At 36.3% G+C, this 144,179-nt stretch overlaps 3 protein-coding genes across 10 annotated transcripts; 2 read left to right on the top strand and 1 right to left on the bottom strand.

Annotated features, from left to right (window-relative positions):
- The first annotated feature begins 24,069 nt into the window (after nucleotides 1–24,069).
- PRG4 (proteoglycan 4) lies at nucleotides 24,070–41,649 on the top strand. 5 transcript variants are annotated; one of them, XM_047839672.1, is made up of 13 exons: nucleotides 24,070–24,245; nucleotides 24,822–24,920; nucleotides 27,491–27,613; nucleotides 28,872–28,991; nucleotides 31,574–31,720; nucleotides 32,212–32,334; nucleotides 33,820–37,275; nucleotides 37,956–38,033; nucleotides 38,866–39,002; nucleotides 39,280–39,436; nucleotides 39,905–40,102; nucleotides 40,552–40,677; nucleotides 41,431–41,649. In XM_047839672.1, the coding sequence occupies exons 1-13, from the start codon at nucleotides 24,242–24,244 to the stop codon at nucleotides 41,526–41,528; spliced, it is 4,866 nt and encodes a 1,621-aa protein (XP_047695628.1). In that variant the 5' UTR covers nucleotides 24,070–24,241; the 3' UTR covers nucleotides 41,529–41,649. The 5 variants fall into 5 exon arrangements, with proteins under 5 accessions (XP_047695628.1, XP_047695630.1, XP_047695631.1 ...); XM_047839673.1 differs by lacking the exon at nucleotides 24,070–24,245 and adding an exon at nucleotides 24,259–24,517; XM_047839674.1 differs by lacking the exon at nucleotides 27,491–27,613.
- On the bottom strand, nucleotides 41,636–108,315 carry TPR (translocated promoter region, nuclear basket protein). Of its 3 annotated transcripts, none has more exons than XM_047839670.1 (52): nucleotides 108,300–108,315; nucleotides 107,615–107,923; nucleotides 105,442–105,546; nucleotides 103,066–103,139; nucleotides 101,469–101,565; nucleotides 99,845–99,948; nucleotides 99,057–99,221; nucleotides 98,485–98,577; nucleotides 97,753–97,833; nucleotides 97,586–97,673; nucleotides 96,729–96,869; nucleotides 96,206–96,297; nucleotides 95,736–95,933; nucleotides 93,552–93,659; nucleotides 92,188–92,414; nucleotides 91,341–91,504; nucleotides 90,556–90,689; nucleotides 90,321–90,469; nucleotides 89,146–89,308; nucleotides 87,378–87,512; nucleotides 86,747–86,887; nucleotides 85,661–85,826; nucleotides 84,532–84,698; nucleotides 83,609–83,761; nucleotides 83,013–83,129; nucleotides 77,110–77,313; nucleotides 76,606–76,790; nucleotides 75,785–75,932; nucleotides 71,554–71,691; nucleotides 71,325–71,456; nucleotides 70,167–70,297; nucleotides 69,012–69,222; nucleotides 67,511–67,654; nucleotides 66,977–67,175; nucleotides 65,611–65,816; nucleotides 65,343–65,404; nucleotides 62,486–62,694; nucleotides 61,428–61,700; nucleotides 60,172–60,320; nucleotides 59,455–59,538; nucleotides 56,055–56,255; nucleotides 54,834–54,965; nucleotides 54,552–54,642; nucleotides 52,023–52,207; nucleotides 50,764–50,832; nucleotides 50,557–50,648; nucleotides 48,610–48,716; nucleotides 47,353–47,448; nucleotides 47,070–47,226; nucleotides 45,038–45,156; nucleotides 42,395–42,490; nucleotides 41,636–41,783 (listed from the first exon to the last, which is right to left on the bottom strand). In XM_047839670.1, the coding sequence occupies exons 2-52, from the start codon at nucleotides 107,763–107,765 to the stop codon at nucleotides 41,728–41,730; spliced, it is 7,089 nt and encodes a 2,362-aa protein (XP_047695626.1). In that variant the 5' UTR covers nucleotides 107,766–107,923; nucleotides 108,300–108,315; the 3' UTR covers nucleotides 41,636–41,727. The 3 variants fall into 3 exon arrangements, with proteins under 3 accessions (XP_047695626.1, XP_047695625.1, XP_047695627.1); XM_047839669.1 differs by having other exon boundaries at nucleotides 50,557–50,651; nucleotides 108,300–108,314; XM_047839671.1 differs by lacking the exon at nucleotides 108,300–108,315 and having other exon boundaries at nucleotides 50,557–50,651; nucleotides 107,615–108,003.
- Nucleotides 108,316–108,521: 206 nt separating this feature from the next.
- Nucleotides 108,522–141,644, top strand: ODR4 (odr-4 GPCR localization factor homolog). Of its 2 annotated transcripts, XM_047839678.1 has the most exons (14): nucleotides 108,522–108,717; nucleotides 111,421–111,541; nucleotides 114,412–114,549; nucleotides 118,243–118,338; nucleotides 120,421–120,527; nucleotides 121,591–121,627; nucleotides 122,434–122,574; nucleotides 123,568–123,663; nucleotides 124,765–124,833; nucleotides 127,413–127,541; nucleotides 128,432–128,522; nucleotides 131,773–131,958; nucleotides 138,365–138,475; nucleotides 141,345–141,644. In XM_047839678.1, the coding sequence occupies exons 2-14, from the start codon at nucleotides 111,443–111,445 to the stop codon at nucleotides 141,410–141,412; spliced, it is 1,368 nt and encodes a 455-aa protein (XP_047695634.1). In that variant the 5' UTR covers nucleotides 108,522–108,717; nucleotides 111,421–111,442; the 3' UTR covers nucleotides 141,413–141,644. The 2 variants fall into 2 exon arrangements, with proteins under 2 accessions (XP_047695634.1, XP_047695635.1); XM_047839679.1 differs by lacking the exon at nucleotides 111,421–111,541.
- Nucleotides 141,645–144,179: the final 2,535 nt, after the last annotated feature.

Raw genomic sequence — 144,179 nt, 5'->3', positions numbered from 1 at the left:
TCTAATCAGAAATAGAATATGTGGTGTTATATTATTTCCTCACAAGATATTTATCAATTACAAAGGCTAAAACAGAAAAGTAACCTTACACTGGAGAAGTCTGGCCTTAACCAAATACATACCACTTAGTGTGATTTATAGAGAAAAATATATTACTTCTGTTGTATTCTTGACAAAAATGCATAATCTGGACATAAACATGAGGAAAAATCAAACTAACCAAATCTAGAGGAATTCAACAAGATAACTGACCAGTGCTCTTCAAAACTGTCAGTGTCACTAAAGAAATACAAATTGAGGGACTTTTCCAAAGTAAAGGAGACTATGGATACATGACATCTAAATGCAATGTATGACTCTGGATTGGATCCTGGGCCAGAAAAAGGACATAGTGGGAACAATGAAATAAACAGAAACAAAGTCTCTAAGTTAGATAACAGTATTATAATAGTAATATTTCTTAATTTTGAAATTGTGATGTGTAAGATGTTTACATTTAAGAAATCTGGGCATCGGGGCACCTAGGGGGCTCAGTCAGCTAAGTGTCTGGCTCCTGGTTACGCTCAGGTCATGATCTCGTGGTTCGTGGGATCGAGCCCCACATCAGGCTCTGTGTTGACAGCTCAGAGTCTGCTTGGGATTCTCTCTCCCTCTCGCTCTGCTCCTCCCCTTGCTCTCATGCACACGTGTGCCTGCTCTCTCTCTCTCCTTCAAAATAAATAAATAAACTTAAAAAAGAAAAGAAAAATAAATCTTAGTGAAAGATATGTGGGAACTATTTGCATCATTTTGTACTTTTTTATAAGTCTGAAATTATTTCAAATGAGAAGTTAAAAATATTTTTAAAGTAGTGCTTTTTATTGATAATTCTCTTTCAGTAATATGTTGGAGTTATATGAATACACATTTTTTCTTCAACAAAGCTTTTTTTTTCTAATTCAAAAATGCAAATTGGGGCACCTGGATGGCTCAGTCAAATGTCGGACTCTTGATTTCGGCTCAGGTCATGATTTCACAGTTCGTGGGTTCCAGCCCCGCATCAGGCTCTGAGATGACAGCTTGGAGCTTGCTTGTGATTCTGTCTCCCTGTCTGTTGGCCCCTCTACTGCTTGCTCTCTCTCTCTCTCTCAAAATAAATAAATAAACACTTAAAAATGCAATTCATAACCAGTTTAATTTTTTTTTTCTGAATTGCCCACATTAAAAAACATAGAGAAAGAAAAGAAAGAAAAAAAGTTTGCATTGTTAAAGTCAATAAGTGCAGTGTCCCACAGGTCAGAGCAGAACTCTGTGGATAAAATACAGTATATATTTCTTTTTCCTCATGCAATTTAATACAGAAGATAGAAATTTTAAGTGACTGTCAATGACAGCTTCAAAGAGAAAAGAAGTCACAAAAATAGTGACGAACATGTAGCCTGGTGCAGGAAAAAGAAGGGTGGGACCATTTCACCTATTTATTTCGGTGACAGTGGTAGGTGCATTCACTTAATCATTCAACACATTTCTAGGTACTGAGGCCTGAGGCCTAAGAGAAAACCCAGAGAGACAAGATGTGAGGACTGTTTTCAAGAAGCTCACATTTTTTTGCGCACGGGTGTGCTGGGGTGCTGGGTCCACTGAGGAGTAAAGTGCAGACACTAAAAGATGTCGGCATGCACAGGGTTATTGGAGGACACAGATGAATCAACTCACCAAATGTCTTACATCTGGAAAGGACATGCACAGTAGAAACTGTAAGTGTCAGAATTACTAACCCTATTTGGAGCCTCTCAGCTTGCCATTTCCTTCATGGCAACCACTTGCCTCCCTGAATCTCTGTGTAACTTACCAGTCATGGTGAAAGTAGGGAACAGGGGCGCCTGGGTGGCGCAGTCGGTTAAGCGTCCGACTTCAGCCAGGTCACGATCTCGAGGTCCGGGAGTTCGAGCCCCGCGTCAGGCTCTGTGCTGACAGCTCAGAGCCTGGAGCCTGTTTCAGATTCTGTGTCTCCCTCTCTCTCTGCCCCTCCCCCGTTCATGCTCTGTCTCTCTCTGTCCCCCAAAAAATAAATAAACGTTGAAAAAAAATTAAAAAAAAAAATATTAAAAAAAAGAAAGTAGGGAACAATCTTTACCAGCCCTGAGAAAGGAAACAACATCTCCAGGGAAAAGTGGAATTGAGTGAGAACGCGGACAATCGCAGAAACCAGAGAAGGCTCAGTATGGCCAGTGCAGATTGAGAGGAGTGAGTGGAAAGAGATGAAGTTGTAAAGGTAAACAAATGCCAGAGCACGAAGGACCTTATACTCCATTCTGAGTTCTTGGACATTATTCTGAGGACAAAGGAGCATGGCTCTTTACAGAGAATTGTTTTGTTTCAGCGTACAAATCTTCAGTAGTTTGCAGTTTTGTTTTGGGACCCTATGTCAGAGCAACTTCCTTCTGACTAATGCTGCCCCCAAAATAACAACAATCCTCCCAATTTGCTGGGCCTATGGAACATTCTGACAATTAGATGATATATTTAAACATGAAGACCAAAGGAGATTGTCTTAGGGAAGATTCTTCTGTGTAGAACATCAGCACTCAGAGACTGTCCCCAAGCTTTTTCTCTTTTGTGTTGGAAACTGGCTTTGCCAGGGTGCCTGGGTGGCTCAGTCAGTTGAGCCTCTGACTCTTGATTTCAGCTCAGCTCATGATCCCACAGTTTGCGAGATGGAGCCTTTCCTTGGGCTCTGCACTGCCAGCACAGAACCTGCTTGGGATTCTCCCTCTCCCTCTCTCTCTCTGTGCCTCCCCTGCTCAAACACACATTCTCTCTTTCTCAAAATAAATCAATAAACATTTTTAAAAATGAAGAAAAAGAAGAAGGAGGAGCAGGAGAAGGAGAAGAAGAAACTGGCTTTGCCTCTGAATCCAGGGATTTATGGTAGGTAAATATCCTTCACATCCTCACAAACATAATGGTGATTAATAATAATAATAATAATAATAATAGAAGTAACATAATGGGATTTCCAGTTTCTACTTCTAAATGTTAGGGACTTAGAAATCACTCCATCCTAACAATAGGTAAAAAGCTAAATAGACTAAAAAATCAACAACTCTTATTGGATTTGTAAGAGAAGTGAGGTCACAGGGCAAACCACTACTCTCCAAAATGGAAAAACCTATAAATGAACACAGAATTTCAATTTACCGGAGAAGAAACCCTTAGCTGAAACCTTGTAGCAGGATTCTCACACAGAGAGTCATGACACCAAGGCTTTTTTTTCCTTCCAGGAAGCAACTGTATTCATGCGGGCACAACTCAGTTGGGTTAGTACCCAAAGAACTGAGCCCCGAATGCCACGTGGCATCGTTTTTCATACATTTTTTTACTTCTGTGTCTCCCATATATGTAACCCACAAACGTGCAATCTGATTAAGTGGTCTCATGTTACAAGGTCGTGAGGGATGTTGTCACATATGTGTATAGCCTGGTTGCCTTGAGGTTTTTTTGTGTTTTTTTTTTTCTTTCCTTCGGGAGGGGACCCTACCACAACCTCTGTGGGAAATAATACCAGCGCAGAAAAACCAGAACAGTGATTGACTAATCCTGGAGGCTCAGATTGGACGGTCTGGCAATCACAAACTTGAGGGGGACCAAATCATGGGGGAGGGGTCACCATCCTGTGAGTTTTACTTTAAGGACCTTGACCAGGTTCTCACAGTAAATATCAGAGAAAACTCTTGTGCTAGCACCAGTGCAGGGGAAAAGAAACCATTCTGAAATACACTAGAACACTCTGTTCTTAACAACACCTGCTCTCTGGAGAAACTATTTTAACCAGAGGGGTTTTTATCAGAGGCTTACTGACACAGGGGAAGGGAAATACCATCTCCAGCCCACTCCCACCATCTTGTTCCACATGACTGTGTGAGTTTTGGGGGGTTGGGGGAGCATCAGAGAATCCCGTGTGAAGTTCACAGTCCAGAAGCAAAGGTTCACCAAAAGACTGAGACCTAATCATAAGACTATACAGCCCCTCCCCTTCCCTGACACCTCATCATCATATTACTAAAAACTTATGTATAGCAGTTTCTTTAACCAAGTACATGATTTCTTGCCATAAGTAAAATTACAAGATATAACAAAAAGCAAAAATACAGGCTAAAGATACAGATCAAGAAGAACCAGATATAGCAGGGATGTTGGAATTATCAGACAAGGAGTTTAAAACAACTATGATTAAGTGGTGCCTGGGTAGCTCAGTTGGTTAGGTATCCAACTCTTGATTTCTACTCAGGTCCTGATCTTGCAGATGGTGGGTTCAACCCTGTTTGGAATTCTCTCTCCCTCTCTGCCCCTCCCCCCCTCAAAATAAATAAATAAACATTAAAAAACAACTATGATTAATATGCTAAGGGCTCTAATGGATAACGTAGATAACGAAGTAAGCAGAGAAATGGAAATCTAAGAAAGAACCAGAAAGAAATACTAGAGATCAAAAAACAATGTAACAGGCATGAAGAATGTTTTTGATGGGTTTATTAGCAGAGTGGACATGGCTAAGAAAGAATCTTTGAGCTTGATATATCAATATATCTGTTTATCTATATCTCTATATTATATATATCAATAGAAACCTTCAAAATTGAAAAGCAAAGAGAAGAAAGACTGAAAAAAAAAAAACCCAGAAAATCCAGAGGTATGGAGGAACTACAAAAGATAGAATGTCCCCATAATAGGAACAGAAGGAGAAGAGAGAGAGAGACAGGAACAGAAAAAAATATTTGAAATTATAATGTTTGAGAATTACCCCCCAAATTAATGCCAGACACCAAATTGTAGATTCAGGAAGTTCAGAGAATACCAAGGAGGATAAATGCCAAAACAAAACAAAACAAACAAACAAAAACACTACACCTGAGCATACTGTATTTTAAAAAATCCTAAAAGAAGCCAGAGAGGGAGAAAACCTTACCTAGAGAGGAACAAAGACTTAAATCTGACTTCTCAGAAGCCATGCAAAGGAGAGAGTGGAGTGTGGGTGTTTTCAGGAGTTGAGAGAATACAATGTAACGCACAGTGGAATGTTGTCATTTAAACTGCTCATCATAATATTTTGAGGTTTCCAAAACGGTGAAGTTCAGAGTCAATGCTGAGTGGCCAAACTGAAAAGGCATAACACTTCTCACAGTTCGCTGCAAGGGGATTTTCCATTCTGTCTCTTTTTACCAGTTGCCACAGACACTTCATAAAATTACTCACCAGAGGTGGGAGTGTTTTTCAATTTTATCTCAAGGGTGTGCTCTACTTCACTGGAAGAAAAATCCGTTTACGTTTTACCTACCAGTTGTGTAAGATTAGTCTGGCTATGCTAACCTGCTGTTAAGACAACAACCACCTCCCCAAACTCTATAACAGAAAGTTTTTTTTCTTTGGTAGACAAGAAAATGAGTGGTGTCTATTTAAATATTTTGAAAAACTAAAAATCAAACCTTTCAAAGATATCTTCTATGTCTTCTTTATTTCCTTATTATTTATTTAAAATTTTTTTAAATATTTTATTTATTTTTGAGAGAGAGAGAGAGAGAGAGAGAGTGCTAGTGGGGAGAGGGGAAGAAAGAGAGGGAGACACAGAATCTGAAGCAGGTTCCAGGCTCTGAGCTGTCAGCATAGAGCCCACGATATGGGGCTTGAATTCACGAACCATGAGATCATGACCTGAGCTGAAGTCGGATGCTTATAGACAGAGCCACCCAGGCACCGTTGCCTTTTTTGTTTCTTAACAAAGAACTGATTGTATTGATTTATTGAAGTGTTTGAGTTATGTGTACTTTATAGAAATACTTATGTGACTCAAAAGACCATGGATATACTTAAGCCATAAATTTAGCCTTAAACTTTCTAGCAACCAATATGAATAGTTAAGTGTTATTTGACCATATATAGATCCTAATTATTTATATTCTTTCTATTTGTGAAAGAGATAGAAAGAGAGAATGGGAAAGAGGGGTAGAGGGAGAGAGAGAATCTTAAGCAGGCTCCAAGCTCAGCAGGAGCCTGATGCAAGGCTCAATCCCACAACCCTGAAATCATGACATGAGGCAAAATCAAGAGTTGGACGCTCAACTGACTGAGCCACCCAGCTGCCCCTATAGATCCTAATTATTTATCATGAAAATCATTTTGTAAAATATTTCGGAAGACTATGGAGAATGGAGGAGAGAACTAGTGAGCTGGCAGGAGTCACTGAACACAAAATAATCTCTTTTCTACTTCTTGTGTAATTGTCACAAAAGTTCACAAACTTAATACAAATGCTGTATGTACAGATTAAATTTTTTTATAAAAAAACAAACAAACAAACAAACAAACCTGAAGGAGAAGAGCTTCATATTAAAGTTTGACCCAGGTGAATGATAGGGGTTGGGATGAATGGGGCTCAGGAGTCAGGAGAATCCAGGTGAGATTCTGTGACAGAGCTGTACAAAGTACCAGTAAACCCTTCTGATTCTGAACTGCATTTTCCTTCTCTACTTTAAACCCATTTTCTATTGGCAAATGCCATTCTCTTTCATACGATCATCTGTTAAATCTCTGAAGATAGACTTTTTATTATGGAATTTGGTGTCACATCAAGTAACTCTTAAAATTCGTGCAGGAAAAAAAACAGTGATAACGGAAGGTAACTTTCATCAAGTGTTCACCATGCGCCTGGTGTTATTCTAATGCTCCACATGCATTAACCCATGCGGATCACTACATCTTTTTAAAATAGGTACTATCGCCACAGAGAGGTTAAATAATTTACCCAAGTTCACACAGTGAGTGATTGGCAGAGCCTAGATTTGAGTTACTTTATTACAGGAATTTTCATACGATTTTCTTCCTATCCACAGGGGAAGTTTTCATCAGCTTTTCAAAGTTTGCTGGGGCGCCTGGGTGGTGCAGTCGGTTAAGCGTCCGACTTGAGCCAGGTCACGATCTCGCGGTCCGTGAGTTCGAGCCCCGCGTCAAGCTCTGGGCTGATGGCTCGGAGCCTGGAGCCTGTTTCCGATTCTGTGTCTCCCTCTCTCTCTGCCCCTCCCCCGTTCATGCTCTGTCTCTCTCTGTCCCAAAAATAAATTAAAAAACGTTGAAAAAAATTAAAAAAAAAAGTTTGCTATAGAGCACCAAATAGATCACAAATTCAGATTTCCCTGTTAGTTCACAGTATAACAGAGTACGAAGCTTATGTGGAATAAAACAAGCACCTTATCTATTTTACCTTATCTATGTGTTAACATTTTGTTTACTCAATTTCCACCAAATATGCCTACATATTAGGTACAATGTAGTATATTTAAATTAATTTAAATTTACAAGGTGTTCTATTATATCTGGATTTGCCTGCAAACTTACATTCCTGTGCCCTATTTTATGATTATACAAGTTAACATTCCTAATAGAAACTTTATTCATGTCTGCTCCTAATTTCCTGCTTGATGTTGAATTGGTCATAAACTAGCCAATGGTTCCTATTCCCAAAGTGTAAAATCGAGGTGTGATGCCTGGCTTATTAAATCACACAGGCAAAGACTGATGTTGTAACTTAACTTTTTAAAAATATGGGTTTCTCTTCTTGAATTGGACATTTCTTAAAGTCTGAAAAAGCATGTCAAGGAAAACTACAAAATATATATATAGATATAGATATAGATATAGATATATATATATATATATATATATATATATATATATATCCAGGTTAAAATATGAGAAAGAAAATAGTCCTAGTCCTGAGCTGGGCAGAACTTTATGATCTAATGCGATTAGCTACTCCTTTGGAGAAAAAAATTAGAATTGTACTTGACAAATCTTAAGGAGTTTAAGAGCCACTTCTGTGAACCCCACCCCTTGTCTCTCAGTCCTGGGAGAAACCTAAGAACCTGTGATCTTTGAGTTCCTCAAATGAGCCTAGACCACAGTCCTTTATTTTCTCTTCTAATCTATGAGTTGAAGCTCTTTGCTTTCCTATTAAATATCTCTAGCAGGAGATGCATCATTCAATTGTTCTCTCAGGGAACATTTTCCTGGCAGCAGGTTTGAAATAAAATTTTGACTCCTTAAAATGTTTTTGCCTGAGAAATTGCTTTGGAGATATTTTAATGGGACTTTGTGACTTTTATTAAAATTCAAGTTGAACTGAGGGAGGTGACACTTAGATCTTTATTAGCTGCACTGTTGAATTTACTCATTTCCTTTTCAAAGTCTAGCTTTTGATAGGATGGCTTTGATAGGAGACCAGAACCCCAGGACATTGATACCTGAGGGGGAGGAGAGAGGAGAGTAGCCTAAGGGAAGATAGTATTTGATTCAAAAGTCCGCCCTGTTGGAGAACAAGAGGCCAGAGGCACCGAGGCACCATGGCACGGCACTGTGAGAATGTCCTGAAGGAAAGGGACGGAGCAGCAAGGAACTGAAAGCTGTTTCATTCCCAGGACGCCGGAAGGACGCCGGGACTGCTCGTTCTCTCCAGAAGGACATCGTACGGGCGCCAGGCCTGGGAAAAGAATGTTTCGTCCGGCGCCAGATGTACTCATGACCCGGTATGGAATACACTGCAGGTGGATGGCCTGTCCAGATGTCAAATACCGTGTTGCATGTTCTTGCTGCTGTCAGACAGTTTGCAAAAATGAAAGAGGCTTGAGCCAGGCGACCGATGCTTGCGCTCCGGGAGAGTCTTAGCCCCTGCTTTGTAGTTCTCTCGTCACCGCACCTTTAGGACCCGTCTCTCTACGAGTGTAATTAGAAAACCGAGAGAGAGACAGGGAACAACAGTTTGACATGAAGTAGCTCTCCAACTCTTTGACTGCAAACCCTAAAGTCAAGGGTGAGTTATGGAAGGTTCCAGTTTATTAAAGATTACTTATTTAACTCAACTTTTTATTTTATTTTTAAAAGTTTTGACTTATTTTGAGAAAGAGAGAGTGGGGGAGGGGCAGAGAGAGAGAGAGAGAGAGAGAGAGAGAATCCCAAGTAGGCTTCCCACTGTCAGCACAGAGCCCCAGGCGGGGCTCAAACCCACAAATGGGAGATTGTGACCTGAGAGAAAACCAAGTGTCGGATGTCTAACTGACTAAGCCACCCAGGCGCCCCTTGATGCAACTTAACTTTTTAAAAAAAATTCTAGATTTTCCTGTGCATCATTTATTTCAGGATATTATTTGCTAACTCCCTATGACCATACAAGAACTGACTCAGAAGAATAATTTAACTCTAACATCTGCTCTCTGAATGATCAAAATAGCCCTAGTCTATCTTGACATGAACTATAAAATTTGTATTTTTGAAAATACATAGATGTTGTTTAAAATATAAGAAAACTCATTAATGTCACAAAAATCTATTAATTATAAATTATAATTATTTTATAAATAGGTTCAAGACCAATAATTTATATTTTTAATTTTTTACTTATTGAATTAACAGACATGTTTATATTTCTTCAAAGTTGTCATGTTAATTCTTATATAATATTCCATGTACTTGAGGGACCATAATTTAATTTCATTCAGGTATATATTTTTTAATTATTATAATTACAATATACTACACTATAATTAAATTATTAATTATAACATGATCCTTTGAGGCACTGTTCAGTCAAATAGCCTTGCCTCAAAAAGTAGAAATAAAAAAAGACACCTCTTCTGACTTCCTGGTTTTCCAAACACAACCATTTTGTCTGTTGAAAAGGCTGTGATAGGTACTTCCAGAGGGGTGTGGTCAAATGTCCACCAGATGGCACTCCACCCAGTCAAGGCTACAAGTGTCCTTACCTCCTTCCCTTGCTCAGCTCTGTCCCAACGTTGCTACCAGATCTAAGATGTTCACTCGCTACTCTTGTTCATGGACTATCCAAGGGGCTGGGTTGCCCCCCACCTCCAACCTGCCACCATGGAGAGATCCAAGTCTCAGAGTGGTGACTCATTCTTTCCTTCCTTATCCCCCAGCATTGATCATTACTTTCTATTGCAGTCTGCAATTCCCTGCTGGCACTTTCTCACTTACTCTGGCAGTTCTGGAGTTGGCTGCTGTTAGGCAATATATAGTTTCTATTGAGATATTTTTTTGAGATTTCTCTTAGGATTCCCCCATATAAATTTTATATTCCGCCTGCCTTTGGGTTTCATAAGATTCAGTCAATAACTCCATATGTGCTGCTCTGTCTTGTTGGACTGTTAGGGTGAGCCCATCAGTTGTCACAGAAAGTTCAGCAACAGCTGCAAATAATTAACTCTAGCAGCTTCTAAAATGAAATCTGAAGGAGTGAATGATTTGGTGCGTTGCCAATGGCAGGAAGCCTGTATTAGTGATTAAGTCACTCCATTGAGCCTTTGATTCACAGGCTTGCTTTCTGTTAGAGCCTTTAAAAAATGAGAGTTATATTTTATGAGGCCAACACTACCCTATACTAAAACCAAAGAATCCCCTCAAAAAGAAAGTTACATGAACATTAATGGAAAAAAAAAAACCTCAACAAAATATTAGCAAAGTAAATTCACCAATACATTAAAAGGATCATATATCATGATCAAGTGGAACTTACTCCAGGGATGCAAGGATGGTTCAACATTGGCAAATCAATTAACATGATATACCACATTAACAAAATAAAGAATAAAAATCATATGATTATCTCAATAAATACAGAAGAAGCATTGGACACAATTTAACATCCATTTATGATAAAAACTGTCAAAAAGTGGGTATAAAGGGAATGTACCTAACCAAATAAAGTCTGCATATGACAAACCCATAGTTAGTATCATTCTTGATGTTAAAAAGCTTGAAGCTTTTCCTCTAAGACCAGGAACAAGACAAGGATGCTCACTTTTACCACGTATATTCACATACCGCCGGAAGTTCTAGTCAGAGCAATTAAGCAGCAAACAAACAAACAAACAAACAAAAAGGACATCTAAGTAGGAAAGGAAGAAGTAAACTGTCCCTATTGGCAGATGACATGATACTATATACAGAAAACCCACAAACTCCACTAAAAAAAACTGTTGCAACTAATACGTGAAATCAGTCAGCAAAGTAGTAGGATACAAAATCAATATATAGAAATCCATGGAATTTCTTTACACTAATAATGAACTATCAGAAAGAGAAATTAAGAAAACAACCCCATTTATAATTGAATCAAAAAGAATAAAATATCTAGGAATAAATTTAACCAAGGAGGTGAAAGACCTGGGTATTGAAATCTAAGACACAGACGAAAGAAATTGAAGGAGACATAAATAAATGGAAAGATATTCCATACTCATGAATTGAAAGAATTAATATTATTAAAATGTTCATACCACCCAAAGTAATCTACAGATTCAATGCAATCCTTAGCAAAATTCTACTGGCATTTTTGATACAACTAGAACAAATAGTTCTAAAGTTCATATGGAACCACAAAAGATCCTGAATAGTCAGAGCAATTGTGAGAAAGAACAAAACTGGAAGTGTCACACTCCCTGATTTCAAATTATACTACAAACCTATGATAATCAAACCAGTATGGTATTGGCATAAAAAACAGATGCACAGATCGATGGAACAGAATTGAGAGCCCAGAATTAAACCCACATATATATGGACAGTAAATTTACAACAAAACAGCAAAGAACATACAATGTGAAAAAGACAATCTCTTCAATAAGTGCTGTAGGGAAAACTGGACAACGACATGCAAAAGAATGAAACTAGATTACTATCTTACACCCTACACAAAAATTAACTCAAAATGGATTAAAGACTTGAATATAAGACCTGAAACCATAAAATTCCTAGAAGAAAACATAAGTAGTAAGCTCCTTGATATTAGTCTTAGGGATATTTTTGTCAATCCAACTCCAAGGGCAAGGGAAACAAAAGCAAAAATAAATAAAAAGCTCTTGCTTTTTACCAAACTAAAAAGCTCTTACACAGTGGAAAAAAAAACATTATCAAAACAAAAAGGCAACCTACTGAATGGGAGAAGATTTTCACAAATCATATCTCCAACAAAGGATTAATATCCAAAAAATATAATGAACTCCTACAATTCAACAACAATAAAAACAACCCAATAAGAAAATGGGCAGAAGATCTGAATTGATAATTTTCCAAAGAAGACATACAAATGAGCAACAGGCACATGAAAAGTTGTTCAACATCACAAAAAATTAGGGAAATGTAAATTAAACCACAGTGAGATATCACCCCAAATCAATTAGAATGGCTATTATCAAAAAGACAAGAAATAGCAAGTGTTGGAGAGAACGTGGAGAAAAGGGAACTCTTGTGTAGTATTGGTGAGAATGTAAATTAGTACAGCTGCCATGGAAAGCAGCATGGAGATTCCTCAAAAAACTAAGACTAGAACAACAATATGATTCAGCAATTCCACTTCTGGCTATTTATCTGAAGAATACAAAAACACTGATTTACAAAGAATATGCAGCCCTGTGTACATTGCAGCAATATGTATAATAGCCAAAAAATGAAACAACTTAAATGGCCATCAGTGGATGAGTAGATAAAAAAAGATGTGGTATATATAATGGAATACTACTCAGCCATACAAAGGAATGAAATCTTACCATTTGCAACAAAATAGATGGACCTTAAAGGTGTTATGCTAAGTGAAAAGTCAGATAGAGACAAATACTAAATGACTTCACTCATAAAAAACAAAACAATTTAAAAGCACTACAGAACAATCAAATAAAACAAAACACATAGATACAGAGAACAGATTGGTGGTTACCAAGCAGGAGGAGGGCAACATGGGTGAAGGGGTTCAATTGTATGGTGATAGGCAGTAACTAGACTTTTAGTGGTGATCACTTTGTAGTGCATACAGATGCTAAATTATATAATGCTATACACCTGGAAGTTATATAATGTCATATATCAATTGTATCATAATAAAAAATATTACAGTTGAACCCAATTTTCCTTGATGGAATAAAACAGAAAAGGGATGTTCAGGTGAAATTCCAAGAGTGAAAGAAGGGGAAGAGTAATTTAAGCCAGATGATATAAGCCAGATGACCTATTACCCAAAAGTTGCTGTAGTTTGCTGACCAATTTCCCATTATCCCTTCAGTGAGTCACTCAGACAGTCCGACTTCATTCCGGTTTATAACAGTGCATCACTTAGAAGAATCACCATCAAGGAAGAAGGAACTGGCCATAATCCATGAACAACAAACACCCATTCTTACATTTTCCCTTTTATTATTTCAAATTTTTCACTTGTTAGAGTTGTTTTCTTTATATCATGATTACCTATTATTTGTTCAATGATAAAATAAAGTATAAACAAACAAAGCAACAAAACCCACACAGTTATCTCTCCACCCACGCTGTTATGTCTCCAGTCCTTAGATACCTCAACCCAGAGTCTAGGACTCTAGAATTGCCACATGGGACAGACCAACAATCAACCCAGCCAGGACTCTGACAGGACCTGACTGAAGCTCCAAGGGAGGTGGCAGGGACCTGTGCTTCCATGTCTCTAGAGCAGAGATGTTTTCTCAAACATCTCTTTGATTACCTCTAACTATTCCTTAATTTATTGGAGTTATTCGTGCTATCAGTCCGTGCTCAATCTATAAGACTCTGAAGCTCCTGAAAACAGCTGTGATGAGGATGTGTCTTCTTCTAACATTTAACCTATTAAATACCATCTCATTACTCAGTTTCCTTAGAAGTAAAGTATTAGAGTAGTCCACATGTACCTTCTGGTTTTGCCCAGGGCCAACCATGACAACATATATACACAGCTGACCTTCGAATAACATGAGGGTTTAGGATACTGATGCCTGTGCAGTCGAAATCAATGCATAAATATGTATACTTAATATATATTATTGTTTAAGAACTTTATATGTAAATTTTAAAATATATATTATATATTTATATATATTTAAAATATGTCATTGTTTAAAAACTTTATATATAAATATATATACATATATATGTATATATATACACATATATATGTATATACATATATATATATGAACAATTACTTAACAAATTCATTGATGTCAAAAGTTTTTGTGGGGGCACCTGAGTGGCTCAATTGGTTGAGCGTCACACTCTTGATTTTGACTCAGGTCATGATCCCAGGGTCGTGGTATAGAGCTCCACACCAGACTCTGCACTGAGTGTGGAGCCTGCTTGGGATTCTTTCTTTCTCCTTCTCTCTGCCCCCTCCCCCATCACGCTCTCTTTCTCTCAAAATAAATAAATAAACATTAAAAAAAAAAAAGCTTTTTTGGACATAGCGGGATTTATTACAGTTTACACAAGGGGCAGGAAAAGGAGGAGTTGCATTGTACACGCATAGCACCTGACTTAATAAATCTCCATTAGCCATTTGCTGTTTATCTAATTCCTCCTTCAACCCCCTTGTCATCCCACCAGAGATCACTTCTCACTCCCTCTTCCCTCCAAAACAGCACTCACTCCCTCTGCTTCCTTCTACCTTTTTTTTTATTATGCAGGGTATCTGAGAGCTGGCCAGCTTTTACTTGGCTAAGGACGTATGAAATCTTATTTCAACAAACCAATCTCTCTCAGGAAGGCAAAATGGGGGATGCAAAATGAGTCGTTGCCTAAAAATTAGTAATTTTTCTAGATCATTACATTGCACACAAGTTTGTCTACTTTCCCATGTGAAGCTAATTTTGTAGATCCCCAAACAGAACCATAAAAGAGTTCAATTAGCTTTGCAAAGCTTTACACAACTCCGATTTTAGTTTTACTGGCATTCATATAAATTACTGGGCTCTTTTCCCCTCTGGTGTGCCTACCTGCCTTCCACCAAATGTCAGATAGACGATTCTGTGCAAGGCTATGTCATCTATTTACATCAAGACTTATCTTTTTTTGGCTTTCACTTCTTTTCTCTGTAAGTCTCCCACATCCCTCTTCTACAAGAAGCATGGAAGAGATAAAGGGTGGCGGGAAAGAAATTAGTTTTGGGCTACTTGCCTCAACTTGACCTTCTGTGTTCACCTGCTAACTTATACTCTGTGATAAGAAAAAAAAAAAGGCAAAGAAGAAGAACCAAAGCTGACAGCAGTGTCGTTTTCAATGCCAGGAAGAGATGACTGTAAGTTTTTTGAGTTCTGGGATCATTCAGTGAAAGGTTCCCTCAGAAGTCACCTGTTTCCCAGCACTGTTCCTTACCTTACTGGGTTTTTACAACTGTTTTCCAAGGCCAGGGATCACATCCATCAGTTAAGTCTCATCTCTATAAATACATACTGTCAGATGGGAGAATAAACAAGGAGTGTGTATCTAAGCACTAACTCATTTCCAATGTTGGGATGGGAAAAAAAAAAGAATTTTAAAAATTCTTGCCCATCATATCAAGGACAATTTTACATTTAAATTCAACTTGATATTTTATCAAACACTTCTTGTGTGGAAGTTCTTTGCTAGGTCTGGGGCTACCAATGCATATGAGACCATTTCTTTACCTTTGATGAATCTGTGATATAGACAGCAAGATAATTTGACAATTGTTATCAAGAGTCATAAAGATATTCTCACTGCCATTTATTTTAAAAGTACAGATCAGTATAAACTGCATGAAAAAAGGACTTTATTGTAGCATTAATCATAAGGAAAAGAACTGGAAACAACTTGTGTAGAGGTCATAGTAGAGGATAATTAAGATTGAAATGAAATATTATCATTTAAAATAATAATTGTGAAGACAAAATAGAAATATTAACTCTAAGGATATTAAAATGATATTTACTAAATTCAATTTTATTATTAAGATATGCTCAATCTCATTTGTATAGTTAACCAGACAGATTTAAGGACAAATACATTCTAAGAAGTATAGTATATAGGGTCAGGGAATGTATAGAAATTAGGACAAGGAGAAACTATTTGTTTTAAATAGACTGGACTTGTATGCTGGCCACTGGAAGAGGAGACTCCCTAATATATTACACAAAGTTTTGGGGGAATAGTTAATTACAGGCTGCATGATATAAAAAATTTCTTTGGAACCCAAAGTTTAAGTTTATATACCTGAAGCTCAGACTGTTTCTGTGACTGCCTCTTCTAACCTCCAAAAATACACAAAAAGTACAAGTTACTTGTATTTTCTGCAGAGAGCTCCCGAGTTTTCTTTAATAGAGAAAAAAAGCTAAATGCATATTTTTTGTTAAACAATAGCCAAAAAATAGTCTTACAATACACCTGAATGAAATAAATTATGGTCCCTCAAGTACATGGAATATTATATAAGAATTAACATGACAACTTTGAAGAAATATAAACATGTCTGTTAATTCAATAAGTAAAAAATTAAAAATATAAATTATTGGTCTTGAACCTATTTATAAAATTTTAATTTCATAGGGACAAGTTCTAGAAGAGCATATATAAGAATGTAAATAGTTGTGTTAAGGTAGTAAAATTTTAGAGGAAGTCTTTTCTTCAATCAATTAAACTATTTTTATATTTAAATAAAAAGAGAAAACTAGAGGCTTAGAGTTACTAGTCATATTCTGCTGAATTCAGCCCATCTATGAAGGAGGAAGGCACATTTATCTTATAGAGTAATTCAGTGTTAGAACTTGGAATGTAGTGTAAAAGAAATTTACTTCTGTAATTTTTAGACAACAAAAGGCCAGAATCCTGCTCCTGCCATTTTCACAGGAAAAGCTAGTGAACTGTCCTTATTTGTAAAGAGAATAATCATAAAACCTACTTTGCTATTTTGTCTTGTTTTGTTTTTGTTTATGTTTGTTTAGCTTTAATGAGAATAAGTGCCTGGTACCTAGTTGGTACTCAGTAAATGTGCACGGTTGGTGGGAGTGTTGTCCAAAGCCTGATAAGACTCTGCGGGGCACAACCGTGACCTTCAGTTCACCTCCATAAATGGCACAGCTCTTTGCTACTCTACTTCAATGAGGACTTGGGGAAACAGAAGACCTGGCCTCCATCAATGTCCCTGCCATAAATGTTTCCTTTGGGGATAGAGCAGAGTACAAATGAAAGGTAAATAAATAACCATTTGTTTCATCTCCTTTACTCTTTTTTTTTTGTGAAGAGTTTATTTTGGGGGCACTTGGGTGGCTCAGTCAGTTAAGCATCCAACTTTGACTCAGGTCATGATTTCACGGTGTGTGAGTTCGAGCCCCACGTCAGGCTCTGTGCTGACAGCTCGGAGCCTGGAGCCTGCTTGGGGTTCTGTGTCTCCCTCTCTGTCTGCTGCTCCCCCATTCACACTCTGTTTCCCTCTCCTTTGAAAATAAATAAACACTTTTAAAATAATTTAAAAACCATTAAAAAATTAAAAATTAAAAAAAAAAGATTTTATTTGTAAGTAATCTCCACACCCAACATGGAACTCAAACTCACAACCCTGAGATCAAGAGGTGTACCTTGCACTGACTGAGCCAGCCAGGTGCCCCTCCACCCCTTTACTCTTGGGATCCAATTGATACACAAAGAACCCAAGGGTTTGTAAACACCAAAGCCCTCTTTCCTAGCCCATGGGAAAGCTAGAGCAAGGATTAACATTAGCAATAACCAACATCTTTGGAGCCCCCAGAGATGAAAAAAATCCTCTGGTGTCAAATTTCATGAGGCATCAGCAAAAAGGATGGAGAGAAGGGAGAAATGTTGAGTTTTATTTTAAGCTTCTGATTGGGTTTTCCGTATCAGGCTTAATAAAAGCTTCATAGAAGCAAGTCATTGCAAATATCTTGCTTCTTAATCCTTTTGACAGAAATTAGCTACCATTGCAGGGAAAGGGGTTTACAAGGATGATTATGCAATGTCGTACAATCAGCCAAAACGACATGATATTCAAAACCTTTGAAGAGCCTGGCGTTCCTGCTTTGGAATGACTCAATGAAATGTCTTCCACACTGTCTCTTGGGAGACTTCCCTCCTGTCCCACCTATCTGTGGTTCTTCAACCACACCCAGGCTTTGCTCCCACTCTCCGAATTTCCCATTTCCCAAGTATTTGTCACCCTGAGTTATTGTAGCACCCCAATTCACTTTCATACACTTAGTTATGTGGAAGTTAGTCATGTTGTTAGCTACTGGAAAATAAATTTGTAATGATTTTGTCTGAACTGTCACACAGTACGCTTTCTTGGCATCTGGAATCCAGGTAAGGTAGACTGGAATGGGCACAATGCTACAGCGAGAAGTGCCAGAAAACAGAGGTATGACGGCAAAGGGGCCATTAGGAGAAGGACAGTAAACTTAATGTTGATTCGAATGCGCAGAATATCAATACCGTTGATGTACAAAAAGAAACTATGCCAGGTATTTAAAAAAAAAGGAGGGGGCTACAAAATGAATAAGATACAAGCATTCTGGAACCTTAAGAAGTTTCTGACCTAGTGAGAAAGATGGATATTAAGTGTGAAATCCCATTGAGAAATACAAATATAGTTACGTAGGAGCACAAAGAAAATACTTATTAACCCTGCATATTATAGCACATGGGTCATGGAACTGGTTAAAATCATGGGCTTTGTAGACAAGCCTGGGTTAAAATACTTACTTTAACATCTATTGGCTGTCTAGTTTTGTGTTCTTAAGCAAGTTACTGTCCCAAAGGTAAAATGGGTTTAATACTAATAATTATCTCATAAGATCACGTGTGAGGCTCAATGAACTTCATACACATGTGCCATGTAAGTGGTCAACACATTCCCTATTATTATTAGGTCACTAAAATGGTCTGCTAGAAAAAGCCTGTATTAGAATGATTATAAGGTCATTTTCTATCTTCTACACTTCAGTTCCATGCAAAAAGAAGTCAGATTTTCCAGGGCTAAAAAACAAAATAGGCAAGAAGAATGAAAAGGAGGAGCTATATCGTTTTGCCAACTATCACGGTCTTTGTCTTATTGCCCCTGTTCCTGGCTGTAGGAGACTTCAGATCCAAGATTACATGCCATCAACCTTCTGTGAAGAATTCCTTGAGTGCAGCTGGCACTTCCTCATCCAGGGTTCCATAGCAGTTTGTCTACAGTTCTTGAATGGTAACCATACCATAATTATAATACCTACAATTTATTGAGCACATGTCACTATTATTCAACATAATTCTCTCTCATCTCCAATGCATCTCTGCAGTGGCAAATAATAATGGGAATTACTGCTCCCACTCTGCAGGCAAGGAAACTGAGGACTAGATAAGTCAAGAGAATTGGATAAGGTAGAAAATCTTGAGGCTAAGATTTGAACAATGGTCTGACTGATGCCAAAGCCCAATTTCAGCGGTTCACCACATTGCTTCCTCTTTTCCACATATGATTTGAACTATTGATTTAAATGTCTGACTCCCAGAGCAAAAACTCTTAGAGACCAGAGGCTCTTTCTTGCACATACATGTATCTCCAGCAATTCATACTAGAGCTGGCATATAGTGAGCACTTTTTGCTCACCAAAAGAATTGTATGACTAAATAAATAAATTAACTCTTATTCTTAGACATTCAAAAGAGGCAGCATGTCTCAGTTCATGGATTAAAGGCCTCAACATGGATTTTGTTATCGATCTTGTGATTTTGCTCAATTCATTACTTTTTACAGTTTTTTGCAGATTCCTAAGGATTTTCTACATACACAATTATGTCATCTACGAGTGAAAATAGTTTACTTCTCCCTTTCCAATGTCAATAGTTTATTAGCAAGAGTTCATTCGTTACATTGCTGTACAGAATACAAATCAAATTTTAGAATACAGCCCTTTAAATAGTTGGGAATTTCAGGGGTGCCTGGTGGCTCAGTTGGTTGAGCATCTGACTTCGGCTAAGGTCATGATTTCGTGGTTGACAAGTTCGAGTTAGAGCCCAACGTCGGGCTCTGTGCTGACAGCCTGGAGCCTGCTTTGGATTCTGTGTCTCCCTCGCTCTCTACCCCTCCCCTGCTCATTTTCTGTCTCTGTCTCAAAAATAAATAAACATTAAAAAAAATTTTTTTTTTTAATTTTTTTTTTCAACGTTTATTTATTTTTGGGACAGAGAGAGACAGAGCATGAACGGGGGAGGGGCAGAGAGAGAGGGAGACACAGAATCAGAAACAGGCTCCAGGCTCTGAGCCATCAGCCCAGAGCCCGACGCGGGGCTCGAACTCACGGACCGCGAGATCGTGACCTGGCTGAAGTTGGAGGCTTTAACCGACTGCGCCACCCAGGCGCCCCTAAAAAATTTTTTAAGTAGTTGGGAATTTCCTAAGATTTCTATGTTAAGGTAATATCTAAGTTGCTGTAATGAAAAGACCCCAAATTAGAGCTGCCCAAATAAAATGAAGTTTTATTTGCTTTTATACAACTCTCTTGACTCGTCCAGAGAAAGGGAGTGCCTGTGAGTTCCATAAACGGTTCTATTCCCAGGCTGCCATCCTTGTCTGCATGATGAAGGCTGGTCTCTGAAGCCTGCCCTCCCTTTTGCAAGAACAGAGGAAAACAGGAAGTCCAGATGAAGTGATTTTCTGTTGGGAAAGTAGAGTGGAAGCTGTGCATATCTCTTCTATTCACATTTTGTAGGAGGAAATGCTGTCATCTGACCACACATTACTGAAGAGGAAGCTGGGCAATATAATGTCTCGCTGGGCAGCTAGAAAAAGGTACAAAAGATGGGGAGCAATTATGCGACTGCCACACCCTTCCAAAGCAAATGCAATAATACTTTTCTTACCTAATGGTCAGACTTTGGATCAACATTCAGAGAAAAAGCCACAGCCCTTTCCAGTATGTGAAAATGCCATGAACAGAACATACAGAGGTAGTCCCCAAATCCTGGTCACTGTTCCCCGTGAGAGGAGAGGAGTTATTCCACTTCTAGAGTGCTCTAACAGCATTGTGAGCAAAATGAGGGCAATAAAGAGCAAGACTGCATCTGTGGTTTTCCCCTGGCATGCTTCAATTTTTCCTAGGCTGCTGCTGGAAGAAAATGAAACACATCAAAGATGTGGAAAGATGGAGAGAAGCCACTAGGTACAGACACAGTGGTTACAGGGCAAAGTGACGACTAATGGCAGGGATGGAGACAGCACACCAAGGAGAAAGCACAGTCTGGGATAATTTAATGCAGAGCAAATATCCCTAAGCACATTTGAGTGTTCTCTGAAGGCATCACTGTGTTGCTGCCAACCACAGAAATTGACGCTTGTGAGGAGGAACTGTGTGAAGGTCGTCTCTAGAAGATGAATATCGGCCCCAGTATTATTTACGTCCTCCCCATCTCTCTTCACTCTCCTCTCCCCATCTCCCCCTACCAAAAACCAATCCTAGGATAATTTTCATCCCAATTAAATGAGATTTAGGTGATCATTAAAAAAATACCTTTAATGAGAAAAGAGATCTCAACAAGGGTACCTATCACCTAATGGAATGATTGCTGTGTGATCAATAAGGAAGGTTAAATGGCCCAATAGTCACAAAATGATGCATTTAGTCTACATGATAAAGCTATATTTAGTAGACAAAATTAAAATGCTTCTGTGGCTTAAAGGCAAACTTTACTTACCCAAATAGTCTCACTACCCATAGAATTATGCAAATCAGGTATTTATAAGTTGAACTTCATGAACTTGACATTTAATGAAGGATTTCATTCTTTTCCATACTTCATTATACAGACAAAATATATTTGATGAAAATGAGAATGCATTAATGGATATGTTTAAAGTTATTATTGGTCACAATTGTGTGTGTGTGTGTGTGTGTGTGTGTGTGTTTTGCTTTGTCAGTTTTCCAACTTTAGAATAGAACCTGGACTTCAGAGCAAGTGTTACGAGAGCGGATTTTTTAATCATTTTAAGAATGTCATTTGCATCATTGTAAGATTTGTCCAAAGAAGAAAAGTGGTAGAATAGATAACTCTAAAATGCAATAATCAGAAAGCAATCTATATTTGTTTTAAGAATATGTGTCTGTGTGTATATGTATGTCTAATATTCTTGGTATTCCCAGAATTTTGAACAACTAACAAGGGAACTGACTTGGTCTGACTTGAAACTAACAAGGTCTGACTTGAAAAAGTTACAAAGCTTCTAGCTCCTTTACCCCTCTTGACCTCAGTAAAGCTAAGCAGAGAATTTGGTTCAGTTCCAGCCAACAGGATCTTTTATACATCCACTCTGTAATGATTAGTTATTTTAAGGAGCAGAAAGTATCTTTAGCCAGCTTCAGCCCCAGAGGGGGAGTCTGCCATAAAGATACAAACAAGGAGGCATGTGGGAGTCAGGAACAAGGAATGACCAAGACTAGAAGGCTATCAGAGCTCTCTCATTTGCACCTCTTGATTCATAAGGATTTTTTCTGCTTCTTTAGCCCATGGACAGAAGTTTACATATTACAGGCCTACATGGACAGACTTGTCATCTCCGAATTACAGTTCCAAATTTCCAGGATAGGAAACCATATTGGCCCAATTTATTTCAGGTTTCTTCCCCTCATCCTACCAGCTATAGTTGCTGTGGCGAAATCACATGTGTGAAAGTGGCTAAAAGGGAAATATCCCTACAGATGGAGAGGTAGTTCCCAGAGGAAGGAGATTACTTAGAGGTGAACTGATAGTCTCTAAATTATCTTTTTATACTATGTATTTAGCCCAGAATAAGCATTGTGGGAACCAAAGCGATGCTTATATTATAACCCCTGTCTTAATAAGGGTCACAATCTCATAAACCCACCTCTACAAATGAAGGAGTAAATGTTAGTGCTATGATTAAGTACTGAGTGATGGCGTTGATCCAAAGGGGCTGATTACAGTAGAAGCAAGAGGGAATTTAAATGAAGAGACACGGGTTCAGATCTTGGCTCTGGCTTCTACTCCTTATGTATCCTCCATGGGTCACAGATTTTTCTTTGTGGTCTTCATTTTATTCGTAAAATGTGGAGGATTATATTTAACTCAAAGGCATCTTGTGATGCTTCAATGCAGTCCCCAGCTAGTTTACATGTATCTAGCACACAGCAGAATACAACAGTTTGGTTCCATGAGCTCGTGTTAAACACACAACCTCAGTGAAGCACTGGACTACGTGTTGGCAACAGAGGTAAGGCACGGGCGTTGGTTGTGCTTCGGGAAACCGCAGTCTGTGGGAGTGAGATTGTAGGGGGTGGGGTGGTTGGGAAGGAGACAAATGAACAGATTATTGCAGTGAAAGGTAGTACATTTGTTGACTATGATTCTTGATGTGGTTGGGGTTAATCTGGGCCAGTTTCAGGGAGGTACGAAGACACAAGCTCAGCCTTATGTAGCTAGATAGGATTTTAACAGGAACATTTCATATCAAACTGAGGTAAGACCTTGAGTGGAGCTGACTTAGCTCCACAAGATGATAGTTCACATTTTCTGTGGTAAGGAATCTAAGTTAATAATTTAAAAGACCTTTTCCCAAATGCTGCCGTGCTTAAATAAAGGGGCGAAGGGAGATAGCTACAGTGTTTTTGTTTTGTTTTGTTTTGTTTTGTTTGTTTTTAATATAATTTATTGTCAAGTTAGCTAACATACAGTGTATATAGCGTGCTCTTGGTTTGCGGGGTAGATTCCCGTGATTCATCGCTTACATTCCACACCCAGTGCTCATCCCAACAAATGCCCTCCTCGATGCCCATCACCCATTTTCCCCTATCCCCCCCCACCCCACCCACCAACCCTCAGTTTGTTCTCTGTATTTAAGAGTCTCCATCCACCTTCAGGCAATTAAGAGCCTATTTTCTGTGCTCCGTGAAAATGAAAATAGTCAAGAAAGGAAATGTACATTTGATTTAATAGCATAAGTTAAGAAAAGTTGGACCACAATCTAACAGTAGACAAATTTCAAAATCACTCTTTGCTGGACTTAACTGGGGGGGCGGGGGGGGGGGTGCGGGGAGGAAGAAGTGATACCCACACTTGACTATTTTGAAGCTGCTGCTTTGATACACTAGTCAGAAGTTGCCAGGGCTATTTACCATCTCAGAACAATTTGTTCACTTCACTCAGAAATTAGAAGTGTGTTTTGGCCAATAATCCTAAATTTATTTTGTAGCAGTCATTTTTCTTAATGGAAGTGTTTTCCAGATGTTGCCTAAGTCTAGTTGTCTGGGCCCTCTTCCAACAAATGAGGAAAGTTTGATTTCATAGCGTTGTCACTGTTGATTCTGTCTAACCTTTGGACTAATTGGTTCATCCCAATATATTTGCACTGATATATAAGACTTCCAGAACATTGGAAAAACTCACTATTGCTTTTATGGGTAAGTGTCAAAGTTAACTAGCTTCGTGGAATTAAATGTGTTTTCAATTCAATAGGGCTATGCTTTATTAAAGAAGTTTGAGAACAGTTTTTAAGGACAGGAGTAGGAAAGTTTTGAAAAGGATCACAGCTACACAATACACCTGTTGGAAGCTTACAAATTTATATGGAGAGTTAAGGGAAAGTTGGAATGATCACTCCTGTGTTTGTTAAATTAAATTTTACTGAAGCTGGTTATTTTTTCTCTGTAAGCTGGGATTTCAACCTTGCACTGTAAGTATATACTATAATTTAAATGGAGTTTGAGATAGGGCTGTTTTTCATTTGGGAGAATTCTAAAGTATTAACATGGACCATAACATGATTGAGATGGTGACTCACGATTTCTTCTGCATAAGATGGTGAAATATTTACAGTAGAATTAAAGCTCGTTATCTTTAAAAGTCTTGTTTCAAGAGTGGGATGGTTTTACCATTAAACCGCATTTTAAAAGTTACCGAAACACCGTAAGTAACATGGGCATAAATTAGTGGTGAGATTAAAGAGCAGTTTTCTGATGCTTTTCTTTTCTTTTCAGTGAGGTCTCGGTACCTGGAAACAGACATGGAGTGGAAAATACTTCCCATGTACTTGCTGCTGCTTTCTGTTTTCTTGATTCAGCAAGTTTCTTCTCAAGGTAGCTTAACCACCAAAAAGACTTATTTAACAACTGTTGCTAATCATTCTGTTTTGACTATTATGACAACAAAAGAAACAGATTTCTGAAAACGTACATTTGTTTGAATTTAATGTATAGTATAGTTTTAAAATTATGTAAAAGCATATGCAACATTTCTAAGCATTTTGGAATTCTTACTTTTTCTCATGTCTTATGAAACCTTTCAAGTTTGGAGCTTTTCTATAGACTAATTTTTGTACTCATTTTTGTGGTGACTCCAAAAGCTAAAAAAGAAACCACGGACACATGATAAAACTGTGCTATTGTGATACAGTATCATCAGATGAACTGAAAAGAATGACGTTTAAATGGCATGTAATTTTTGCTCACATGTTTCCAGTAAATTTAATGAGTATTTTACATCAAATAAATTATTGCTAGCTTCTTTCAGGATCTGTAGAACTAGGCACCATGGTACAGTGAGCATTGACAATGTTTCAAATGGCCTTGGATTAATCTTGAAAGTGCTCTGCTTCTTACAAGAACTATTCATCCAGGAATGGACTCTACTTGTGTGAATGTCATCTTATATTATAATATTGAACTATTCACAGTACTCTAAAAACTGTCCTGGATGAACAGTTCTTGCCATTGACATTTAGAGAATGTTAAGATATATCCAGTGCAATCACCTTAGCAAATGTCTCTAGCATGCGATCAAAGTTGATTAATGGCAATAATACTGAACATCGGATTTTCATATCCTTGTTTTTCTTTGATAAGCAAAACCTGAGAGAAGAAAAATCAAGGTGCATGCTTGTTATGGTGAAATTGCATTTATAAAATAGGCATTTCCAGGAAAATAGTTAAAATTCCCATAAACCTAAGCATGAGAGATAATCTCCTGACGTGGACATAGTTTCCGAATCACTAAGATAAGATGGAAAAACACATGGAAGCACATGTGAACGTTTAATAAGGAATCATGGCCTCTACACTATCTTTAGACTCCTCTGCTGTCTTACGATAGCATTACAAGGCTCACAACACTGAGAGCATTTCCTAATCTACCTTTCCTCTGGAATAAGATCAATTGTGCTCCAAAATGGTTTTACTCTCCTTTAAATGAATGAATGTAAAATTATCTTTAAAATTAACAGTGGTAAAAGTAGGACAATCACTTAGTCTATGAAAATAAACTTTTCCTATAAAGATAATTGATTTCCTCATTCAGAAATCTGCTAATTAGGAAAGAATAGACTTTAATGTTGTGTTGTCTGCTTTTCTCGCCTTCTCAATTTCTCATTCTCTTTTTCCTTTATATATAATATATGTATTTATATACATACACTATATATGCGTTTTTGTATGTATTGTGCACATATGTACGCAAAAGGTTGTGGAAGTTGTCCTAATATCTACTATTTTCTTTGCATGTGAAGACTTTCAGTTTCCCAGACTCATTATTTTGAGATTTTTTCAGTGTGTTTCAACGTCCCTCTATGGATTTAGGACATTGCACCTGCCAATTTCTATTCCAGAGACGGATTCGATTGTTACATTTCTGTGGTTTTATCTCTCAGGAAGGTGTTTTCCAAATGACTTCCAGAAATATATTTGAGGATAGCTATGCTTTTGTTCATATTGTTGTTTTTTTCACCCAGAATAACTCTGACCTTTATATTCATGCCCAGATGCTATTTGAACAGTTATTTATTTTGTCTTCTCTATATCTGTGGTTGTAAACATCTCACTTCCTCAACATTTAAAGAACCGGTTATCCTCACCAGTAAAAGGAGGAGGAAGCCCAGGGAAGTTTTTTGCTGGCCTAACCAGCTTGTTTTAAACTCAACATGAGGGATGAGAGGCAATGTGATTGGGTGGGAATAGTGTTGGCTTTAGAATCAGATATATCAGAGTTCAAGTTCTAGGTGACCATGTAACTTATTATCCAAATCAGGACACTTCGGAGAGTGAAAGAGGTCAGTATGAATAATTTATAGGTAACACATATTTATTATAGGTATTATAGGTAACACAATTTATCTGTAATACATATATCCTGGAACCATTAACTAACCAGGTATTCTTGAGCTAGTTATTAAAATCTCTGTGTTTCAGCTGCCTTATCTCTCAAAAGGGGCTACTAATACCCTCCTGGTAACAGTTTCATAAACATTAGAGATAACATATGACTGAGTGTCCAGCACAGAGATACAGAGATGCTCAATAAATGTCAACTAGCCATCATTTTAGCTGCAGCCTCAGTTGAGCTGTGGCCGCTCTCCGCACCACAACTCCCCAACCCCACTACTGCCCGAATATCACCCTCTTTATGCAAAGCCATTACCTTTGCCTCATTTTCAAAAGTGTATTTATCTTCTCAGTCTGGTGAAGAATGAAGTGGCATGATCAAGGTCACATCAGAGATCAGGCAAAGATCACCTGGACCCATTGCTAACCATCATCCCCAACCTTTTCCAATTGATAAAATTCTCCCTGACCAAATGGCTTTGTCCTCCTCATTAGACCCCTTCCTTTCTGTAAAGTGGTTTGGCCATGTTTACCCTAGTATTGTATAATTGTAGATTTACCAAGCTGTGCAGGGAGATGTGGGGAAGGGTATTCTAGAGATGCCACCTGCAACTGTGATTATAACTGTCAACACTACATGGAGTGCTGCCCTGATTTCAAGAAAGTCTGCACTGTGGGTAAGTCCTGACAGCTAGTGTCTCCCCTGCCAAGCAGCACTGTTCTGTGAGTCCCCTTGCAGCCCCTTCCAGTGCTGTTTCCACACTACTGCGCTTCTTTTTGCTTAAATGCCTTTCCCTTCCTTGCATAAATGTTGCAGCGTGCTGTACCTAAGGATGGTGTCAAAGCTCGTGACTCTTGGGGGAGGGAAGAGGAGGGAAGAGGAGGGGAACTCTGACAGGTGCACAAGGTTATTGACTAGTCCAAGTAAAATATCTTGTTGTAAATAGAGAATGCTGTGACTCAGGAGTCATCAAGTAAATAGTAATGAGTACTATTCACTTACCAATCAGAGATATAACTGCTTAGTGATGGGGTTCTTCCATAGCTTCATCAAAAGAATCCATGGATATAAAATAATCTTATCTACTGTTTGACTGTTTGATATAAACATGTTTCTAAATTGTCTGAAAAAAGTCACTTTAAGTACGAAGCATTAGTGTCTTATGAGGAATTTCAGTTAAAACCCAAAGGGTCAGAATTTTAAATGATGGGTGGTACTTCACCTGAATGCATTTTTAGATCATTTTGTTAACACGGGCATTTCATATCCAATTTATGAAAATTATCATTAAAAATGGTTCAAAGTTATGTTTACTTTAGAATTTGTATGTGAAGTTGATAAATATACTGCTGTACAATTATGTGTTGTTGAAGGTGGTAATTTCAAACAGGCTTTGGTAAAGTTATTGTGTCTCTAACCAAGGCTTATTTTGAAATGAGCAAGTATAATCCATGCCACGGGATTAGGCTGTAATCTTTCAACGCCACATGTTGCCCAGTTCATCATAATAAAAGTCTCTGCGTTATAAATGATTTCTGAGCCTAAACAGTGACCCATCTATATTATGCCAGCTCTTTGGAATATTGTAGGATCTGAACATTCACTTAATAAGCATCTATTACAAAGCAGTGGTGTGACATGGAGAAGATGGGGGGATTTCCTATGAAGAGTTCCCACTTTTCCATTGTCTGTATGTGAAATGACTCAGCACTGGGGTGTCTCTTAGAGTCTTGAAAGGCAAGAGAAGCTTCCCTGAGGCACCATATTTCCTTCCTGACTTCTCCACTTAGAAAACCGTGTATTTTCCAAATTTCAAATAAAAGACTCAGAAATGCACTTTTGGAAGTCTAGGCAGCTATAAGGTGGGAAATGGCTATCAGTACATGGGTGTGGCTGCATAATCAGTAATCTATGTTCTGTTTTGCTCTGGATAGAGCTTTCCTGTAAAGGCCGCTGCTTTGAGTCCTTTGCAAGAGGGAGGGAGTGCGACTGCGACTCGGAATGTAAGAAGTATGGCAAGTGCTGTTCCGATTATGAGAATTTTTGTGGAAAAGGTAAGCATCGTGGTATCAGTCAGCGCCTCTCAGTACAGCCCGATCTATGCACCTACCTTAGCTTTGCTGATAATGTCCAATATGCACTCCACCCAAGGACTTGATTTTACTAGCACAAGCCATTTCATATTAATTTTGCTTCACCAAGATGAATTGATGAAGGAAAGCCTCTTCCAACAGCATTGCCTGGTTCTGCCAGTCTCCAGGAGCTCCAGAGATCGCTGGTTGAGGAATAGAGAGGATAGGGGCTGAGTGCACATACTTTTTCCTCAGGTGTGGTTCAATTTCAGGTGCAATTAACAGTAACCAGCTCATTCCAGGATTTCTTGTTTCACCCTAATGGTGCTGACCCCACAAAGTCAGCAGTCCTTTGAGTTAGCTGTGCTTTTGGCTTCAGAGTTTTTGAGTGTATATTGAAGGACAGAATGACACAGCTTCTCTAAACTTGTAAATTTAGGAGTTTGATTAAAGACACTAAAGTTATAGGCAAACCTACCAAGAAGTTGTCAACCGTCTGTTGTATGTCCCTTCTCATCTCTGGAGCCCATGGTCATCTCCATCTAAATCCCTGTGTGTGATAGAGTCAATAAAAAGGGATATTGCTCCATTTTAAAATCCTCCTCTCTGGTTATAGGTCCTGGAGAACTAATCTGAGAGTATAATAAAACTTCAGATTTTCCAAAACAGTTTAAAAAAGACTTAAATAATGAATTCCTTTCTTTACCAAATGTTTATTCTTAAATTATACTTTGTTGAAACAATGATATTTGTGAAGGTAAAAGTGAAAATAAGCATTGCTTGCATAATCTTATTCTATTTAAACAAGACTGTATGTCCTGCTTCTTTTAAACAGTGGAGAAATAGGGTAAAAAACTGTTTATAGTTGAGGGATATTTCTTAACTGTTCAATGTTTTCATTGGAAAGCAGTCCAAAAATGATGGAGACAACACCCTCATAATCAAAAACTGAGTGTGGAGTTCCTGCAGCTTTCAGAAGGACCCATGATGAAAGATACATATTTATTCATTGCCCTGATAATGGTTTTGGCTGTGAAACAAAAAAGAATTTATTTTGGATGGAAGATGAGTGGGAAGGAAGGTTGGGTAGAGAGTGATGAAGCATTGAAAGAACGTGCTAAAGACCATACTACCGGGTGCTGGGTCAGATTACTTGAGGTTTAAGTAGGACTCAACAACAACAAATTTGATGAAGGTCATACTTCATTTACAGAATTCACAAAGATAGTCAGGGTCTCAAGTGAAAATAATGGAACCACCCAGAGCTTCAAATAACATTCATTTTTTACAAATAACATTTTTTACAAATAACAACTGAACCATCTTACAACACACCTCTTAGTTGTTTCGGGATTGCTATAGACACTGCTGGTAGGCATCTATACATTTCAAAATCATAGTGTTTCAAGCGCTGAAAAAATGTGGGTGAGAAAACAGTCCAAGAGGTTGTTTGGCTCAAGATTATGAGCTAGTACATGGCAGAACTGAGCTGTTTGGGGGAAGACAGAGGAAGGTGTGGGGTGGTCAGCTCACGGAGACTGCACGGGCAGGAGTTTCTGGGATGTTTAGTCAGAGCAGCAGGATTTATCACAACTCCCTCTACCCAGAACATCTCATTGTCCTCCGCTTTCTTATCCTCTAGAAGTCCCTTTCCTTTTCTTCTGGTTCCTAATGATCAAAACACGTCCCTTGTCTTCTCTTCTAGACACAGAAAGGGTAGGAGGACGGGTGAGAAAAGGTTTCAAAGATACACACCAAACCATTAACAGTTGTTTAACTTGGGGAAGGGCAACACATTTTGAGAAAAGCATAATGTGAAGGTGTGAACTGTTTACAAGACTAAATATTCATGTACAGCTTTTGTAATTAGAAAGAAGAAAGGTGGATTGGCATCATTTTATTTAAATGAATATGAAAACAGGACAAATGTACTTATTATATTTCTCTTTGTGAGAGCACAAATACCTGTCATTCACATGCAGTAATTATTTTTACCATCACAGAAGATTGGCATAAGGTATGGAGTTGAGTTGAGGGTTTTTTTTTTGTTGTTGTGTTTTGTTTTAGGAGAGAGAGAGCGAGAAAGATTGGGAGAATCTTAAGCAGGCTCTATGCTTAGTGTGGAGCTTGATGCAGGGCTCGATCCTATGACCCTGGGATCATGCCCTGAGCTGAAATCAAGAGTCGGACGCTCAACTGACTGAGTCACCCAGGTGCCCCTAGAATCAGGTATTTTTTAGGCAGAGAAACACCTTCAGAAATCATCTAGAATAAATATCTCAATATGCAGATCTGAAAACAAAATTCAAGAAGGGTTAGTTCATTTGCCCAAGGTCACAAGGGTAGAGACTTGCAGGGCTAGGGCTGGAATTCAGGTTTATATTTTATAGCAATGCTCCTCAGAATTAATCACTTTGTGGTAATTAGTGTTAGGCTAAGGGCCTGCCTACACTGGTTTTCACCAGCCTCTATTCTTGAAGCCAGATGCGTCCATGCCTTTCACAGTTAAGAGTTGCTGATGAATGTCAACAAGATGTTAACTGACTTGTCTCGCTTGGCCTCAGTGCATAATCCCCCATCACCATCTTCAAAGACTGTACCTCCAGCTCCAGGAGCATCTCAAACCATCAAATCAACAACCAAACGTTCACCCAAATCACCAAACAAGAAGAAGACTAAGAAAGTTATAGAATCAGAGGAAATAACAGAAGGTAGGAAGATGACAGATGTAATAAAAGGTTTTGAGATGGACTAAGCTGTAGGTGAACTACTTTTAAAAGACTCTTCATAGAAAAAGGGAATGATATGAGTCATGAAAGGCTTATTACACTTTTTAAAAAAGTGTGTTTTAAGTCAAAGTTTAAGCCAAATTATAAACCCTCAGATATTTTTCTTACAACTGAACCCAGCATGGGTGTAGGTGACAGTAATCAGAAGACAAATCTCATTGGGAAAAAAAAAGCCCAGATCTTCTGCAGAATAATTAGATTCTGTGAGACATGGGGAATTTGAGAGAAAGTAATATATATTGCTAGTATCTGTGATAAGCTTAGCTACCTGGCTTTTAACTGACAAATTTAAAGAGCAGTTGATCATATTACTGATAAATTAAAAAAGCAGAACACGGACATTTGCAGAGCAGTCAAATGTTTTTTGCTTTCAATTGCAGTTGGTGTGATCAACCTTTTTATTTGATTTATAGAACATTCTGTTTCTGAAAATCAAGAGTCTTCTTCCTCCTCTTCCTCTTCCTCTTCAACTATTCGGAAAGTCAAGTCTTCCAAAAATTCAGCTGCTAATAAAGAATTAAAGAAGAAACCCAAAGGTTTGAGCATTGATAAAGATCAAAGACTATATCAATGCCATATTAAAAATAATTCTCTAAAAGCAATGCGTGTTGGTAGAATGGTTTGAGGGCATTTCAATACTTGGGGCATGTATAGATTTATAAAAATAATTTGTAAAAATTATTTTAGAAGATACTAATGAGAACTTCCTATAGGAAACTAGTGCAGAGCAGCTAAGAAAGCACTCTTAAAACCAAGGATAAGAAGATGCTATAGCAGCAGCTCTGGAAACACAGGATGGCACCGGAGATGATTATTTATGGTTTTTGATTTTCATTCCTGTCTACCTGATATCATTTTTCTTTCTTCTCCTTCCTCTGTGTTCCTTGTGGTTTTTGCTTTCCCTTTTATTTTTCCTTATTTTATTTTGCACACATTTATATGCTGCTTTAAGTGTTTTAAAACGTTAATCCATTAAAGTCTCGTACACATCTCTGGGAAAGGCAATATTATCCACGTTTTACAGATACTTTTTATTATTTTTCTAATAAGTTATGTCATATCTGGCTGATTTTTTTTTTTTTTTTGTAGTAGAGACTGTCCCACAGAGTAGGCTATTACCTCCTAAAAAAAGATTCCTTTTGTTCTTTTTTTTTTTTTTTTAATTTCCTGAAATTCTAAAATACATTCTCTTTCTCCAGGCAATACTGAATATTGGATACTGGAGTTTCAAAGAACTCTATTTCCTGGGTGGTTGTTATTTCCCCTGAAGCCTTTACTCTGGCAGAATAGCCAAATAGTCTTTAAATCATCCAGAGTCTTGCATACAATGCAAGTGCAATACAAGTTTGTTAAATGGAACTCCTCTCAGGGATGAGCTCTTGATGTGCTCTTTGGGTAGCTGCTAGGAGAAATCCTGTTCAACAAGGTCTTTGGCTGCCATGGCATCCTAATCCCCTCTCTGTATCCCCTGGGCTGCTGAGTTTAGGTGGGCAGAGGAAAGGGAAGAGCTAACAGCCGTGTGTATGGAAACAGATTAGTAGGGACCGCTGGAGTGACTGGAACAGATTCCTGGGGTGTAGTTGTAGAGGCTTCCGAGGCCAATTGGTACAGTTAATCTTGAAGATGTTGGAACTAGGTTTCCAGAAGGAAGAGTGCAGCACTCAACAGTGTGAAGTAAAAGGAGTGGAGGAAGTGAGAGGCAAAGAACATTAATATAAAGAGATGAATTCGTGTAGTTGATCATGTTGGTGATTTCAAAGTTGCCACTTGTTTCTATACATTAATAGTATAGACTTTTACTTGTGCTTTTTCATCCCTTCTCATCAATTCCCTAAAAGAGCCCAATCAGATAAGTTAATCATTTCCCATTTTACAACAAATTAATGAATTACAGGTTAGCAATTTGCCTACAGATAAAGCAGTTTGATCAGCTATCAACACAGCTAGCTGGTAAGGACGAGCTCTTTAGGTCATTATGGAAAACTATTCAAAAGTAAAAAATGTGCATATTTTTTTTCTAGTAAAAGATAACAAGAAGGAAAAAACTCCTAAAAAGAAACCTAACCCTGAACCACCAGTTGTAGATGAAGATGGAAGTGGACTGGACAATGGTGACGTCAAGCTCACCACGACTCCTGACATTCCTACCACCCAACGCAATAAAGTTACCACACCTCCCAAGATTACAACAGTCAAACCGACAAATCCAAAACCCAGTCTTCCACCTAATTCTGATACACCCAAAGAGACATCTTCAACAACGAGTGAGGAGACAGCAGTTGAAACTAAAGAGACTCCTATAACGAATAAACAGACTTCAAATAGAGAAAAAGAGAAGACTACTTCACCTAAAGAGAAACAAAGTGCAGAGAAAATACCTGCTAAAGATTTTATACCCACATCCAAAGCTCCTAGTACATCTACACCAAAAGCTGAAACTACAACCAAATCTCCTGCTCCCACCACCACCAAGAAACCTGTTCCCACTACCCCCAAGAAGCCTGCACCCACCACCAAAGAGCCTGCACCCACCACTCCCAAGAAGCCTGCACCCACCACCAAAGAGCCTGCACCCACACCCCCCAAGAAGCCTGTACCCACCACCAAAGAGCCTGCACCCACCACTCCCAAGAAGCCTGTACCCACCACCAAAGAGCCTGCACCCACACCCCCCAAGAAGCCTGCACCCACGACCAAAGAGCCTGCACCCACCACTCCCAAGAAGCCTGCACCCACGACCAAAGAGCCTGCACCCTCCACCCCCAAGAAGCCTGCACCCACCACCAAAGAGCCTGCACCCACCACCCCCAAGAAGCCTGTACCCACCACCAAAGAGCCTGCACCCACCACTCCCAAGAAGCCTGCACCCACCAAAGAGCCTGCACCCACACCCCCCAAGAAGCCTGTACCCACCACCAAAGAGCCTGCACCCACCACTCCCAAGAAGCCTGCACCCACCACCAAAGAGCCTGCACCCACACCCCCCAAGAAGCCTGCACCCATGACCAAAGAGCCTGCACCCACCACTCCCAAGAAGCCTGCACCCACGACCAAAGAGCCTGCACCCTCCACCCCCAAGAAGCCTGCACCCACGACCAAAGAGCCTGCATCCACCACCCCCAAGAAGCCTGCACCCACGACCAAAGAACCTGCACCCACCACCCCCAAGAAGTCTGCACCCACGACCAAAGAGCCTGCACCCACTACCCCCAAGAAGCCTGCACCCACGACCAAAGAGCCTACACCCACCACCCCCAAGAAGCCTGCACCCACGACCAAAGAGCCTGCACCCACTACCCCCAAGAAGCCTGCACCCACCACCAAAGAGCCTACACCTACCAAGGAGTCTGCACCAATGGCCCCCACAGAGCCTGCACCCACCACCCCCAAGAAGTCTGCTCTCACCACTCCTAAGGAGCCTGCATCCACTACCACCAAAGAACCTCCACCCATAGCCCCCACGGAGCCTGCACTCACCACTCCAAAGGAGCCTACACCCACTGCCCCCAAGGAGGCTGCACCCACCACCCCCAACAAGCCTGCTTCTATTACCACCAAGGAACCTGCACCCACAGCCCCCAAGGAGGCTGCACCCACCACCCCCAACAAGCCTGCTCCTACTACCACCAAGGAACCTGTACCCACGGCCCCCAAGGAGCCTGCACCTACCACCCCCAAGGAACCTGCACCCATGGCCCCCACGGAGCCTGCACCCACCACTCCCAAGGAGCCTGTACCCACAGCCCCCAAGGAACCTGCTCCCAGCATTCCCAAGGAGCCTGCACCCATGGCCCCCACAGAGCCTGCACCCACCACTCCCAAGGAGCCTGCACCCACAGCCCCCAAGGAACCTGCTCCCAGCATTCCCAAGGAGCCTGCACCCACCGCTCCCAAGGAGCCTGCACCCACCGCTCCCAAGGAGCCTGCACCCACCGCCCCCAAGGAGCCTGCACCCACCGCCCCCAAGGAGCCTGCACCCACAGCCCCCAAAGAACCTGCTCCTAGCATTCCCAAGGAGCCTGCACCCACAGCCCCCAAAGAACCTGCTCCCAGCATTCCCAAGGAGCCTGCACCCACAGCCCCCAAAGAACCTGCTCCCAGCATTCCCAAGGAGCCTGCACCCACCGCCCCCAAGGAGCCTGCACCCACCGCTCCCAAGGAGCCTGCACCCACAGCCCCCAAGGAGCCTGCACCCACCGCTCCCAAGGAGCCTGCACCCACCGCCCCCAAGGAGCCTGCACCCACCGCCCCCAAGGAGCCTGCACCCACAGCCCCCAAAGAACCTGCTCCTAGCATTCCCAAGGAGCCTGCACCCACAGCCCCCAAAGAACCTGCTCCCAGCATTCCCAAGGAGCCTGCACCCACAGCCCCCAAAGAACCTGCTCCCAGCATTCCCAAGGAGCCTGCACCCACAGCCCCCAAAGAACCTGCTCCCAGCATTCCCAAGGAGCCTGCACCCACGGCCCCCAAAGAACCTGCTCCCAGCATTCCCAAGGAGCCTGCACCCACAGCCCCCAAAGAACCTGCTCCCAGCATTCCCAAGGAGCCTGCACCCACGGTCCCCAAAGAGACTGCTCCCACCACCACCAAGGAGCCCATCCCCAAACTTCTCAGGGAGCCCACTCCAGCTTCTCTTGAGACACCTGCTCCAACCAACTCAGAGGGCTCTACTACAACCACCATCGAGCCTCCCACTACTCCCGAAAACCCTGCTGAGTCAACTCCTGAGTTTCCCAAAGAACCCACACCAAAGGCTCTTGAAAACAGTCCCAAAGAACCTGTTATACCTGTAACTGAGGCTCCTGGAGTGACTACACCTGAAATCACTACAACAGCTAAAGACAAAACAACAGAAAAAGACATACACATGACACCTGGAATTATGGCCGCTGTACCTACATCAACTCCGACAGAAGAAAAGACCACTGATTCCAAAACAAGAACAACCACACAAGTAACATCAGCCACATCGTCCAAAAATACTCCTCAAGCCACAACTCTTGCACCCCAAGTAATGACTACAACAAAAAAGGCAACTACATCTGAAGAGACTATGAATAAACCTGAAGAAACCACAGCTGCGCCAAAAGACAGAGCTAATCCTAAAGTGTCAACTCCTAAATCCCAAAAGCCAACCAAAGCACCAAAAAAGCCCACTTCTACCAAAAAGCCAAACACGATACCTAAAGGGAGAAAACCAAAGACTACACCAACTCCCCCAAGGATGACTACATCGACAGTGCCCAAATTACACCCCACCTCTTCCACAAAAGCCATTCTCCAAACTACCACCAGCCCCAACCAAACACCTAACTCAGAAATAGTTGAAGTAAATCCAAATAAGGATGGAGATGCTGCAGGAGAAAAACCTCACGTGATCCTCAGGCCCCCTGTGTTAACTCCTATATTTATCCCAGGCACGGATATCTTAGTGAGAGGATCCAATCAAGACATTGCCATCAACTCCATGCTTTCAGGTAACAAGCATCAGTTACTTTGTTTTAAAATTGGTAATGTTAACTTAAAATTTATTTGGACCAGAATGCCAAGTTAGTATCACTCTATTGAAGTACATTATCTAGAATCCTGAACTTGTTAACTTGTGGAGTTTTACAGCTTCTCCATAGGTAAGTAGAGGAGTAATTGTAGTAAGGTTATTTGGTCTTTGGAAAATCATGTAATAACCTAGTGTGCTAGGAACTTAGTGCATCTGTGTCTATATGCAGACACAGTGTATAGAATGTCAAAAATACTTAAGTGGAAGTCTATCCTTAAAAGAGTATAACGCAAAGCAAAAACCTGCAATATTATTCTTTACCAAACCAAGTCTCAAAGGCAATCCGAACTGAAAAATGGAATTTTGTGTTGGGATCAAACATCCTATAATTATCTAATACATGTAGATAATGGGTAACCTGGCCTATTCCAATTCGTAACTTATTTTTATATATTACTTTTTGAATAATGATCACTTTTAAGTAAACCAATTATGAAATCTCTCTCTTCTTTTTCATTTTTGAAATACATACACCTCCCACCAGTCCCTTCAAAGGCTGAGGAAAAGGTGAACAGAGGAAAACAACACTGTGGGAGGATTTGAAAAGAATGTGAACACTTTTCGCATTTTCTTTTATCTTGGCTTAATTTTTTGTTTTAGATGAGACTAATTTATGCAACGGTAAGCCAGTAGATGGGCTGACTGCTTTGCGCAATGGAACATTAGTTGCATTTCGAGGTGAGCTATGCATGTATTTCTTTTTCTGCTCTTCATTTTGTTCTTGGCATTTGGGAGAACCAAAGAAAAGTGGAAGTTTGGGTTAAGCTTTCTGGAGGGAAACTGATTGATGAACATACCTCACACAGTATTACGAGAACCTGAGAGTAATAACCAAAATATAAGATTAACAAAATTGGACATATTGGGAGAGACAAACAAAACAAAGAACTTGAAGAGATACTACTAAGATTTTTTGTTCCATTAGAATGAAAAGGTAGTTCATAGTTTGATTTCATATCAAATGAAATGACATCAGGATTTGTATTACCTGCTCTATTTTACTTGAAAATAACATCTTGATTGTGATGTTTTCTACAGTGCTACATTGTGTGTGAGTGTAACAGAGCAGCAGTTACTTCCTGTTAATTCTCTGCTGTGCCTTCTGCTGGTCCAGTCCTCTAATATTTTGATTAAATCTGACCGGAAACAAATCATAGACTAGCACAGTAGAGGCTAAAGAGATTTTGGCAGTCATTGAATTATAACTCCTTGGTTCTAAAAGGTAAAGAAATGGAGAGAGAAGTGACTTTCTGTTAAGTCACAAAGCCAGAAGTTTCTAGGGAAACTGGAAAATTAAAATATTTCAAAGGCTTGAACTTCAGACTTGAGAAATCTCTACTCTCAGAAATGTTCAAATACTAACTATACTAGTCCTCATGGTATTGACTAAACTTGTCATGTAATGCTTATTTATTCAATCTGTTCTTACGATAGACTAAATTTTTTTTATTTTGGTTTCTTTATTGGGATTCATTCAGCTTATAGGCTGATAGATCACTTTCAATTTTAGGTCATTATTTCTGGATGCTAAGTCCATTCAGTCCACCATCTCCAGCTCGTAAAATTACTGAAGTTTGGGGTATTCCCTCCCCCATTGATACTGTTTTTACTAGGTGCAACTGTGAAGGAAAAACTTTCTTCTTTAAGGTAAGAAAAATATCTTTTTCAGAGAAATCAGCAACAAGCTATTCTTTATTATAACAGCATAAATCAGCTTAACCTCTACTTCAGAAGGGTCTCCATATTTTATTAAGCTATTCTATCATCAAAATTTAATCTGAAAAGTTAACAACTTGGTAACATTACAGGCTAATTTATTCACTTAATGAAGTTAAAACTTTCTCCCTATATTTAAGTCTAAGAATGAATCCCTAACCTTTTTATTCCGAAGCTGTTAACATTATTTCCTCTGTTGAATTATCAGGATTCTCAGTATTGGCGTTTCACCAATGACATAAAAGATGCAGGGTATCCCAAACAAATTGTAAAAGGATTTGGAGGACTAAATGGAAAAATAGTGGCAGCTCTCTCCATAGCTAAATACAAGGAAAGACCTGAATCTGTGTATTTTTTCAAGAGAGGTATGTGTTACATAATTGACAAGATTACAAAACTTTTAAGAGTTGATTTGTCTGGGAAATTTTATTCAATATTTTCATTTATTACTGGGTTTACGGTCAAAAGATCTTTAATGGCTGGAATCAGATATTTTCAATGAAAAAACTGAGGACAGGAAAGAGTATTTAGAGCTCTCAGCATACAAATTACAATTTCATTTGAATGTTCAGGTCCTTAATGTAAGTGTCATCATTTACTTTCAAACAAAGTTAAATATACAAATATACAATTTGTTGGTTTTGTTCATTCAGGAAGGATTTCAGGACTCAGTAATTATTTCATAATACCCTTGGACTAATGGTCATTAATGTCTGGACATACTTTATGAAAGACCTTGATCATTTCCTCTATCTTGTAAAAGCTCTTTTCCACCTTTTTGGAGGATTAAGCTTAATTTTCATTATTATATGTGATTTTCTAATACATAATAGGTGGCGGCATTCAGCAGTATATTTATAAACAGGAACCTGTCAGAAAGTGCACTGGTAGAAGGCCTGCTATCAATTATTCAGTGTATGGAGAAACAACACAGGTTAGGAGACGTCGCTTCGAACGCGCCATAGGACCTTCTCAAACACACACCATCAGAATTCGCTATTCACCCATCAGAGTCTCTTATCAAGACAAAGGTAATGTTTCTCACTGTGTTAAAAATTCTTGCACATGAAATAGATGTAATACAGTTTCTTACAGAATGAAGCTTATTGAATGCAGTGACTAAATAGCTCTAATAATTTAAAGCGTATTGATGTAAAACATCAATCCAACTCAGTGGAGGACCAGATCAATACTTTCTTTGTGTGTGTGAGTAAAGAAATGTTTATTCAGGTTTGTTCATTGTAATTAATACCACTTATCAGGTACCTCTTACCAAGAACATTACATACAAATCTGTAAACCTCAGAAGAGTCCTGTAAGGTAGGTATTTGTACCATGTCAGAGAGAGCAAAAACTAAGGCACAACTCGCCCAAAGTAGTGCTACTAAGTCACCAAACTGCGATTCAAACCCAGGTCTGCCTAATATCTGCTCTTTCCTATAGTACATTGCTTTTCAGTCTGATACCTTTAAATCTACAGGTTTCCTCCATAATGAAGTTAAAATGAGTTTATACTGGAGAGGATTTCCAAATGTGGTTACTTCAGCTATAGCACTGCCCAACACCAGAAAACCTGATGGCTATGATTATTATGCCTTTTCTAAAGGTAAGCTATTAAGTAAAATCTTCATAGGTTCTTACAGATGTGCTCTAATCTCTGAAATAATATAATTAAAGCAAAATCACGAGTGTTCAATGGTGACTAAAGATGAGAAGTTAAACTATACTTATTCTAATTGCTCTGAAAAAGAGAAAGTTTAGATTTTCACTTTATTTTCAATTGAACTGAATGTGCTACAATTCAATTCTGTACTATCCTTCATGAGATTAAAGCCTAGTATAATAAAACATATTACTTGAGTAAAACTGCTACTAAAAACAGTATTTTACTTCTACTGCCTGTGGCATTTATAGGAGGTCTTGTGCCACAAAATATTACTGATTTGCATCACTACACAGTCATGAAGATCACAAAGAAGTTGAGAAACTAACTTTATTAATTCAATTATATTACCTGGGGCACTTTTCTTAGAAAAATTCAGAAATCTAAGTTATTCTACCTATATAAATGTCAAAAATATTTTTAAAGGATAAAACAAGTGAATAATTTTTTAGACTTAGTTTTTCTCAAATTCTTACCGTGAAAAGGAGAGATGAACCTAATTTTATGGAAAGATGGTGAAAGGTCAGTATGGGAAAGCAATTTTATTTTTGTAAATTCAAATTAATTAATCTAAACATTTCTGATATTAAATTGACAAACACTGTCTTTGAGTGTAATAATAAAAAAAAAAACCCTATTTTTAGTTCAGGTGTTTTGTTTTCTTTTTAATTAAAAAAGGATTTCTCTTTTATTTAGATCAATACTATAACATCGATGAACCAAGTAGAACAGCAAGAGTCATTACTACTCGTTCTGGGCGGACCTTGTCCAATGTCTGGTACAACTGTCCTTAGACCCACGGGCAAAGGAAGAATCGACTAATTAAAATGAAGAAAAAAATGAAAAATTTTGACACTGAAACACATTTTATTAATAAAGAATGTTGAGAGAAGCATACTGATTTAAATACAAAAAGGTTTTTAATCTTGACAACCATTACACTAAAACAGGCTTGGACAATCTTATTCACAATTATTACAGTTTACAGGATATTTAATTAATATTTCCTCTATTTATTCCTCCTCTCCCTCCCATTGCATGGCTCACACCTATAAGAGAAAAAAATAACCAAACTGAATGCATCTTTTAAGAAGTTAGCTCAAAACTGGAGTATTCACTTACCCTAGGTCATTATAAAAATTGTTTTCAATATCAAATATCTAGGTATATAAATATAAAACTGTGTTAGACATTTGGCATCTTCAGTGAAAATTAGTACAATTAGATTATTATTTTCATGACATGAATACAATCTTTAATGTTTACCTTAGAAGACACATTAAAAATTTTAATTTTTTTAACTAAACAAAGTCACAAAGCTTTATTCTGTAGTGTAAGAAGTATAACAATAGGCAGAGATGTAACAAATGACTATCTAGTACTATAACACTTCAGCTTCTCAAAATCTTTACTTTTAATTCAAGGAAGAAATGAATAAATATGAATTCTAATTACATATTCATTATATACCTATAGTTTACAAATCTTTCTGCAAGAAGCTTACAGGTTAGTAAACATCACATGCTCAATGTGTAATAATTTAATCAATCCTTGAACATTAAAAAAACCTAGATACAGTTGGAAGTTTAAGGATTAGAAAACTTGTTCCGTGTATTACTATCATACATCCTATCATGTAATCAATATGTCAGAAATTTACCTCTCTGTCTGTTAAACTGACGACCACGGACACCTTGTCTCAATGTTGTCTGAAGTCTTACTCGTCTGAAAGGCTTTGGTTGACTACTGCTAGTATCTAAGGAAAAAAAAAACGCATTAAAATATAAGAAAGCAGGTTAAAAAATAAGAAAAGCATTTACAATGACAAAATCTAGTTACTAAATGCATGGATAAATGCAGAGGTGTCCATTTGTTTCAGTATTTAAAAGTTGTTTCATTTTTAACAAGGGACGTTTAACAAGCAAAAGAGTAAAATGTAAAAAAAAAATTTCCTTATTAAAAAGAGTGCTTGAGGTTTTTCATTCATTCACTCCACTCATTTGATAAATATTCACTTGGTGCCTATCCAGGTATCACTGTGTTAGAAGGTGAGGACTACAATAAAATACCACATATCACCTCCCTCAGGAAATAACAGTCCCCTACACTATAATGTGATCATTATCTGAATCCTCTCGTTTCCAGACACCCCAAATCCAATCATTAGCAAATCTTGCCAGCTCAAATTTATCTCCAAATCTGACCTCTTCTCACAAATTAAACTCTACCAGCCTGTCTAAACATCACTGTCTTAACCCTGAATCAGTACGATATCCTCCAAACTTTCTCCTTCTTTCTGCCCATTACACATTTTCAAATCTCTTATTTACACAGCAGCGAAACTGATACTGTTAAGTCCTTATTACTACTCTGTTTGAAGCCCTCTAAAAAAGCTTCCTAAATCCAGGGCACCCGGGTGGCTCAGACAGGTTAAGCATCTGACTCTTGATCTCACCTCAGGTCATCTCACGATTCGTGAGATTGAGCCCCATGTTGGGCTGCACACTGACAGCACAGAGCCTGCTTGGGATTCTCCCTCTCCCTCTCTCTTTGCCCCTCCCCCACTTATGTGCGTACACACACACACACACACACTCTCTCTCTCTCTCAAAATAAATAAATGAACTTAAAAAAAATAAAAGCTTCCTAAATCCATGAAAGCCAAAGCAATTATGATGATCTATTGGGCCTCTCCCCCGGTGCCTCTCTGGTCTTCCTGTGCTCTAACCACATTGGCCTCCTGGCTGACCTTGAATATACCACAATGCTGTCTTAGGGACTCTGCATCTGCTAGATCTCTCACCTGGAACACTCTTTTTCCTCAAAACTGCACAGCTTTGCTACCTTACCCTTTCCAGGTCTTTACTGAAATGTCATTTTCCTAGTAATGCTTTCTTTTGCCTGGCACATGGTGGGCACTGAAATATTTACTGACCAAATGAACAATTGCTCAGATGAGGTGGCTTAGTGTTTTATATTACCAAAAAATGTAGACATCCTAATTTCATAGCATACTACATAAGGGAACAAAAACCCTATCTTCTTATGCAAGCCCTGGTAAGATACAACTAGTGCCCATTCTACAGTTGAAAAGAATTCTCATGGGACATTAGAATATAATTGGAGAAAGAGCACTTCAGTAATTCTATTATTAATAATTCTGATAATTATGATACTTGAGCCCTGTGGACTGTAATGCATTGAGTTATATAGTTTATATACATTTCTAATTTGACTACAAGATTAATTATGACCATCCATACTTCATAATAAAATAAATGTGCAGGCATTTAAAGTTACTAGCTGTTAAAAGGGATCTGAGCCTTGGGATGTTGGCTCATCGGTTGATGTGTCAGAGAAAAGCAGCTGATAGGCAGAAAAGATCTTGAGATAGTAAAGTCCCATAACCGAAAAAAGTAATAACTGAGCAGATCTTCCACAGAACATGAAGGTTCCATGGCAGAATTTGAGAATTACTACTATAAACAATTCAAAATAAAAATAATCAGAGTGGATGATGGGTACTATATTTCTTCAATAATAAAAGTAATTCCGTACCTAAAAACTGTAAGACAGATAAGTTAGTACAGCGTATTATTTTAAAAGTGGAGTCCCTGAAGCCAAACTTCTTGAGTTTGCATCCTGGCTTGCCCATTATTTATTAGCTATGTACTATGGCAAAGTTATTCAACATTTCTGTGCCTCAGTTTCCGTATGAGTGATTACCATGTTGGTTTCATGTGAGAATTAAATAAATACATGTAAAGGGCTTAAACATGGTCTGATACACATAAGTGCTCAATAAATGTTAATTACTTTTTTAAGAATACCAGATAAATAGTTTCTATTGTAGGAAAGATACATAAAATAGCCTTTTTCAAAGTTAATGTCATGTACTTGAAAAGAAAGCCAAACTTTGAAATTATTTACATCAGTAAATTTCAAATATTTTTGAGCAACAGACCTCCTACCCTTCAACTCTTCAAATCCAATCTCATGTCAGAACCCCCAAATGTAGAACAAATAACATGAAGCTGCTTTGTTTTCAAGAGGCAGGAGATGTGAAGTATTGCTCCCTAGCTTCCTTCCCAGTAACCAATCCCTCACAGCCCTGCTGCACCTCCAGGACAACCACGTCTTTAATATACCTGATGTCTCCTTTAATGAAATACAATTTCCATTTTAAATAAGGCATTTTAAGCTCAGGGAAAAAAGAGAATTATCAATTTGTTACCGATAAAATTGTCTTTTGCAAACAAGTTTGATGTATCGAGTTGTGCTGTATTCAAGAGCAGGAACTTACCTACAGAAGAACTGGAAGGAGGATCCTGACTGGTGGAAGGAAGATCTGACTCATCAGATGCCTGAACAGGTTCTTCTTCCTGCTGGCTATCAATTTCTAGGCCTGCTTCTGAACTAATACTAAGAAAGGAAAATAAAAATTGATTGGTAGAAAATACAAGCTGATCTTTGAGGTAGCCAAAATTGTTCCCAACCTCTTTTTGATATAGTTTATCACTTAAATAACCCCAAGTTCCCCCTAACTCAAGATTGTAGACTCTGACATTGATAATGGTTTATTTTTTTTTTTAAGGGGGCAGGGGAAAAGAGAGCTCAAGTTGCTTTTTCCTTATTCCTCTCTCACCAGGACATGTTCCAATTTTAGTTTCTGCTTCCTTTCTTTGTCGTTTTTTTCTTTGACAAAGGATGTGCACATTCTTGACATTCATAAGAGATATTACCGAGATCTTGAAATCTCAAAACAACTTTCTAGGAAAGCAGAGCACTAAAATAATTTACAAGTCACAACTATAAACAACTAATTCACCAGGGGCTCTAGCCCAGATGAGACATGCTGTGGGTATGTGATTTCCTGGCTCAATGACTATAACTTCACCACTCTCTCTACCACTCAAAAAAGCACATCAAAACGCAAGGAAGGGAGGTAACAATACAAAAGCACTTTGAATCTGCTCCAGTATTATCATCTGCAAATTTTAGTACAGTCATTAGTAATAATGTATCTGAAAGATGTCTTTCATAACTATGTGTTGAAGTTGAGAAGTGCTAATGAAGTGTAAAGTGCATGGGGCTGAAGTCAAGAGTCAAATCCAGTCTAAGCCAGTTACCAGTGGCCTAAGCAAGTCATTTTAACATGCTCTGAGTCTGGGCTTCCTCATTGTAAATTGGAGATAATACTTTGTAGAGATTTTGTGTGGGTCAGAAACAACATATATAAAGCAACTTGTATACATGGTATGAAATTAATGACAGCTAGTATTCCCAGCAGGGTGTATAACCTCAAAATTAGCAGCACTGTGTTACAGCATAATAATAAGCCTGCTTTTTCTCTCATATGCTAGAAGTGGCCTATAATTATGCTAAGAAAATACTGCTAAATAAAACAAAATCTTTGAGCTCTACCTAGGAAATCTGGGTGCTAGTTCTAGCTATGCTTCTATGAAGTAGTTCAACTTTTTTATTTTATAAAGAACTAGGTTCTGCCTTGAAAGTTAAAACTTTTCCAAGACCATGGTCTAGTGCTTCTTTGCATTAAATTACTCTACTCCCTCTGGGGTGCCTGGGTGGTTCAGTTGATTAAGTGTCCAATTTCAGCTCAGCTCATGATCTCATGGTTCTTGAGTTCAGCCCCGCATTGAGTTTTGACAGCTCAGAGCCTAGAGCCTGCTTTGGATTGTATGTCTCCATCTCTTCTCTCTCTGCCCATCTCCCACTCACACTCTCTCCCTCAAATAAACGTTAAAAATTTTTTTTAAATAAATTACTCTACTCCCTTGACTTAAAAAATACAGATGATGTGTCATGAAATACTTTTGTTAAACTTTGTTTATAACTGATGTATTAAAAAAATGTTGTCAGGTCTTAAAAACTACTAGAAGTTTCTAATTTTTAAGAAGTCAGTATTTCAGACATCAAGTTCTAAAGAATAAATAAATGAGGTTCACTCAAGAGCCCACTACAAAATGGAAAGTGAGCCATTTCCAAATTTTCACAGAAAGACTTCTTACTTAGAGAAAAGTTCAAGCAGCTATATTAATGCAAGGGTACCAGTGACTTTAAAGAAAAGACTGTTCTAGAATACATCACGTAATTTTCAGGGAGATAAACATTTTAAAAATTACTTGTCTGCTGCAGTAACATCCAAGTCCTAAAATATATTACTGTATGAAAAAATCAGTCTTCCAAAATGTATAGCTTGGTTTATTTTTGTAATGGGATGCTACTGAAAATATAGCCAAACCCACTGTCTCCTGGCTAAAGGAAAACAAGTGTAAAGGTCTAAAGCAAGGTAAAATTATAAAGTAAACCTTTACCCTTCAGATTCTGCCTCCACAAATACTTCATCTCCATCATCACCTGTTGCTGTTTCATTTGTTGTGGATAAAGTGCCAGTGGACGTCGTCACCATTGGAACCGACTGAGAGGCGTGCTCTGAAGCATCAGAGGTGGTACTCTCAGTAAATACGGTCACTTTAAAATGAAAAGAAACGACAACTTTAACTTGGTGGCTTACCAAATCTTTAGCCAGAAGATGTCTCACAGGTTCCCATTTTACCAAGAATGTACGTAATCTACCAGTCTGCCTGTGATACTTACCAGGGGCTGCCACTTGTAGAGGTGTGGTGGGAACACTTCGGCCACCTGACTCTTCTTCGTGAGCTAGGAAGAGGGGTGTTTCATACATTCCTAAACCTAAAGACAATTCTAAATATTAATGAATGATTGAAAGAACATAAAACTGTCAATATGCTAGGTATCTGAAAGAAAAAAAATGAATCCGTGGAGACACACAAGTTTGCTGTAGCCCACTTATTTCGCACATCAGGCAAAAATCAGTCTCTCAAAATGTAAATGTAACTGAAACACATCCTTTAAGTTCACAGACACTCAGAAGCCCTTAAAAAAGTACCTAAGATGCTAGTCCTGTGATTTCATATAAGCTAACTTTATGGAATACCCAACTAAATCAGGTCCTACGTTAGAATCTACTCACCAAAACTACAAGATATGACTCCTCCCATTTTTGTTAAAGAAACTGAATTTCAAGGAGGCTAATCAACTTTCCCCAAGTTGCAAAACTAGTAGGTGGTAGCATTCCAATTTAAGCCTAGACCTGACTTCCAAGCCTAGGAATTGTCCTATAAAATAAAAAATCATGTAAGATTTGAATTTATATAAAAGATACAGTATATGGCTTACATGATCCTTTATTTTGGGCTTATAAAAGTAGTATGCTTTCCTTATTCACTTACAAAATGCCATACAGCTTTCCACAAATATAGTTGGTTATATGGATGCCGACTGAGGATTAAAAGGTAATTAATTCCACAAAAAGCATAATTCATGTTTAACAGCCAACTAGTATTACTTAACTTAGGGATCATTTTATGCCACATATTTTACACATTTTATATTTCTTACTTTCAATGTCAGTAGACAATATCTAGTTAATTTTATACCTTTAACTAGAAATGTAAAGTACCAAACTAAACATAAAACATGCTGCATTCCTTTCAACAACTTTAAAATGGCTCATTGTACCTATGTTCAACAAATATTCCTAAATAGTTTGTACATGTATGACATATAGGAGCCAGAAGAAATAAAAATGTAAAATCTAGTCCTTATGCTCAAAGATCTGAGAACTTTGTTGGAAAGGTAAGATTTATATGTAAGGCAACATTTAACAAGTAGTAAATACAGCTTTTCCCAAAAATCTGCAGAGGAATTACTTAGATATCAATTTTTTTAAAAAGTTTATATTTGCTCACTTAAAAAAAAATCACATCAGAATAGCTTATTACTTGAATACGTGCAAATCCAGGAGATCTAAGCATTTATTTATCTATTTACCTCCTTGAGAAGCAAGCTGGCCAAGATCAGAGTGACTTGAACTTGTCTGTGGCATATCTTCAGGTGGCCCAAACCGGAATCTAGGAACACCAGCAACCTGTGGGGAGCTAAATAGACAAAAATGAATTTAAGATAAAATTTAAAGTTACTTTGTTTAAATCACAATGATAGGAAACAATATAGAAGGAAGAATAAGCACAAAGTAGGAAGAAAACAGATTAGAAATAAAGTTGATTACAGAAATCCTTATAAAAATATTTTCAAAATATCAGTTGTCAATGAATTTAGTAGTAAGATTACATGTGATTTATATATATTTATCAGTAACTTTCAGCTCTCCTGAACTATGCCTCACATTTCCTGAATCTACTGGATCTCTATCTCCATGTAGATACACTGAAAACAACACAAATCTAAAATGAGAAGTACCAAAAAAAAGAGTCATGAGACAAAGTCTTGTCTTGGTTTTTCACTGTTGAGTCATAGATAAGCCACCTCTAGCCCACTTCCTCTCCGAAAGAGCTCATCACACGGCTCCCAAGGTCTAGAAAAAGTCTAGACCCTGTTAGATGGCTAGAAACTTGTCTTCCCCTTGTGCCCACGCCTCACCCTACCCTTCCACCTTCTTTCACTAGCCAGCCACTAATGTTTATGGATTATTCCTCTGTGTTACTCTTAAATCTATTTTCTTTTTCATGTCAACACTATTGCTTTAGTTAAAGATGTTCTCTTTCAGGTGGATTGTTAAACTTATCTTCATAAAATTATTAGAACCTTGCATTCTGACCTATGCAAGAATCTGCTAACTGGCTGTCACTCAGAACCAGCTTACTGGAGTCTCTTTCTGATAGGCTGACTTCCAGAAGGGAAGGGCAGACACTGATCAGTTGGCTTGGAAAAGTGTGTTAACCAAGATGAGTTATGGTTAATTGAGCAAGTTTAAAATAGGTTTTGATGGGCATATATTATATGGGCATATATTTTCCCAAGTCTCTGGAACTTTTTCATTCTGGTATTCAAGTACATCCTATTATGCACCTAATACTTTAGTTACAATTAAACGAGTACTTTCACATGGAAAACTTTTTTATCCTTTAAGAGAAGTGGTTTGGCTCAAGTTAACACAGGTTCTAGAGCCAGAATGACTGGTTCGAAATAATAAACTGTCATTTTCTTGCTGTCTGTTAATATCTCTGTGCTTCCTTATAATGTAAAACAGCAACAATAATGGTGTCTAGGCTCATAGCTATAAAGATTAAATAAACAGATTCATGGAAATGCTCAAAAGTGGTAGGTAATTCTTTTCCAAGACTCAATTCAATGTTGTCCCCATTAAGTCTCATATTAATTTCCCCTAACTTCTTTGTATTAAAAAGCTTATTGCTTATCCTTTTATTCTCCTAGACTGAGTAGGCGACAATTAGTTTCCTCATATGCTTGGCTTTTGAAATAATGCCATCCTTCACGATCACTGCCATTACCAACACCTTCATCAACATCTGCAAGGCATTTACTACATACCAGGTAATATTCTAACCATGTTAGTATAGATCAGTTCATTTAATTCCCACAATTCTATGGTACTAACTACCGTATTATGCCCATTAGTAAAATGAGAATAGAGAATAGAATAGAGAACCTAAATAACCTGACACAGCTGGCAAGCAGTACAGCTAAGTTTCAAACCCAGGCATTCTGACTCCAGAGGCTGTGTTCTTAACCACTGTTATAATGCCTTTAAATTTCAAATTCCTAATGGAAGCCACTATATTTCATTCACCTTCATATCATTTTCCCCAACACTACATCCTCAGCCCTCCTACCCCAGTGCTCAGGACACAATTAGAAGACTCAATAAGTAATGAATCACTCAAATATAAACAAACTGACAGGGAAAAAGGAAGAATATGATTAGTTACAAAATATGTTTCTCGTTCATTAACTTACTGAATTGCTTCAGCAAATCCATCAGTGCGATGTGGTACCACAAGAGTTGGAGTACTGGGAACTGTTCTGTCCTCATCATCAAAAAAGTGCTGCTGCTGAAATGAAGGCAGAAAATGGGAATCAACAGCATGACAGAAACACATGTATGGACTACGTAAGTATGTGCTGAACAAATGAGTCACTTTCACATAATGGGTAGATAGTTACCATGCCACCTATTCCCGGAGTCAACTGAAGCCCACGTCCTACAGACTGCCTCCGAGTCATCTGAATTCTCTGTGTCAAGAAGGGAATTACATTTGTTTTAAGGAACCAGGCAATGAAACAAGAACCAAATACCAATAGATACAGCTTACTACACTGATCATAACAGCACTGAAATGTTAGCATATAATGTAACCACCAGGGTATCTTTTCAGGAAAAATTGCTTATATTTGCACTAAAGAAATGAGTTTTAAATAGCGATAAATTTTTAAATGTACAGACTGTAATACTGACCAACAAATACTTTATTAACCAAAAGACAAAATATTAACCAATATTTAAAACCAATCTCTGATCCTATTTTATTTGTATGTAGCTAATTTACTATTTCCTTAATTTAAGACATTAGGGAATGTGCCTTTGGATCTTAAAGCTTAATTATTCTTTGTAGCTCAAACAGCAATATGGTCTTCACATAAACTGTTGCCCAATTTAGGCAATTCTGAATTGGTAGATTTGGTATATATTGCAGGATCCATACACAATCCATTAAGGCTATATTTTTACCTAATGAGGTTATCTTCATCTGTGGTATTTTAGAAGAACTACACCTGACAGTTTTCAGTACACCATAATGTAGCGTAAGAGTCAAGTTAGATTAGTAAGAGCCTTTGTAGTTTTCCTGCTATTTCTGTAAGAGTTTCTGATTAAGAGATGTTCAACCCTATTACAAAGAGTGCTACATGCTAAGGATCATGAACACTATCATTAATTAGGAAAATGGAAATTAATATGTATGAATGAAACAAAAGGAGAGAAAAAAATGTTCTGTTAAGCAGAATAGTAATTTCCTTTTGAAGAAAAAACATGCGCACCATAGAAAAAGAAACCTTCAAAATACATGGTGGTCTGCTGCTAAAATAAAATTTACTTTATTTAAAATCCCAGAAACCCTTTTCCTTTTTTTAACCTTTAGAAAAAGTGACCAGACCTTTATTTGTTATGACTGTAACCATTTCAATTTATACACAACTTTTAGTAAGCCTTGCCTTTCTAAAACTTGCTTCACTTATGAAGTAAATTACTGACATATTTTAAGGAAAAGAAGAGATTAGTTTCAGTTCAAAAAACTTCATAAAAATATGCTAAAACGTTAAAAAGTTCATTTAACTTCTGGAAAAAATTGTATCTAACAGAAAGGAGGAGAGATAAAGCCAAGATTTTTTAGTTTATTTTTCAGATTGACCAGTACTTTTAATACCTGAACTGGTGGTCCCAATTCTTGAGGTGGAGCATGAATGGTCAGGCGTGGGGGCAGAGGGTGTGGAGGGCGTCTTGGAGACTGAGGTGCTCGAGGAGTCTGTCTTTCAGATGCTGATGATGGCTGTTGTTCTCTAGAAATGTCCTGGGAAAAAGATGGCTCCGTAGTACCTGCACTGCCTTCACCTAGAGGAAAAGAGAAGCTTATTTTGAACTATTAAATTTATCACAGAATAACTTGGACAATCCCCTAGAAGTATAAATTTTGCCACTAGGAATGTTCACCTCACTAATACTTTCAGAAGGAAAGCAGTGAGGTGTGGACAATGGGAGTGCAATTATCAGCTGTGCAGCCTTAGGCAAGTCCCTTAACCTCTCTGAGTCTATTTCTCTGGTTGGTTAATGGAACCAGCTAAAAAATACTTCTGTATTTTCGGATTCTTAAACTTGTAATTTCAATGTCTTGATCTTCAGATGTCTAGGTCTTCTACATACGTGGTAAAAACAACAGAAGCTGTTTCCCACTGGGAAAGTAAATAGGCTATCACAGAATTTAGCAGTTTTAAAAGTCTGAGGTCTGGAATCAGATTCTAGCTATAACATTTAATAGCTATGTGATCTTTTTTTCCCCCTCTTCTTTTTTAAGTAATCTCTATGCCCAATGTGGGGCTCAAACTGACAACCCCGAGATCAAGAGCTGCATGTTCTACCGACTGCATGTCCTGAGCCAGCCAGGTGCCCCCTCAGATTCTTAATTGGTACCTAAACTGATAAGCTCATTCTAAGAATATAGTTGACTCTTGAACAACATGGGTTTGAACTGCACAGGTCCATATATGCAGATTTTTTACAGTGCAGTACAATAATTATATGTTCTCCTCATGATTGCCTTAATAATGTTTTCTTTTCTCTAGCTTACTTTATTAAAAGAATACAGTATGTGATACAATATACAAAAACATGTTAATTGTTTTACGATATCATTAAGGTTTCTAGGTCAACAGTTAGCCATTAGTAGTCAAATTTTGGGGGGGTCAGAAGTTATACTTGAATATTTGACTATACAGGGGGTTTGGCATCCTTAACCCTGGCATTGTTCAATTTAATGTTAAGTACAGTTGCTCAGGAAAAGCATTCTTTTTGTAACTTTTTGGCAACATACCAAATACATCCACTAACTTAATTTTATCCAGATCACTAGGCCTATTTTTGTTTGACTGTAAAAAAGAAAGTCTCCAGTAAGTATTCAATGAACATCTATTATATGCTTTGTATCTGGAAAAAAAATGGCTACCAACATTGGCCCTGAAAAGACTTAACTTTCAGTGATAATACTTAAAAGGGCAAAACATATTTCTTCCTGTATCCCAACTATGTGACACATGTTTCTTAAATCTACAAAATGTTTTATAAAATGTAAATTATGACCCCAAATTATCATTAATCTCTCTCCTTATGTCCCTTAAAAAGTAATATGTTTTAGTATATGGTTTAATATTCATTAGTTTATTTTTTTTCCTAAAAAATTTAAAAGCTGAAAGGTTGCCTATGCCCTTGCTTTATCTTAATTCACATGAGCACATACCATGCATTTATTTTTCAAGTTCATTTATTCATTTTGAAAGAGAGAGAGAAAGTAAGGGAGAGAGAAGTAGGGAAGGGCAGAAAGAGAGGGAAAGAGCGAATCCCAAGCAGGCTCTGCACTATCGGCACAGAGCCGACGTGGGGCTTGAACTCACAAACTACAAGATCATGACCTGGGCCAAAGTCAAGAGTTGGACATTTAACCCACCAAGCCACCCACAAGCCCCATACCTTGCATTTTTAAATGTGCAGGTTTATACAGAAATTCAGACACAGTTTTCCCAATAGTCCACATATATAAGGCTTTATTACATTACCCTTTATGATTTTGGCTCAGTATTATTTATAAAACCAGGATATTAGACCAGATGATCACCAATTCTTTAAAACACATTTAAAAATGTTCTAAAATAAATTTTTCTATGATTTCCAGAATCCTTTAATACCTACAACATTTCAGTGAGGTCTGGACTCACCCTCTCAAACATTTAACAAAAAGCATGTTACGATGACCACAGTATCTTTTATTCAATGGGAAACCAGTAAACATTGCAAAGCTCCAACACCCACAAATCCTAAATGTACAACTTGATTTAGATGACCTCTTCTGGCTGTGAACTGCTATTACCACTGTTAGAGGCCCCTGACTGAACTTTTCCACTTAATAAAAACAGCAGCAACACATTACATTTACAATACTTTACAGACTTCGGAATGTTTGAATCTTACAAAAGTCTGATGTGGCAGCAAAGACAGTATAATGACTTTAGTGATAAATATAGTAGACTTTACATGAGAGAATAACAAACCTAGAATAAGCTAATCTCTTGCTTGCTAATTTACTAACCAAGTTTCATTCCTTACATGATAATCAAATGCTATCCTAGTTTAGAAGATATTACCAGAAATATTCAATTAAAAAAGGTCTCCTTAAAAAAAGTCTCACCACTGTTCTGAGAATCAGCAGCTCTCTGATTACTTTCACCTCCACCCATACTTTCTTCTGTTTCTGTACCTGGATCAGTTCCATCACCACCCTAAAAACAAAATATGAGGAATAAGTGCAAATATATTAGTTACCTTAAAAACATCATAACCAACCTAAACCACAATAACAACAAACAAACAAATCCAAAGGTCTAAGAAGTGTTAGTGTTCTGACAACACAGGCCTCTGTATACCCTTGGAAAACAGTTTTTCTAGCAAGTTCTTAATTCTAGCCACTTACCTCAGCATCATCAGCTTCATATCCATCATTGCCATCTGCACTACCAGTGCCTTCGTTACTATCTTCACCCTCATCTCCCATCCCTGTGTCATCCTCATCATCATCCTCATCTTCCTCATCTTCTTCATAATCCTAGCAGAAAAATTCCCAAGGAAAAACAAAGATCTTTGATGTAGCACACATATTCTGCACATCCTAACAGCGTGTTTAAAAATTTCAATAGGGGCGCCTGGGTGGCTGAGTCGGTTGAGCGACCGACTTCGGCTCAGGTCACGATCTCACAGCTCATGAATTTGAGCCCCGCGTCGGGCTCTATGCTGACAGCTCAGAGCCTGGTGCCTGCTTCCGATTCTGTGTCTCCCTCTCTCTCTTCCCCTAACCCCCTTGTATTCTGTCTCTGTCTCTCTCAAAAATAAATACACATTAAAAAAAAAAAAAATTTCAGTGACACACCGTTGATCAGGATACAGGAGTTGTCCTGAGAGTTATATGGAATTATGTCAGTGGCAGCAAATAGCAAAACTGTGAGGTTTACTGGAATGAGTACTGTAATAATCAGTTCTGTATTCTAACTGTTGACATGAGACAAGTTCAAAGATCAAAGCTCCGAGGTGTCCAAAAAGTGTTAGGTGGTCAACTTGATTCTCAATTAAAAAAGTGGCACTGAAGAAAAAACATGATGGAATTATACTAAACTATGAGCCTTTAAAAACCACTGTTTGATTAATGAAAGAATCTCAAATGAATGGTTATCAATAAGGATTAATTCCAAAAATAAAAAATAAAGTTTCACTTAAATTATGCTTCAATTAGCAAAAAAACAAAAACACACACACAAAAGACACAAAAAAACCTTCCATTATTTTTGAAAAAAATTATGTGACTAAACAAGAAAAAAAAAACCCTTTTTTTATCTCCAGAAATGATAGAGCTTAAAACTGAATCCAGTTAGTTGTCCGTAATATTTAAAACTAAGTTCAATTAATTTAACAAATTTAGCAAATCCTAAAAGGGCTTAGCAATTAAAAAAAAAGATGGACTTTTTATCACTTGTTCTATGCTCAATTCCATTATAAAATATTAATTTCAGAACTATTGGGATAAAAAAAGCAAAATAACCTATTTAAACTGACAGGGAAGCAGATGTTACTGGTTGATGAATTAGCAGTTTTAAGGATTGGAGCATTTCACCCAGCAGTTTAAAAATAATGGATGATTTACCTCATGCTCTCCATCATTTTCATCATCATCCTCTTCCTCATCGTCACTGTCAATTACAATGACATCATCTCCTTTGCCTTGACCATCTTGGGATGAAGTTGTTGTTTGCTGATCTGACTGAAGGGGTCCAAGGTCTATTTGTAGAGACTGAGAGGTTTCTTCACTGTCTTCCATCGGAGTATAATCTCCCTGGGTAACTCCCTTATAAGAGTGAAAAAAAAAATACAAAGAAAAACAATTTTTTTTAAAGTAAAATATACTTAAAACTATCAGTGAGATACTGTATATCTAAGACAAAAAAACACTTGTGGACTAGTAGCATTTTGTTTTTAAAACGTGATTTTTAGGGGCGCCTGGGTGGCTCAGTCAGTTAAGTGTCCGACTTCGGCTCAAGTCATGATCTCATGGTCCGTGAGTTCAAGCCCCGCGTCGGGCTCTGGGCTGACAGCTCAGAGCCTGGAGCCTGCTTCAGATTCTGTGTCTCCCTCTCTCTCTGACCCTCCCCCGTTCATGCTCTGTCTCTCTCTGTCTCAAAAATAAATAAACATTAAAAAAATAAATAAATAAAAATAAAATAAAATGTGATTTTTATTAAAAGAAGAATTAATTTGAAACACACGCTAGAGAAAATAAATCAGGTTTCTTTACCGTCTTCTTGTAGAGGAAGCATTATAAATCCATTGAGTAATACTCCAATACAAAAAAATGCATATATACAGATATACGTGTATGAAAACCGGCATGATAGTGTAGATCAGTGTTGTCCAACAGAAACACAATGTGATCCACGATGTGATTCACACATGTAATTTTCAATTTTCTAGTAGTCATTTAAAAAATGAAAACAAGTGAAATCAGTTTATATTCTTAATATATACAAAATATTATTTCAATATGTAATCAAACTAAGAATTTTTAAGTAGATATTCCACCTTTTAAAATTTATAATTAAGTCCTTTATTATCCAATGTAGATTTTTATACTCAGTCTATCTCAATTCAGACTAGCTCTATTTCAAGTGTTCAACAGCCAATGTGGTTAGTTGACAGTGTAGTTGCAGACCAAAGTCAGAAAAAAAGAATATTCACAGGCTTGCAACTTATTATTATAAAAAAAAAATTTATTCCCCAAACCAGAAATAGCCTGGAAAACACACTAAACAAAATAAGCTATTATTATTGTCTTTTTTTAAAACAGCTGCCTTTTTAAGACAATGTTTACTTATTTTTGAGAGAGAGAGAGACAGAGGGAGAGAATGAGTGGGGGAGGGGCAGAGAGAGAGGGAGGCACAGAATCCGAAGCAGGCTCCAGGCTCTGAGCTGTCAGGACAGAGCCTGACACAGGGCGTGAACTCATGATCCACAAGATCATGATGGGAGCCAAAGTCGGATGCTTAACTGAATGAGGCACCCAGGTACCCCTATTATTATGGTCTTTTTACAAAGGTGCTTCTATCCCTAATAACTCAGTATACTGTTCTCAAACCATGTTAAAGACATTAGACGTGAATATAATTCTTTGCTTAATTCACCCTCACAATTCTATTTTGTTAGCCTCTGAAATCAACTGTAATTTAAGCTTTATTTTTGTTATTTACTATAAAAAATTAAATGACTACTTTTTGGTTAAGCACTCAGCAAAATCTATTTTTTAAAAAAAAATTTTTTTTTCAACGTTTTTATTTATTTTTGGGACAGAGAGAGACAGAGCATGAACGGGGGAGGGGCAGAGAGAGAGGGAGACACAGAATCGGAAACAGGCTCCAGGCTCTGAGCCATCAGCCCAGAGCCCGACGCGGGGCTCGAACTCATGGACCGCGAGATCGTGACCTGGCTGAAGCCGAACGCCTAACCGACTGCGCCCAGGCGCCCCAAAATCTATTTTTTATACAGGCCCAAAGCAATGTCTTGTGAATTCCTTCACAAAGATTATATTTGCTGTAATGGGAAAAAATGAGTAATTTATGGTATAATTAAAAATGTGCTTCAAAGTGACAGGCTTATTTCAAGAAAAGCAATGCTTACAAAGAACATCTGCTTCAATGTCAGAAAACCAGAAAAAATGAACTGTTACACATCAGTAGATAATGCTAAAAGTGGAATGGAATGCCAAATGGTACTTCTGAGTCACAGGCAATTTTGCCAATCTCAAGAAAAAACTTTGTACAGAAGACTTTAGTATAATTTGACCAAGTCTCGCAAGAAATTAGAAATTCAAGTATTATTTCAAAACTATTATTATGCTTTTCAGATATGACACTCTGAAAGACACGTGAAATGGAGGTCATTTAGAGTACTGTGCACTCATTTTTAAGGTTTAGTTTTCTGCTTTAATTAAGGAAAATAGGGAAAATTAACTTAAAAATTAATACATCTAAGAAATCAAAATTCACTTGCAATCTATGGTTGCTTATGATCTGCTTGAAACAATCCCTTAATTTTATATAGATAATATTAGAATAAATGATCCTAAAAATTTATCCAGACAGAACATACTATTTCAAGCTGAGGAGTATAACTAGAAACTAGACAGCCTAAGTTTAAGTCCCAGCTCCAGTGCTATCAGAAGTTGAGTATGTTACTTACCTGAGCATCATATAATAGGGCTGTTGAGGATTAAATTGGCTAATAACTGCTAATTTCTTAGAACACTTGGGATGCACAGTAAGGAACTGTATTAATTATCAGTTGTTAAACTATTAATATTACTATATTACGAATTCTCAATTCTTGTGGCAGAGGGATGAAAGAAAAGTAATAGTACCTAAAACAGTATCTGCCACGTATTTTTAGTACTTATGATACTAAAAATCATGTTATATTATTCCAACAGATGAGAAGGCTTAAGGCCTTAAGGCTTACAATCAATGACTTGCCACAGTCACACAACTTTTTAGTGGTAGTCAGGAATGGAACATAATGGTTTATAGCTTCAGAGTCTAAGAACTAGTGAGGCTGCCTCTGGAGAAACCTCATTTACAGCTCAAAAAATGAAAAAAAATTCAAATGCATTTCCTTTCATCGGTTGTTTTAATCCCATAAGAGAAGCAATAGAGGGGAGAGCAATAAAGGACCACCAAATGGGCACTATGGATTAACCCAAGACTCAACCAGCACTCATCTTTCCAAATAGTTAAGAGTGTATAATCTTTACTCATGACAACTCTTAGCCTGCAAAAATTCTGTGTTAAGTATAATAAAAACATCTCTTTAACAAAGTTTATAAGGCAGTATACTAACCAGGAGTAAAACAAAACAGAAATTGCAATGGTAATTCTAACGTTATTTCATTAAATATAAAAGCATCAAGTTAAAAAAAAAGTCCAAGTAATGTTACAATTTGTCAAAGCTGATTTCATTCATGAAATGCAACAATTTACTACTTTAAATGTTTTACTTACTTCTCCAATGGAATCTTGAGAATCTTGGTTGTATACTTGAGTCTCTACCTCTCCATCAGTACTTTCTTCTGCCATCACTTCTTCCTGAATAATAATACAAAGTGTGTTAACCAGATCAATTTACTAGATGAAGAGTCACCTGCTCAGCTAGTTTTCCCCAAATAAAAACTTAAATCTATAATTTTATGAAACTGCTCTTACATTACATACATAAAACAGAAATGCTCTTACATTTATATGATATAACCAACCACAGTTCTCTTCAGTATAAACAAGTTTATAAACACTAATTAAATACATGCTAATGAAATTAATTTAGTAGTTTTAACGTTTCATGGTAAAACTTAATTCATTACAACTTTAGCTTCAACAAAAGAAAATAAAGGAACACAGTTTTGGTTAATCTGAGAACAAGATGGCAGGTAACAGTTTAAAATGTCCATGAGACGATAAACTCCTTATTCTTTGATTAGAAAAAATAACCATTCATTCCATTGAAATGGAATACAACTTAAGTTTTTATAACTGTCTTTTTTTAATTGAAATGGGAAATAATTCAGTCAAAACATATGCCAAGAATTATAAACAAATGTTGGCAAAGCAACAATACCTGAGCTGTCAGTTGAAGCTTTGCAGTAAGTTCAACGAGAGTTTTCCAAGTAATGGATTTTGGCTCCAACAGGTCCATGCACCTAATAATGTGACTGAAAGACTTACCTCAGTTCCTACAGGGGTAACACTTTTCAACTTCTTTGGAAGAGGCATTTCCACGGTATCATCAGAGACTTGGTCTGATGCTTCTATGGTGCTATCTTCTTCCTCTTCACGTGTCCGTTTAGGCAAAGAAGAACTTGGGGTAGCCGAAACTTTGAAATTACATAATTAAAATCTTGAATTAGAGGATAACAAACTCAATGAAACAAAGTTAGTTTTTGAAACATTTTGGTCGTTTAACTGAAGAAAGATATAGTAAACACTTAACTGAACAGTTCAACGTAATTTATTCCTGCTAATATACGTGTAAGCAAAGAGTAACTGGGGTGCCTGTGTGGCTCAGTTGGCTAAGCGTCTGACTCTTGATTTCAGCTCAAGTCATGATCTCATGGTTGTGAGATGAGCCCAGAGTTGCACTCCAAACTCTGTTTAAGATTCTCTCTCCCTCTCCCTCTTACTCTCCTCCACACACCTGCTCTCAATCAATGGTCTTATACTATCAATCTTAAATGTGGTTAATAAACCCCATCAACTTTTACAGCAATGCATTTGATTCACGGTGTACTGATGTATAACTGCTATTCACAAAGTTTACGTAGGGCCTTCCATCGCTATAAAATCCAAGACTCCTTGGATAAAAAAATTTACACTGTTTGTTTAGATTTGAAAATCCTTATATGGTCTCCTACATGTTTTTTTTTCCTCTCAGGACCTGTATTAAGTTACATATAATGTTATGGGGTTGTATCACCTTTAAAACCAGTCAAAATAACTGGAAGAGAAGAAAGATCTTAATGACAAAAATGAGTGATCTAGTAGTAAACATGAAATGAAGTGTTAGGAATCCATTCATCCTTCCTAACCCCATTTAGAAAACAAGTATGTACAAAGAATACTCAAGATGTGTATCATATCCAAGAAAATACAATGCACAGGTCTACTTTAACTTGCTTTTAAAATTAACCTTATCGGGGCGCCTGGGTGGCGCAGTCGGTTAAGCGTCCGACTTCAGCCAGGTCACGATCTTGCGGTCCATGAGTTCGAGCCCCGCGTCAGGCTCTGGGCTGATGGCTCAGAGCCTGGAGCCTGTTTCTGATTCTGTTGTCTCCCTCTCTCTCTGCCCCTCCCCCGTTCATGCTCTGTCTCTCTCTGTCCCAAAAATAAATAAACGTTGGAAAAAAAAAAAATTAAAAAAAAATAAAATTAACCTTATCAAAAAAAAAAAAAAATTAAAACAAAATAAATGAAATTAAGCTTACCAGTGCCAAATACTGCTGTGGAAGTAGAAGGCCGCTCAACTGGTGAACTCTGTACAACTTCTACTATGTTGGGGGACAGCTCCTGATTTGCAGGCTCTATCTGAGGATGACTCTGCTGGGTGGGTTGCACAAAAGCTGTAGCCTGCGTTTGTTGCTGAACGGTTAAAATGGGTTGAGGGATCGAAGGCTGGACATTAGGACTAGTAGAACGAACAGAACCACTTGCACTTCCAAACACTGGAACATGTTCCACAGGCCCTTCTGACTGCATCGCTGAAAAATAATTATAATATTTAATATATGAAGTTTCCTATTCTTAGCAAACTTGGATTTTTCCCTCCCTACTATGTTACAGGTAACATTTTACAGTTATTTGTGTATGTATCTCTCACCACTCACTAGGCAAAAACAGTGTGAGTAAAGGTAATTAATGTATTCTGCATTTTTGTGTTGCCTATGTGACTGACATGGTAGTGTGCAGTTTGGTGGTTGAATTAAGTAAGTCTCTGAAACTCTTTGCATCTATGATTTTATTTAAATCATAACCAAATAAGATAAATTAAGAAGCTCAAAAACAAACTACACGGTTTTATTATTAGTAATGAGTAAGAAACTAGCCATGGGAACACAGTGAAGAAAATACTGAAATGGTCAGACAGTTTCAGTGAAAGAGTGGTGTCTGCGTTGAACCAGTGGTTTAGTATGCTTTCCAAGGTGGCTTTCATATCATCTTCCTAAGCCATTAGAAGTAAATATGTTGGCCTTAGAAAAACATGCTATGTACTTATAGGTGTGTTATTTTCCTCCTCCTTCAGCTTAAAAACAATAACAACAACCAAAAAAACAAAGCAAAAAGAAAGGGAAGGAAGGAGGAAGGAAATTCACTGCATTAACAAGTATCCTGGGAGGCACACACTTGAAAATATTAACTGCCCACTTTTACTATATGTTTGTCTTTAGCTTTAGTGGAAGCCTTATTTATCCTTGAACTTACTGCTATCTTCTCATAATAAATCTAAATGAGTAGTCAGTCTGATCAGATTTATTATTTTACTTACCTTCCTGTGATTCCACTTGTGTAGTGGGCATCACTGTAGCTGTTGGGGTTGTAGTAGGATTTGTAACAGTTGCAGGTGTGACCATTGGGCGGATACTAGCCCTGGGTGTTGACTTATTCCCAGCCATAGCTGCAGCTGTCACTTTACTTGGAGTAGACACAACAGGAGTTGGCTTGATATTGGCTGTTGGTGGGTCTGATGTGCTGGCACTTACAGAGGGGAAAATGCAAGAATAATGATTCATATAAAGTTACTATAAATACTTCTTATAAAGTACATATATTCTATCAAAACAAAAAGTGCCACATAAAGTAATCTGGATAAAGAACAAAACTGGAGGTACCGCAATCCCAGATTTCAAGATACAATGGGGTGGCTTAGCTGGTTAGGCATCCGACTCTTGACTTTGGTTCAGGTCATGATCCCAAGGATGTGGGATCAAGGCCTGAGTCAGGTTCTATGGGGCTGACAGGATGCAGCCTGCTTGGGATTCTCTCTCCCTCTCTTTGCCCCTCCCTGCTCACATGCACATGCTCTCTCTCATATAACTCTTAAAAAAAAAAAAAAAGGATATACTGCAGTACTCAAAACAGTATGGTACTAGAACATGAACAGACACAAGATCAATGGAACAGAATAGAGAGCCCAGAAATAAACTCACGATTATATGATCAATTAATTCATAACAAAGGAAGCATGAATACACACAGAGAAAAAGACAGTCTCTTTAACAAATGGTTGAGAAAACTGGACAGCTATATGCAAAATAATGAATTTCTTATACCACACACAAAAATAAACTCAAAATGGAATAAAGACCTAAATATGAGACTTGAAACCATAAAAATCCTGGAAGAGAGCACAGGTAGTAATTTCTCTGACATTGGACATAGCAGCATTTTTCTAGGTATGTCTCCTGAAGCAAGAAAAGCAAAAGCAAAAAAGTTAAACTATCAGGACTACATAGAAATGAAAAAAATAACCCTCTACACAGCAAAGGAAACAATCGACAAAACCAAGACACTGTACTGAATGGAGACGATATTAGTAAATGATACATCTGATAATGAGTTAATCTCCAAATCACATAAACAAATAATTCAATTAAAAAATGGGCAGAAGACAAGAACAGACATTTCTCCAAAGAAAACATACAAATGGCAACAGACACATGAAAAAGTGCTTAACACGACTAATCATCAGGGAAATAGAAATTAAAATCAAAATGAGATATCACCTCATACAAATCTGAGTGCTAGTATTAAAAAGACAAAAAATAACAAGAGTTGGCAAGGATGTGGAGAAAAGAGAGCACTCATGCACTGCCAATAGGACTGTGAACTGGGGCGCCTGGGTGGGTCAGTCAGTTAAGTGTCCGACAATGGCTCAGGTCATGAACTCGCAGTTTGTGAGTTTGAGTTCTGTGTCGGGCTCTGTGCTGACAGTTTGGAGCCTGGAGCCTGGAGCCTGCTTTGGATTCTGTGTCTCCCTTTCTCTCTGCCCCTCCCCTGACTATGCTCTGTCTCTCAAAAATAAAAAAATGTTAAAAAAAAAAAAAAAGAATGTAAATTGGTGTAGCCACTCTGGAAAACAATATGGAGGGCCCTCAAAAAATTAAAAATAGAATTACCATATGATCCAGTAATTCCACTAGTGGGTATTTACACCCACTGAATATGAAAACACTAATTGGAAAAGATATGTGCACCCTTGTGTTTACTGCATTATTTACATTAGCCAAACTATGAAAGCACCCCAAGTATCCATCAACAGATGAATGAATAAAGGAAATATGGTATATATACACAGTGGAATATTACTCAGCCATAAAGAAGACTGAAATCTTGCCATTTGTAACAACATGGATGGATTTAGAGTGAAGTAAGTCAGCTAGAGAGAGATAAATACCATATAATTTCACTCATATGTGGAATTTAAGAAATAAAATAAATGAACAAAGGAAAATAGAGACAAACAAAAAACAGACTCTTAAATATAGAGAACCAGAGGGGAGGTGGCAGGGTGGGAGGGTGAAACAGATGAAGGGGATGAAGAGTACACTTATGTAGTGATAAATAACTAAGGTAGAGAACTGTTGAATCACTATATTGTATCCCTGAAACTAATACAATACTGTATATTAATTACACTGGAATTAAAAAGAATAAAAACAAACAAAAAACACCAAGTTGTACACTGAAGTAGGTGAATTGTGGGGTTTAATTTTATCTCAATAAAGCTGTTATTAAAAAAAAAAAATAATAATAATAATGAAGAGCACTATGTGTTTCCTCAAGTGAGTGTTTAGTAGGTACAATTGTGTATGAACTCAGACCCTGTATTCAGTTTTTCCTAACACTGCTTTGGGTACTTTTGGCAACCTTGAAAAAAAAAAAAAGTTACAGAGTGCAATTCTGTATTTTTTGTTCACTAAATGTTTCAAAAGTCTTAGTGAAAAAGTTTTGAATTTAAGCATTAAAAACTACAGTAAATGCTCTACGATCGTGCATCCTGATAATGTTCTGTTTGTCACTGAACTCAGGTCTTAGCCTAGCCTCTGAAATTTGTTATCACAGAACATCACAGAGAATATCAGTAGCCTTGCAGAAGTCTAAAAGATAAAAGATAATCTTGTTTCTTTTGTCACAAAGGTCTACCTGAGAGGACTGAAAGGATGCTGAAAACAAGGGTCCTGGAAAAAAGAGTTGCAACTACACGATGCAGTTTTGTACAGATAAACAGCTTTTTAGTACATAATTTTATAATACAGATTTGTTTTCTCCTCCAAGACCACTCACTCTTGCCTGAACTTTAAAAGAAATAAAAACAGATAAACTGTGACAGAACTAAAACTCACATTCCTCTTTCACCAGAAGCTGGAGTTGTTTTCAATGTGATCTGCCTCTGCTGTTCTGGGACCTATAAAAAGAAAATTATGGATTATTTTGTCTACGCTACAAGAGTTCACTAAACAATGCCATCAAAATATTATACTTTTATTAATTCTCTCTGTATACTTTGTTTAGCCAAAATTTACTGATAAAGGCCTCTAAATCATCAGACACCTTCAAGCACAATGTACAAGGACAAAATGATTTGTCATTTACACAGAATTAGCTAACTACCTTAGTAGTAGGTTCTTGAGGTTCATCTCTCTGCTCAAGGTGTCTCTCTTGATGCTCCCGGAGTTCTCTTTCCAAGCGACTAATTCGACCTTCATACTGGGACTTAAGAGCAGTCATTCGAACATCCAATTCATCTTTCTGCTGATCTAAGGCTCCATTCCTTTGTTTAAGCTCCTCATTTTCTTTAGTTAGCTGATCTTTTACACCTAAAGAAGAAATCACGTGATTCTATTATTATAATCAAACAATGGAAGTAAAGAACTTTTATGCATTTCATAGGTACACAAAGGTTGTATCAGATTCTATTCCTTAGCTTTAACATCTACAATTAATTCTAATACACAATACATCTGAATAAATATCTACATCGATCTATATTTACTACTCCAACATAAAAAATACTGTACCATAACAATGTGTAACTATATCTAAGATCTCATAAAGATAAAGGATACAGCATAAACTGTAGTCAGTGTAAGTCCTTTTATTTTTTTTTTTTTATTTTTTTTTTTTTTAAATTTTTTTTTTCAACGTTTATTTATTTTTTTTGGGACAGAGAGAGACAGAACATGAACGGGGGAGGGGCAGAGAGAGAGGGAGACACAGAATCGGAAACAGGCTCCAGGCTCTGAGCCATCAGCCCAGAGCCCGACGCGGGGCTCGAACTCACGGACCGCGAGATCGTGACCTGGCTGAAGTCAGACCCTTAACCGACTGCGCCACCCAGGCGCCCCAATAAGTCCTTTTATAAATACAGCTTTTAATATTTCAATACATTACTAAAATACAAGGTTATAAATTCCAAAATTTTCATTTCATACAACCTATAACATACTTAAAAATAATCAGGTAACTTTACTTTTTTTTTAATGAAATAAGTTGCTGGGACACTATATTACAGATCATTAAAAAAATTGCTTACAATAAAACCCAGATGATTGGGCATTTTATTTACCCACTAAGCAGAACAGCAAGCAAAGTGCAATTAGTTCCCAAGCATTCCAGCACTGGGTCCTTCACAAATCGGACATGATATTCTCCACAAAGGGCTGGAGGAACCCCCAGAAAAGTAAGGCACAGAAAAATCATTGGGCTAGTAACAGCCAATGCTATGTAGGAATTTACAGAAGCCCTCTTGAGAAAGCACACAGCAGACCCAAAGGATCTCCCAACAGATGGCAGAAACAGACACACAATAAAGGAGAAGGACCACAGTACTCCCTATTACCAGCCAAAAATTAGGAAAAACTTCATAAATAGATCAGGGACATCCTCATCATTTGAAAATTAAGACTGTTCTAATTTTGTGTCTAAGAGAAATCAACCTAATATTTAAGTTCAAAGTCTGGCATATACAGAAATTTACCAGCTAAATGCGCAATTTTTGATTTTGCTGCTACAATGGCCTTTCTTGTTTTTTCTTCCTTTTCAGTTATCTGCTGTCGGAGTTGCTCCTCTTGTGTGGTTCTATCTTGAAGATCCTGGCGGAGTCGTGAAAGCTCAGACTGCAGCTGCACAGTCTGTTCCTGCAGATTTCTTGCTTCTGTCTCTTTTTCAGATAATGTCTTTTAAAGGAAAGCAAAGTATTCATGTAATTCAATTAAACCAATATGAACTGTACACCCTGCAGACTTAACATGTAAAACTTATTAATTTGCTTATTTAGATTAAATGGAAATATAAATGTAAAATGTGGTCAAACCATTCAAGTGGATACCTGAAGACGATTAGATACTATTTACACACACATCATTCATGTATAAAAGATAAATATCCATAAAAAAGATAATAAAAATGCTTCCATATGACAAGAGAAACTGTCAGTGTTTAACACATATTTCAAGTATTTAACAAGGAAACAATTAGGGACACATACACTCTTCACTACTCTCAGTCATACCTTCTGCAGATTCTCTACTTGACTCTCCAGTGATTTTGACTTTGTTTCAGCTTGATTGAGGGTTTCTTTGAGCTCCTGCATTTCCTGGACTGAGACATGCTGTTCCTGGTGGTCTCCAGAAGATTGAGCCGAAGTCTCCATGGCCTAAGATGACAAACAGTAATAATATACTTCCACATTTATACTCAATAATTCCACTTCCAGAAGTTCATCTAAGGTAATAATCACAACTATGCAAAGAAATTTATCTTAAAAGGTATTCATAAGTGAATTTTCTATGGAATAACTCTAATGTCTGAAAGTAAGATGTATTAGTTAAGCAAGTTAGAGTCTTCTATACAACTGGATAATAGCCATCTAATCAAAATGATGCTGCACTATCGATGGATCTCTGACATACAAATATATTTTCACAATAACGCATTAAGTGGAAAAGCACTCAAGTGCTAATGCAGTCAATACTAAGGGGTAATAATTTTGGATATTTTTACATTTTATTTATTTTTTTATTTGAGAGAGAGAAAGAGTACACATGTGCAAGTCTAGGTCAGGGAGAGGGATAGAGGGACAGGGAGGGGGTTGAGAGAGAGTGAGAGAGAGAGAGAGAGAATGAATGAATGAATGAGTATCTTAAGCATGGAGCGTGACATGGGGCTCAATCCCATGACCCTAGAATCATGACCTGAGACGAAATCGAGAGAGGGACGCTCAAATGACTGGGCCACCCAGGCATCCTGCATTTTGGATTTTCAAAATACATTTTCTAATCTAACAGGTGCTAAATATATAATTAAGTTAACATACGTTTGTTTTTACTTCTGGGAATTAATTCAGATTCAAAATGTTACAAGAACTAAACAATTCCTTTTGATAGGTGGCTAATATACATTACTTATGTAAAACTGTAATAAAGTCTGATTAATTATAAAGAACTATCATTTTTTATATACACAATTAAAAAAAAATTTTTTTTCAACGTTTTTTATTTATTTTTGGGACAGAGAGAGACAGAGCATGAACGGGGGAGGGGCAGAGAGAGAGGGAGACACAGAATCGGAAACAGGCTCCAGGCTCTGAGCCATCAGCCCAGAGCCCGACGCGGGGCTCGAACTCCCGGACGGCGAGATCGTGACCTGGCTGAAGTCGGACGCTTAACCGACTGCGCCACCCAGGCGCCCCTATATACACAATTTTAGTCAGCAATAAGTTACAAGAACAGGTCTGAAAAAGGAAAATATTTGAAGTTGGAACACTGAACTAAAATAACAAAGCATTTACTAAAATTTCTTCATGAATTTATAGTGTAACTTGAGGCAAATTAAAGAGATATCTTAAACCAAATAATCATATATAAACTTATAGTTATGTTCAGAATCTAAAAACCAATAAATAAAAATTATAAAGAAAACATTACATGAATAAAAGCGTATAAAACAAAGTTGTGTATGTCAAAAATTATATATACAAACATACAAACCTAAAGAAAATTACTTCAAAATACCTTATCCTGTTGTGCTTTAAGTTCTTCATACTGAGTCTTGTATCTACGCCCAATCTTCTTGACTTGAGTAATAGTTTTGACTTTTTCCTGGATGTCAATTATTTTGGCATCTAAGTCCTTTTGGATGGTTTCCTTTTCAGTTCTTACTTTATTTAAGTCTTCCTTTAGACTCTGGATTAAGTTCTGGTTGTTCGTCAAAGATGCATTTGATCTAAACAAACAAAAAAATAAAGGAGAAAATAATCAAATGTTAGTACACAGATTTTAATCCACTTCTGCCTGATACTAAAATACATAATTTCTACTATATTGGGTGTTGAGTAAATACGTTAGGCTTTGTAGTCCACATGTAGTCTTTGTCACATGTCCTTCCTTTTTTACAGTACTTTAAAAATGTGAAAATCTCTCAGTTTACAGGCCGTGCAAATACAGGCATGTAGGTTATAGTCTGCAAACCCCTGTACTTTATCAAACTGAATCTGAAATCACATGACCTGAATTAAGAGTATGGGTTTAACAACTACTACCTGTGATCTTGGGTACCTTTCTGAAACTCAGTTTCCTCATTAAGTACTAATTATTATCTCTCCTACTTAAAATGCCAGACTGCTATAAAACAAAATAATATACATGAGAAAAATCTATAAGCTGTCAAGTATTACAGAAGTAGGAGCTAACATAAATAAATAACACTAAAATTTAAACTTAAAAAAGGTCTCAGAAACATTAATTTTAATTTTAAATTTCTTAACTTTAAAAAGGCACCAGTTCATTGTAAGTTCATTTTAAAAAATTTCTTATTTAAAAACTTTCTTTATTAAACACTTTCAAAATACTCATAAATAAATGCTAACCAAAAGAAGAAAAACCTGCTTGCAAAAGTTATCAACTGTTAAGAAAATAAATACGTTTAGGTTTAGACTCATACCAAAAATGTAGATTTTTAAAAAGTAATAATCATATACATAAAGGCATAAAATTAAATTACTGCTTGCTTGGCTCCATAAAGTAATAAAGGGAAAGCCACATGTAAAGGCTGCAGCACTTTTCATTCTTTCTAACTCAGGAAGCACTTGGGCAGTCAATATATAAAGAGTAGAAATAAACTCAAGATTTCATATATTAATATACAATTTAAGATTTCTTTCCATATACCTTGCAATTTCCGCTTTAAGTCTCCCAATTTCTTCAGTCAATTGCTGAATACGCTTAGTATGAACTTCCTTTTCAGAAAGGAGCTTCCGATATTCTTCTGTATCTGGATCTTTCTGTTGACTTACTAGATGCTAGAATAGCAAAAACGCATAATATGGTTATATAGGTTTTATGAAACTAATGTACTATAATAAAATAGCAGCATATCTAATTATGTTTGCTGTCTTATACATGGTGATCAAGTACCAAACTATAAAATAAGATTGAAGGTTTATTTACCTAAAATCCCTAGCCAAAATGGGAAAGGGAAATAAACGTCATTATGCATTATTTTTTTATAACTGCAAACAAACACTTCAAAATAGTTACAAACAAGTCAAATAAATGAATCTAAAGAAATTATAAGCTTTTAATATTAAATATCCACTTTCATTAAAGTGACATTTACAAGAAAAAGATGTCTATAAATCATTACAACTTAAAAATATGAAATTATAAGCTTTTAATATTAAATATCCACTTTCATTAAAATGACATTTACAAGGAAAAAATGTCTATAAATCATTACAACTGCATAAAAATAAACTAAATTTAACTGATTCCATTGAGTCAGGAAACAGTGCAGTGAAGTTTACCAGGAACATATCTAGATTTGGAAAGATCACCCTCCTTTCTTATTTTTCAGATTGCTTGTGTGATAAAAACAGGAAAAAAATGGGCTCTAAAATTCTATAACAATTACTATTACTATTCTAGACCATTTTCTAGGAGCCAGGTGCTAAGTGAACTGCTTTACATTTATTAAACTTTTTGTAAAATGAAAAGTGCCTCGGAAATATTAAGGAACTCTCACAAATTGCATAACTACTATCAGGCAAGGCAGATTTCCAATCTTTTGTTTAAATATGGAGCTGGAGTTTCTAACCCTCTAATCAAAATTATACAGTTTTGTCCCCCCAAAAAGTTTTCAGTGAACAAGTCTTTTTAAAGTGCTTCAATCAGCTAGATAAATTCATTTTTTTCATGTACAAAAATATTTTAGAGATACAGGAAAAGCGTAAATTTGGAATTTAAAGAAATAAATTAGCCATTTCTCATCCTCTTAAATGTTGTCCTATTATTTAAAAAATCAACACCTCCATGTTTAATTGCATTTACCTGGTTACGTGCTTTCCAACGTTTGACATCTTCTTCTAGTAACTTCTTCTCTGCTTGCAACATACCGCTTTTCTCACTCAGCTCAGCATTTGCTTCTTGTAAGGGTAAAATATCTAACTCCAGTTTCCTTACCTGAAAATAGTGCCAGTATTTTTTTGAACATCTGATGTAAAAACTCTAACATTGTTAAAAATGACATGTGTTTACTCTTGATTAGGAAGTCCCAAACCTTTGCTTGCATCTGCTGTAAATCCTGTTCTAGCCTCTCTTTTTCTTCTCTTAGCATCTTATTGGTCTCCATCACTACATTCATTGTTTCGGTTTTCTTCATCAGTTCTTCATGCTGAGCCATTGTTTTTGCAGTTACCTAAAGATTTCAAACACACGTGTATACCAACATCCAACGGTAGGTGAAGACTTATCTTTTCCTACCAGTTCTAATCTTTCCTACAAAAAGTAAAAAGGATTTAAATGTCAGCTTTTAAATGGAAATTTTTGAAAGTTGTACATATTTATTTTTCTGTGATGCAGGCTAACTACAAGTTTAAAATTATAGGGATGAAAACAAAAAGATAAAAACCCCACTAATAAATAATCAGTTCTAACACTGGGTAAAAACATTAATCCAGATCTCTATTATCTATTAATCTTTATTCTTTTTCTTGGTATACTGAATTTATTAATAGTTCTAAAATGATATTATTCCCCCTCCACCATGTTCCCCACTGTTTAGAAATTCTTCATTTCATTCAGTTGTTTCATCACTTTGGTTTTGAGCAATTCTACTGAATATTTCTTCAACGGTGACGAACTTCTCTGTTCTGTTCTCATTGGGTGTAATTATCCATCTTTTACATGTTACTTTATTTCCTCACCATTTTTAAAGCTATGGCTCGGGTCAGAGGATAGTGTTATAGCAGTCAATCAAAAAGAAAAACCATAGGCCTTCCTCCTCCTCGCCCTGCCGCCTTGATTTAAGCAGTCTTCATTTTTCACAGTAGTTAATTTTCTAGATATGTCTTGTAGATCTCAAAGTACTAAAAGGGAAACTCCCATTCAAAAGCAATTTATCTTAAGATACTGTAAGCAATTCTAATTTTTTTGTCCATTTGAAATATATGTTATGCTCTAACAAATCCTGTCAAACATAACCACTGTCCACATAGTTGAACTTCTGGGATCAAGAAAGTATACTTTGATTCCAATCCTAACTGGTGGGGCCCATCTAACTCAACTGTGAAAAGACATATCACACAATCACCTTCTGCTGATTACATGGCCTGCAACAGCCCTCCAGCTTGGGGTGACCTGCTAGAGGAGTGGGGGTTTCAGGTCGGAGCCTGTGGTACTACTGCTATGTGTGGTGGTGGGGGAGGGGGCTCTAGCTGCATCTCTGGTTTCTTTTTTAAAATCTTAGATGATGCCCCCCTCCCCCCCCACTTCCAAGCCATTGTCCTTTCTTCACTTTCTACTACCACCTCTGACTGAAGCATAGACAGCACCCCCTCTAATCCCCTCTGAAAATGGCCTTTGGGGACAAATTCAGGGTTTTCCCCATATCTTCTCCCCAACCTTAACTGAGGACTGTGTTTTCCTTCCTCTTCCTCAAGTGCATTTTTACACTATCACCACTGAACACCTTCCATGACACTTCCTTGCTTTGGCTAGAAGCCATCAGGTAAGGTTGGAGAGAATTTCAGACTTCCCTTGTGTAGTACTGGAACCACATTTACTCTCTCTCCACCAGCTTGATAATGAATATTGGATCCTTAGCCCTGCCGTACTTGGCTTTCATTATTAAATGATGTGGGATTTTTTTTTTTTTAATATTTATTTTTGGGAGAGCGCGAGTGGGTGAGGGGCAGAGAGAGGGGGACAGAGGATCTGAAGTGGGCTCTGCTCTGACAGGCTGACAGCAGCAAGCCCAATGCAGGGCTCGAACTCATGACCACGAGATCATGACCTCAGCTGAAGTCAGATGTTCAACCGACTAAGCCACCCAAGTGCCCCAAATGATGTGGATTTTTTTTTAGTTCAGGTTTTGACAAAGTGAAAGTAACAGTCACCAGGGGTACTCAAACCTGCGAGCCCTCAATCTTGTTGGTGGTTAAACTTGGAGAAAGGCCACAGAAGACACTTACAAGCACACACAATCCCCCTGAATGAGTTGTTTTCTTTTCCTAGAATTGCATTAGCTTTTAAAAATCGATCCTTGCCATCCACCTGGGTCTCATTTGCAATCTGACAAATGGAACAAAAAGAACCCTGAATTCGGTGCATACTTTGCTTTTGGTGCTGCTGCTTCTCACGGTTCTCAGCAGAGATTAAGAAAGAACGTGCACACAGCAGATCCCTGATATTGGTGGGCCTGATTTCCTGGCAAATTGCTGTCGTTTTCCACTTTTCTGTTCAGGACCACTGATTGCTGAGATGTGGATGCATACTGAAATTAAAGCAATTCATTGTGTTCTAAAGTTTTTTTGTTTCTTTTAATTCAGTGTTCGTGTAAAACCACCTTTTCAAGCAGCAACTCTCAAATCTGAAGAGCAATTGATGTTTCCATTAATTTAATTAAATCCTTACTTCTAAGGATTTAACATCCTGTAAGTAAAGTTTAATATAACAGTATTTCATAAGCAGCCTTTTTATTGTCAGACTATTGCCTTTTAATATAGTCAAAAAAAAAGTGTGCATAAAAAAAAAGCTATGATACAGGGTTACCATCCTACACTGTTCATGTTTGGGTATTATTTTTTATATAACGTGTGATATTTCTTGACTCTTTCGATTGTATGTAAAAGCTGGTTCTCCCATCTAACTTTGTTGGTTGGGCATTTTCTAGTATTATTTGCCGGAAGGAACACTGAGAGAATATGCCATCTTTTTAAAAATCCTGATTCTGCTTTTTTTTTTCTCCAAATGTTAATGCCACTGATTGGAGGGTTTTATATATTACGAGATATATTTGAATGGGTTTTTGTCAAGATATAATTCTGAAACTTTTAATTTCTGTATGAAAATATAAACCCCATAAATCTACTCACTTTCCCCTGGGGTTGGATGGCTTTTGTCTAACAGCCATTCCAACTATCATTTAAAACAAGATAAATGAGGGGCGCCTGGGTGGCGCAGTTGGTTAAGCGTCCGACTTCAGCCAGGTCACGATCTCGCGGTCCGTGAGTTCGAGCCCCGCGTCGGGCTCTGGGCTGATGGCTCAGAGCCTGGAGCCTGTTTCCGATTCTGTGTCTCCCTCTCTCTCTGCCCCTCCCCCGTTCATGCTCTGTCTCTCTCTGTCCCAAAAAAAATAAATAAACGTTGAAAAAAAAAAATTTAAAAGAAGATAAATGAGTAAAGGTCATAATTTCCTTCCTTCCAGATGTGAAGTTCTATTATTGAATCTCCTTAGAATGAGCACATGCAATTGTAAGCTTCTGGGTGGTAGCGTAGGTTAAGGAGTTGAGCTTTTGCTGTGACCATCCATTCACCTCAGCAACTTCTTTTCCTTTCTTGGTTGACAGTTTTGACTATTTTTTGCTCCTTGCTGAGGAAAAAATGTTCTGTAGCAGTTTCTACCCACAATTTTATCCCAGAATAATTACTGACATACATATGACAACTATAATAATAAAAAAGAGAACTGAAATTTACTTAAGCACTCACCATGCACCAGACATGTTTCTAAATGCTTCCCGTACTTGAACTCAATCCTTATTATTATCATCCCAATATTACAGATGAGAAAATTTAAGAGCAGGGAAAATAATATACCCAAGACACACATCTAACGGTATGAAGCTAGAATTTAAAACCAGGCAGTCTAGGGGCTCCTGGATGGCTCAGTCGGTTGAGCGACCGACTTCGCCTCAGGTCATGATCTCACGGTTTATGAGCTCGAGCGCCGCTTCAGGCTCTGTGCCAACAGCTTGGAGCCTGGAGCCTGCTTCAGATGCTGTGTCTCCCTCGCTCTCTGCCCCTCCCCCACTCATGCTCTGTCTCTCTGTGTCTCAGAAATAAACATTAAAAAATTTTTTTTTAAACTAGGCAGTCTGATTGCCACTAGTCTTTTACCATTACACTGTACCACTATTTAATAACGTTTAATAATCTGAGAGTATAGGAAAAACGCTTATTTCAGATTAAATTTCATGTTTCAAGAAACTGAAATGTGCTCTCTTGATTTAATAACTGCTTTCTTGGGGCGGCTGGGTGGCTCAGTCGGTTAAGCGGCCGACTTCGGCTCAGGTCATGATCTCATGGTCCGTGGGTTCAAGCCCCGCGTCGGGCTCTGTGCTGACAGCTCAGAGCCTGGAGCCTGTTTCGGATTCTGTGTCTCCCTCTCTCTGACCCTCCCCCGTTCATGCTCTGTCTCTCTCGGTCTCAAAAATAAATAAATGTTAAAAAAAAAAAAATTAAAAAAAAAATAAATAAATAACTGCTTTCTTAAAGCTTGGGATACATACCTGGACTTTCTCTCTTTCAGCATTGAGACTATCCTGCAGTTCCTGCAGCTCTCTTTCTAAAAGTTCAACTCTTTGACGATAACGCAGACTCTCAACCTGAGCCACCTCAAACCTGGTTTCAGCAATTTCTTTTTCTCGTCGTATAAATCTACAGGAATATATAAAATTTTATTTGAGTAAAAAAAAGCCACCAACACAACATTTTAAAACTTGGATAATCTTTAAGATGACAAATCTATTCACTTTAGTAACTATTTTTACATGTTTTCATTAATAAGTAACGAGAGATGCTTTTTATTATAGACAATGGCTTCAGAAATGTGTATCTTTAAAAAAAATAATTGAGGGGCATCTGCTGGCTCAGTTGGTTAAGCAGCCGACTTCAGCTCAGGTCATGATCTCACAGGTTGAGTTTGAGCCCCGGGTTGGGCTCTGTGCTGACAGCTAGAACCTGGAGCCTGCTTTGGATTCTGTGTCTTTCTCCCTGACCCCCCCCCACTCGCATTCTGTGTCTGTCTCTCTCTCAAAAATAAACATCAACAAAAAAAAAAAAATTGAAAGGCATTTAGTTTTTCAAAGAACTCGCTCAAGTTCTTACTATCAGATTCAACTGAAAGTCCTATCTTTAGCGTGGCCTATGTCTAAAGGTCAAAAGTGACTGCTGATAGGGTAGAAATGAGTTTGTTGGCCAATAGGAATGGAACGAGCTTTATAAATAAATAGCAGATAACCCCCACTTCCCTAATTTATGCATTTATAGTTACATTACACAGTGCTTGGTATACCACAAAATAAAGCATTAAGAATATTATTGGATTTACCTGAGAATTTCTAAAATTTGTTCTTGAGATTTTCCTTCTTCACTTAGAGAGACATTTAAGGGACCCTGTACACCTTCCTTCACAGAGGCAACAACCTTGTCACTTAATTTTTCAATCTGATCATGAAGTAATCGGTTTTGTTTCTCTAGATCTTCACAGCGAGACACACACTTGGAAACTTCATCCTGTAAACAAGAGTCTATCATAATAGCAGATTTTCTGGAGTACCTGGGTGGCTCAGTCGGTTAAATATCCAACTTCAGCTCAGGTCATGATCTCATGGTTCATGAGTTTGAGCCCCACATCAGGCTTTCTAATGTCAGCAAGTAGTCTGCTTTGGACCCTCTGTCCCCATTTCTCTCTGCCCCTCCCCAGCTTATTCTCTTTCTCTCTCAAAATAAATAAATAAAAAACAATAACAGCAGATTTTCCAATCAATGTATATTTAAAAACCCCCATACCTTTAAATTCTCCAGAATACTCTATCATGATGTATAATAATACCTTTAACATTCTCTCTCTTTCTTCCCAAGATGCTTTGCACTCCAATAACTGTGATTCTGCTTTCTGGGTTGTTTCTTCCAAATGCTGACGGACTGATGCCATTTTGGAAACCTGTTCCTTGGCAGCTTGTAGAGCTTCAACATCAGCAGCATGGAGCATCAATTCTCTCTCATACTTATTCTGAGCTTCCACAGCTATTTTAGCCTGTAAGAAATTATTTCCCCATTGACACAAGATTAAAAACTCATAAGGCTAGTCAGTATTTTCTGAAAAGATGCACATTACATTCTTTAAAAATCTAAATGTACCAAAATAAAATACTTAGAAGTTATGCTATATCTATTTAATGAAATATGCTGCCTATAAGAAATTCATGTTAGACCTAAAGACACTTGCAGATTGAAAGGTAAGGGGATGGAGAAACATTTGTCATGAAAATGGAAGTCAAAAGAAAGTCGGAATAGCAATACTTCTATCAGTATCAGTTAACACCAAACTTTAAACCAAAGACTGTAACAAGAAATGAAGAAGGGCACTATATCAAAATAAAGGAGACTATCCAACAAGAAAATCTAACAATTGTAAATATTTATGCCCCCAACATGGAAGCATACAAATATATAAAACAATTAACAAAAACATAAGCAAACTCATTGATAATAATATAATAACAATAGAGAACTTTAACTACTTACATCAATGGACAGGTCATCTAAGCAAAAAGCAACATGCAAACAATGACTTAAATGACACACTGGACCAGATGGACTTAACAGATATATTCAGAACATTTTATCCTAAAGCAGCAGAATACACATTCTTTTCTAGTGCACATGGAGCATTCTCCAGAACAGATCACACAGTGGATCACAAATCAGGATTCAACAAGTATAAAACGACTGAGATCACACCACCACACACCATGCATATTTTCCAACCACAACACCATGCAACTTGAAGTCAACCATAAGAAAAAATTGTGGAAAGGCCACAAATACATGGAATTTAAAGAATATCCTACTAAACAATGAATGGGTCCACCAGGAAATTAAAGAAGAAATAAAAAAATACATGGATGCATGGGGCGCCTAGGTGGCTCAGTAGGTTAAGTGGCCAACTTCGGCTCAGGTCATGATCTCACGGTCAGTGAGTTCAAGCCACGCGTCGGGCTCTGTGCTGACAGCTCAGAGCCTGGAGCCTGTCTCAGATTCTGTGTCTCCCTCTCTCTGACCCTCCCCTGCTCATGCTCTGTCTCTCTCTGTCTCAAAAATAAATAAACGTTAAAAAAAAAAAAAAATTAAAAAAAAAATACATGGATGCAAATGAAAATGAAAACATGATGATCCAAAATCTTTGGGATGCAGCAAAAGCAATCACAAAAGTGAAGTACACAGCAATATAGACCTATCTTTTTTTTTTTTTTTTTTAATTTTTTTTTTTCAATGTTTATTTTTGGGACAGAGAGAGACAGAGCATGAACGGGGGAGGGGCAGAGAGAGGGAGACACAGAATCGGAAACAGGCTCCAGGCTCTGAGCCATTAGCCCAGAGCCCGACGCGGGGCTCGAACTCACGGACCGCGAGATCGTGACCTGGCTGAAGTCGGACGCTTAACCGACTGCGCCACCCAGGCGCCCCTAGACCTATCTTAAGAAGAAAGAAAAATCCCAAAAATGCAACCTAACCTTATCCCTAAAGGAGCCAGAAGAAGAACAAATGAAGCCCAAAGCCAGAAAGGAAATTAATAAAGAGCAGAAATAAATGACAGAGAAACAAACAAACAAAAAAATATCAGAGTAGATCAATGAAACTAGGAGCTAGTTCTCTGAAAAAATTAGTAAAATTGATAAACCCGTGGCCAGACTTATCAAAAAGAGGACCCAAATAAAATCATGAATGAAAGAAATCACAACCAACACAATAGAAATACAAACAATTTTAAGAGATTATGAAAAATTATATGCCAACAAAATGGGCAACCTGGAAGAAATGGATAATTCCTAGAAAGATTAAATTCCCAAAAGTGAAACAGAAAGAAACAGAAAACCTGAACAGATTGATAACCAGCAAATAAATTCAATCAGTAATAAAAAATCTCCCAATACAGAAAAGTCCAGGGCCAGATGACTTCCCAGGGGAATTCTACCAAACATTTAAAGAGTTAATAACAGGGTGCCTGGGTGGCTCAGTTAGTTAAGTGTCCGACTTCGGCTTAGGTCACGATCTCATGTTTTGTAGGTTTGGGCCCGCGATGGGCTCTGTGCTGACACCTTGCTCGGAGCCTGGAGACTGCTTTGGATTCTGTGACTCCTTCTCTCTCTGCCCTTCCCCTGCTCACACTGTCTCTCTGACTCTCAAAAATAAATAAATGTAAAAAAAAATTTTTTTTTTAAAGAAGAGTTAATAATACCTATTCTTCTCAAACTGTCCCCAAAAATAGAAATGGAAGGAAAACTTCAAATCTCATTCTATGATGCCAGCATTACCCTCTGATTCCAAAACCAGACAAAGACTTCACTAAAAAAGGCAAATACCCCTGATGAACATGGATGCAAAATTCTCAACAAAATACTAGCAAATCAAATCCAACAGTACATTAAAAGAATCATTCACTGTGATCAAGTAGGATTTATTCCTGGGCTGCAGGGGTGGCTCAGTGTTCGCAAATCAATCAATGTGATACACCACATTAATAAAAGGGTAAAAACCATATGCTCCTTTCAACAGATGCAGAAAAAGCATATGATGAAGTATAACATCCATTCATGATAAAAACCCTCCACAAAGTAAGGACAGAGAGAACATACTTCAACGTAATAAAGGCCATATACGAAAACCACAGCTAATATCATCCTCAATGGGGAAAAACAGAGCTTTTCCTCTATGGTCAGGAACAAGACACGATGTCCATTCTCACCACTGTTACTTAACATATAGTATTGGAAGTCCCAGCCACAGCAATCAGACAACAAAAAGAAATAAAAAGCATCCAAATTGGCAAGGAGTAAGTCAAACTTTCACTATTTGCAGATGACATGACACTTTATATAGAAAACCCAAAAGACTCCACCCAAAAATTGCTAGAACTGGTACACAAATTCAGTAAAGTTTCAGGATACAAAATCAATGTACAGAAATCTGTTGGATTTTTATACACCAATAATGAAGCAACAGAAAGAGCAATCAAGGAATCATTCTCATTTACAACTATACCAAAAACCTTGAGATATCTAGTAATAAGCCTAACCAAAGAGGTAAAAGATCTGTACTGTGAAAACAAGAAAACCACACAACACTGATGAAAGAAGCAGAAGACGACAAAAAGAAAAAACATTCCACACTCACGGATTAGAAAACCAAATATTGTTAAAATGTCTATACTATCCAAAGTAACCTATACATTTAATGCAATCCCTATCAAAATACCAGCAGCATTTTTCACAGGTCTAGAACAAATAACCCCAAAATTTGTTTGGAACTAAAAAAGACCCCAAACAGCCAAGGCAATCTTGAAAAAGAAAAGCAAAGCTGGAGGCATCACGTTTCTGGATTTCAAGCTATAGTCATCAAGACATAATGGTACTGGCACAAAAACACACACAGGGCAACAGAACTGAATAAAACCCAGATGTATGTAAGACAGAATATCCTAAGGAAAAAAGTCTCTTCAACAAATGGTGTTGGGAAAACTGGACAGCAACACGCAAAACAATGAAACTGGACCATTTTCTTAATGCCAAACACAAAAATAAACTGGATAAAAGGCCTAAATGTGAGACCAGAAACCATCAAAATCCTAGAGGAACAGGCAGGAACCTCTTCTGACATTGGCTGTAGCAATTTCTTACTAGATATGTCTCCTGAGGCAAAGGAGACAGAAACAAAAATAAACTTTTCAGATTTCATCAAAATACAAAGCTTCTGCATGATGAAGTAAACAATAAACAAAACTAAAAGGTAATTTACAAAATGAGAGAAGATACTTGCAAAGAACGTATCTCATAAAGCGTTAGTATCCAAAATATATAAAGAACAAACTCAACATCCAAAAAAAACAAATAATCCAGTGAAGAAATGGGCATGAAGTGACACTTTCCAAAGAAGACAGCCAGGTGGCTAACAGACATATGAAAAGATGCTCAATGTCACCCGTCATCAAGGAAATACAAATCAAAACTACAATGATGGGGAGCCTGGGTCGCTCAGTAGGTTAAGTGCTTGATTTCGGCTCTGGTCCAGATCTCACAGTCCTGAGACTAACCCCTGCCGTCCAGCTCTGTCCTGGGTGTGGAGCCTGCTTAGGATTCTCTCTCTTCCCCAATGCCCCTCTCCCTGGCTTGCGTGCTCTCTCTCGCTCTCAAAAACAAAACAAAACAAAACAAAACAAAACAAAACAAAACAAAACACCCCAATCTACAATGAGCTATCACCTCACACCAGTCAGAATGGCTAGAATTAACACCATAGGAAACAACAGGGTTGGCGAGGATGAGGAGAAAGGGGAACCCTTTTACACTGCTGATGGAAAAGTACAACCATTCTGCCATTCTGGAAAAATGTACAGGTTCCTTAAAAGTTAAAAAAGAACAACCCTATGACCTAGTAATTACACCACTACAAGATATTTATAAATACCTTTTGTATCTGCAGATATAAAAATACTGATCTGAAGGGACACATGCACCCCAATATTTATAGCAGCATTTTCAATGATAGCCAAATTACGGAAAGGGCCCAAATGTCCATTGACTGATAAATGGATAAAGAAAAGGTGGGGTGTGTGTGTGTGTGTGTGTGTGTGTCCGCGCGCGCATGATGGAATATTAACCACAAAAAAGAATGAAGTCTTGCCATTTGCAATGATGTGGGTGGAAATAGAAATTATCATGCGAAGTGAAAGAGTCAGAAGAAGACAGATACCATATGATTTCACTCATATGTGGAATTTAAGAAACAAAACAAATGAACACAGGAGGCAAAAAAGGAGGAAAACCAAGAAACAGACTCTTAACTATAGGGAATAAACTGAGGGTTGATGGAAGGAGGTAGGTGTGGGGGATGGGCTAGATGGGTAATCTCTAAAGAGAGCACTTGTTGGGATGAGCACTGGGTATTGTATGTAAGTGACGAATCACTAAATTCTACACCTGAAATTAATATTACACTATATGCTAATAATTGGAATTTAAATAAAAATTTGGAGAAAAAACAACCACTCTAACAAAAAAAAACTCAAAACAAGGAAGAAATATGAAAGAATTGTTCAAAATGAAACTTATGAAGATGATACAACAAATTGCAACAGGCTTTATAAAATAAAAGCTAAGAACAACTCCGATATGTAAAATACATGTGCATACACATACATAAACACAAACTTAAAGTAAACAAAAGGAAATAAGAATAATTTATTTGAATATTGAATTATTGATACATTCTTTTATTTTAATTTGCAATGTTACACTGTTTGGCAATAAGCCAAGGATAATTTTTGTCTAATTTACCTTTGAAGTATTTTCCCCTGTATTCCACTTCTGATGTAATCTTCATACATGTACATACCATATATATAAGCAATAAAGAACTATAATCAAATGACTATTCATATACCACTCAAAGATGAGAACATTACATGTCTTCCCATTCTATTTCAGTTTTACTATTACTGGTACTTTTATATTTTTCCCCATTTGTCAAGGTTGCTTTGTTAATGGTTATTGCACTATTTGCTTTTAGTCTTCACATAACACTTTTCAGCTGATCTTAGTGCAAGTTCCACAATGGTGAAAATAACTGTATTTCTGTACGGTTTACCAATCCTCAAGATGCAGTAAGATACTCCAAGAACTGCTCCCTAGGATCAAACCTCATTTCTCAATAACTGGCTACATGATCAACACTTACTTGTTCCTGACAGTCACGTCTGGCTTGCTGTTCATTACTCAAAGCTGTGCTTGCTCTCTGAAGAGCTTCTTGTACTTCATTCTGAACGCTGTTAAGTGTTTTCTTTAACTCAGATAACTAAATCAGAAGAACATTAATTAAAACCAGGGTTAATTGCAAGACAATTATTGTAATAATTAATAAAATAACCAGGGTTATTTTAAAGACAAATTTTTAAAATCCTACTGGCCCAAACAGACTTACTAAATTTAAAAAGATAACTTGAGGTAATACTGCACAAATTTCACAGGCTTATGTTCACTCCTTACTAACATCTGCAAAAGTTAATGCTCAGGCAGAGAGGCTTATAAAAAACAGCACTGATATCTACTACCATAAAGTAGTCTAAAATACTCAAAAGGAAACACATACGGACCTACAAAGCAGTGTAAAACATACAACTAAAATTGTTAAATATGTGTCCATTCAGTATCAGTTGAAATGAACTGGATGGTAACTAATAAGCTACTTAATACAAATCCTTACACACACACACACACACACACACACACACACACACACACAGACAGATTGATATGGCTAATAATCTAATTTACCTGTTGTTCCATACTTTCTATGGCTTTTCTCTTATCATCCTGAAGTTCCTGTTTTTCCTTCTCTACTTCCATCAACTTCTTTTCCAACTGTGTCTGAAACTCAGCTGACTCTTTTAAACGAACTTCAATATTCTTACGTACTTCTTCTGTCACCTTTACCACCATCCAGGTAATAGAATACAAAAATTATACACATCTAAAATTATACAATTAGTTTCTCTAAATCTAAACTTCACAAGTACTAAAATTAACATTTGCTTTGTATTAAAAAAAAAAAAATCTATCAGGATGCCTGGTGACTCAGTCAGTTAAGCATCCGACTTCAGCTCAGGTCATGACCTCACAGTTCATGGGTTTGAGCCCCATGTCAGGCTCTGTGCTGACAGCTTGGAGCCTGGAGCCTGCTTCTGATTCTGTGTCTCCCTCTCTCTCTGCCCCTCCTTGCTCTCTCTCTCTCTTTCTTCTCTCTCAAAAATAAATAAAGATTAAAAAAAAAAACTTAAAAAAAATATCTATCAATGCTAATCAGTTTTGAATTTTGTGTGTTTTGTTTTATCTGGCTTATTAGACTGAAGTATTTTTCAGATTTAAAAGGTAAACACAATGATATCCGTCAAACTCATATTTACTATAGTACTTACACACAGCAGGCTTTTATTTAAAAAAAAAAAGTTAAGAGGGATCTGGGTGGCTCAGTTGGTTAAGTGTCCAACTTGGGCTGAGGTCATGATCTCATGGTTTGTGAGTTCGAGCTCCATGTTGGGCTCTGTGCTGACAGCTCAGGGCCTGGAGCCTGCTTCAGATTCTGTGTCTCCCCTCCGCCTCTCTCTCCCTTCCCTGCTCATACTCTTATCTCCCTCTCAAAAATAAATAAACATTAAAAAAAAAAAGTGCATTCAAATTAAATTTAAAATTGAATATACCTGTTTTTCCTTGTTAAGAGATTCTTCTAAACTAGTAACCATTGCTCGATACTGTTCCACATTACTAGTACTTGTTTTGAGTCTCTCCTTCAAATCATTCACCTGCTCTTCTGCTTGCCTTAGCTGACTCAGAAGATCATCCACATCTTCTTTGTTGCTAGGCTGACCTAAAAGATTTAAGAGCTCTCTTAAAACTGACATTTTAAATGGCTGTTATCAGAGAGTTTATGAAATTAGGATTAAGGCTCAAATGTAAAAGTACTTATCTTGAAAGTATATTTGAACACACACTAAATACCAAAATAAAAACAGGTATTTCTCCAGAATATTATTTCTTCAAAAAATCAAATATTTGAAATCTGCCATTACAAATATTACAATGAAGATATTTAAAAGAGAAGAATAAACATTTGAGCTAAATTGAGGAAGCTACTTGAAGATATTACCAGGTTACTAATTTACTTTTTTAACATTGTTTACTCTAAAACACTAAATCTCAAATTATTTAGTCCAATTTTCATTCTAAAATCCATGGAAAAGGAAGAAACTACAGATTAAAAAGGATGTTTTCTTATCATGTGATGTATCAATATGGACTATTATCGGATAATTACACATCCACTTATGTATCATATATTTACACATCTTAAGATTACCTGGACCAAAGGCTTTGCATTTGAAATGGTACATTCACAAAAAGAAGCAAAATCTAATGAAACAAATCTTTTACCTAAGGCTATCAATGAGCAATGATTATGAATACTACTCTAAAAGAGACCAAACAAATGAATTATTTCTGCAAGTGACCCTTACTACAGATTCAACAAGGGAGAGTTAAAGATTTAAGTATTAATCCTCCTCAAAAGAAACATTTTACAAGTATCAATAAATGGTTTCAACAACTGGAAAACTGGTCAGGTGCCATGCAGAACTATTTCCAGTCTTCTGAGTCTGCAAATTTATTAATTTAAGCCTAAAACAGCTTTTCTATATGAAGAGTAAAAGGTTTTGTTTTTTTTTTCCTCTTTTGCTATTATCCAAAAAGAACATAGGTTATTTATTTACAGGGTATGTTATGAGCCTCAAAAAGTACTTTGTTATCACTTTACTTATTTATTAGTGTATTTACCTTTGCCAGTTCTCTGTGAGGACTGAGAAGCAAGCTGAACTTCCATATTACTGAGGTGCTGTTTTAATGTAGCAATTTCCTTTTGAGCATTTTTTAATAGTTCTTTTGTGTTATGATGAAGATTTGTCTCAGTATCCAGTTGTCTTTTTGTATCCAAAAGTTGAACCTAAGAAGAAAAGATACATTAACCCCACAAACACTATCTTTCAGGTAAGCAACTAGAGGTTCACTTTATTATTTTAAAACACTTTAAACTCTGGCCAACATAGAGTAACAGAAATCAGATACATCCTCCCGTCTGAAATAACTGAAAAAAAGAACTATGATACCTGAGATAGGAAACAAAAGAAGCAAGCCCTGTAATTTCCCTAGCTTCCTGTGTGTTTAGGCTTTGACAGAGGGAAAGGGAAATAAGGCAGAAGCAAGCAGACTCCTTGAACTGAGAACACATAAACGAGAGTACAGGCAGACTAAATTAGTTGCTAATTCCTAAGATAGACTATCACAGAGAGCTGCACTGATAGAGTACCCAAGAGATTTGCAGAGGATCCCTGTTGAATATTCAACAAAATAGTCATCAGTACATATATGTGAAATTACCCCAGACAGGCTTAAGAATCATCCAAAGAGACTGAGTGAAGAGTGTCTGGTGTTCACAGAGAGTCAGGAATAATGCCAATTACCAGCAGCCAGAATGAAAAAACTCATAATTCACTGGACACTGGGACTAGTATACAGGAAAGTCTTGCCTCAATAGTGGGGAATAATTAGTTACAGACTGAGCACTGCTTTGGACCTGCCTAAAAAATCATAAAAAGCAACCCTCAAGAGAAGCAAATTATTTTCAATTGCTGCATCCCAGAAAAAAACACGGGATTTATAGGAATATAAAAATATCCAGCACCCAATAGGATAAAACTCAAAATATATAGCACCCAACCAAAAATTATTAGGCACACAGGAGGCAAGGAAAACTAACAGCTTCTTCAAAACCATGCTTCAACAGGAAATGACAGTGTACCTACATACCAGCTTCATTTCCAGAAATAAACAATCTATAGAAATTCATAACACTAACAGACTCACATCTAGATTTCTAGTAAGTGTATGCCTTTGTTCCACCTCATTTTCCAACTTCTTCTTTAGATGAGATATCTCATGTTCCAGTTTTTCTATCTGGCCACTAAGCCTTTGTTTGGTTTCCGTTTCAGATCGCTCTAATATTCCCTAAGATAAAAAAAGATTTTTTGGTTATGCTTAAGAAAGAAATTAAAAAAGTAATACAGAGAAAATGAAAGGCTATAGAGCATTACAACCCATTTCTACATGAAGAAATTAAAATCTAGAACATTCACCAAAAAAGTCTTCTGACATTTTTTGTATTAAAATATCTACTTAATAAAGGAAAAGAGACATATTGCAATAGTCATTCAGACCTCCTGAAGTTTTAAAATAAAAAATAAAAACAAAAATTTAATCTTGTAAACAACTCAACTGCACAGGACTCTGTAAATATAGATTTGAGGGTGAAAACTGCTAAATGCATGGTTTCAATCAGTTCTCTTTCAAGGTTTTATTTATATAATGCATGACAAAAGTGACAGAAAAATGTTCTAATTAAGAACCTGAGAGGATGCAATGTTAAAACTACTTATTTAACTAGAACATTTTTTTCTACAGGTGTTTTTTGTTTTTTTGTTTTTTTTTTTTTGGTTACCTGAATTGTTTGCAGATTAGTCAGCAGCAAGTTTTGCCCTCTTTGTTCGGCTAACAAAGACTCTCTTTGTTGAGAAAGGCGGACTTCGGACAATTTAAGCATCTCCTTTTCCTTTTTCAAATTTTCTGCTCTTACCTTGAGGCAAATACAAGTAAAAGAAAAAATTTAAAAGATCCCTCATTGTTATTTCTTTTTTTTTTTTTAATTTTTTTTTAAACGTTTATTTTTGAGACAGAGAGAGACAGAGCATGAACAGGGGAGGGTCAGAGACAGGGAGACAGAATCTGAAACAGGCTCCAGGCTCTGAGCTGTCAGCACACAGTCCGACGCGGGGCTCGAACCCACGGACCGTGAGATCATGACCCGAGCCGAAGTAGGCTGCTCAACCGACTGAGCCACTCAGGCACCCCCCTTCATTGGTATTTCTTAATGCTAATTAGAGACGAGGACATTTCTTCATTACATAAGAATTTATAACTCTTAATTTTCAGGTGTTAAAATACGAAGCAAAAATTATGGGAATATCAATAGACCAAAGGAAAAAATCTTGCAATTACCACAAATACTTAATGATTTCTCTGCTCTTAACAAATCAGACTTTGAAACAGCCAACAAAAAAATCTAAAACATCAGAGTAAAACAAAATTGCAAAATTTTGCTACCTTCATACCTACATATTATTAAATTATGCAAGTTTTAGAATCAAAGCTTGGTTTCTAAGTATCTGGTTTGAGAATGATGACGGATTTATTTCCATTTTTTCTGCCTCATGAAGAGTACACTCTGAGTCTCAGGAGATTTGGAAGGGTGCTCTGAAAACAAATATCCTCAAAGTATTCATAACTACACCATAAATCATAAATGAGCAATCATAAAACTTACTCTCCCAGTTTGAAAAAGTGATGCTGTCCATTCCCCACAAATGAGTGGAAACATAAAAATGAAGGGATATAGCCAACAGAATTAGAAAACCTAGGTATAAGTCCCAACCAACCCATCTCTCACGACTATCTCAAACAGGAAATCATTTAAGTTTTGAGTCTGTTTCTCAACCGGTAAAATGGGGGACAAGTGCACCTAGCTCACAATGATCAGAAAGTTGTGAGACAACTTTACAGAACAGTAAAACATTAAATAGAAATTCATCATCAAGAATCCAGTATAGTTGAAAGTACTGCCAATTTCTAGTAGATATTTGTATTCATGTTGAAATTCAGAAATATAATTTAATGCTAATAAGATTTTTGTATTTTTGTCACAAATGAGCAAGAATGAATGAAATATTCATTTGTCTGTTAGAGAAACAGTGATTTACAAATTTAGTATGAAATGGAAGACCTGTAAAGAAATCTTAGTCCAGAAAAACAAATTTCTTTCCCCATTTAGTTTTGATAGAAATAATCACTAAACTGATGCACAACTAGGTATTTAGAAACTATGCTAATAAGGATTTGAAATCAGGGAGCCGGGTGTCAGTCAGTTGGGCGTGTGACTCTTGGTTTCAGCTTGAGTCATAATCTCAGTTTGTGGGTTCGAGCCCCATACGGGGCTCTATGCTGGCAGCATGGAGCCTGCTCGGGATTCTCTTTCTCCCTCTCTCTGCCCCTCCCCTGAGCGCACGTACACTCTCTAATAAATAAGTAGACTTGAAATCCATAAACCGCTCAAACACCTGTATCATACCAACCAGTGGAATCAAAGTAATAACTAAAGAACACATGCCAAATGCAATTTACAATGCAAATCAGATGAGGGAAATTGGTCTCACTTCTGCAACAGCCAGCTTTTCATTTGCTCCTCTCAAATCTTGCGTCATTGTATTGATAATCTGTTCCTGCTTTTGAGTTGTTGCAGTAAGTTTCTGATTTCTCTCATGTAGGGATGTTATTTCTCGACGATATCCTTCAACATTATCTTGTAACATTTCATAGCTTATGTGAGAGAAAAGAATTCCATTAGCAACTGAAATACTGAATCCTAGCTTATTCCTTGAAGAACTTTACAACAGACTAATTTCACACGATTAACAATATGAAAAAAAGTACCTTGTGTAATAATGTAAAACCTTCAACTCCAAATTTAACAGTTAAATTCAAATTCTAAGTAAACTTTAAGTTCTCATTTCATGCTGAATTAACTTTTTAAGCTAGATTTTGATTCTTTTTAAGCTAAGAATTTTGATCACATTCAAAATAGCACCAATATAATGTTGATACATGAAACACCCACCACGATACAGAACACAATTTATTTATGCATGGTTGGAGTTTTGCAGATCCTTTTTTCCTCTATAATTCTTTCTATTATGTGCTTGAAAGCCTACAAATGGCTGGCTACAGTTATCAACATAGGGGAAAAAAGGTGCTTATATCTGGGGTATCAAACTGTTGGGACTGTATGGAGGAAACAACCTGCCATATGCTTACAAAAACCTAGTTTTATCATGTAGTATACAGAAATACATTTCATTCTAACTTACTAAACTAACAAGTATTTGACAGACCTACTAAAACTATAAAATGAGGTTTACTATTACTTTTATAAATGACCAAGAAAGTGAATTTTCTTAAAATTAACTGTCTAGTGCTTGCTTCTCTTCTACCTAGAAAAGGCTGAATAAAATTTGCTCACATTCTTCTCATCCTCTTATGCATTTATGAAATAATTAAGTCCTATAGAAACAGTAGATTGTTCAATCTCAGGAAGGAAAACCAGCAACATTCTTCACATCAATTTCAACTTATTAAAAAACTACCTGGCCTACTTAGGAAATGCCCAAGAGAATCATTAATCAATATTCAAAAATGAACCCCTACAGCCCTGGATTATAGTCCACAAATGAGTAAATTTTTGCAAACTAATCCTTGAACTGGATTCAACTGAATACTGAAGTTCAGACTATTTTTACTAAGACTATTAACTTATGAATAAAAGAAAACTTACCGTTTAGAAGCAAAATCTAGTTGTGTAGATATTTTGGTGTTTTGTGATCGCAAATCTGTAATTTGATCCTGAAGTTTCTCAAGCTGCTCGTTTTGTATTTTTTCATTATCTGCCTTTTCTTTTTTGTAATTCTCAAAAATTTCCTGCAACTAAATATTGATGAAATTATTAAAAGATGACCACCTGTGTTCTCAAAGATTCTAACCAAGATAAAAGTGTCATGGTGTGTTCTTACCTGTTTAAGAGCAGCCTTTGCTTCTATAGCCTCTGCTGACTCAATTACAGGTACCGGAGCAGGAGTGGAAGCAGTCTGTGATGTACTTGAACGTTTCGGAGTTGATGCAAGAGAAATATCATCTAAACTTGAAGCTTCAGAAATGTAAAAGTAATAATGTAACATCTCTTTGTACATATGGCATTGCCAAAATAAACAAGCTCGACTTATTTAAATGAAACAGTAAGATTACAGAGATTATGAAAGAAGGAATCTAATGAACAATCTACCAAGATCACTTTCCGTTTCTGGTTAGAGACAATATTTGCAAATGAAATGGTGAAACAAGACATAACTAAAAGGTCATGGAGATGTAATGTATAGTATGGGAATATGGTCAGTGATAGTGAGTTAACTCTGTATGGTGACAGAAGGTAACTAGACTTATAGAATGTGGGAGTCAATTCATGTTGTATGGAAATGTCAAATCATTATGAGGTACACCTGAAATTAATAGTATATTGTATGTCAACTATACTTAAAAATAGACAAATATAGTAATTCATGGATTCTAAGATGCACACTTGTCAACAATGGTCAGAATTTCTTCTTTCTTAGTCATACCTAAAACGATTGTATGTTTTAGGATTGGTGATGTCATGATCGATCAATCACATATAGTAGATAAATTTGAAGCTACCATCAGTAAACACTGCTTATGTTGCAAAATCTATTCTATAATATACATTTAAAAAATACTTCCCAAAATTACTTGGAATTTTTTAGGATAATATGTAAAAACCTACCTTGTAAAGGAATGGCAACTCCTGTTGTTTGTGACAACAAAATACGGTACATATCACGCTGACGAACTATAGAATCAACAAGCTGCATTTGATGTTGTCGTGACTCCCGGAGTTGTTCTAATTCAGTGAGGGCATTCTCAAGTTTTAGCTGCAGCTCAGTGATTCTGTAGGAAAAGAAATCAGTCTATTTCACATGACTGAGATTGAGTTATAACATCTACTATAAATTCTACTGTATTTCAATAAACTATAAATTAATAAGCATTTTACCATCTATCATTAAGCATAATGTTTTGTCTCTCTTATCCTTTCCTTCTTCTGCTGGTATTTTAAGAACCACTTTAAAAACCTCCACCATACAGTACTCAGGTACTCACCAATGTCACCTGAAAAATCTGTTTGCAAAAATCAAACCAATTCCACTCAGTCCAAATCTCAGTCTTCTTAGCCACTGCTCTTTCTCTGGCACCAAACACATTTTTGGAAAAAATTCATTACTCTGCTTGAGTAATTCCTACATTACCTTCTCCATGAAGCCTGGTCTGTTTCCTTAAACCTAGGCTAGGTCCTCCACCTCTACACTCTCAAAGACAGACTTCTAGCCATTACAGCACTGAACACACGGGCCTAAAATTATCCTACTTATTTATATACCTTATTCTATCTTACCATCAATCTCATCCACAAATTGAGATCCCTAAGAGTAAAAAAAAATTTTTTTTGTATTGTTGCTCAATTCTTTTTTCCGTTAGGTCATCATATTCCCAGTTTACAGCACTATTAAGGACACGTAAGAAGTTTTTAATAAATATTTTTGCTAAACAAACTGAGGTAATCAGTTGCTTACTTGGATGAAGTTGTTTCTTGTTCCTCTCTTTCTCTGGTTTCCCCAAGTTCCCTAAGGGCCACTAAGAGACGTTGATTTTGCTGTTGAAGTTCTTCAATATTTCTATAAGACACTAGATGCTGTGATATTACTTCAGATGAACTACTTATATCAGCGGAGCTCACTTCCTCATCACGAATTACATGATTACCCCTTGCTTCCTCAAGTTCCATCAAAAGCACTCTAATCTAAAAACAAAATTTTAATATATTATCAAATAGCATTGACTTTGATTCTGGAAATGTTTAGAATAAAAATTTTCAAATGAAAATATTACTTTATGAAAGCCATCAATATTAAATTATCTTAATATCAAGATTGTTTTGGATATTAAAACTTAAATTTTAATGGGAAAAACTATTTTTCATTTCTATAAAAGTGTCAATGAAAGCTGTTGTTTTTTTTAAATCACCAATTCACAATTCTAGAAGGATGGTCCCATTTTTGTAAAACAGTGGCCAAATAAAACACAAAGAAATATATACCCGTGTGTGTGTATGCTTGCACTTGCATGCTTATGTATATATTGTATGGTGCGGAAGAAGGACAGCATGAAAAATAGATTTTAATTCCATTCATATGAGGTTTTCATGTATGTGCGTAAACCTACACATAAAATTGAGGATAAAATATATGAACAAGATAGATCTACATTCTTGACTTACTCAGTTGGAAAAAAAAAGTCCCAGAGTAATGCATATAGCATGGTTTTATTTCAATAAAAACAAGAGGTGGGGGGGGACGCACCTGGGTGGCTCAGTCAGTTAAGCATCCAACTTCTGATTCTGACTCAGACTCAGGTCCTAGTCTTACAGTTCACTGAGTTCAAGCCCCGCACTGACAATGCGGAGCCTGCTTGGGATTCTCTCTCTCCCTCTCTCTCTATCCCTCCCATGCTCATACTTGTGCTCTCTCAAAATAAATTAAAAAAACAAAAAACAAAAAACAAGGAATGCTTATACATGTTCATGAATGTTCACATGTGTCTGCATATATATGAAAAAAGACGTGAAAGAACTAGTCTGTTAGCACTGGTTATATTCTGGGACTTGAGTAGGAGGCAGAAACTTTTACTTACCCTTGAATTATTTCATTTATTACAATCGGTACTTGCAATTTGAAAATTTATCAAGTACTTAACATACAAATGGGAAGGGTGATGAAAAAACAAAAAAACAATGACTAGCCTATAATTCTGTTAGAGTAGTATCCCTAACTGATGAGAACTTCAGATGCAGTAGTTCTATCTTAGATACCTGCAGATTCGATCACTACTGGGCAGTCTATACAGAAAAAAAAAGAGAAAAGAAACAAAAAATTCTAACCTGTTGTGAAAGATCTTTTATTTGTATTTCCATTCTTTGATTGTCTCTTTCAAGCACAGATGAATGTTTGTTAGCTTTATCAGTGTCCTCCTGCAATCGTTGAATCTCCTTTAAAACATAAATTCTAATGAAAATTCTGTATTCCCTTCTAAGATCTATACCAATAGTTATATGAACAAAAAAAATACACAGTGCTCAACTACTTCTGTATAAAATAGTAGTTTCTAAACAGTTACTTCTCTACAAATATGAACACATACACTTCTTAATATCTCAAGTACTGCTTATCATTATGCTAATGCAAACAATGGAGAATTTGCCACTCAGAATTAACCGTAAATTACAATTATACAGCCACATGAAATTAATAGTGTATATCAAATAACATCACAAATACTCTCAAAAGCTGTGTTACCGAGATGAAAACAAAGGACTGTATTATAATGCTAATCATTAATACGTTACTTATCTGCGAATACATATCAAAAGTAAATGTTGGGTAAGGGATGCATAAGACTTGTATAAAAAAGGCATCAGGAATTAATTCTAAAGAAGCAACAGCCTATGTTTCAAGTCTATGTTAAAAAAAAAATAGTATAAGCAGTGTCTTGCTAAGTTTCGCATCACAATATCACTAGGGATTTAGGGGCATACTTTTAACAAGCCTGAAAAAAGCACAAAATTTGTTGAAATCTTATGCTTTAACTCAAATCCATACAAATTTTGCCTCTTGATGAGTTTTTTTTACATAATAATGTTTTAAATACTATCCAAGTGAAAGATGGCTCATATGTATCCTGTGGTTTCAAGTACCTGAATGCACTGCCCTAAAGGTATGCATAAACCATTTTCTGTAGAAACAAGTATGTGATAAAATGAAGAAGGCAAATACTCATGAGATGGCAATGATACAAATCTGCTGAGTTTAAAATGGGATTAACTACGATGCCAAGGAAGAAGCAATTTGGTTATAAAACTCTTAAGTATCTAACAAATGAACATCACAGAATCTAGACTGGAGGACACATGATATTGGTTATGGACAAAAGATTCTACTATAAAGAAGATACAGAAATTATCTATAAATTCTTTAACTAGTTTTAAAAAAGTATGTAAAGGATTTTTATTGTTATACCTGCACATTAGTGAAAAACAAATAGGTTTTTTCCACAATGAACATCTGCCCCTCTACTTCACTATCCTCTTCAGACAATAAGCTCCAGGCAAAACACTCTCAACAGTGAGAAACTCAAGATGATGTAATTATATCCAAGGGACTTCTTTTCAAACAATGGGGTTGGGGGTGTGTGTGTGTGCAGATTTTAAATGCCAATATTCTGTCAAGGCAAGACTGACAGATGTCATATAATGCAGGAGAAAGAGACCATTAAATATAATATACCCTGATTTAAACTGACAACTAAACTATAATAGCAACAGCAACAAAATTTTAAGTTTGAATTAAGGACCCTATTTATTTATACTAATCTCCAGGGGAAAAAAAAAAAAACTGATCAGTTTAGAACAGCAGATACAAATGGATTTAACTGAATTTTCTCAATAAAATTTGTTTAATAAACTTTGACTACTTCTCAGTAATATTAATAGTTGTACCCTAAAAGCAAAATTATCAGAAAGTTTTTTAATCATTATCTAATAAAAAGGAACCTTAAAAGGGAAGATATTTGTGAATTTCCTTGGTACTTCCAATTGGCAAAGAACAGTTAACAAAATAATGTACATAAATATTTGCCAAATTATGAAATGTTATAAAAAAGGAGTTCTTCTCTATGGTCAAACAATGTTACCATTTCTAGACAGAATATCAGAACCTGACTGACAAGGAATGACTGTGACAAATTTAAAAGAGTTCTATTACAAAGAGACTGTTATTTTAATTTGAAGAGAAGCCCAGCGGGATTTGGCGATTCATCATCCACTAGAGAATCCTACAGAAAACATCTCTAATATCTTAAAAAATATAAAAGGCTCCCATAATTTTAGCAGAGTAAGAATAGAACATTTCATTGTTACAGGTGTTTAATAAAGTAGAATTACTCTATTGCTGAAAAAGCACGATTAGCCTTTCCCAACTCAAACACTTTAATTCTAGGAAAGAATTACCTAGTAAATCATGTGTCATCTATATTTTTCCCACAGCTAAAATTTAAGAATGGAACCAACCTTCATAGCTTGTTCAAGCTTAACAGATAAACTTGCCACAGCTTTCTGTGCACGTTCATACTCCTCACGCTGGCGTTTCAAAATTGGTGCTTTAGCTTCAACTTCTTTCACTATTTCATCTAGATATTTATTAATTCTTTTATTCTCTAGTTTCTCCAAAAGCAACTGATCTTGAGTTTCCACATAAGCATTATACAGCTGAAAGGAGAAGAGGGATTGTTTCAAATCTGAGCATAACAACAGAAGTATATACCTGTAATTGATACAGCCTCATAATAAACATGTGTTAGCACTTACATAAGACGTTCATGTTTATTTACTATGTTATAAGAACCAGAAACCAAGAAAGCTTTTCTTGGAATGTTCCAAGAAATCATCAGATGATTTTAAGAATAATTTTTCTCAGCATTAAATTTCAGCAAATTTCCTTTTGCTGAAGGAAAACAGTAAGATTTAAATACCATTCTTACCTCAGTTAATTTCATGCCAGGCTTCACTATCTTAGCTACAGCTGCTGCAGTAGGAGACATGGCTGCAAGTTCTTCTTCAGATAATATGGCTCCTGTGCCAAGACATAGGAATCTAGTGTATTTCTGTAATATTTCAAACTAAAGCCACTAACAGTTTTTTCAAAACGAGTAAAATGTGACACCTATGAAGCATTACATACAAATTCCTATGTGGATTTTACAATGGGGTATCAAATTGTCAGGTAACATAATCCAATTCTAAAAATCATGCAGTTAAGTATAGTTATAGACATTCTGGAAGTTGACACATAAATTATGTGTGATCAAATGATAATTATACTTGACAATATAGTAAAAATTAATAGATATTAATTTTAAAGTAAAAAATTCTAATTCTATAAATTAATGGAGTTTCCTTTATCACAACATGATAAAGAAATACTATTAGCGGAAATTAGTAAGAACTATGTAGGAAGTTCTAGTACTTCATTCAAGCCTTTATTAAGTACCTATTAATCTATACCTTTACGTTTTGTGGCAGAAAGCAGGTCATTTGCATTCTCTAATTCCTTCTCCAACTTTCCTATTTTCTCAAGCATTTCTTTTTCCATTTGATCTTTAGATTCCTCCACTTCTAGAAGATGATCTTGAATTGCTTTATTGGCTAAAAACGTTTTTAAAGACAATATCCAAACACAATTAAAATCTTGGAAGTTTATAAAATGTAACAGAAGAGTCATTATTTTTCCCTTCAGTAGACAACATTAAATTGTAGACAGGCTATGGTTGACAGTCACCCTCTGAAAGCTCTTGCTCTACATTCCTTAAATGTCCTAGCCTGGTGAATCTACTTCTCCTTTGGATGTCTCCAATCTAAGGGGAAAATAAGGGAAATTCAGATTGTAAAGAAGTGGCTCTACGTATCTCTTTGATTTTATTCTGATCTTTAGAACACAGAAAATGACTGGAAAAAGATCATACGAAAATAACTTACATTACAAATAAGAATATAAGAAAATCAAAGACCCTAAAAGACACAATTTACAAACTGAAATGTTAGGCTTATTTATGGAGTAAGAGAATACCCAAACTACTCAAGTAAGTGTCTCATAAATGGAAGAAAAATTTCCTTTAGAAATCAGACCATATATAGGATTATAAGATGAAAAAAACAGAAAACTAGTAGCTAACTCTATTTTCAAAATAGAAAATATCTGCTGAAAATAGAATTCAAAGTTTCTTACTCCAAGAATCTTTCTTCTATACCAAATTTTGTCTCTAATAAGATTGCCTTCCAAATCCAACAACCTACACAAATGTAAAGAAAAAAAAACACCTTTTATCTAAAACCAAAAATAATCCCCATAATTTAAATCTTACCTTCTCCAGCTTCTTTCAAAAGTTTGTGCAGTTCATCTACTGCTCGGGTCAGTTCATTGCTCTTTGCCTCGGAGTCATCAGCAGCACTCTAAAATTTAATCTTACAAAGTTATTTGACATCCAAAAATGCAACAGTAGGACACTAAAATGTGAGGCTGGGCATTTACCTTGTATAGATTAGAGAGTTTTATGTGAGCATTTAATTCATTGTGGAATTTCTCCTCCATACTGGCCTGCTGTTCCTTGGCCTGCAAAAAAGACCCAATTACAGCAGTCTCATCTGAACTGAATTTAGAATGCTTATCAAAGACTAAGATAAAAAATACAATTTGCAAAGAGATAAAAATTAACATCAATTTTCATGATAAAGGTGAATTACCTTAAAAACAAAAATGTTTTTATCTTAAAGTGTAATACATAAATACTAAAATTAACCATACTCATTTTCAAACAATATATTGGATATTGGATAAACTACGTGATTGCCTTTTCTGGGTCTAGCTATTTTAACCTAGCTACATCATATCAGTATCCTGGCCATTTTATGGAGCCAGAAATAGTTCACAACATGAGATCATTTTAAAAATAATAGCCTCATAAATGCTTTTTTTTTTTTTTTAATTTTTTTAATGTTTTTTTTTTTTATTTTATTTTTGAGACAGAGAGAGACAGAGCATGAGTGGGGGAGGATTAGAGAGAGAGGGAGACACAGAATCCAAAGCAGGCTCCAGGCTCTGAGCTGTCAGCACAGAGCCCGATGCAGGGCTCGAACTCACAGATGGTGAGATCGTGACCTGGGCCGAAGTCGGAAGCTCAATGGACTGAGCCACCCAGGCGCCCTGCCTCATAAATGCTTTGACGATTTTATAAAAGAGAAATTTTAAAGTGGTCTTCTATACCTCTTTTAGTTTGGTCAACAGCTCTTCTACATGTTTTTGAAGATTCTCATTTGACATCTTCAAGCCATTCATCTGTTCTTCCATTCTGGAAACCTAGGAAGAAGAGAGTTGGGTAGAGGGAAGATGTTGTATTAGCTGAAACTAATTTTCAATTACATAACATAAACGTATGTTTCGATAAACATAAAGTTTAGCTGCCAAGTGAAAGCAAAATAATCCCCAAACCCAAAAAAGGATTTCATATAAAATATGTATATGTAAGAGAATGAAAAATAACAGCTCACAGAACAACACACTTGGATTTAGTTGACAAAATTTATCACCACTTCTTAAACATGTCTTAAAGATATATAAAAAAATAGTAGAGAGTATCAAAATTCATCAAAGAAGATCTTAAAATATTTAATTATATGCCACTGGTTCATTTCCTAGGCCAAATGTTTGAGTTATGTCCTCCACATTTCTAACATTATAATACATTTCATTTGGTATACCCATGGAATATTTTTGTAATAACCTGGCACATAAATGTAAGTTTTAACCAAAATGAAAAAAAAGTTTTACTAACTTACCTCTTCTTTTTTGTTTTCAAGATTACATTTAAGCTCTAGAATCTCATTTCCTTTTTCTCTGCCAAGAGCCAGAAGTTCATCAGTTTTAGTTTTCAACTCTGTATTCAGCCATGTATTCTGATTATGTAATAACTCCTTTTCTTGCTCCAAACGTTTTTCTCGATACTAAAAATACCCAAGAAAATCATGTTTACAGTTAAAGACAATATAGGGCTAATAAAAGATTTTGTCTGTAGCTAAAGAACACAAGCAGAATCTTATTTTAACAGAAATAAGTATTTGCATGCATTCTTAACAGAAAATAGGTAATCAGGTAAGATAATCATATCAAGAACTATAAGAAACAAACATCACATAAACACTTCCATTAAAATGGCCATAATAGGGGCGCCTGGGTGGCGCAGTCGGTTGGGCGTCCGACTTCAGCCAGGTCACGATCTTGCGGTCCGTGAGTTCGAGCCCCGCGTCGGGCTCTGGGCTGATGGCTCAGAGCCTGGAGCCTGTTTCCGATTCTGTGTCTCCCTCTCTCTCTGCCCCTCCCCCGTTCATGCTCTGTCTCTCTCTGTCCCAAAAATAAATAAACGTTGAAAAAAAAAAAATTTAAAAAAAAAAATAAAAAAAAAAATAAATAAAATGGCCATAATATTTAATTAATTCCCTGATATTAAACAAAAACAAAAACACAGATTTTAATCACTTCATAGATAACCTGCCCACATTTAAAATTTAATTTAGGGAGTTTTAAGCAAACATTGTATTTTGTGCATTAGAAATTATTTGTTACTTGCTTTAACAGAAACATCAGAAGCTTGAAGTTCATCCAGTTTTAACTGAAGATCACCCTTTGTGGCATTGCTTTCTTTAAGCTTTTCATTTAGACGTTTAAAATCCTCTAGAAAGGTCAGAAGAGAATTTGAAAATAATGACTAATTAATGCTCAGAGAAACCAAACATCAAAGATACATCTCTAGAAATACAAGCAATTAATACAAAGTAGTTCTCGACTTCTTTGTTTCTGTCATACTTAGTTATAAATTTAATTTAAACATGCAGATGATAAACCAAATTTGTGCACCCAAGCCAACATATAACTTACACTGGTTATTTTAAATGCAGTATCTTAAGCTAAATATGCAAATTAGCATTAATTTTCCTGATATATACTTACAGATCTATTAAAATTTCATAAACAGCCATTTAAGTTAAAAAGCAGTGATAACAAAAACCTACTCAACAGAGCCAGAACATGTACATGCTTAGTTTTCTATATACTCTTTACAGCAAAGTTTTATTAAATTTTGTTTTAATGTTTATTTTTGAGAGAAAGTGAGCATGAGTGGGGGAGGGGAAGAGAGGGGGACAGAAGATCCAAAGCAGGCTCTGCAGTGACAGCAGTAAACCCTATGTGGGGCTCAAAGTCACAAACTGTGAGATAAGGACCTGAGCCATAGTTGGATGCTCAACTGACTGAGCCAACCAGGTTCCCCTACATGAAAGTTTTTATTAAAAAAAATTCCGGGGCACCTGCGTGGCTCAGTTGGTTAGTGTCCAACTGGTTCCTGGGTTCAAGTCCTGCATCAGGCTCTGCACTGATGATTGAGATTCTCTCTTCTTCTCTGCCACTCCCCTGCTTGTATGTATATCCTCTCTCTCTCTCTCTCTCAAAATAAACAAACAAAAAAAAAGTTTCAATTTTATCTACCTATTAGTTGATCAACTTCATCAACAAATACTCTGAAGTAACTTTTCTGAGACTGGAAAAGTATAGTTACCTAACTGAATAGTACTGTATAGCAACATAAATAATTGAAAATTCTTCCATTAATAAAACCTCAAAAATTTTTAAAAAGTAACCAAAGGGAATTTGATACATTAAACTGCTTAAGAGTCATGTTTACCTTAAAACATCAACTGTTTCACATACTATCTACTATCTATCTTACGTACGTGTATTACTTAGCTTATGTTCCTGCCTCATAACTCCTTCAGTCTGTAGTTTTAAATATGAGCTCTCCTTTCAGGTTCTTCTACATATTGAATGTTTATGGACAGTTTATTCCAGCAAGTGTGTCTGTATAAAATGAAGGAGTTTAGCCTCTACAACTAAACACTTAAACTGCTTCCAATCTGATGTGATAAATAACGCTGTAGTGTTAGCATGTAAATCTTGGTTCAAATTACAACTTCTTAGAGATGTTTTTCATTTATGCATACTTATCTACACACTGCTTTAAAACCTTGGTAATGATCTAAAGACAAACGAGTGGCAGACACAATAGGATATTACATTGAACTATATTCTGTGCTATGACAAAGAAACACCAGCAACAGAAACGGACTGAGGATTAATTCCTAGCACTGTAAGAAGAGACAGGAAAGAGTGAAGTTAGAGCCTAAAGTATTTTCTCATACCTGTTAAATATTCAAGTTCTTGAGATAGTCTCTCATTGGTTCTAACTAAGTCTCTTTTCTCAGCTTCTAATTCTTCTTTTGTCCTTGTAAACTGGCTCTATCATGTAAAGGAGAAGCATAATACATTTAAATTAAAAAATAAAGTTGATTAATCATTATAGGAACTTGAACACAGAACTTTAACATTAGCTGTGGTTTAAGAATGGTTGGTTTTTTCTTATAACTTAATACATTTAAAAGTTTAAAAATTACCCATAATCTCAACACTTCTATTTATATTTTGCAGTTTTAAAAATTATTTTTCATAGCTTATGAAAAAATTTCCCATATCATTATTTATCACTTGGACATGTCCTAGTTACTTAAACATGACTTGGTAGACAGGACATTTTATTTCTAATTTTTTGCTGCCATAAAATACAATTATGATGACTGTCACTGTATTTACACCTTGGTTCAAATTCTGTTTTTAAGAAAGAGCCCTAGAAATGGAATGTCTTAAAACCTTTAATATCTTTTGTCAACTGTTTTACAGCAAGATAATGGCAATTAATATGCTTTGATTTATAAGCACCAATCTCAAGCCACTCATGCCAGAACTGAAAATTAAAAAAAAAAAAAAAAAAAGAAATCAATGTTCACAGGAAGAGGTAAAAAAATAATTACCTGATTGTTTTATCTGCATTTTTCCTTAAAAATTTTTTTGTTATTTTTTTGCATTTTTCTGATTACAAGTAAAGTAGAGCAACCTTTCACATTGCCATAGACCATTTGTGCAGCTTCCTGATTTTTTTTTTTTAATTCCTTTGCCCATTTCCCCCTTGAATGATTTTTCTTTAAGGATGAAAGCAGTCATGTATTAAGGATCCAAACAGTCATATTTTAAATGAAAAATACTTAATAGCTTCCTTGTGTTTTAGTTCTATGCAGAAAATTTTAAATTTCTATTGGATTAAGTCTAGCACTCTTTCCCATTGTAAGTACCTTTAATATACCAAGTACATTTTAATTTCAAATCAAACACAAGTTTTAAAAAAGCAATAGCAAGAGGCTGACATTCCATCTAGTTTCTCACGGACTATGACCACTTTATTAAACCAATGGGTGACCAATCCTCATGATCATATTCCATCTGTTATTCTTCTTACTACTCTAAAATGATTATGATATGGATTCACCCATATCCCCAACCAGATCACAATAGTTGAAATACTGCCTGAGCAATAGTAAACATTAGAGAATTTCTAGGTAGGTTAAGTAGGTGGACAGATAAATCTGTGAATGTCTATCCTACCTACAGTTCTATGGCACTTTATTTACAATGTGAATTTCTGGAAAAAAATCACAACCTTAAGAACTACAGAGTTAAAAGCAAGTTCCCTTTTATATTAAGCACTAATACATTCTGATGAGTAAAAAAATGCTCAATCAATAAAACACATAAAGGACCAATTAAGGAATATATATTTATGCATTTTTGTTTAGTGATAGAACATGCTTCATTTTCCCATTAAGTAATGAGTAAACACAACCAGAATAGAATACTTCCTCAAGTATCATGTTTATAGTTAGCTTTATTCACAAAAATAACTTTTACCTGAATGGCAATATTGCGATCCTGAGCAACTTCAAGTTCTTTATTTTTCTCAGTTAGTGCCTTCAGTTGATTGTCTGAATAAAAAGAATTTTATGAACTTAAAAACTGCAATGACGGTTTTCATCCAATTGCCACCCATATGTATTTCAAAATGAAGAAACTGAGACTCAAAAAGACCGAGTTGTACATTCCAAATTCCTGAATATTCCAAGTTTACTTGTAGACCAAATGTTTAAATGTGCTATCCTGTCTCCAAAATCACATTTTTGATCATTCTAACCAACATTTACAGGAAAACGCATATGCAGTTCTCACGTTTATCATTTTTCAAGGACATCTCTGAGTCAATCATAAAGAGTAAATTATATTTACAAATAAGAAAACTGAGTAAAAAAAGACAAAACCAAGAAAGTAAATAACAACATTTAAAGTATAGAAAATGTATACAGAGCAAATAACAATAATGGATAATTTTAATTCAGCTTGTTTATCACTTTAAAAAGAGCCTTTACCATGGAGGGAAAAAGTTATGCTTGATACTGAATTATCAAACCCACAATCTCCACTCATAATGGTCTATCTTTCCTTGTACAGTCTCTCCCTTAAATGCACACAAGTAACTAGGAAAAATATACTTCCTCAAACTTTCCTCCATTAAAATACATCTATATTATTTACATGCTAGCAATTTAATGACTAAATACATTATCACTATTTCCGATATTAAGTTCTATCTAAACAGTTGGCTTATTATACAGAAAAATCTTGTTAAATTAGTGTAAATTTTCTATTTTGCACTTGTATCATTTGCTGCTTTCCAAAAGCACAAATTTAGAATGATAAACTAAAAAAAACACAAACATAATTGTATACTCCTAGAAGGCATACTAGATGCTTATTATACAGAAAAATCTTGTTAAATTAGTCTAAACTTTCTATTTCACACTTGTATCATTTGCTGCCTTCCAAAAGCGCAGATTTAGAATGACAAACTAAAAAAACACAAATATAATTGTATACTCCTAGAAGCCATACTAGATGCCTTATGTAAATAGACTCATACACCTGTAAGTATAAAATAACCAAACTTACGCAAAACTGTGCTAACTTCACACAGGAAGGACTGCATGTGTACTGTTCAGCACAGTATCAAGTACATAGAAGACAAATGATAGGTTACCCTCATCTTTTCCAGATCTCATAAAAGGAGCAATAATCCAGTAATTTTCCTGAAATTCTTAAGTACCACAGCCCTACAGACCTAGTTATCATGCCAAAACAGAATACAGATGGATGAACCAGATGTAGCTACTCGAGAAATTGCTTATACCTTCATTACATGTGTATATATACCATCGTACATATATGTCATATTTTTTAAAAAAATTAAGTGCTTCAAAATGAGCTGAAAAAAACTATGACCTAAATACTCGATGGCCACGGACCTGGTTAAATAAAAAGGTTGAAGTGTTAACCATTCTCTTGATTATTAGCTTCTGTGTTCCCAATCAAATTAAAAATCCAGCTATCCCTAATAATACCATGTCCCTACTCTAGAAAGCTCTTTCCTGACATTTGCTTTCTTCTATAATAAGCAAAACATATAATACACATCATTTTCCTAAGAAATGCCACGACCTTCAAGATCTTGTGTACCTTCTAGAACTTAATGATAGAAGGAAACTAATTAAAAAGGAAATTACTCATCTTTCACAAGAAATGGGCCTTAAAGAGGAAATATCCTGGAATTCATACACATTTGTAAAAATTGTGACAATTAAAATTATAATAATAGAATTAATAGGCTTTAATCTTCAACATGCAAATAATAAAGTCACTCTCCTTAATCACACTTTCCGTTGCATAATGCTTTATGACTTTTTAAAATGCTTTCAAACATCTCTCATTTGATCTGTACAGTTGTGTAAGCAGACGGACAGGTGGTTCTAAACATTTTATATGTTATGATTTACATGTGGCAAAAGAACTTTTTTTTTAATTTTTTTTTTTCAACGTTTATTTATTTTTGGGAAGAGAGAGACAGAGCATGAACGGGGGAGGGGCAGAGAGAGAGGGAGACACAGAATCGGAAACAGGCTCCAGGCTCTGAGCCATCAGCCCAGAGCCCGACGCGGGGCTCGAACTCGCGGACCGCGAGATCATGACCTGGCTGAAGTCGGACGCTTAACCGACTGAGCCACCCAGGCGCCCCGCCAAAGAACTTTTTAACAGCAGAATTGGAACTCAGATCTCCTGACCATTAAGCCCTATGACAATCAGTATTTTCATAAATAGTAATGTTTCCAGGGCACACAAAAAGGTATCTAAAAATCTCCATTCTCCAAGAATAAAATAAGGACACAATTAGATACTTACTGAGCTTCTCGAGCTCAAGCCTCAAGCTTTGGCACTCTCGGGTTTCATTCACAAGCCTCTCCTGACTGTGGGACAGCCTCTTCTCTATCTCAAAGTATTGTTGTTCTTCAGAAGAGCAGAGAAAAAAAATCAAACACACATGTGCACATACTGTCAATACTGCTACTTATTTTTAATAACATTGATTTTAATAGTTAAGACAGTATTTTTTTTTTAATTTTTTTCAACGTTTTTAATTTATTTTTGGGACAGAGAGAGACAGAGCATGAACGGGGGAGGGGCAGAGAGAGAGGGAGACACAGAATCGGAAACAGGCTCAAGGCTCTGAGCCATCAGCCCAGAGCCCGACGCGGGGCTCGAACTCACGGACCGCGAGATCGTGACCTGGCTGAAGTCGGACGCTTAACCGACTGCGCCACCCAGGCGCCCCTAGTTAAGACAGTATTTGAATCGCACTCCAAATAAGAAAATTTAAGTAAAGATACACAGAGCACTGAAAGGACTTTAACATTTCCTTATATACTTATCTATATATGTATATATGAACATATACACGTATATAAAAGAAAACAAGAACTAAAGAGAGTTTTACAAATTACTTCTCTATTCACAAGACTGAAATTCTTCAAGGTAGGCAATATCTTAGTATTTTCCCCACACATTACTAGTAAATATCTTAAGATATTTACTTACAAATTACTTACTTACTTACAAATTACTAGTAAATATCTTAAGATAATAAGATATTAGTAAATATCTTAGTATTTTCCCCACACATTACTTTTTAGCATAAAGCTGACACACGTACAAAAAACCTTATTAAATGGAGAAAGAATACTTAATTAAAAACTGCTTTGTTTTAAAAGGTTGTGTAAACAGACCCATACACCTGAAATTATAAAATAACCAAATTTACGCAAAACTGTGCTAACTTCACACAGGAAGGGCTGCATGTGTACTGTTCGGCACAGTATCAAGTACATAGAAGACAAAGGATAGTTATGTATAAATTAATGAAAAGAATGCCGTATACAACCTTCAGTGTTGGGATTCAGGGAATTATTAAAAAAAATTGTTTTTAACGTTTATTCATTTTTTGGGAGAGAGAGAGAGAGACAGAGACAGCATGAGCGGGGGAGGGGCAGAGAGAGAAGGAGACACAGAATCCGAAGCGGGCTCCAGGCTCCGAGCTGACAGCACAGAGCCCTGCACCGGGCTCGAACTGATAAACCTGATAAACCGTGAGGTCACGACCTGAGCCTAAGACGCTTAACCGACTGGGCCACCCAGGCGCCCCCAGGGAATTACTTTGTAACACCAATTCTGCTTGATAATTACATTTTTTTGAAGTGATAATGTATTCAGAATTTTCAATCAATTTAGCAAAAACAGCACCATCACCTCCCCCCCCCCCCCCAAACCAAGAAACTTACAGAGTTTGTATTTCTAACGATAATCACGGTGGTCTTAATCTCTCTTCAAGGATGTTCAAGTCACTGTCGCCGGTAACTTTACTTGAGGGTCTGCTATAGGTATCTATAAGCAGGTCTTGATATACTTTCTAGTAAACTCCAGCTTTTACAGAGAAATCCAATGTATCAAACTTACTTAACCTATTTACGACCGCTGCGTTTCCAGCGCTGTGTTATGCACCTACTCATTTTTGTGAATATCTACGTCGTTGCTGGATCCGCTCGAAGGGCTAAAAAAACAGAACTAGGTGCACCAAGTGGTCAGTTCGACAAAGGCCTCTGAAGGCAGGTGACCGGAAAACTGAGCGGCAATCGCTAGCATTTTACGTGCAACCTAAAGACACGGTACTCTAAGCTTAGAGGGAGAGGGGTCGCGCGGACTCCGGCCAGTCCGGAGTAAAGAAACCCAGATCTTCACAATTTGTGTGCCGAACAACGTTAAGTGTCCCTATGTGAGACTACTCTAACTACAAAGAAAACGGAGCTAAATGTAAATTCAGTTTAAAACAAACAAAAGGGCTCCTTCATTTCAAACTGTGAGGGAAGCAGGTAAGAGAAGGCCTACAGGAGGGCGAGGCAGCACAGGGAAGCGATGCCATCCGCGAAGTCGTACGCAGAAAGCCAGCTTGCAAGGGGAGAAGACCAGCCATGGCTACGGGGTCGGGCCCAGAACCAAGGGCGGGAAGAGCGTCGCCACTTACCACTCTCCACCTTAAATTTCTCATGCCGCCCCTTCAGGCCATCGATCTCGGATTGCTGGTCGGCAAGGAACTTTTCAAGTTTGTTCTGGACGGACTTAGGCAGCTTGTTCAGTTCCGTGCGCTCCAGGACCTGCTGCAGCACCGCCGCCATGTCGATGTGGCCGGGGGCCGCGGGGCCAGCGGCCGGCGGAGCAGAACCGGAGAAGAAAGGCGAAGACCAAGAGGACCCAGAAGCCTGGGCGCCCGCCTCGACCACCTCGCTCCGGGGCTCGCGCGCGCCTGCCCGCCGGAGACTCCCGCGGCGGGACCCTGGGAAATCGAGTCCTGCGTTAGGCGCCGCCGAACGCGCCACAGCGCCCGCGCCCGAAGTGCGCGCGCAGCCGCCGGAAGGTGGGCACCCTGGGTATCCGAGTTCAGAGGCGGCCTCTGACCCGGCCGGGCACTCCGATTTCCGGCTCCCCAGTCCACCCGCTTCAAGCCCCACAGACCTGTGGGAAACGTAGTGTTTTGGTGTTTTTTTTTTCCTCAATCCCTTCGGTGAGGCTGATTGCGCACCGCCCATTCCGCTTCCTCTTTTCTCCCCGCCCCCCCGGCTCTCCTCAGGCCATACGACTACTGTCCGCGAGATGGCGCCACGGAGTATTCGTCAACTCACGTCCCTCCCTGAAGAGCCAGGCGACCTTACCGTCAAAGCTCCGGGATGCCATGGGTCGTCCTCTTTGGCGGCTTCTAGACACTGAGCCACTAGAGGGCATCGGTCCGAACACGGTTGAACGGCAGGCGCCGGGCTACCGCCACGCTCTCAATGGCGCCCGGAAGGGGGCGGGGTGGCGACCGCAGTCCCTTTGGCTGAGGTGCTGCGATGAAGGAAGGGGGGCAGCGTGCGTCATCAGTATGCGCCACTTGACTCCCGAGACCCTGGGTTTGGAGTGGGAAGTGAGGTGTGGGAAGTCTGTCGCTTTCTGATGAATTCATTGGCTGTGGAATTTGGACCCGAGGGGAATCTGGCCCCAGGAGGCTGGTTCTTGCACCTTAAACCCCTTTCTCGGGAGGACGGACGGTTCGACAGGTTTGCCTGTCATGCGTGCAGAATCTAACTGCAGGTGAGTCGGCCTACGGGTGTAATACGTGAGTGTGAGGGTTGAGTGTGTGCACTCGGGCTCAGAGAACCTCCTTTTGAAGGAAGGAGGTAAGGAAGAGACCGAGTGTAAGAAACATATGGGCAGACACTCCGGCACGACATTGAAGTCCAGCTTTGACAAAACTTAACTTTGTTTAAAACGGCATACTTAGAGCGTGTGTGTGTGTGTGTGTGTGTGTGTGTGTGTGTGTGTGTAGCGGAGTAACAGTGAGCCAACAGGAATTTAAGGCGCTCGTTTCATTTTTTTTTGTTTTAAGGTGATACTGCAGAAAGTGTTACTATATGTTTCTACTTCTCGAATGGAGAAACTATATACAAAAGTTTTGTGTTGTAACAAAAGTTTTAAAACACACTGTTAAAAACCGCTTATCACCCTGCTTCTACAACAGAACTACTTGTTTCCAGATCGTAATCCTGTGATTTTTAAACCGACCTGTAGATTATTTCATATTTAAATATGCCTCTGAAAGAATTTATTAGGTCCTTTATTGCAAATAAAGTATTCCTAATGTCATTCTCCTGCAGTTCCCACAGCAGCAGCCCTTTTGTGAATATCAGTAAGGAAAGATTGATTTTTCTCCAAAGTATTTTATGTAAGCATGTTAACTAAGGTTGCTGGTATGGGTAGCACTGTCTTGGGTCCTTAGCCCACTATTCGTGATTTGGAAAATGCAGATATTCTGTGTTTGGACTCACAGAGTCCTAAAATTAGATGGGTTTTCAGACTTGCCTGATCCAAATTCTTTATTTTGTAGACTAGGAAATCTCTCTTTTGTAGAGATTGAGCTGTCTCAAGTCACAGTGCTCGGACAATTTGCATAGCTTACGCTGTCACACAATATTTCAGGATAAATTGAACTGTATTACGCAAGATGTACATTTTTAGTAGGGTCTTTTGTAAAGTATGGTCAGCTATAAAAAGTTTTTTTTTTTTATTTTTTTTTTTCAACGTTTATTTATTTTTGGGACAGAGAGAGACAGAGCATGAACGGGGGAGGGGCAGAGAGAGAGGGAGACACAGAATCGGAAACAGGCTCCAGGCTCCGAGCCATCAGCCCAGAGCCCGACGCGGGGCTCGAACTCACGGACTGCGAGATCGCGACCTGGCTGAAGTCGGACGCTTAACCGACTGCGCCACCCAGGCGCCCCTAAAAAGTTTTGAAGAAGCACTAAAGTAAAGTAATATGGTTACTAGGTGATAGTTTGGAAAAAAATAGGATTGCAAAGTTACATTTCATTACTTTGGAGTCATTGTCACTGCTTTTTCTTGAAGAATTAAGGATTATTAAGACAGAAGGAAAAGTAGAATAGCACAATGAAAGAAGAGGAAAGTTTAATATGTTAAGGCACTATTAAAAATGGAAAGCCTTTAAATTTATAGCAGCGTTACTGATTTAGATAGGCAGTTCTAGACTTAGTCTAAAGAGAAATTTTGTGCAAACCCGATTTACTTGCACAGTTGTTGGAAAAGAGCTAGGAAGAAATGTAATGCATTTTGAGACAAAACTGAACAGGCTTTTTGAAAAAACAACACCCCGTAGACAGTTTCAAACTGGAACCAATTTGCTGGGCTTTACTTTTGGAGTAATGGAAAAATCATTGTGACTGGTGATTTTCTTTACGGGTGTCAGATATGCCACTGCAGCATATTTCTAGTTGCCTTGGCTTTATTGTGCCAAAAGTTTGAAATCTTTTCCAGAACTCAGACGACTCTTATTCCTATTCAAAATGCTGCAGCTGTCATCCATAAACTGGAAAGAGAGAGCAGAACAGAAGTTACCCTTAGTAAAGGGTTAATTGAAACACCAACTATGATTCCTCAGTATGAACATAGCATTTAAGGACATGGATTCTAGAGCTAGACTGCCTAAGTTGAAATTCCACTTTTGCCACTTCCCAGCTTTGCTGCTTGAGCAAGTTCCTTTTTTTTTCCTTCATCTATAAAACAAGGGTTATTAAAAGGGGGGGGGGGTAGAGTAATAGTACCTACCTCATGGAGTTTTTGTGACTATTAGATATTACCACATGTACAGTACTTAGAACAAGGCTTTATACAAAGTAGAAACCACGTAAATGTTCATTATTCTTGCATAGCTATTTATCAAATTTCATAATTCTAATTAGACTGTGAGTTACTCAAGGGTAGAGGTCAAGTATTATTCATCTTTGTGCCATCTGACCTGGCTCAATTTCTAGCACATAGTAGTTCTTCATAGTATGCTTATTGAGTAAATGAATTTGATTCTATCTCCCAATGAGCAGCTCAGAAATTGTCTTCTTTCCTGTTTTTGAAATGAGTACAATGAGGCTCAGCTTAGACTATCAAAGATGTTACAACTAAGGAGTAGCAAATTAAATAAAAAAAAAATAGGTGTGTTGACTGCTAGGTTGGTTTCCTCTCCCTTATCTTAGCTATAGAAGTGGGTTTTATCTTTTATGTCAACTCTAGTTGATTGGTAATCATTTCCAGCAACACTGTATTGAGGACTCTGAAGCTACGTTTAAACTTTGCAGGAAAGAATTCCCTATTTAATAAGCAATCTCTGCAAGGCATGGGATAGAATCAGGGTAGTACCACTTCTGTCTGTATACAACCTCCATGACAAAAACATTGCAAGTTATACTTATACTTAAGAATGCTGTATATTTTTTTCTCATAATTTAGGAGATAGAATTAGTTCTCAGTAATGGGAAGAACCTACATCGTAGAAGAGGCTGTTGGCCAGTATCTTTCAAACATAAATCTTCAAGGAAAGGCTTTTGTCTCTGGTCTTTTAATTGGACAGGTATGTATCTTTTAGTGCATTTATTGATAAAACAAATTACTTGTTTATTTAAAATTAAAATATGCTGTTTAACAATAAGCATAAGGTTAGGGAATGGAAGAATGGAATGTAAAAGAAGAACTTAACATGGATCTTTGAGGAAAAATATAGAGAAGCAGGACAGACCCCAAGTTTGGTTAAGTGAGAACACATTTCCTTTTGATAATGTAAAAGTAAATTATAATGTAAAAGAAACCCCAAAATTAGAATTTTACTGACCAGATTATATGTATCTTAATGTCTTTCCAAGTGTTTTATACTCTCATCTAATCTTTATTAATTCCTGGTTGTCTAATTCTTTGCAAAAGTAGCTTTTGACAACTTTATTTCCCATTGTTTATCTTATCTCAACCTTGGTGGCGATAGTGGGCATGTCTTTGTTACATGCTATGGTGTCCATTTTACTGATTTTTTTTTTTTTTAATGTTGATTCAGTGGAAAGGGAGGAAAAGGGAATAGGAGAAATTTGAAAATTAGACAAATTTTATTTCCCTTTTAGAGTTAAGCCTTAAAAATCAACACAAAATGGATCAGAGATTTGGACAGTTATGTTAAAAAGCATAAGCACCTGCTGATTTATCATATAATCAGCAGGTAGGACTGGTCAGGAGTATAAAGCGACAACAAAAGGAGAGTCACAGACACACTGGCCTACCTCCATCTAAACACTAGTTAGAGAAGAGTGCACTGTGGCCCAAGGGCTTGATTTTGATGCCTAGGAGCAAAAAGTTCTATTGTAATAATTTTCTTTCTGAGTATTTTATCATGATGCTTTAGAATCTTCGAATTGTGTAATTAATTTTTTTGTTCTGATTCTATCCAGATTTTCAAGCTGTTTCCTTTTATAATTTGGTTATAATTATAACCCTCTGTTACCTACTTACAAAGAATGTACTGTCCAGAAGAGTCATGTGTTCACACCCCTTCATGATATTCTTGTTTTCAGCATCATTCTGAATGAGCCTAGTTAATGTCAGTCTAGCCCTGAGACACCGGTTCATTTTCAGGATTTTCATACAGCTGATTTCCTAACTTGTAACGCAGAGGGTAGACCCTGTACTGTTCACACAGATAATACCACCCTATGAGGCCTCACATTAGGTAGCCAAAGTACCTCTTGGCAATAATCTGAACTACTTTGTGATTCAGGTTACTTGCATCCAATATGGGGCTCTTTTTGCTAGGAGCTTTTTTTTTTTTTTTTAATTTATGTGTTTATTTTGAGAGAGAGAGAGAGAGAGAGAGAGAGAGAGAGAGAGAGAGAGAGAGAGCCCACCTGGGGAAGGAACAGAGGGAGAGAGAGAATCCCAGGCAGGCTGTGCACTGTGTCAGCACAGAGCCCAATGCGGGGCTCGAACTCAAGAATCATGAAATCATGACCTGAGCTAAAGTCAGATGCTTAACTACCTGAGCCACCCAGGTACCTTAGGAACTTTTCATTTAAGGTTTTCGACTACCCTTTATTTAAGAAAGTTTAAGGGAATGAGAGTCTCAGAAAAAGACGTAGTCAGTAAAGATAAAAGGTCAGGGAGAAGTACCCTTTTCCAAACTTGCCTTACTCGTATAGGCTTTTAGAGCTTGGCAAAACCACCATCTTACAAATAAGCCTCTCACGTTTTAAGATCTTCCGTCTAGTCTTTCCTTCTATTGCCTTTTCATCCCTTCCGGTATGTTTCTACTTAAACTCATCACTTTCTCCTTCTTCAAGCTTGCCTGTTTCCTACTCTCTGGGTCAGTTTTTTCTTTTCTTTTCTTTTTTTTTTTTAAAGTTCTGCTTTCTTAATCAGCATCTACCTTTTCCTGTGTGTATATGAATATAACTTTCTGGAAAAATTACTTTTGTAGAAATAATTTCTCTTCCTTTGTATTCTATTCCAGGATGACACTCATAATAGGAGTTTCAGGTCATGTATGAGAATGACACCATGCTAACTGGTTTTATCTGCCTTGTTTTTACTTTTTCTTTATAGTGTACTTTCACTGTAAGGAGGTTGAGCTATTAAAAGTTCCCTAAATTTATCTTTTTTTTTTTTTTTAACGTTTATTTATTTTTGAGACAGAGAGAGACAGAGCATGAACGGGGGAGGGTCAGAGAGAGGGAGACACAGAATCTGAAACAGGCTCCAGGCTCTGAGCTGTCGGCACAGAGCCTGACGCGGGGCTCGAACTCACGGACCGCGAGATCATGACCTGAGCCGAAGCTGGCCACTTAACCGACTGAGCCACCCAGGAGCCCCCCTAAATTTATCTTTAGATAGCTCACCTTTGGTTACCATTTAACAGTTATTAAAACTGAGGAACATAAATCTGATATCACTTCAATTATGTGTCCCAAATCCCGTTTGTTTTTCTGTGGACAAACATGTACAAATTCGCTCTATCATTGTTTCAATGAAACTAAGACACACAAGATAATTTGTTGCTTTATTTTACTGAATTTTTATATTTGCTGAGCCATCCAATCTGTTCAGATTATTTAGAAAATAAATATGATAACTAGAAAATTGACAAAGCGTTTTATCTTTTAGTTAAAATGCAGTACATTCACTCATTCAGTAAACTGTTTTTAAGAACCACTAAAGGACCACTATATGATTCACATTCAGGATGTCCAAGCAAATGAAGATCTGATATTAAGTATATCATGTATATAAATGACACGCAAGGGAAACATTGCAAAGTTATCCATGATAATTGGTTTCCCTGTTAATTCTGTTGTAATGCAAGTATTAGCAACTTATGCTGTACATATATTATTTTTGCATGTTGTAAGAGCTTTATGTTCTTCGATCAGATAAGACTCTAATAAGCTTTTCTAATTTGTTTTTAAGTGTTCTTCACAAAAGGATTATGTCATTCTTGCCACTAGAACGCCACCCAAAGAGGAACAAAATGAGAACCTCAAACATCAACAAAAAGCTAAGTTGGATAACTTGGATGAAGAATGGGCCACAGAACATGCCAACCAGGTCATCATATTTGTTTTTTATAGAGTTAAGTTGTGCTTATTGACTGACAAAATAAAAGCACTTCAGCCTCAGACTACTAGACTAGGATTTCAGAGTACTTGTTTTTAAGTTTTCAAAACTTGCATAGTACATCAAAGATAGAAATATCTTGTGTCTAATTTAAAAATGCATTTTCTTACTTGAGGTTAAGTCACCCAATATTACCTAATAAGTGATGGAACTGGGATTTGAACCCAGGCTGATTTGATATATGTGCTGCCGAAGCCAGCACCAGGCAGTCTCATTTGAAAGCCTTTGATTTTATATGCTCTGCTTTTCTATTGCTAATCTTTATCCATTGTAGGGTTTTTTTTAATGCTTATTTATTTATTTTTGAGAGAGAGAGTGTGCACACAAGTGGGGGAGGGACAGAAAGAGAGAGATACAGAATGTGAAGGAGGCTCCAGGGCTCTGAGTTGTCAGTGCAGAGCCCAATGTGGGGCTTGAACCTGTGAACCATGAGATCATGACCTGAGCCGAAGTTCAATGTTCAACCAACTGAGCCACCCAGGCACCCCTATCCATTGTAGTTTTTAACCTGTCTTTGTTATTTGTCCTTTAGCTTATTTCTGAGTTTTCTTTAAAATAATATAATACTACTAATAAAACAATAATAATATAATACTAAAATAATACTAGTTATTGATAATATAGTTGCTGGTCAGATTGTTTTAAAGACTTCATGTAGAATAAAATGATAGGTTTTTTTTTTTTATGTCCTTAGAATGTATGTTGTAATCAAAGTTACCACAAACCAATTGTAAGAGAAATGAGATAAAAGTAGAAAAGTACAGTAAGAATATGGAATGGTGAATGATTAAATATCTGCCAATGGCTAGATTCAAACAGGTTCACAAAAGGTTCTAAACTTGCAATATGAATAGTACTGCCAGCAGAAGTCAGAGAACACACTGAAGACACAAAGGATAGTATGAATAAATGACCCAAAGGCATGAATGTTAAAGGCATGTTAGGGGAAGAGCAAGCAATTGGTTACAATCGAAACACCGGATATGTAAAAGAATGTAGTTTTAGACATAAGGCTGTGAGGATGTTTATGGATGGTTTTGGAGCGCTATCCTAAGAAGTGAGGAGTTTGTTTGGTAGATAGTAGCTCTGTGGTAGACTTTCAGAGCTTCCTTTAGAGAAGGAGTTAATATGATTGATCAATAATTGAGGAGATAGTTTCAATACCTTGGTACAGTGTGAATGGAGGGTAGAGAGACTGAATATCAGTTACTGTAATAGTTCAAAAAAAGATGATGTGAGCCCGTCCTAGACTCTAAGCTTTGTGAGGACACGGGTCATGTCTGTTTTGTTTATGGGTATATCCTCAGTGCCAAGTGTAGTATTTCCATGGTTTACAAGAAGAACTCCAAAATGTCGGATAAATGAATGCATGAGTTAACTAATGCAGTGAGCTAAAACTTCACTGCCAAAACGCTCCAGTCACAGAGCCAGTAGCAAGATGATTTAGTGACCAAGTAGACTGGGAGTGAAGAGCTATTGAGAAAGAAGCTAAACATGACGCATTTCTAGCCCAGATGTTTAGGAAGATGGTGTTGCCTTTATATAAGGAGGAAAAAGATTTGGGAGTGGGTGAGAGGGAATTCACTTAAAAGTAGTTATTGAATGGATTATATCAACTAATAGGAAATGTTAGAGTAATGTAAAATAATGATTTCCATCTCCCATCAACTTTAAATTTTTCAGAGTTGCACGTGTTTATCTGTATGTTTGTATGTGTAATAGGAGTGGTGTGTAGTAAAAAAAATACAAGAAATTTTTGATATCTTCTAATGAAAATAATATTTCAAACTTAAATTCACAATGGTTTCTAAGTAACTTTGGACTCTAATTTTTCTTCTGGTTTCTTATGCAGTGTATACTATATATGCATGTATATATATATATATATATATATATATATATATGCATAGAGAGATATATATTGTATGTGTTTACACATACACACACACACACACACACACACACACACTAACACACACACACACACGAACATAAAATTTTTATAGCAAAATATGTTAACCGTTTTGCCTCTAGAAAGAAATCACTAATTTTATGTGTTACGGTGATTTTGAAAACATACAGATTTTCTGTGCTAAATATGAAAACTTTGTTCTTTATTTATATGTCAAGCATATGTTACTATAGTGAATAGAATTTATGAAATCTGAGGGAACCACCAGCAGACACAATGTAAATATATTAAGGAATAGACTGGTATGTAAGAAGACTTAACTTTGTGATCAGTTTTCTTGTGCACTGAGCACACAAAAAAAATAACCAAAGCATTTTGATCTCTGAATTTAGATGATAGAAAGAAATCCATATGGTATTAAGAACTAGCCACAGTCATGTGAAGGGAAATAACATATTGTGGAGGACAAACTAGTAGTTTGGATCAAAAATATGCATAACTTCATAATCTATAAGTCCACCTCAGGAAATTTATTCTAAGCAAATAACGCCATGAACATAGAAAGCCTTGCTAGAAGTTTTACAATATTATTTTAGAGTAAAGGGGTGCCTGGGTAACTTGGTTAAGTGTCTGACTTCGGCTCAGGTCACAATCTCACAGTTCATGAGTTATAGCCCTGCATCGGGCTCTGTGCTGATAGCTTGGAGCCTGGAGCCTGTTTCAGATTCTGTGTCTAAAATAAAAAACATTTATTTTAGAGTAAAGAAAAATTGGAAATAACATTCATACCCAATGTAATAAATAGGTACAAAAATTGAAGTAAACAAAAAAGATAGGAAACAATGGATTTTCAAGTCACACGCCCTCTATTCAAATCCTAGGCTTTTAACATTCTTCTGAATATTATAGGAATAGAGAGTTAGTTGAGGATCACTTCTTCTCTTAAAGAACTTCCAGACCATCGCATACCAATGATTATAGCTCGGGCTCATGTGATAAGCTCCATGGGAAAACAACACCAGAGTCTTGTAGAGTTGGGAGATCAAAGTATCAGGGAAGGCAGCTTCGTCAAGCTGACTTTGACGTACAGTAGAGTTCAGTCATGTAGAAGGATAAAGGAAAACCAGTTCAGGCTGAGGGAGCAGCTGGAGTGAAGGTTTAGAATTAGAAAGCTGGATACATGTATGGGAAACAGAACTTTTTGAATGATACTTGAATATTTCAGGGAAAAGTAGCATCAAGTGAGGCTCTGAATATCTGATTAGCTAGATTTTGGAGACTCTGAAATACTAGTAGTAGATAAAATTTATGTATTATTTAGGTGACCGACAGTGGAAGCCATTGAAAAATTTTAGAAGGTATCTCACAAGATACTTTCATCTTGTGAGAAAGGGGTTTTGTTTATTGATGTAACTAAAGGGTATCATTATTAAAGGGTTTAAGTTATAAAGTATTTTTAAGACAAAAATTAAGGACACTTTAGAAAGATTGTGTACATACTGACACCCCATTCATCATGGTTATCAACTGTTTCTTAGTATTTTAACCAGTTTTTCAAAGCTCCTGTATACCTGTATATGTATACCTGTAGGGTATACATATAGTTAGTACTCAGTAAGTATTTGTGGATTTAGTATTTAGCTTCTCAAACACCAAACATTGCATATAATGCCAAATGCTTATGTTAGCTAATACTATATTTCTATTTTTAGGTGTCCAGAATGCTACCAGGGGGACTTTTAGTTCTTGGAGTATTTATCATTACGACTTTAGAAATGGGAAATGATTTTCAAAATGCCCTGCGTAGAGTAAGTCTGAAATATCAAAAATTCTTAAGATGATCAAGGTTTACATCTTATTTGAATTGATTATACATATATGCAATGATCCTAGGCATATTTTAGATTAGCATTTCATAATCCTTTATGCTGGGATTATGTTAAAACAGCTTTTTTCATCTGATTGCATAGTATTTTGAGTGTAACAAAAGGTCAATATTTCTATTTTCAATCAAAGCTATTTTAAAATAGCTTTAACTTAATTTTATTTTTTTAAACATAATTTATTAGCTAACATACAGTGTATACAGTGTGCTCTTGGCTTTGGGAGTAGAGTCCCATGATTCATCGCTTACCTGTAACACCCAGTGCTCATCCCAACAAGTGCCCTCCTCATTCACTTGGAACTAAATGGAAGTTCTAGCAGAGTACTACTATTGGACAGTACTTGTTAAACCACTATGACTTGTCTCATGATAGTAAAAAATTATCTTTAAAATTAAACCTATTAGCTTAACTTCCTTTTAGTTCCAAGTGATTGCTATAATGTGAAATTAATAGGTTTTGTGATTCTTCATGTGTTAATTTTCTCAAGATTCTGAGAGTAAAACATAATCAGATACTTATTCTGGACTATCAGATACTTAATCAGGACTATCATTAGTCCCCTCCTTTTTGTTTTATTCCTATATCAGTGAATTGGGTAACATAGTCCATAATTAATTATGAAGGTCCACAAGCTGTTTTCCCTTAAGCCCAAATCTAAAGCAAACTCTGTACAGGCACCTTTCATCTCTTTTAGCACTCAGGATCCAAATGAGTCTTCATAAAGTTCTTTCCCACCCCAAGAGAGAAGGGGACCCTATAATCTTGATAAATGCAAAACCCCACAGAATCTCCAAAAAACATTTCCTAGTAAAAAAGTGTGCAGCCAATAAGAATCACAGATGCTACAGACTCTTCAGTTTTGTAATCTTCTCTCCTCTCAAATGTCCTGTATTAAATCTTTGTACCTAAAGGAAAAAGGGAAGAAAATGGAGATATTCCCCTCCCCTGGCAAGTTACTCAACTTTCTGCTGTTTTTTCCATTTAAAATAAATGTACCTTTCACAGTTGTTTATCCTTTTTGACATTTTGAAGTATAAGTCTAGACATTTTTAATTGCATTTGTTGTGCATCCTTTTGTGGTTGGCACTGGATTGAATAAGGTGAACTTGGGCTCAGAGCTAGAGAGATAGTGGTGGTCCTCTTTCCTTTTACTTTTGTATGATTTTTGTTCCTAAGAAGGAAGTAAGACTTTAGAAATGCTGTATTTCAGAAATGATGGAGTATCAGTTTCCTAACTTTGTTTCTATTGCCCTTATTGAGGCAATTTGTAAGAAATAACCTTATAAAACTTGTGTCTTCCATAAGGTCTTTGTTGAGATCTTTGTTATATTACATACTATCATCTTTGAAGAAATTTCTTCATTATCAAGAAAGTTGTGCCTCTTCTCAACAGTTGTGTTCAGTTTATGGACCATGTGAATTAGGTAACAGATTAGGTTGGTCTGTGCACATTACTGTTAGGAAGATTTGAGTCACATTTATGACCCCTCTCATATCAAGTATGTATTTTTAAAATTCTTATTTTGGCATAAATACATGTCACTGTTTCTAATTTTTTTTTTTTTTACTTTTATGTTATTAGTATATTTTATGTGTACTTATGTAGTGCCTTACATCTTTTGTGACATTTAAATAAGAAATCCCAAATGGGTGACATGCTTCATTTTTATAGGTTAAAAATCACTTGTCATTTCTGATTCTAATTAAAATAAAATATTTATTCTATACTTAAATGTTAATTGCCCCAAATTAATTTCTCATGTCCAGTTGATTAATGACAGTGAATTGTATGTTTATATTTAAAACCCAAATTTTATACATCCCTAAAAATGGAATCCAAAAGGTTAATATTCAGTCATTTTTTTGAAGACAAAAAAACTTAACGATAGAATCATGGAATTTTAAAGCTAATTGGGAGCCTAGGGACATTATAATTATCTTTTTCCGCACTCATTTTTGTTCTCTTATTTTGCATTCAGTTGATGTTGTTTTCCTCTCTTTCAGCTAGTATTTGCTATGGAAAAATCTATGAATAAAAGGAGACTGTGGAATTTCACAGAAGAGGAAGTCTCAGAACGAGTGACACTTCACGTTTGCTCTTCTACAAAAAAGTATCTTTTGTATAGGTGTTTGTATTTTAAAATATATGAGACCAAAATAATGTTCCTGCAAGTAGTTTCCCATTGATTTAAATCATCATTTTAAAAAACAGGCATAACTTGTAAGTTTTTCCTGTATATAATACATAATTAGGACTGCCAATAGTAATTATGGTAGTAATTGTTGTTAATCATGTCTTGGATTATTAAAGACTTTGAGAAAGGTGGAAAGAACTGGGGATTCTGAGCTCATTAACTGCTAACTAGCCCTGTACATTGAAGCTCAGTAGGTCCGGTACAGAGAGGTAGAAGCCCAACTTACAGCTGAGGCAAGGTAATTCTTTTATCACGGTAAATTTTCACCCCCAGTTCAGAATGGTCAGTTCAAAGCACAGATACACTGATTTGGACAGTGTAGAACATCCAAGTAATTATTATGTCTTTAGCCAACATCAAGTGACACTAAAAGCCACTTTAGGGGCTCCTTAGCTTCTTTTTCTCTACATCTTGTCAGAGCAAGGGTACCTCCCAAGCAAGAGGCAGCCACACCAAGGGGGCTAAGCAGCACAAGGGCCTAGTGAATTAGGACGTGGAAAAGGCAAAATTCAGGAAGTGATCATTCCTGCCGAAGCTGAGCTTACAATGCCTTTGGTAATTAAAAGTTTCATGCACAGGACCTTTGACTCAGTAAACATTTTCAGACTGGACTCCATTTAAAGCAGCACTCCTATTATAGAGGGTGTGTATTTGAGGAAAATTCTGCAAGTGCTTGCATTCTATTCATTGTGATTGGCAGGATTTTAAGCAATAGGAAATAGTTTACAGCATCATAGGTATCAGAACGATTTTTGTGTTTATATAAATTTATACAAAATATGGATATTTTTATATGTTTAGTTACAACATGTATATGTGCAAACATATATGTGTATATATTTCAGTATATAAAGTAGTCTGATTTTGTTAAAAACTCTTGGATGCATGCACTTTATTTTTATTTTTTGATGGTTTGTTTTCTTTTGATTAATAAGAATGAATTATCTTTTTTGGTCATTTCTACCCTTAACCAGTAAAGAATATTTTGTCGAACTTATGATATCCATGATCCAAAGGTAAGAAAAATACCTCTTTAAAGATTTTTGTATTGCAATTTATTTTAAAAATAAAACTAAATGTTTAGTTTTAATAATTTTCCATAATTTCACTTCCTATTGATGTTCACAGCCAACTACAGTTGTTTATTTTGAAATGTGATTAATTTCATTACAAATAAGGAAAATTTAGTTTTTTTTCATTGTTAAAATATTTTTCTTAAGCTTCCCCTACCTACTTATATATTTAGTATTCTATTTGAGTGGCTGGTAGTAAAAGTATCTGGGCTTTTGGTAGCCAGCTATATTGCCTAGTAAGCAAGCTACCTACTAGCAGAATCCAGACTAACATTTTGCTAAGATGTCTAAAAGCAGTGTGAAAAAGTAACTTTGCAGTTTTCTGTTAGCAAGGTATAGGACAGAAAGGAGAACATCTGACACCTAATAGTCAGTTGCTCAGTGATTATTTGCTCTGAATCATAAGCTTCAGAATTGACACTATTGAAGCTACAGGTGAGAAGAACCAGAGGACTTGTCAGAATTCTACCCATGAACTATCTGATTCTTTTTCAACCCACCACTGGGGGATGGAGCTGCCAAGGCTGTCTGGAATGTGCTGAAGAATAGTGAACTTAATGCATGCTTCATTTCTGTTTAATTTAACCTATTGCCCTTTGATGAAAGAAGTTGGCCAATATGTTAGATAGCAGTTTGTGTGAGTTATTATGTTGTACGTTTTATGATGTTTTATTGTTTGATATATTTTACCTAAATCACATATTTTATGTTTTGTTTTGTTTTGTTTTTTACTTTCCCCACTGCTAAAGAGTTCAGCAAAACCAGCAGATTGGAAGTATCAAAATGGACTATCAACTTCATGGCTTTCTTTAGAGTGTACAGTTCATATTAATATTCACATCCCGCTGTCTACTACTTCAGTCAGCTATACTTTGGAGAAAAATACAAAGGTATTAAGGCAAAATGAATTTTCTTTAGTGATTGCTGAATAGATAATCTGCTGTTTTTCTGGTTGTCTGAGCCATTCATTTTATGATCCTCATAAATTGCATACTAATTATAATGATATTATGAGTGACTAATTTATTACCCCAGCCAGATTAGAAATTTAGAGATAGGACAGTGTCATAATGGTAACACATCTAGCATAATAGGTGCTCTGTAAATATTTGTTAATTAATATGTAGTTAAGTAATTTGTAAAATACAGTTACATAAAATACAATTATTTAAAAGGTATACTGTTTGGTCTTTAGTTTTGTTTTCTCCTTTCCAGTCCTTTTTTGTATTTCTGTACCATTCTTTTGTTCATGTCTCATTTCTCTTCTTTTTTTTCTGTTGAAGGAAGCAGATGGACCTTGCTTATTTTTTCCCCTTTTATACTCCCTTATATATTTGTTCTTGAGGTTCTTTCTCTTTTCTCACTTTTTTAAGATAATGAGCATTACTGAATTTTATTTGACTGTGGCCATGTAATTATTAAACCTTCTAAGTCTGTGATATGAATGTTAGTTTGGGATAAAGTTTAGAAAAACTATTATTAAATAGGAGTAAGGTGCTAAAAATTGGGGGATATACTTTTTTTGTTGTTTATGAGACTGAATAAAGACACAGCACAGGGATATAGTCAGTGATACTGTAATAGTGTTGTATGGTGACAGATGGTAGCTACACTTGTAGGCATAGCATAACATATAAAGAAGTTGGGTCACTATGTTGTATGCCTGAAACTAATGTAATGTTTTATGTTAGCTATACTGAAAAACAAATTTTTTAATATACAAAGCAAAAATGGCAAAATGTTAACTCAAGAAATAAATAAATACCACACTACTGATTACCACATTAACATTTCAGTGTATCAGGTGGGAAAAAAGTAGACTCTAGGGAGTTTAATTGAGATGGCATTATATCTGAAAGATATCCATGTTATATTTTTTTAAGAATGGACTTGTACGCTGGGCCAAGCAAATAGAAAATGGTGTTTATTTGATTAATGGACAAGTTAAAGATGAAGATTGTGACCTGTTAGAAGGGCAGGTGAGTTGAGAGAAAATCATCTTATGAAATTATTTGTACTTAAGGAAAAACTAAAAATGACATCTTTAGTTCTTGCCTTCATGAAAACAGTTTCCATCTACTTCTTATTTCTAACGTCTTTTATTTTTTTTCATTTTTTTTAATGTTTGTTTATTTTTGAGAGCAAGAGAGACAGAGCACGAGCAGGGGAGGGGCAGAGAGGGAAAGGGAGACACAGAATTGGAAGTAGGCTCCAGGTTCTGAGCTGTCGGCACAGAGCCCGATGCAGGGCTCGAACTCACAAACTGAGATTATGACCTGAGCCGAAGTTGGACAGGCAACCAACTGAGCCACCCAGGTGCCCCCTAAGGTTTTTTAAAGTAAAGCAAATAAATGTTTTTTCAGAAAATTATGGGAGATTATTTCTGAATTAATTGGATCCTGAAATCTGAAGAAGTACATGTCATCTAAATTCTGATTTCCAAATTGTAAACTGCTTGCTTAAAACTAAAGGTACATTAAAAAAAAAAAAAAAAAAAAAAGACAAGAAACTAAAGGTACATGTTCTACTTTGATAGCAGTTTAAAGACTAAGTTTGGCCATTTTGTAGAAGGAATCTATACAAACTTCTAAAATAGCTTTGATCTGAGGAGAAACTTTGGTAATTTCCCCCTTTAGTGCAAGGGTCAGTGAACTTTTTGTAAAAAACCAAATAGTAGATATATTAGACATTGTCGGCGACATGGTCTCTGGCAGCTATTCACCTCTGCTGTTGTAGCATGAAAGCAGCCATGGATAACATGTAAATGAATGATCTTGATTGTATTCTGTAAAACTTTATTTACAAAGACGAGAGGGAGTCTAGACTTGACCCATAGGCAATAGTTTGCCAATTGTTGCTTTAGAGAAACAAAAGTAGGGAATTAGTGGTTTTTAAGAATATACGTCGATTGATAGAGAATACACAAAGTAACATATCTATAGAAAAAGCTAATATGAAACAAATAATAAGACTTTCTTTTCCTCTAAATTACTTAGAATATGTAGGATGGCTCCTAAATTATCTTTTATATTCCACTCAGATCTCAATAATCAAGTTTTTTAACTTTTGTGTTTTTTCAGAAAAAATCTTCTAGAGGAAATGTTCAAGCGACTAGTCATTGTTTTGATGTCAAAGTGCTAACACATTTGGTAAATATTTTAAAATACTACTTATCTAATCAAAATACATTATTTCTTAGAATAATCATAATGAAATTGTTCTGGTTTTTATAATTAGAGAATTAAAGAACTTTAGAAACATAAGGTGTACAAAATGTCCAGTTCTAGGAAATTTATTTACCAGAAACATTATTTTAATGAAACCTATTTTGGTGTTTTGCCTCAAGGCTGTTAAAATTTTAGCATCAAGTAGATAGCAATTTATGTACGTATTTTTATATATATATATATATATATGTATAGTATATATACACGTATAGCATATACGTACATACGCATACATACATGTGTGTGATATTTTGGGTTATAGGTTTTATAAGCAAAGTTGTAGTTCTTAACAACTTAAAATGATGTGTGCAGAGATGTGCCAAGAGTTGTCATATACTTCATTTTGAAGTATATTTATACCGCCTTTGATTTGTTAAAAATCACACAGCATTAGCAATTTTTATATTTTTTATGGTTGTTTTAAATTACACACCTCTTTTTTTCAGAAGTTGAGAATTGGATATCTTGAAGAATAAAAAGTTAAAGCCATTAATTATTCCTAAAAGTATGCATGTAGAACAGGATATTTTTTTTTTTGTATGTTATTTTACCTAAGTAAAATAGACTTAAAAGTAATTTTCATAGGAGGCTGTTTTCCTTTCTTTTCCTTCTCTGTGTTTAGCAATAGAGCATTTACTAGATTGTCATTGGACCTAATGCCAATCAACATAGTTCTCAATTTCTCTTGTTAGTACCTTTGAGGTTAGGAGTGTCCCTTGTTTTAAAGCTGTTCCTGTACCTGTATGCTTTTTACTAGATATGTAAAACATATACATTAGATATTAAATATATAAAATAAGGCATGTGTTCCTAAATGGAATAGTTGTATCTAAAGTCTTACTTGTTAGGTTTTTTTTTTTCAAAAATATTTGTTGAGTGTATATAAGGGTTAGGCACTGATTGTGTTAATAATCTCCCTGTTTTAAATTCCTTCATTGCTCTATACTGACTAGTTAGAAAAGTTTCAGAGGTTTGCTTTCTGTGCCTTTAAAATTCTGTTTATTTTCTGAGCCATGTGTCTTGGCCAGTACAGTCATTTCTCTGTCATTCAGGCAGCCAGAATCCTATCCTTCAAGATCTACCCCAAATTCTACCACCACTTCTGTAAAGTTCTTGGTCACCATAACCAGATGGATCTTTTTCTTTTCCAAAATACCATATCAGTGTCACAAAAATTCCTCCAGTTATGACCAAGTTAGGTTCCCAGAGTCTCTTTTTAAGCTAGTTTGTTCCTGAGTCCAAAGAAACCAAAAGGAGTTGATCTTTGTAGCATACAGGTACATTTCCACCAAAAAGGAGTAAGTTAGTCCTTATATCTTTTGAAAACTCTCCTCCATCTGTGTGTGTGTGTGTGTGTGTGTGTGTGTGTAGTCTTTGATATATAGTCTAGTACTTTGTGGAAAACAGTGCTCTAATTTATACATGTATATGTTAAGAATGTGTTGTATAGGGGCGCCTGGGTGGCTCAGTCGGTTGGGCGGCCGACTTCGGCTCAGGTCATGATCTCGCAGTCTGTGAGTTCGAGCCCCGCGTCGGGCTCTGTGCTGACAGCTCAGAGCCTGAAGCCTGTTTCAGATTCCTTGTCTCCCTCTCTCTGACCCTCTCCTGTTCATACTCTGTCTCTCTCTGTCTCAAAAATAAATAAACGTTAAAAAAATTTTTTTTTAATAAAAATGTGTTGTATATTGTAAGACATATAAATTAGATATTAAATACATAAAAAAGGGCATTATGTTCCATAATGGAATAGTTTCATTTGTAGTAAAGTTCTGTGTAGTGGATAAAAGAAGCCCAGTATTCCTCCTCCACCCTCACCTTATTGATATATCAATGATCTCTACAAGTATCATAGGCTTATTCCAGGTACAATATGAGCATTATCACCCTGCTGCTTGGTTTGAGGATAAACTTTGTTTTAACCAGTCCTGGAACATTTTGAATTTTTTGGTTTATGACAGATTTTTTACCAATAAGACCTTGACTGTATTAACTTTAAATTCTTTAAAAAACACACGCAAAAAAACCCCAAACTAACTTTGCCTGAATTACATTAGACATTAGACATTAACTATTCATGTGCTCTCATAGTCATGTCTTTCAGTTTCTTCACCATTTTCCCTCCTTTTTTCCTGATTATTATTATTATTATTATTATTATTATTATTGCAGAGGCACATAGCACTATTCACAAGTTACATGATTTGTGTTTGTTTTTCAGAATTGACCCTATTTATTCCAGGTATACTTAGAATTTTCATTTTTACTGTGTCCCATTTTGGGGGTTGTGTTTTACTTCAGAGTACTTTTAAAATACTCAGAAAATAATATATAATTTAATAAGGAATGTGAAGGCCTTTTAGTAATTTATGGAAGGTATCTTCAAACAGTTTGTTCAGTCAGAAATTCTATCTCACTTCATGAAATGGCTTATATAATGTTTAAATGTTTCATATAGTTAATAATTATTGGCTTTTAGAACTTAAACAGATTTTGTCTTTCAGCTTCTGAATTCAGACCGCAGATCCACAGCCACAGTCCAGATCTGCAGTGGCTCTGTAAACCTTAAGGGTGCCGTGAAATGCAGAGCTTATATTCATAGCAGTAAACCCAAGGTTAAAGATGCTGTGCAGGTACAGAAGGAATAACTGCTGTATGAAAAACAGAAGCATGTTAACATAACTATTCAAAAATCCTAAAATCTTATTTCAATCTCCGATTTCATAATTATTAATTTGATTTTAACTGATAAAGGTCAAATCTCTTAGCTAATCCAAATGTACCATGTCGTTGGTCCCAAGATTTTCATCTGTAGGATATCTGGTCTATGCCTTTTTTTAAAGTGATGATTATACATATTTATTCAGTGATCCACAGTTTTGATATAGTAGTACATTTGAAATGATCTCTTCAGAAGGAAGTTAAACTTTATAAATAACAAGAAAAGTATTCATTGGAAATATTATTACCTAGTATTCTATAATCTGGATAATTCAGAAATTTAAAAAATGATGACTGGCACTTTTGTTATAATTATACATTTCCTAATTTGGAACACTAGCTTTATTTGTTTAGATACAAAATTTCATTCATTTATTTGGTTTTAATTAATTATTTAAATGAAGGCTAGGCAAATGTGCTGTTAAACTGTTAATGTGTTAATCATGCTAAAGCAATGGATATTAAAAAAATGGAATGATGTGGGGTGCCTGGGTGACTCAGTCACTTAAGTGACTTGATTTGAGCTCAGGTCATGATTTCATGGTTTGTGGCATGGAGCCCCACATCAGACTCCACACTATCAGTGATTGGGATTCTCTCTCTGCCCCTCCCCTGAGCTTGCTCTCTATCTCTCTTTCACTCAAATAAATAAACTTTAACAAAAATGAGATGATGTACCACCAATTATTGTAGTGAACATGATTATACAGGGAGGTCAACTATGTTGGGGGGGAGTGGTAATAAAATAATGCAAATCTAAAGTCACAGATTTCATTTCTTATTGTGATTTTTTTTTTTATAGGCAATGAAGAGAGATATATTGAATACAGTTGCAGATCGTTGTGAAATACTATTTGAGGATCTGCTTTTGAATGAAGTTCCAGAAAAAAAAGTTATGAGTATAAAATTAAGAACTTTTTATGTGTGTGTTATCAATACAGTAATAGGATGTCAAAATGTAATAGATATGTTATCTTTTGTAACTACCTATATCTGTCTTTTATAACGATATGACATCTTTTACGTTTTTTTAGCAAATGACAATTTTTCAGTTGCCACCCCCCAAAAAAATGTTTGAAACACCTTATAATAGCAAATCTGTCAACATTTTTAAAATCTGAGGGAGGATTTTTTTGTAAACTCTGCATGAATTTCTGCCAGAATGGGTAAACTGTATTAACATTTTAAAGCTAATATTATTAAATTAATATCTGGTGTTTAAAAAAAATTTATCCAAAACAAAATATTTATTAGTGTTAAGTATTATATAATAAATTTTTAGTAGGTATTAATTTGTAGTATATATGCAGTTGATCTTTCCTAAGTTGTTTTGTATACTAATTTATATACTTCTCATTATTACTATAACAAACTTTATTAGATTTGAAAAAGACTGGGTCATTCTGTCTTAACCTTTTATAATTATTCCATCTTTTGAGAAATATAAACTATACCATTTATGTAATTTGTGTTAATAATATTTTTTTTTTACTCAAAAGGAGAATTATAATATTGAGTATGCTTTTTGAAGTTACACACTTTTCTCTACCTTCCAACCATTCAGGTGTGAGTGCATTTGCAATTCACAGTTGAATATGTATCTAAATGAAACATGTACATTAGCTTGTTAAGGGAATATTTTTATGTTTATAGGAAAATCTCTGTATAACTAACTTCTTTTAGGACTACTGATAGCTAGTATATTAGGTTTGGTGGACTAATTATCTCTTTTATATCTGTAGTATGATAGATTGGTGGAATTGCCAGATTTAATTTAACATTTGTCCTTTCTGTACTTCACAAGTAACCCTGAAGCTCCATTTAGTAATAATGTATAGTTTGCTGAGACATGAATTTAAATTTTATATGCAGCAGTTGGATTGAGATTTTTGTTTTGTGAAGTATGTAAAACCTGGTCAATTAGTCACCCAGCCTACCAGCCTATCAGCCTCATGTCAGTGTGGCCTTGTGTGTGTGTGTGTGTGTGTGTGTGTGTGTGTGTGTGTGTGTGTGTGTGTTTTAATTCATTTACTGTTTTTGAGAGAGAGAGAGAGCAAAGGAGGGGCAGAGAGGGAGAGAGAATCCCAAGCAGGCTCTGCACTGTCAGTGCAGAACCCACTGCAGGTCTCAATCTCATGAACTGCTGAGATTATGACCCGAGCCAAAATCTAGAGTCAAATGCAGGGTGCCTGGGTGGCTCAGTCAGTTAAGTATCCAACTCTTGGTTTTGGCTCAGGTCATGATCTCATGATTCATGAGATCGAACCTCCCGTTGGGCTCTGACCTAACAGCATGGAGGCTGCTTGGATCCTCTCTCTCTCTCTCTCTCTCTCTCTCTCTCTCTCTCTTTCTCTCTCTCTTTCTCTCTGTCTCCCCACTTCTCCCTCCCCCGCTCATGCACTCTGTCTGGCTCAGACAGAAATAAACTTTAAACTTAAAAAAAAAAAAGAGAGAGACTTTTAATAACCTAGTGAGCCACCCAGGTGCCCCAGTGTGACCTTGTTTTTACTACTTAACTTTGTGTATGTCATAACTCTCCTGGTGCTAAACATTACTTCACTTTCTAAGCAACAGACTGTGCTATAATTGAACTGTGAATTTTAGGATTTTTGGGGACGTAGGGATACATTCACCATTAATGCCAAAGACCTACCCTATCACACACTTTAGTTAAATACTCTATTTAAAGCATTTAAAAATGCATTGATGTTGTTTTATATTAAGTGAGCTAGTGTTTTGAAATTTTTGGTGATGTTCAAGTAGTAAAATTACTTCTCATAGCAGTTGTGATATGTATACGTTAAGTTTGATGTATTAGAAGTTAATGTTACAATCTAATATTATTCCTAAATTTTCAATAAAAATAAAAGTTTTCACTGGTAACTGAGTGGCCTTTGAGGCCTTAGCTAATTACATTAGCCTGTTATAAGAAACTGTAGCCCAGAATAAAATAATGCATTCCTAATTTCAATGTGTGGACAATATACATGCTACAGTAAAAATTGCAGTAATATAATATTACAGCTAGGAGGCAGCCTGGTCAAATAGTAAAATTTTTCTCCCAGTTCTCATATGAAAACAAGATAATAAGCAGAATCTGGTAAGAACACATAATTTTTAAGTCATAGCATTTCCTGTGACACTTAAGGCCGCCTTCATCATCTTCTGTTTATAGTTTTATAAAGCTACTGCTAGTTTCCTGACAAGGAAATGTAGATTGCTACTAAAGTGAGCCCTAGTTTTCTATTTGATCTGTATATTGGTAGCTTATTTAATCACATCCATTGCTGAAAGAGGTCATTCTTTACACAATATCTCTATCTTTAATAGTTCATTAGAATCATGGTGTTGAACTAAACAATTATTATGTGTTTATGTAGACCAGTGACTATGTTAAAAATTAGGGGAGGTATTATATTTTACTTTGTGAGTATTCAAAGAATGAAATACTGTTTATTTATATCCAGATTATTTTTTCTATTGATAATTTAAGGCTGTTTGCAAAAAGGTATTACAGTTAACAAGATAACAAGATAAATACTAGTGGTAAGAATGAGGTAAAGGGAAAATGAAAAAGAAAGCAGGATGAAGTTACAGTAAGATTTGTATATAAAACATGTAATCAGCCTAGATCTAGTAAGATGAAGTCAGTGGTAAGATTAGTGTGAAATGTACTATCATGTCCTATACACTTGGTGTAAGTGGGCCACTAATTTGGCTCCAAACTTACATGAAGAAGAGAAATACTATTTTTATAAAATCCATTGCTTGTAAGAAGTACAATAAGAAAGTAAGAAATAAGAAAAACAACTATTTCTGAGACCAGGGACAAAATTCTCTATTGGGTATTCTTTCATAGGACAGTGGATATTACAAGAATATATAAGTAACAGTATCTTCACACTGAAGGCAGTGGGTAAGTTTACATTTCATAGGAGCATCATGGAGTCCCTTGCAGAGGCCAGGGGTGTTAAGGTAAAGCAGAATTCAGTAAGAGCAGTTTTGTGTAAGATCAATTAGAAAATGAAAAGACCTTTTAGGTTTTGTTTTTATTAGTGTATATTTTCATATACTTATCAAAATATATCACTGATCCTAGTGACAGACCTATCTAAATATTGATAATGTTCCTTCTCCATTTAGATTCTGAAAAAGAGTTTCACATCCTCCCTCACCGAGTTTTTGTCCCCATTCCGGGATCCACTATAATGTTATGTGATTATAAATTTGGTGATGAGTCAGCTGAAGAAATGAGAGACCATTTTATAGAGATGTTAGATCATATGATTCAAATAGAAGATTTGGAAATTGCAGAGGAAATAAACACAGGTAATTATATAATGTTACTTAAGAACCTCATTAAACTTTTCCTAAGATTACCTATGAGGCATCTAGTTTAAATATGTCTTTAGATTTCTTTGACACTAGTTCTGTTTGATATTTTCAAGACATTTAAAAATGTGTCTGTTTAATTTCTACATATGATGAACATGTAGTCAGTGTTTTCTTGGAAAATTCTACCAAAATTTAAGATACTTAAAATTCTTCTAAGCCTAGCAAGTAGATCTTCATTAAAAAAATTCATCCTTAAATAAGTGGAAATATATAGCTCTTAAGGTATTTGTTTTATTATATGGAAAGTTTTCTTAAAATTCATTATCTTAATATTTGGTTAAGCATAATGTCGCAGTGTTTTTTAAACACTTTATTAAATATCTTTTTCATATATTGGCCTCTATTTTCTTGTCTCTTTCATATAATTGGGATACTAAGCTGAAAAAGGCAGTTCCAAACATTAGATCAACTTTATTTTTATAGAGCACAGATTTGCCATAGCATCTAATTATGTAACATAATTTCTTCCCCTGTCACTTTCACATTTGACCTTACATTTTAGAAAGCTGTTTTTGTTTTGTTTTGCTTTGCTTTGTTTTTGTTTTGTTTCTAGTGAAGGCAGGATGTGAAAACATATCTATAAATAAGTGTACAAGAGTGTATAGCAGGCTTTCTGAAACATTTAAAAATATGTGATGAAACATATTAAACATATTTAAACATGTTATTTAAACATATTAAACATGTTTAAACATATTAAACAGACGAACATTTAAAAATATGTGATTTTTTTTTTTTATGCTGGTAATCTAGTATAGAGATGGATTAACTTGAGTAGGAAGAGTTTAACATTACAAACACAAAGGAACAAAACAGCAACTTGGAAGGTTTAGCTGTGTATACTTAAATGTATCCTGTGTCAAACTCATGATTTCTAGATTATATGTTTTTCTAGTATTATATGATGTATTGAAGATACTACTTCATTATGGGAAATGTGCTTCTTTACGGAGTCTGCACTGTTTTTGAAATGTACATAAATCCCAAATTAGTGTTTGAATGATTACTTAAAAAAATTTTCTTTTAATTTATTTATCTTGAGAGAGAAAGAGAGAACATGATCAGGGAAGGGGCAGAGGGAGAGGGAGATAATTCCAAGCAGGCTCTGCACTGTGAAGCCTGATGCTGGGCTCAGTCTCACAAACTGTGGGATCGTGACCTGAGCCAAAATCAAAAGTCGGACACTCAACCATCTGAGCCACCCAGGCACCCCTGATTGATTATTTTTGATTGCCTATTCTGTATTAAGCATGAGGGTTCTAGAGATCAAATATATAGTCCTAACTATTAGAAGCTCATGGTATAGTGGGAAATAGAGAAAAATGAGTTATTCTAAAACAAGGTGATTAGTTCTATAATAGAGGGATGAACAGAATTATCAGAACATTCAGCACAGGCATTATCCTTGTCTGGGATTAGAAAAAATCTGAGAGCATTTGTGTTCATTCTGTGACATTTGAGTTCATTTTGAATGATGAATGCACTAAAAGTAAATCTAGGTTTTTTTTTAGGAATTGAACACTAGCATCAGATGTATTGTGGCCAAGAATATGACTTGTCTAGAATTATATTAGTTTTGCTTCATCAAGTTTTTGTTGAATTAGAAGGAATGATTTGGTAATTAGCATATTTAATAACAAAATAACATATTCCCAAATTATGGGACAGGGTAAAAACAAACATTTTAGTAGAAAAATCAAGTGCTTTTTCATTAGTATCCTATTGGTTTAGAACTATATTCACTTATTCACTTCTTTATTTCTCAATTTATTTGTCACTCATTTATTCATTTATTAGTTTACTCAAAAATATTAGATGCATAATTTTATGGAGATAATATTTTAACTGAGTCCAGGTGTGCCACTTACATCTGTGTGACTTTAAACAATTCACCTCTGAACCCCAGATACTCTTGGGGTTGATATGAGAATTTAATATAAATGTTAGGGAAAATACTTTCTAAACAAAAAGAGATACATAACTGTAAGATGATATTAACTAGCATTATTATAAAACTTTTAAAAAATGAACCTTCTGAATTATAATGAAAAATGTTAACATAAAGTATAAAAGTAGTATTTTATGGTATACATAGATTTTCCTAAATATTTGAAATTAGGGTTTTTGTGTAAAATCATAAAAAGTGGAGTTCAGTTGTTCAAGTTCAAAAATTAAAATCAATTACTGTACATTTAGGGGTGTTAAACTTGTTATAAGTATCTGGCTTAATTTTCTAAGTATTTGGTGTTATTATTTGCTGATTATTATTATTTCTATACTATAATATACTTGCCAAGTAGTTGCTATGTTTGAAATACATATTTTGCCAGGTAAGTACCTTAAAATAACATACTTTTAAATGACTTAAGGGATGAAGAACAATTTGTTTGTAAAAATGACTCACTTAAGGTGAGGGATAACTGTGGCTTTAGAATTTCTTAGGTGTGTTAGTCATCTCCTACTAGATATTAACTTAATAACTCAGATGTATTTTATCTACAGTATCAGCTAAAAATTTGGAGACCTACCTTTAAAATCTGGTGAAACTCATCTTTGCCAATTGTGTCTTTTTATTAGAGCTAATTAATTGTTGTTTGGTTAAACATTGATAATTATGAAGGAAAGAGAAGTACTAATGAACATGTATTTTTACAACTACATCACTGGTTATAGTGAAACCTCATTACTTTAGTATTCAGGGATGGGGAAGAAGACCACTAAGGAGTTCAAGTCCTAACATTTTATTTAAAGCATCTAAACAGTCCTAACTATCAATAGCTTGGAATAAAATTGATCACGTTGATAACTTAGCATGCATTCATTATGGCTCTTGTTTTTTCTCGTTTGTTGACAGTTGCTCTACTTTCTCACATGATTAATTTGGGGCTTGTCTGAAGTTAAAATTACCTGGTTTTAAGGAATGATTAAGATCTAACTTCCTATCGAATCATGTTATTTGCATTTAAATTTCAGATACTAGGAAAATGACATAATGTCTGAGATTTGAATTAAAGTCCTAAAAGTCCCCACCAAAAACCAGCACAAATAAGTTGTTATGGCTCTGCCCTAGTAAATGATCTCAGATTTGTATCAAAGCAATATGATTTTGTATGACAGATTCAAAATGGAAATAGAGCAATGAAATATCTTTTTTTAGAGAAGTAAATTATTTGTGCAGAGGATTTGACATTACTAGAGCATGACTTTTGCAGGTAACAATTCAATGTTAAATGTGTAAGCAACATCATGACAAAACCATTTTTGTGCTCTTTAAATACAAGTACTCAAGTAAAAAAAAATCCTTTAGCAAATAAGTTTAATTTTTGCTTCATCCATTATTTTTATTTGTTATCAGATACAAGGATTTTAGTGGCCCCCCCAAAAAAGTTTTATTTTATTTACTAATAGAAATTATTTATTTTATTTACTGACAGAAAAGCCAGAGTTGTGTGTGTGTGCTACCATGAATAAAAGTGTGCTGTTGCATCCAACCTTTTGATCTATAGGTGAAGTTAGGGGAAATATAAAGTTAGGGGTGGGCTAATGTAATCTAGAACTAAAGTGTTAGAGCCCTTGAGAAAACTAGAAAACTGGAAATATAGAAGACTGAATGGTTCTAGAGATAATTCATGATAAGAGTTTGTTAGCCTTTGCAACCAATGTGATATGGAGAAAAAAAAAGGGAAGGGGGTTTTGTGTTTGTCTTTAAAGTACTTTCATCATAAGCTTGAAGAGGGGAAAAGAAACAGTGATAGCCTAGATTGTAATGAAGTAGTTGCTAAAGATGATTTCTGAAAATGACAGTAAACTTATCTTCATGGGAAATCGGTAAAAATAGGCATTTTTTTTCTTTCTCTTTCATTCATTTTGGTACCACAAATAACTGTTTCCATAAGTTTATGTATCATACTTGTGAGCCTGTGCTGTTATATTGAGATATAAAGATGTCTGTAAAGACATTTTAAATCCAGGAAATTATCTATTTTACCTTGAATTTATTTTTTTTTTCAGTATATGAAGTTTATTGTCAAATTGGTTTCCATACAACACCCAGTGCTCATCCCAAAAGGTGCCCTCCTCAATACCCATCACCCACCCTCCCCTCCCTCCCACCCCCCATCAACCCTCAATTTGTTCTCAGTTTTTAAGAGTCTCTTATGCTTTGGCTGTCTCCCACTCTAACCTTTTTTTTTTTTTCCCTTCCCCTCCCCCATGGGTTTCTGTTAAGTTTCTCAGGATCCACATAAGAGTGAAAACATATGGTATCTGTCTTTCTCTGTATGGCTTATTTCACTTAGCATCACACTCTCCAGTTCCATCCATGTTGCTACAAAGGGCCATATTTCATTCTTTCTCATTGCCACGTAGTACTCCATTGTTATTTTACCTTGAATTTAAACAGTAGTTATTGTCTCTCTGTGTTCTCTTTGTAAACAAAGGTATCAACATGGAGCAGATGCTTTCAGATAGTTCCCTAGAGCTCTATAGAAGAGCATTTGATTACCACCTCTGAGGGAAGGAAGGGAGTCTGGCTTCAGGATCCCTCCATTCTTGTTTTAGCTGCGTAATTCTATTTTCATCTATTTTACATGCTGGGATTTTCTGTCAGATTCTTTAGCACTAGGAAAAAACATGAAAACCACTAGTCTATGTGATCTCTAAGGATGTTCTTAGTTCAAACACTTTTTTTTTAAGTTTATTTACTTTGAGAGATAGAGTATATGCACTCTGGTTAGAGGTGGGAGGAGGGGCAGAGAGGAGAAAGAGAGTCCTAGGCAGGCTCTGTGCCGACACGGGGCTCAATGCCACAAATTGTGAGATCATGACCTGAGCTGAAGTCAGGATTCGGATGCTTAACCGATTGAACCACCCAGGCGGCCCTTTAGTTGAAACACTTTTTTTAATCAATGTTAAATAAATTCAGCTAAACCAACCTACATAAATTATTGCTAGTATAATGAAATAGAGAACTTGTATTTGAATCCTCAGTCTGCTATCCATTACCCTCAAATATGCACTTAACTTCCCAGGTCCTATTTTCCATCTGTAAAATGGGATAAAGAGTTGCCTTGCTTAACATTGAGTTGTTTTAAGGTCAAATTTATGATCATATTTTGCTTGAATACAGTAGTCCCTTCTTATTTGCAGAGGATAAGTTCCAAGACCCCCAATAGAAGCCTGAAACTGCAGGTAGTACCGAACTCTCTATACTGTGTTTTTCCCTATGTATATGTACTTGTGATAAAGTTTAGTTTATAAATTAGGCACAGTAAGAGTTTACAATGATAACTAACAATAAAATATAACAGTCATAACAGTATACTATTAAAGAAGTTATGTGCATGTGCTCTTTCTTTTTCTCCAAATATCTTCTTGTATTTATACTCCCCCTTGTGATGATATGAGATGATAAAATGTCTCATGAGATAAAGTGAGGTGAATGACGCAGGCATTGTGACCAAGGATTAGGCTACTGTTGACCCTTTGATGCTGTGTCAGAAGATCATCTGCTGTTGGACTGCAGTTGACTGCAAGTATCTGAAAGATACTTATCTGCAGATAAGAGGGTACTACTGTATGTCAGGGCACCCCGGTGGCTCAGTCAGTTAAGCATCCAACTCTGGATTTCAGCTCAGGTCATAATCTCATGGTTTGTGAGTTCAAGCCCCTTTCGGGCTCTGCGCTGACAGTGTGGAAGCCTGTTTGGAGTTCTCTTTCTCCCTCACTCTCTGCTCCTTTTGCAAAATAAACGTGAAAAAATTTAAAGGGTACAACTACATATCAAATTTCAGGTTAGATCCAGTCAGCAAACTTTTTCTTTATAGGTCCAAATAGTAAATATTTTAGGCTTTGTGGGGCACATAAAGTCTGGCCATGGGCTGCAATTTGCAAATCCCTGCTTTTATTATTAATATCTAATTATTTGAAGTTATTAATTGTCAAACCATCAATAAGAACGATAGAAATTAATCCCAATTAAGAGTGAAGGTTACCCTGCTCCTATCTGGTTTGATTTTTGGTATCAGTTTATTTCTACTACCATATAGTAAATGAATTATAATTTGTGGGAGTCACTCAGAACTAGCTCTATGGCTGTTTGATTTCAGTCAGTTATAAAATTACATACAGGATTTTAAAAATTGTCATCTTAACATACATTCCATGAGATTGAATTGGCCTGCATTTGATAATGAGCAAATACATTATGTTATTAAAAAAAGTCAAGTTGAAGGAAAATGGAGCTTGTTGTATATGCTCTTTATAATATTCTTTAAAATTAATTTTAAAATGGTAATTCTCATTTAGGAATTATTATTAAATTATTATTATCCTCTTGCAGCTTGTATGAGGTACTCTCTGAATACTGAAGCTTCATTGGACACCACAGATGATGAACATCCTGAAAAACCAATTAAAACTAGAATAATACTGAAAATTCAGCAAAACATAGGTATTTAATTTCTTTTATAACATTGAAAAGGTATTTTGAATTTTGAGTTTTCTTATTATTTTAAATTATTTCCATTCCATTTTTGCTTTCTTAGAAGTACTGGTTTAAGGAGTATTTGAGTATTATGGAAAGTGCTAGATCCTGGAGATGGAAAGATTTATAAATAATGCATTATCTCAAGTGCCCTCGAACATGATACTTTCTGTTATTTTTTTTGGTGTTTTTGGAAGAAAAACATGTTGAGTTTTGGGACTCAGTTAGTATAGTTGGGCCAGTGCTTTGCAAACTGGTGTTCTTTGCAAAACTGTTAATGTAGAAGATTTTGGTATGTGTTCTATGAAAAAAGTCAAATGCAAGTCTGGAAATTCATAATGAATTTCAAAATTTTATTTATTTATTTATTTATTTATTTATTTATTTATAAATATATGAAATTTATTGTCAAATTGGTTTCCGTTCAACACCCAGTGCTCATCCCAATGAATTTCAAAATTTTATTTATTTATTTATTTATTTATTTATTTATTTATAAATATATGAAATTTATTGTCAAATTGGTTTCCGTTCAACACCCAGTGCTCATCCCAACAGGTGCCCTCCTCAATACCCATCACCCACCCTCCCCTCCCTCCCACCCCCCATCAACCCTCAGTTTGTTCTCAGTTTTTAAGAGTCTCTTATCCTTTCGCTCTCTCCCACTCTAACCTCTTTTTTTTTTTTTTCCTTCCCCTCCCCCATGGGTTTCTGTTAAGTTTCTCAGGATCCACATAAGAGTGAACATGTATAGTATCTGTCTTTCTCTGTATGGCTTATTTCACTTAGCATAATACTCTCCAGTTCCATCCACGTTGCTACAAAGGGCCATATTTCATTCTTTCTCATTGCCATGTAGTACTCCATTGTGTATATAAACCACAATTTCTTTATCCATTCGTCAGTTGATGGACATTTAGGCTCTTTCCATAATTTGGCTATTGTTGAGAGTGCTGCTATAAACATTGGGGTACAAGTGCCCCTGTGCATCAGTACTCCTGTATTCCTTGGGTAAATTCCTAGCAGTGCTACTGCTGGGTCATAGGGTAGGTCTATTTTTAATTTTTTGAGGAACCTCCACACTGTTTTCCAGAGTGGCTGCACCAGTTTGCATTCCCACCAACAGTGCAAGAGGGTTCCTGTTTCTCCACATCCTCTCCAGCATCTGTAGTCTCCTGATTTGTTCATTTTGGCCACTCTGACTGGCGTGAGGTGATATCTGAGTGTGGTTTTGATTTGTATTTCCCTGATGAGGAGCGACGTTGAGCATCTTTTCATGTGCCTGTTGGCCATCTGGATATCTTCTTTAGAGAAGTGTCTATTCATGTTTTCTGCCCATTTCTTCACTGGATTATTTGTTTTTGGGTGTGGAGTTTGGTGAGCTTTTTATAGATTTTGGATACTAGCCCTTTGTCCGATATGTCATTTGAATTTCAAAATTTTAAAGGCTCCAAGAAGTGTGGCAGTCACTTTAACATTGTTCAGACTTACTAATGGAAGAACATGTAGACTGTTGTTAAGTGGAATGCCAATTTGAAAAATGCTTTGTAAGCATTAAGACTTTTGACTGAGAGAAGTTAGGAAATTTAGTTGTTTTTGTCACTTACTCATTAGCTGATTACCCAAATTCTTTATACCAAAGTGTGTGTATATGTGTGGGTCTGTGTCTGGACTTCTCTGGTCAGTTTTGTTTTGGTTAACTTACAATTATCAGAAAAAAAATGAATAAAAATAAAAGTTACCAACACAGGCTTACTAATTCTTAGATATTATAATGGTGGAATCTGAGTTTTTGTAGTTTTAATAGCTACACAATTGACTTTGCCTTGTAATGTTTGAGACACACTGCTCATTGGAGCTCTCTTATGGTTTAAGCTAGTTACCATGAGATGGCTTGGATGTCATTGTACATATTTATTTTATTTAATTAATTTATTTTTTAAAACTTTATTTAAATCCAACCAATTAATATATAGTGTAATAATGGTTTCAGGAATAAAATTCAGTGATTCATCACTTACATATAAAACCCAGTACTCATCCCAACAAGTACCCTCTTTAGTACCCATCACCCATGTAGCCCACCCCCTCTACCACCCCTCCAGCAACCCTCAGTTTGTTCTCTGTATTTAAAAATCTCTTATGGTTTGTCTCCTGCTCTGTTTTTATCTTATTTTTCTTTTCCTTCCCCTATGTTCATCTGTTGTGTTTCTTAAATTCCACATATGAGTGAAATCATATGGTATTTGTCTTTTCTCTGACTGACTTATTCAGTGTACATATTTATAGAAGGCTTTTTGGGGCACGTGGGTGGCTCAGTCAGTTAAGCATCTGATTTCAGCTCAGGTCATGATCTGATGGTTCGTGGGTCAAGCCCCACATCAGGCTCTGTGCTGACAGCATAGATTCTGTCTCTCTCTGCTCCTCTCCCACTCATACTATGTCTCCCTTTCTCTCAAAAATAAATAAACATTAAAAAAAAATAAAAAAAAGAAAGAAACCTTTTCAAGTATGTGTGAGTCTTTCTCTTAGGTGAGTACACATGTGTTAAAGAGACATGCTTTTTTTTTTTTTTTTTTTAGGGTTTTGTTTGCTAAGTGGTGAAGTACATGGTTACCAGTTCAATCTTGGCAAACTGTTCAACTTACAGCTGTATTTTCCTCCTCAGACTTTGCTGGCTTTTAGTACATATATATGTGTGTGTGGAAGTATATGTGTTTGTGCATGTGTGTCTCGTTTAGGCGCATCAGTCACCTGCATTTCAGAGCTGAGGATCAGTTAAGCCTTTCTTTTGCTCATCCCATTTCCACGTGTTTTGTGTTTGTTTTACTTGTAGGTGTGATTGCAGCGGTTGCAGTTGCAGTCCTTGCTGCGGGGATCTCCTTTCACTACTTCAGTGATTAGGGTGAGACACAAAGAGCTTCCTGTTCATCCAGAGAACACTGACCAACAATTATGAATCATAAAGATGCAGACCATCCATCTACATTTCAGACAGTAGCAGCCAGATCTGCTGCCAATAATGCCTACTAGGTGTGTTTCTGACTAAATGGAAATCACTAGCTGCCTCATTTAGCCCTGCTTATATTATAGATGGCTCAGGCTTGCAAAAATAAAGTTGTGCATATAGATGGAAGTTGCATGTCACAAATCCTTATTATCTATTTTCAAAAATGTTCAAAATGATGGCTTACTTTCATAGATTTTAGTCCTCTTGATCTGGATTGCATATTGATCAGGATATTGAAAACGTGAATAGTCAGGGTTGACTGTATATCTTAGTAATAGAATAACTGGAGAAATTTCTAAGAAGTGGAGCAACTACCTATTAGGTGAACTCATACTCTAGGACCTTTCTAAGGCATACTCAGTTACAAAATACTGATTGAGTTCTGGTCAAGGGGTAAGGCAACCTTTTCAGAGAGGTTTGAGTTGGTAAGGATTGCCATAAATCATGTGCTTTCTCAGGTTAGCATATCATACATGTTTTAATATATTAGACATTTACTTCTAGTGGTACATTAGACTAGGTACTACAAAGCTAAATCCTGAATAAAACCTACTTTTGAATGCATTAATCGGCTCAAAGACAGTAGGGAAGTTTCTGAGAATCATACCTCTATTTTGACTCCCCCACAAAAATGAACACATTTTGAGTTGGGAATTGTGAATACTCTATTAAACATGCAAGTGGGCAGTGGTTACTCAGATGGCAAATACTAGTTGCAACACTGCCAATATGCAATTTGCCTTGGACTAGAAACAAGGAGATGAATCTGAATCTGACATGCTGTCCTAGCCAGTACAGTTGAAATTGCTACCCAGTTTATAGTATCCTATAAATACTTCTGGCAGAAGCAAGATACAGCCTCAAGATTTCCATAGATTATGATAAAGCAGTATAGATTACCAGTGCAAATCGAAACCAGCTAGCACGAGAAAGCTCCCATAGAAATAATAAGCTTTGGATTCAGTTCTCCAAGGTCTCATCACCAACTTCTATGAAAGATGGAACCACAGGCACAAATGAGAACTAAAGAACTGCTAAAAATGGAAAAAATGTTACTTGAAATTAAAAAAAAAACCAAAACCTCAAGCATGTTGAATATCATGTTAGACTCAACTGAAGACACAATAAATAAACTGTAAGTGAGTTCTAAAGAAATTATCCAGTGCTCAGCAAGGAGAAACAAGGAACAAGAAAATAAAAATATTAAAGAGAAGTTAAGAGATATGGAGAGAAGAATTACAAAGACTAGAAGTATTACGAGGAAAGAATAGAGAGGGGTGGAGGAGTGGCAATATTTGAAGATAACTATTTTCCAGATTTGTTGGAAAAATATGACTTCATGATTTCAGGAAACGTATTATATCCCAGGAATATATGGATCAAATCCATGCCTAACCCAAAGTATTAGAACAAAAAGGTAACCAAATACAAGATTTTAAAAGCAATCAAAGGGACAAAAAGATCACCAATGAAGGCAAGACAGTCACATACTTAGTAGGCTTCTCAATAGCAACAATGTACCCAAAAGATGATGGATTCAAAATTATGAGAAAAACTAATTATCAACTTAGAATTTATATGAAGCAAAACTGAAATGTTCTGATGAAAAACAGATTTTTGCCATCAACAGACTTTCGCTAAAGAAACTGCAAAAGGATGATCTTCAAGAAGGAAAATGATTCCATAAGGATGATCTGAAATTGAAGGACTAGTGAATAAAGTGATAAACATGTAAATCAAGTGTTGTTAATATAAAACAATTGTAATGAAAAAAGTGTTTTTAAGAAGTAAAACTGTAAAAAAAAATGTAAAACTAAATAAACATTTTATGCAACATGAATGTGGACTTCTAAAATAGGATATAATTGAAAAACTGGATAGTAGCTTATAAGATGGAAGGAGGGTGGTTAGAATTAAAGTGTTCTGAGGTGCCTTTATTGTTCAGAAAGTGGTTGAAGATACTGTTTAAAGTATGTTGAATATATATGGTAAAATTTCAAGTGTAACTGCTAAAAATAGTAGATAGGGAATGAATCATTGCAAAGGATAAGAAGTTTAAAATAATGGAATAGGAATACAGTAACAGTACAAAAGGAAGAAATTAGGGGTGGAGAGGGGCAAAATAGATAAAATCATAGTAACAAGTTAAGTAATACTATTAAACTTGAATAGACTAAACCCAGTTCAACAACAGACTGAATAAGTTTTCAAAATCCAGCTGTAGGCTAGGTTTTTTAAAAGATGAAAACACAGACAAATAAAATTTGTGTGGCTTTGGTGATATTAAATCCAAATTAGATTTTATGGTAGTATTATTAAAGATGGAGAAAGCCACCAAATGATAAAAGGATCAATTCACTAGAAATAAATAACAATTTTAAATTTGTATATACTTTATAAAATGACCTCAAAATACATAAATTATAGGGCTAGACCAACAAATTGAACAATAGAGTGGGAAATTTCACCAGCTCTCAATTATTGGTAAATAAACCAAGCCAAAAATGAATGGAAAACCAAACTTGAATAATACAATCAACATACTGATTCAACAGATTTAAAATAATCAGCAATTAGAGAATATTCTTACGCATTTTATGTTAGCGGAAGTTGACCATGTATTGGGCATGAAATAAATTACAGTAGTTTTAAAAATCAGTA

Source organism: Prionailurus viverrinus, chromosome F1 (genome assembly GCF_022837055.1).
Source record: "Prionailurus viverrinus isolate Anna chromosome F1, UM_Priviv_1.0, whole genome shotgun sequence".
NCBI lineage: Eukaryota > Metazoa > Chordata > Mammalia > Carnivora > Felidae > Prionailurus > Prionailurus viverrinus.
This window is presented reverse-complemented; position numbering and strand designations above follow the sequence as displayed.

Coding starts and splice junctions, on each gene's coding strand:
- TPR (XM_047839669.1), bottom strand. CDS start 107,765: ATGGCGGCGGTGCTGCAGCAGGTCCTGGAGCGCACGGAACTGAACAAG. Junction 97,834..98,484: donor TGTTGACCAAACTAAAAGAG/GTATAGAAGACC, acceptor TCTTTTTTGCAG/GCCAAGGAACAGCAGGCCAG. Junction 62,695..65,342: donor GCTTCTGGTGAAAGAGGAAT/GTGAGTTTTAGT, acceptor CCCCTCTGTAAG/TGCCAGCACATCAGACCCAC.
- PRG4 (XM_047839672.1), top strand. Junction 28,992..31,573: donor TGAGAATTTTTGTGGAAAAG/GTAAGCATCGTG, acceptor GCTTGGCCTCAG/TGCATAATCCCCCATCACCA. Junction 37,276..37,955: donor CATCAACTCCATGCTTTCAG/GTAACAAGCATC, acceptor TTTTTGTTTTAG/ATGAGACTAATTTATGCAAC.
- ODR4 (XM_047839678.1), top strand. CDS start 111,443: ATGGGAAGAACCTACATCGTAGAAGAGGCTGTTGGCCAGTATCTTTCA. Junction 127,542..128,431: donor AGGTTAAAGATGCTGTGCAG/GTACAGAAGGAA, acceptor TTTTTTTTATAG/GCAATGAAGAGAGATATATT. Junction 128,523..131,772: donor TGAAGTTCCAGAAAAAAAAG/TTATGAGTATAA, acceptor TTCTCCATTTAG/ATTCTGAAAAAGAGTTTCAC.